The sequence below is a fragment of the Schistocerca gregaria genome, chromosome 3 (genome assembly GCF_023897955.1).
Source record: "Schistocerca gregaria isolate iqSchGreg1 chromosome 3, iqSchGreg1.2, whole genome shotgun sequence".
Taxonomy (NCBI): domain Eukaryota; kingdom Metazoa; phylum Arthropoda; class Insecta; order Orthoptera; family Acrididae; genus Schistocerca; species Schistocerca gregaria.
Window position 1 is genome coordinate 875,862,870 of NC_064922.1, and position 144,179 is coordinate 876,007,048.

Sequence of the window (144,179 nt, forward strand, 5' to 3'; positions counted from 1 at the left end):
GCAAGCAACTAACCTGCAAGCTGCTAAATGCCTTGGGGAGCATGCCATAGACACTGAACTGCGCAGCACCTTGAATTATAGCAAAGGTGTTGTGACATCCTGGGATCTAATCGACATTCTCAAGGAAGAACTGCAACATGAGTGGGCTCCAGACAGTATCATTGATGTACAACATATCATGAGGAGGGTTGACAATCTTGTCAAATCCGACTCCTTCATTCTGACCTTCAGTAGCATGAAACTTCCTGAACATGTTAAAGCTGGCTTCCTTCGCCTTAGTGTGAGGCCTTGTTTCCCGACCCCCAATGCACTGTTTTAAATGCCAGCTTTTTGGGCATACCACCTTAGGGTGTATAGGTGAAGCAACTTGTGGCAACTGTGGTAAGGCTGCTCATGAAGAAGTTAGTTGCTCGTCTCCAGCCAAATCCCCTACGGTGAGGCCAAAAAGATCTACAAGTCGATGCAACCTCATACATTTGCTACATCTTTTGCATCCATGGTTCAGAAGCCTACTCCAAAAGCCGATGCCTCTACACAGACAGAGGTGGTGAGAGTTGGCACTAACACCTGCAGCTGTCAATGCACTTGCAACGCAGCCAGTGTTTCAGAGCCGGTAGCCCCTACTCGAATGGCAGATAAAGATACAGTGGCGAACTTGAGCCAGCCCCTGGTGCCTTCAACAGCTGCGGCTGTTCCGAAGCCCAGTAGGGCCATCACCACTCCCACATCGGCTTCCCCCAAAGCCCACCAAACCGCAGAAAGCTCCTCTACAACAGCAACAGCGGGTCAAATTACGCGGTAAACCATCTGACCATGTACATGTCGTTTTACATGAGGCTTCGTCTGACTCTTCCCCAGAGCTCATGGAGTATGACGTATGTGTGGGGCAATCATCTTGCCCCACGCCTGCCCCTCCATGTGCTGTCTCCTCACACCATCGGAGAGACAGGATGGAGGTGCTACCCCCCGTCATAGATGGCTCTCATACTTCAGTGGAACTTGTTGTGGTTGGCAGCAGAGCCAACACAGGGTTACTAAAGAAGGCCAAAATGCTCGCGTTTTAGCTCACGCAGACTGGCGTGAGGTCTGGAACATGACAAGGGAATTAGAAATGAGAAAAACGGACGTAGCTGGTGGAATACTTAACTTTAATCCATCAATGACGAACGTTGCTCTTGACGGTACATGATATACAACATCAACAGAAACTGATCATGGCGCCTTGCTAGGTCGTAGCAAATAACGTAACTGAAGGCTATGCTAACTATCGTCTCGGCAAATGATAGCGTAGAAGTCAGTGAACCATCGCTAGCAAAGTCGGCTGTACAACTGGGGCGAGTGCTAGAAAGTCTCTCTAGACCTGCTGTGTGGCGGCACTTGGTCTGCCATCACTGATAGTGGCGACACGCGGCTCTGATGTATACTAACGGACCGCGGCCGATTTAAAGGCTACCACCTAGCAAGTGTGGTGTCTGGCGGTGACACCACAGAACCTGCAGGGGTTCAGGACACGTGAAGCAACTTCGTCTACTCTCAGGATAGACCACTGTGTCTGTGTCTCGAAGAGACTTAATTCCATCCATTGTGCTCCCCCGAGCTACGAGGCTATACATTCCACAAAAAGGACGGCCTGCGTGGAGAGAGAGCTAGAGGAGGTGTACGTATTTTCGTCAGGACGGACTACCACTCCTCGCCCCTCTCACTTACAACAACTTTACAGGCCGTCGCTGTGTCCATGCACGTGCGTCATCCATTGACTGTCTGTTCGCTTTACTTGCCCCCACATGATACACTTGATGATGCGGCCCTCACCGACCTTCTTACACAGCTCCCCCAGCCAATCATTATTTGTGGTGATTTTAATGCCCACAATGTGCTTTGGGGCTCAGTAATTACCCTTCCCAGGGGTAGTGCAATTGAGAATTTTATCCCGTCATCCTGTGCCTACTTGCTCAATGGAGGACATAGCACTCACTTCTGCACAGCGACTGGGTCGTTCTCTGCCATTGATCTCTCGCTTTGCTCTCCAGCTCAATGGGAAGTGGTTACTGGCTTGCACAGCAGTGATTACTTCCCAATCTGGATTCACCTGCCAGATGGTGTGGGCCCTGAAAGGAGACCACCAAGATGGGTGCTCAGTGGAGCCAACTGGACACTTTATAGTCAGTTGGCCCAGTTCGAACACTGCGAGTGTTGAGGTGTGGGTGGATCATATTACCAAAATGGTCCACCATGGCGCTGCAGCATCCATTCCGCAGGCCACAGGAAGAGGTAACCTGTCCCTTGGTGGAGTGCCGAATGCCGCTCTGCAATGAGGACATAGGGGTGCGGCTCTGCGTCGGTTCCAGTGTCAGCCGACTGCTGAGAATCTTGCAGCCTTTTGGGTGGCAAAGGCAAAATGTTGCTACATTATTCGTGAGAGTAAGAAGAGGTCATGGCAACAGTTCCTGAACTCCATTAATCGTTCCATCAAAAGTTCCATTGTGTGGGAGGCCAATACGAGAATTTCTGGGATAGGAGGGAGCTGTCCCAAAGCTTCTGTAATGAATAACAGCACTCTTCACACGGATCTGCGAGACATCGCCCAGACTATGGCAGTGTATTTTATCATGGTTACTGCAACAACCAATCAGTATCCGGGTTTCCAGCACCATAGAGCGGTTGCTGAGAGGTGTATTCTGTACTTCCAGTCCTTTTCTATGTGGGAGCTGGATTCTTCATTGTCTGCAGCTCTTGACACATCCCCTGGTCACGATATGATCCATTATAGTATGCTGCGGCACCTCACAAGGCGCAACAAAGAAATCCTCCTTTACTTTTTAATGCCATTTGGGCGTCAGGTCACTTTCCTGACTCATGGTGTGAGGCAGTTTTAATTCCTTTTTTAAAACCTGGGAAAGACCACACAAGCCTGAGTAGCTACCATATTTTGCCCTCACTAGTTGCCTGGGATAGGCCTTGGAGTGGATGGTCAACCGCCACCTTGTCTGGATGTTAGAATCCTGGCAACTCCTTAGTCGCTTTCAGTGTGGGTTCAGGAGGTTTCGTTCCACCTTCCATAATCTTGCCCTCCTGGAGGCGGCTGTACAACAAGCTTTCCTACGCCATGATCACCTTCTAGGTGTATTTTTTGACATCGAGGAGGCATCTCATCCAGGAGCAGCTTCACGAATGGGGTTTTCGTGGTTGTCTTCTTCTTTTTTATTCAGTCTCTCATCTCGCCACGATATTTTAGATATCGAATTGGTGACGTCCTGTCTGACCGCTTTGAGCAGAAGAACGGTGTACCTCAGGTTAGTGTTTTAAGTGTGACTGTCTTTGCCATCACTATTAATAGCATTACCTCCATAGTGAAAAGTTCTGTCCAGTGTTCCTTGTTTGTGGATGATTTCTCTTTGTTTTGCTCTTCTTCAAGCCTTGCAATGATAATGTGTCAGTTGCAACTTACGCTTAGACATTTTGATGACTGGGCACAGAAGAATAGTTTTAAGTTTTCCACCAAGAAGTCCGTGGTGTGTTGTTTCACCGTTCTCATTCGATTCTAACCTTTCCTGGGTTGAGGATAATGGACACTGTCCTTACTTTTAAAGACATGGTGAGATTTCTGGGGCTCATTTTTTACTCTAAGCTTACATGGTTACCTCATCTTAAAGACCTGAAACGACGGTCACTGAAGGCTTTAAATATTTTGAAACGTCTCAGTCACAGTACATGGGTGCCAACAGGACTTGTCTGCCCCAGTTTTACAGGGCGTTTGTGTGCTCTCAGCTCGATTATGGGTGCATGGTGTACGGGTCCGTGAGGCCTTATTACATAACGATGTTGGGCATTGTGCACCACGAAGGGCTTTGGTTGGCCACTGGGGCATTCAGAACCAGCCCCATACCAAGCCCCTGTGTCAGAGGCTGGTGAACCGCCACTTCATATTCGGCGACGGCTACTTACAGTGTGCCAGGCATATAAAACTTTGTTCACACCATACAAACCTGCATACCATACTGCTGCTCAGCTTCCTCTGGCATGCCTACACTCCTGGAAATGGAAAAAAGAACACATTGACACCGGTGTGTCAGACCCACCATACTTCCTCCGGACACTGCGAGATGGCTGTACAAGCAATGATCACACGCACGGCACAGCGGACACACCAGGAACCGCGGTGTTGGCCGTCGAATGGTGCTAGCTGCGCAGCATTTGTGCACCGCTGCCGTCAGTGTCAGCCAGTTTGCCGTGACATACGGAGCTCCATCGTAGTCTTTAATACTAGTAGCATGCCGCGACAGCGCGGACGTGAACCGTATGTGCAGTTGACGGACTTTGAGCCAGGGCATATAGTGGGCATGCGGGAGGCCAGGTGGACGTACCACCGAATTGCTCAACACTTGGGGCGTGAGGTCTGTCTGCACAGTACATCGATGTTGTCGCCAGTGGTCGGCGGAAGGTGCACGTGCCCGTCGACCTGGGACCGGACCGCAGCGACGCACGGATGCACGCCAAGACCGTAGGATCCTACGCAGTGCCGTAGGGGACCGCACCGCCACTTCCCAGCAAATTAGGGACACTGTTGCTCCTGGGGTATTGGCGAGGACCATTCCCAACCGTCTCCATGAAGCTGGGCTACGGTCCCGCACATCGTTAGGCCGTCTTCCGCTCACGCCCCAACATCGTGCAGCCCGCCTCCAGTGGTGTCGCGACAGGCGTGAATGGAGGGACGAATGGAGACGTGTCGTCTTCAGTGATGAGAGTCGCTCCTGCCTTGGTGCCAATGATGGTCGTATTCATGTTTGGCGCCGTGCAGGTGAGCGCCACAATCAGGACTGCATACGACCGAGGCACACAGGGCCAACACCCGGCATCATGGTGTGGGGAGCGATCTCCTACACTGGCCGTACACCTCTGCTGATCGTCGAGGGGACACTGAATAGTGCACGGCACATCAAAACCGTCATCGACCCATCGTTCTACCATTCCTAGACCGACAAGGGAACTTGCTGTTCCAACAGGACAATGCACGTCCGCATGTATCCCGTGCCACCCAACGTGCTCTAGAAGGTGTAAGACAACTACCCTGGCCAGCAAGATCTCTGGATCTGTCCCCCATTGAGCATGTTTGGGACTGGATGAAGCGTTGTCTCACGCGGTCTGCACGTCCAGCACGAACGCTGGTCCAACTGAGGCGCCAGGTGGAAATGGCATGGCAAGCCGTTCCACAGGACTACATCCAGCATCTCTACAATCGTCTCCATGGGAGAATAGCAGCCTGCATTGCTGCGAAAGGTGGATATACACTGTACTAGTGCCGACATTGTGCATGCTCTGTTGCCTGTGTCTATGTGCCTGTGGTTCTGTCAGTGTGATCATGTGATGTATCTGACCCCAGGAATGTGTCAATAAAGTTTTCCCTTCCTGGGACAATGAATTCACGGTGTTCTTATTTCAATTTCCAGGAGTGTATTACGGCAGGAGGATCCCCCATTTTGTGATGCTTGTGGTGTGCACATCTGTCCAGCACATTTTAACAGACTGCATTTTATACCGTGATGCAAGGGAAGAAGCACAAGTTGATGGGGATTTGCCTTGTGTTTTAGCTAACAATGAGATGCTTGTGTCAAGGGTTTTAAAGTTTTGTGGTGTGTCTGGACTCTGGCCTAAACTTTTAGGCTGGAGGTTTTAGTGTATAGCAGAGTGGCTGGCTCCTCCCTTTTTTCCTTGCTGTCAGCCAGACATTTCCATCTGCTATATTGTTTTATCTCCCTCTACCACTTTCTTCCTGTTTTGTCCATGTTTTACTACTGATAACATGCTTCGTCCCACACTTCGGTGTGGGTAGGCACATATTTTTCAAACCTTGTTACCTGTGTTTTACTTTCTGTTTTATTTTACTGTTCTGATTATTTTCTTGACACCCGTCTCAATCTGTTACTGAGTGGGTGCTGAAGACCTTGCTGTCATGTGCCCAAAAAAACCCTCTACTACTGCTACTCGTACCATTGAGGACCGATGTCGAGAACATCAACAGCACACTAGACTGCAACAGCCCACTAAGTCGGCAATTGCTGAGCACTGCTTGTCGGAACTCCACAGCATCAAACCAAAGTCCTGACACAGACTTCCAAATACTGGGACTGTGTCATCAAAGAAGCCATAGAGATCAGTGCAAGGGAGCCACAACTAAATCGTGATAGTGGTTATATACTTAGCAAGGCGTGGGAACCCACGATCACCCGGATTAAGAAGAAAAAGGATATTTCCCAGAGTGTACCGACTTCCGGGGAGGAGGGAAGAATAACGAGAGCAGTACCAGCAGACCCTCCTGAACGAGAAGACCTAGAATGCAGCGCCCAGACGGCAGCAGAACGGACGCTGAACCTGGACCGCGCGTTGGGAGCAGGCCGCACCGACTCGTAGGAAGCGCCTGAGGGAGGAGTGGGAGGGGGATTGTCCTATATATACATGGCGCCGGCCCACCACCAGTCAGTACATCATCGGACCTGATGATGGAAATGTGGTTGATTCCCAAAATATTGTGTCCTATGCACACTCATACCAGGCCGTTCACCCGAGATTTATTTTGTCAGCTGATGAACTGTCAAAACAGAGCATGCATCACACAGGAACACTTCAGGCCAATCACAAAAACCTTCCAGCTACAATCAGGAAAGGAGTTCTGCATCTGAAGAAGCATAAAATAAAATGCCTCCTCAATAACAAAATGATAGTTCTGGCATGGGCAAGTTAAATGAATTGTTCTCATCATTTCTACAAAAGCAAATAGCTCAGTGACACTTATAGAAAGGAGAAACTGAAAGGAAAGGGAAGAAGTAATGTAACCAAATGTGATTACTGATTATACTTTCAAGATAGGTGTAGTGTATTGATCTGACCATTTTACTTCCAGTTATGGTTATGAAACGTCTGGAGTGTTGGCAAAAACTGTGTTTCCGGTTGTTGGAAGTAGGACTTGTAAACAGCTATTTGCTATACAAGAATCACTGTAGGAAAAACATCTTGGAAAAACTGACTCACAAAATATTCTGTAAAAGTGTTACAAGAGACTTCATTGGTGAAGAAAGAAACCCAGGGCAGAAATGAGGACCTTTGTACTGTAATGTTTTGGAAATATATTTGGATGAAATCATACTCTTTGCTTTAATGTATACTCTACCTGTTGGTCAGTGGCCTCATTGTTTCCATAAAGAAAACACACAATTCTCTGTGGCATGCTCGCTGCCCAGGCAGTGGTGATTTAAATAAGAGTACGCCGAGCTGCCCTACGTCTGCCTTACGGAGTGCAAAAGGTTAAGAGCAAGTACCACTACCATTACAAGTAAGTTAGCACACTGAAATTACATTTCAAAGGGCCAAGATAATTTTTATTAACTAGAAAAGGCAGTTATTTCAATCATGGCAGCTGAACTGACACCTGCTGACATGATAGACACCTGTACTCACTTTCTACTATCACTGTTTTCATTGTATCCATGTTGACTCCCACTCTCAATCAGAGCCAAAGAATTATTTGCTTTGTTATTTATTTATTTTAAATACAAATACATCATCAAGCATCTAGATTCTACATGGAAGACTGGACAATATGCCAAGGGAAGCAATCAAGAAGGAAAACTTAAAATACTTATACGTTATTTCCAGTTTGTCTCAGCCTTACAACACACAAATATTAAATAACAATGTTAAAAAAATAAATCTTTAATGTATGTACATCTTTGCAAGATTATGTACTTAACAAGTAAAAAAGTGCTAGTACCATCAAGTTTAACCAAAGTTAACTTTGGATGTTAGCTTTTGTGGCTGTGTGTATTTTTCTGCACTGAACTGTCCAAAGATTGTTGGATTTTGTGCTTGCGGATGACAAATGTCGGCAACAGTGATGCAGTTGCCATCAGACCCAGTCTAATGAAAGTTTCTGTACTAAACAGTGTGTCGAGAGACGTGATGGAGGACAGAACTTCACCAGCTTGAACGCACATAAAATTATATGGCATTAAACCTGGAACAGATATCATCAGTTATAATTAGAAACATTTCCACAGTTCCTACTGTCACTATCATCTTCTTCTCCTGGCAGTCTCTCATTTCTATAGGAGATACATGTAAAAAAATTGGCAAAAAATGGACATTTCACTTTATTATTTTTAATACATTCTATCTGAAAGAATAAGTACTTTTTTCTAAGTTTTACAAGAGAGAGAAAAAAGAACAGCATATAAAAAGGGGGATTTGTTCTCAATTTGGAAAAGATACACACATCTCATACTTAAAACATTGGTATGATCACCTACTAAATTTGATTTCAATTTAAGTTTATAAAAATTCAGAAGAAAGCTTGTGGTTTCTGCCTACTAAATGGATAACACTTTGATGGCAGAAAAGAAAAGTTTATGCTTATTAGAAAACATACATTTAATGATATTTTGAGTTCAATTTACCTTCATATGTGAAAAAAACTGAATATTGGTTAACACTTTATATCAATAAAGTGTCATAAAAATCAACATTCCAAAAATTTACTCCAGTAACAGTAACACACATAATACAAAAAGACTGTATGTATCACCTGCACTGTCACTGTTCCTCTCAGCATTAGGCCACTGGAAGAAATTTTCATAAAATCTCTAGAAATCCTGCAGTATATACTCACTTTGTTTCTTCCACATCTAACTATTTATTAATCAGCCAAACATCCCCACGACAACAGAATCCTGGGAAGCATGATGTTTTAAGGTTACTGTTGTTTTTTGAATATGAGTTAGTGAGTGATACACTAAGCCATATATAAATTTGTTGACAGCTACGAGAGTCATGTGTGTACTAGAAAAAAATATTGCTTTTGATTGTTCCGCAACAGCCTTTCCTAGTGACTCAGTAGGTAAGGGCATTTTCTTGTAATAGTCCCACCCACCACTATTTTTCAAAATAAAGATGATTTACAGTGTTTCAAATTCTGTGAAGTCTTTTTAAGGAAGAAATCTCTGGTATTGGCAAACAAGAAATGGCCTATAATGGATAATTTTTTTATCCACCTTATGAAAACCCAATTAGTTTATTTTTATTTATTTATTTTATATTTACCCAGACATGTTTTGACAACTATGAGTCATCTTCTGTGTGTCAAATTTTTATTTCTGTAAAATTCTTAGGGCTGCAACAGTTAAATTATTATAAATTTGATATTGTATTTTACAGAAATAAAAATGTCTGGGTAAAAATTAAAAATAAATAAATCATCTAATTGTGTTTGCATAAGGCAGATTTTCAAAACAACCCAATTTTTACATGGTTGCAGTTTTGCCCAGGTCAACCATATGAAAAAGAGGTATATATTGTTTATCAATTATGTATTTGAACCATATCGTACAAATATCATTGGCTCCTTTCCTTGATTTCCTTCATGATTACAAAGAAAACTTACACTATTTGGTTTCCAATTTGTCAGTATTGAAGCAACTGATGTATATGTAACATAAGTAAATTTCTTGGATGGGAATTTTGGTAATGGAAGCATCTGTAAGACCAAAAATATTAGCTAATTCATAACTTCAGTTTCTGATAAAACTTCTTTGTTCTTTAGTGAAATTATAGTTCTCACAGATGTGTCCACTTTTGTTGTGGAGTTTCACTTTTTTGTGCACGCGTCAGTTTGAGCTAATTACAGATTAAACTAATGGAGGTAAAATTTGTATTTCACATTTGAGTTTAGATACAAATGAAGGAATGTAGACTACATTGTCTTCATGTCTAATCTAGCATCTAAGTACTTTTTATTCCAAAAATGAAAAAGGCTCAGCTTAGTTGGAAAAGATTTAATATGACCACGATCTGATAAGAGATTTCAGGGATTACGGTACTTTGCATACATTAATTTTTTGCCATTAATCAAACTATTTCATTTGAAGGAGATTGTGTGATATTTTAGAGGGTCACTTTGAGGCTTATGCTCCTTTGCATTGGACCTTTCTATGAGTTGTTGCGGGAAAATATCATGATCATCTTTGGTCTTGATCAAATTAATAGTGTTGACTGAGCACGAATTTTTATCAGTACTTAAATTACAAAAACACTGCATGCAAAACCTACAGTGAGGACCCGTTGCTTCTGCAGGAACAAAACTCTACTTTCACTGGATTCATTATAAAATAACCCCCCCCCCCCTCTCTCTCTCTCTCTCTCTCTCTCTCTCTCTCTCTCTCTCTCTCTCTCTCCCCCGACACACACACACACACACACACACACACACACACACACACACACACACACACACACAGAGAGAGAGAGAGAGAGAGAGAGAGAGAGAGAGAGAGAGAGAGAGAGAGAGAGAAAAGATTCTCAAACAAACAGCATTTGAATGTTGTTGATAATGTGAATAATGTGAACGCCAGTTATAAGGACACCCTTTAATATCCAATATGTCTGCACAGTATTGTACCACATCATCACAATGCAGTATAGGAACTGAAACAGAAACACCTGGAGCCCACAACACATGTTGTTTCTGCAGTCATTGGAGTTTTATAGGGGGCTTATATATTTGAGATATGATTTCTTTCTCCATCAAGAATGAAACCAACTGCTGGAGAGATGAGCACCACCATACTAGTCTCCGCAACATATGCTGTGGAGGGGTAACAAATATAAATTATATAATAATTATAAACATTTGGAGGAACAACTAATTGTATTCTTAAAGGATTTATTTGGCTCTATTCAAAAACATGTTAGCAAAGCCGGCTCTTAATTAATTCCAAAGTAATTAACAGTTTTGTCAAAAGTATTCTTTGTAAAACAAACACCCATTCTTCATTTTTTAAATTTATTAGTACACATCAAAAAGAAATTTGTCCTTTTTTTACATAGTCTCCTTGAAGTTCTGTACATAGATTTCTCATGTGTGAGGAGTCTGAGAATCCCTTCATAAACTGTTTTAAGACTTGACATGACCTGACTGCGTCTGAACTCACTTTTACTGTCACATTTTAGGGACATGGATAAGGTGCTTTCTTTCTATAGTTTACTTTTATGGCATAGTATATGGCTTTAGTGAATTAGCAGTCTAGTTAAAAGTTGATTAACTCTCTACAATAAATTGATTTCTTAGGATGGATAGGATGTGTGGCTGCTGTGTACGGATGCAGGAGGAGCTGGCCACTGTTCGCGAACAGCTGAACTTGTTGATGGCCGCGGTCAGCCGTCTTCAGGCTGCTGCCTCGGAGTGTAGCGGCAGTGGGAAGTCTGGTGTGTTGCATGGTACACCCCAGTGTTACATGCTTCACCCACTGTCCCTTCTGTTGAGACATCTTCGCGGGTACCGGGCGCGGTTGGGCCACCCTCTTCCCAAGGGGAGTGGCGGCGTTTGCGGCGCATGAGGCGGAGGGTAAATGTGGAGGCTGGCCGTGTGGCATCGACCACTCTGCCTGTGAGTGGACATGTGGCCACTACTTCAGCAAGGTCCGAGCAGGCACACGGGGGGAGGGGTTTATTAGTTATTGGGAGCTCCAATGTTAGGCGGGTGATGGAGCCCCTTAGGGAAATAGCGGAAAGGTTGGGGAAGAAGGCCAGTATTCACTCTGTCTGCTTGCTGGGGGGTCTTATCCGAGATGAGGAGGCCCTGCTGGCGGCGATAGAGAGCACTGGGTGTGCACCCGACTGCAAATTGTAGCTCTTGTTGGCACCAATGACTTCTGCCACCTGGGTTCAGAGGTCATCCTCAGTTCGTACAGGCGGTTGGCGGAATTGGTGAAGGCAGGAAGCCTCGCTCGCAGGGTGGACTCAGAGCTAACTGTTTGTAGTATTGTTCCCAGAACCGATTGCGGTCTTCCGGTTTGGAGCCGAGTGGAAGACTTAAACCAGAGGCTCAGACGATTCTGCGGAGATCTGGGGTGCAAATTTCTCGACCTCTGCTATTGGGTGGAGAAATATAGGGTCCCCCTGAATAGGTCAGGCGTGCACTACACACCAGAAGCGGCTACAAGGGTTAGAGAATTCCCTCCCCAGGCCCGACAAGACGCCTCCTGAACGCGGCAAGGTAGGAGTAGGCAAAATGCAACAGGGAATAACAATATTAATGTGCTAATAGTAAACTGCAGGAGCATCTACAGAAAGGTCCCAGAACTGCTCTCATTAATAAACAGTCACAATGCCCATATAGTACTAGGAACAGAAAGTTGGCTTAAACCAGACGTAAACAGTAATGAAATCCTAAACTTAGATTGGAATGTATACCGCAGAGACAGGCTGGACAGTGGAGGGGGAGGCGTGTTTATAGCAATAAGAGGAACAATAGTATCGAAGGAAATTGACGGAGATCCGAAATGTGAAATAATTTGGGTGAAGGTCACTTTTAGAGCAGGCTCAGACATGGTAATTAGATGTCTCTATAGGCCCCCTGGCTCAGCAGCTGTTGTGGCTGAACACCTGAAGGATAATTTGGAAAATATTTCGAGTAGATTTCCCCACCATGTTATAATTCTGGGTGGAGATTTTAATTTTCTGGATATAAACTGGGAGACTCAAACGTTCATAACGAGTGGCAGGGACAAGAAATCCAGTGAAATTTTTTTAAGTGCTTTATCTGAAAACTACCTTGAGCAGTTAAACAGAGAACTGACTCGTGGCGATAACATATTAGACCTTCTGGTGACAAACAGCCCCGAACTATTTGAAACAGTTAACACAGAACAGGGAATCAACGATCATAAAGCGGTTACTGCATCAATGATTTCAGCCATAAATAGAAATATTAAAAATGGAATGATCATATAAAGTTGATTGTCGGTAAAGCAGATTCCAAACTGAGATTCATTGGAAGAATCCGAAGGAAATGCAATCCGAAAACAAAGGAAGTAGCTTACAGTACACTTGTTCGCCCACTGCTTGAATACTGCTCAGCAGTGTGGGATCCGTACCAGATAGGGTTGATAGAAGAGATAGAGAAGATCCAACAGAGAGCAGCGTAAACTCCAGTGGAAGACTCTGCAGGAGAGACACTCAGTATCTCGGTACGGGCTTTTGTTAAAGTTTCGAGAACATACCTTCACCAAAGAGTCGAGCAGTATATTGCTCCCTCCTACGTATATCTTGTGAAGAGACCATGAGGATAGAATCAGAGAGATTAGAGCCCACACAGAAGCATACCGACAATCCTTCTTTCCACGAACAATACGAGACTGGAATAGAAGGGAGAACCGATAGAGGTACTCAGGGTACCCTCCACCACACACCGTCTGGTGGCTTGCGGAGTATGGATGTAGATGTAGGTGTAGATCAATGTGAAGTAATTTTGTAACTCTCTCATATATTAAGGTTTCAGACCATTCCATTAATGGATGGGCAATGAAATGAATGATCGTGGTACACTTCTAGGCAAGCTATTATTTTCCCAATTTTATCTGCACAGTCTCTTTGGGATAGATATGTAGGCGACTGAAAACTATGTACAATTTCCATCACTGAGAGGCAGTTCTTGAAGTTTTCTAAGCACATTCTCACAAGATGTATGATGCCTCCTTCAAGTGTCAGCCATTTGAGATTTTTCAACATTTCTGTTAAAATCTCTCACTGGTCAAAAAAGCCTGTGACCAACTGCAACAGCCTGTAGGTCTGACCTGATTTACGCCACATACATTGAGCATGGACAGGTGTTATGTATGGGCCATGTATGTTTTATTCAGTTTCTTTTGTAAACAAACTGCAATTTCCGAGTATTCTAACAATCAATTAAAGCACGCCACCAGATTTAATTAGAACCCAGACTGTGATGATTCCACTTCATACATCTACACACTGTTACTCCCAAATATGTGTATGATGCGACCTACATTATTTGTAACGCATTAATACTACAGTCCAACAATACTACATTTTTACACTTTGTGAAGTGCACAACTTTCTCTACATTAAAAGCTAACTGCCAGCCTTTGCAGCAGATTGATATTTTCTTGAGAATGTTTATATGAATAAATTCCAGACATTATGAATGCTTTGTTGCACCCAAACTGTGTTTAGAAAATTATAACAAATAGTTGCTGATGTAATGTTGCATTGATGTTGGAGTTATCTTCCATATCTGTACTTCTGTTACATACGCTAAAAAGAAAACAAAAGAGGTTAGCATACTGTACTCACCAAGAAACACAGTAATGAGAAACTGTGTGAGTGGCACACCAGCTAATGGTGCTATAAGATTTATCAACCAGTTTGGTGTAACAGGAAAGAGTCGCAAGAACAAAAGATAGTAGAGCAGACAATTTGAATTGCTAGCAACCTGTGAAACAACAAATGATCTGTATTTATAGACATGTACATAAGCATAAAAGTATATAGTGACTATGCATTCTATAAGTTCCTACAGAAATATGTCAACCAGATTAAAATTTCAATGATACAGATACAAAGTTTATATGTTAACAACTAAAGAAATTAATACCACAGAGACACACAAGTTTGTCTCATAATAACATTTAGATCACTTATTGTGGATGACAACCAGAAAGTTGTGCAATTAGAAGCTTTTTTATACATCATCTTTTTGTTAGTACATGTATTGTTTGCTTCAAGACATAAATTATTTTGAAATCTAATAAAGAGATCTTTCATGGTTCATCTGCCATCCAGTAAATTGACTGCGTGCCCCACCCACCTCTGTTTTACTTTCATTACAGTCATGATTATGTGTCTTACTCCAGTCTGTTCCCCAATCCATTTCTTTGTTTCCCTGTGACTTCCAGTAATTCCCAAAATACATGTTCTTGCCTTTCTGTTTGATCCTCAGTATTTGATGATGGTTTACACATTAAAAGGCTATGTCCAACAAACATATGCTACTGGAGATCCACATTGATTTTCAACTTTCCCTGTGGGACACAATGGAAGCTAGATTTTAAAAACTTTATTTAATTTATCAAAGGTACTTCAAGCTATTTGTACTCTTCTGTTTACTTTGTTTGCTGCCCATCAAGATTCTTAACTAATGAAATGTGATGTCTGCCCAACAGAAGTTTCTATCTCATTTTCTTCATAATCATTTTGTTTTCAGTTGTTTCTCTTACAAAATTTTCATTGTATATCCTCTCAAGGTTATGTATGAGCCATGTCTTATTTGAAGAAATTGTCCAAAAATATGGAAGATTATCGATATAGAACAGAAGTTGTGACAGAGAGAGGACGAGGAAACAAAAAGAATGAGGACTTGAAACCCATTCAGCAAATGAAATGGGACAGTGGTTATCACACTGGAATGAATAACAGTCAAAAGGTGTGGAGTTACACCACTTTCCTGCAATCTTAATTGACATTTTCTGCAGTTTTTCTAAATAAGTCATGGCAATTGATGGAATGATCCATTTAAGAACATCATTCCTTTCCTGTCCTAACTGTATCTGAGTTTTTGCTCTGCTAAAGCCTTTCTTATTGGCCGGTGAATCCAATGCCTTAATGAACTTGCCACTTTAATCAGCAAAGTGGAAGGTAAAGATGGCCTTTGTAACTGAGTTCGAAAGCAGAATACTGTCTCTTGCTCTTCAGGTTAATCACAACACATAGCAGTAAGAACACTGTAGTTTCATACAAGGCACATTATGTGCCCAATTTTGTGTAGAAGCCAGAGAGCTGGTTATGTGGTAATCTAACATGTATAGATAAGAGAACATTCATTTTTGATCTAGAGCTTCACATTCATAAGTGCTCTTCTCTTTCATTGTCCCTGTATGAAATCTAATAATCAATCTGGAAATTCCTGGTTAAAAAAGAAGTTGCACCAGAAACTGTCACATGAGAATGATCGTCAAGTACAAAAGAGATAACTGTAGCATGGCAACTTCGTATCAGGCTAAGTAGTGCTGCTGTGTGCTAGGTGGGTTGCACAGGTATGAATGAATGAATAAGAAATTAATTGTTGCAGTAGTATCTTACATCTCTGTAGCATATTGCAATAATACTGTGCAAGTAATTTTTATTTGAGTTGGAACAGATGAACAGTTTATATACACTATGTGATCAAAAGTATCCAGACCCCTGGCTGAAAATGACTTACAAGTTTGTGGCGCCCTCCATCGGTAATGCTGGAATTCAATATTGTGTTGGCCCACCCTTAGCCTTGATGGCAGCTTCCACTCTCAGAGGCATATGTGCAATCAGGTGCTGGAAGGTTTCTTGGGGAATGGGAACCCATTCTTCATGGAGTGCTGCACTGAGGAGAGGTTCCGATGTTGGTTGGTGAGTCCTGGCACGAAGTCAGCATTCCAAAACATCCCAAAGGTGTTCTATATGATTCAGGTCAGGACCTCTGTGCTGGTCAGTCCATTATAGGGTTGTTACTGTTGTGTAACCACTCTGCCACAGGCCGTGCATTATGAGCAGGTGCTTGATCATGTTGAAAGATCCAACTGCCATCCCCAAATTGCTCTTCAACAGTGGCAAGCAAGAAGGTGCTTAAAACATCAATGTAGGCCTGTGCTGTGATAGTGCCACACAAAACAATGGGTGAAACAACATCCTTGAAAAACACAGCCACACCATAACACCACCACCTCCGAATTTTACTGTAGGCACTACACACACTGGCAGATGACGTCACCAGGTATTCGGCATACCCACACCCTGCCATTCGATCGCCACATTGTGCACTGTGATTTGTCACTCAACGCAACATTTTTCCACTGTTCAGTCGTCCAATGTTCATGCTCCTTACACCAAGTGAAGCATCGTTTGGCATTCACCAGTGTGATGTGTGGCTTATGAGCAGCCGCTCAACCATGAAATCCAAGTTTTCTCACCTCCCACCTAACTGTCATAGTACTTGCAGTGGATCCTGATGCAGTTTGGAATTCCTGTGTGATGGTATGGATAGATGTCTGACTATTACACATCACAACCCTCTCCAACTGTCGCTTTTGTGCTGTACATGTCCCTTCACTTCACTTCACTATCACATCGGAAACAGTGGACCTAGGGATGTTTAGGAGTGTGGAAAGCTTGTATACAGATGTATGACGCAAGTGACACTCAATCACCTGACCACATTTGAAGTCCATGAGTTCCGCGGAGCACCCCATTCTGCTCTCTCGTAATGTCTAATGACTACTGAGGTCGCTGATATGGAGTACATGGCAATAGGTGGCAGCACAATGCACCTCATATGAAAAACATATGCTTTTGGGGGTGTCCAATCACACAGTGTACATGTTTTGATAACGCATAATTTACTTCTGATGGTGGATGCAATATCCACAATAGTCACTATTACTCTAATGCATTAGTGTGATTAAAGAACACTACCTTGTTTACAAAGTGACTTGTAAAATCCTGTGGTGATAGACATGATCTTGTAGTAGAAGTCTATAAACAATCATGCCATGAGAATCCTAGAAAATGACAGCCATTGAAGCCACTCTACATCAATACAAGGAACTCAATGAAATTACTACAGCTGACATATTCCTTATAAGAGAAATCAGCAAGTCTGTCTATTGATATTTAAAACAATTTTAAAATATTGTTTATAAATGAAATTGTGTGTAAACAAGTCTGAATTTACTTGAGCAATGCACATTTGAATGTGTTTTTGGTTTATGTTTATCAGGCATGGTATCCATTGAGTAGGAAGCTTTATTATGCACAAAGCTAGGTGTCAAATTTGCTGAGAGTGTGCTACTGAGATCTTTGCAATATCAGTGACCATGTATGCCATCAACTGGCAATCACTGAGTATGGAATTGTGGACTTTTGTCATAGTCTCATAGGTTATAGAAGTTTTTGGATGGCATGAACACTTGTAATTTTCAGTGGTTTGGAAGACTCTTTTGGTGTCAAACATAAATCCTGTTTTATATTTGCTGAGGTTAAACCTTTAATTCTCTGCTCACACAATGCCCCATCACTGTTCACAATGATGGTGGCTTATAACTGACCAGAGCTTGAGGTACTGAAAGAATGACAGCATAGACAAGCCTCTGGGTCAGGGACCCAGGTTTATATCAAGCTTGAATTCAGTCACTGTTGGCGGAGCTCACTGTGGCGATTATGATTTAATATTCACCCCGAAAATATCCCAAGTTAGGAATTCTATGGACACAACAGGTATTTCAGTGCCCTCCTATTTGTCCCACTCCACATCAATACAAGGAGAAATACATGATAGAAACTGAACAGAGACTTTTGTTATAGTAAGAGTAATATCTGAATTGTAATCAATCCATAAGTCTACATTTAAAAAAAAATTGTCAGATTTCTCAAAAATAGGTATTCTAGATTAATCTGAATTGCTGATTCTAAAAATTACTTTCATTTTGCTCTGTCACATCACAATTATTCATAAAATAAGATCTCATATTTTAAAGATTTAAGTAACTGAAACACATATCTTACAATAAAATTTCAATCAAATTCTATATGATTATAATTATTGTTTTATTTTCATAGGCATATACCAAGGATGCTATAAACAATTGTCAGCTACATTATGAGATCTCTTTTGCATTTAATTTTCATCTACGAGTGTTATCTTTCTTTATTTCCTTGCAGAACCTTCATCTTTATTGTCCATCTTCAAAACATACCAATAGTGAGCAATCATACATTATTTCAATCTATTCTATTACCTCTTCACAACTGCATGCTGCTCTTCACTAAGATGTTGCAGATTTACAGGGAAGTACTCAATATTCCAGTGTAGAATGTAGACTTCACACCCATGTTACTACTCAATAACTTGAAATTTTCCAACATGGTTTTGAGAATGTTCTTGTAACTTATATGTTTTTTATTCCCTAGAAAGGTTTTGGTAACAGATCTGTAGGTAGCCCATGCATCTTTTTTTGTAACATTCAATATTCTTGAGCAGTATGGAGCAGACAACATGCTGTTGGTCAAAACCTCTGTGCAAAGAAAAAATTTAGCCATCTGAAGATGGACATGGCTGCCCAGAATCAGTTATGGCACTAAAATAAAAAATTTAAAAAGTATTTGTGGCTGGTTGTGTCATTCACTAATATTTTTTTGTGGTCAATGGACAGTTCCAGGCACAAAATATCTCTGACATGGGCAAAGCTTTGTGCTCTAATGCTTTGCAATGCCCACCTATCACACTCATCTCTATATATATAAAAGACAGTGTCCCAACTGACTGACTCATCATTGCCCAGCACAAAGCACTAAGGACAGAAACTTGAAATTTGCAGAGGATGTTGATCTTATACTGTAGGCATCATTTAAGAAGTGATTTTTTTGAAATTCCACCCGTAAGGCAGTGAAATAGAGAATGAAAGGTTTTTTGGAAATATGCTGCTATTAAGACAATTTTGAAGCTAAACCTACGAAACTGGTATATGGTTTCTCCGTCAAAAATAAAGATATATATGTTTCAGCATTTTTGTAAGTTTAACGCCTATGGGGAGGGGGGGGGGAGGGAGGGGGTGAAAGTTTTGTTTAAATAAATCGTTATTAAAGAACTACTAACATATTTTCAAACCTACATATATGAAAACTGGTACTTGGTTTGTCAATTAGAAATAAAAAGTGTTTCATTGTTTTTGGTAACTCAATGTAGGCATTGTTTAAGAAGGGATTGTTTGAAATTCCACTCCTAAGGGGGTAAAATAGGGGATGAAAGTTTTTTCGAAAATATATGGCAATTAAGGTCATTTTCAAGCAAGGACCACGAAAATTGGTATTTGGTTTTTCTGTCACAAATGAAAGATATAAATGTTTCAGTGTTTTTGGAAATTCAACCACTAATGGGGTAAAATAGTGGGTGAACGTTTTTTGAGAATAAATTGTTACTAAAGAACTACTGAAGTATTTTTAAAGCTACATATTTGAAAATTGGTTTTGATTTCTTGATTAGAAATTTAAAAAAAATACAAAAAATACATCTTTCAGTGTTTTTGGAAATTCAACCCTCTAAGGGAGTGAGAGAGGGTATGAAAAGTTTTACGAAATTATTCATCGTGAAACTCTTTTTAAAGCTAAATCTAACAAAATTTGTATTTGATGTCTCTGTTAGAAATATAAAAAAAAGGTGTTTCACTGTTTTATGGGAATTCAGCCCCCAAGGGGATGAAAGGAGGATGAAAATTTTTAAGAAAATATTTTGCTATATTAAAGAAAAAGCTAAATCCATGAAAACTGGTATTTCACTTCTTGGTTAGATAGGACGAAATACGTGTTACAGGATGAAAGTTTCTCTGGAAATATCACCACAAGAATACAAAGGGCGTGATTAACAAAAACCTTGGACTCAAGCTACCAGAACTGCTTTTTGGTTAGAAGTGCATTCTGGGAAAGACCACACTTTAGAAACCTTAGTGTGAAAAGTTTAGAAGGTGTTGCAGTTAATGGACTTAATCAAAGAAAGCTATTTAACAGCTACCAGGACAAATTACCTTTGTCAGAACTGCATAGAAAAAGAAATAGCTCATTAATACATCAATTTTTTAGTAGACCTAATATGTGTTTATAAAATTATCTTTTTTTAGTTGCTAAGCAAACTCGCATTTTTATGTACCCAGTTTGTTTTCCTAACAAAATTCCTACAATTAAACACAAAATAAACTTTATTCTATTATGAAAAATTATATATGATAGAAGAAAATTAAGATCAGTTATAAAATCAGCATTAAAAATTAGTTATGAAAACACGTCTATTTTCAGTTCTCTGATATCATGTAGACTGGTGTTATACGCATTACCTGACACAAAATGTGATGTGCTGAGAAGGGGAGAAGAAAAATGAACTGAAACTTCATTGTTGACAGGCTATGTGATGTTTTTGCATCAATTACAAAATCGACTCAAGTTCAGAACTTGGGCATATGAGCCCATTTATCAGTAAAATGTTGCAACCCTCTCGCCTGGATGCATGCACTGATTTGGTTGAGAAGGATGTCATAAAGAGAATGTAGCCTCTCCTGAAGCAAGCAGCCCCACTGCTGCTGCAATTGGTGCTTGATATCTTCGATACTGGCACTGAGATGGGGTTGACATTTGAGCTGGTACCACACATTCTATTAGGGACAGATTTATATTGGATAGTGAAAGCAAATCAAAGACATTATGGTCAGTGATCAAAGCTGGAACAGGTGCCACAGATTTATTTAATGAATTCTTTATAAATATAAACAAATCAAACATCAATGTAGAAGATTGCCCAGACAATGTAAATTTATTCAACAGTGAGCAATTTGAAGATGAATTTTTCAGTACATTTACCAAAACTGGTGTAAAAGATGTAGAAAATGTGATACTATCACTGAAAACTAAAACATCAGTGGAATGGGAAGGGATACAGCAAAAGTGTTGAAAACAATCTCTAAAATAATTGCACAGCTAGCCACAACTACAATAGTGAAACAGTTCCTTCAAGAAGGTTATTTTCCAGATGCACTCAAGTACACAGTAGTTAACCTACTATTCAAAAAAGGCACAAAAGAACATATGGGAAACTATTGCCCAGTCTCTCTTCTTCCATCACTAACAAAAATATTTGAAAAGGTAGACACCACACAAACTCAAAATTTTATTGAAAAATTTAAAATAATCTCAAAAAATCAGTACAGATTTCAAAAAGGCAAAACCACAGTATCTGTTATAAATCATTTCATTGGTAAAATTAACTCATCTTTAGACAACTCACTGCATGCCACAGGATTTTTTTGTGACACATCAAAGGCCTTTGATAGTGTGAATCACTCCTTGTTAATCTGTAAACTGGAAAAGTATGGAATTAGGAACACGGTATTAGAATGGTTTAAGTCCTATATGATCAACCCAAGACAAAGAGTTGTTATGTCATCAGAGAGAGAAACTTATACTTCAAAATGGAAAACCATTTCACATGGAGTAGGAATGCTAGATAAAAATCTACCTTGGGGATCACATATAAGTACCTTGCAAATTAATTAAATAGCCTAGCATTTGCAGTGAGGATATTGTACAATGCTACCAGTATGGGCATAAGAAAAGTAGTATATCACAGCTACTTTGAGTCAGTAATAGGGTATGGAATCTTATTTTTGGGTAACTCAAACCATTTGTGTCATGTCTAAAACTTCAGCAAATCACCATCAGAGATATGCATAATGTAGGGCGAAGAAAATCATGTTGGCCACTCATAAAAAATCTAAGTATCTTAAGTGCTTCCTCGCTATACATATATGAGCTGATTATCTTTGTACACAGTAACACTGATTTATTTGTAGCAAATCATTTTCAATACGATCACAACGCCAGAAATAAAAATAATTTTATGCTGCCCACCCACCATTTAAAACTTTATGCTCGAACTCCACGTTATATAGGTATGAAAATGTATAACAAAGTGAAAGGAAGAGAATTGCTCAGCATAAATTTAGAAACATTGGAAATAAACCTTATATGGGCAGCTCGTGCTGAAATGTTACTATTCAGCAGAAGAATTCATAAATGACAACCTGAAAATTTGAGCAAGAGAGAGAACCTGAAAATTTGAGCAAGAGAGAGAGCAAGCATTTAGGACTGTTAATTTTTAAAAGTTTGTCACTTTTGAAGAGAAATTATTAATTGTTCAATTGAGTAATTATTCAGTACTATATATTATATTGCTGATATTATAAGAAAAACTGTAAACCAGTTTTTGTGTTTGACGAGTCTCTTGTACATTAAGTCAATGGCTTGAAATTGTATGTTACAAGACAATAAACGTCTATTCTATTCTATTCTGGGGATCTTGCTGGCATGGGAGTACCTCAACATTACGAGGGTGGTTTGAAAAGTTCTCGGAATCACGACAGCAGGTCAGCACTAGCGCAACGAGTTGTTCATGTGATATTCATTGGACTGTTGTCTGTAAATACGTGCCATGTCACTGCTCTTGGAAGAGAGCTGTGGTGGTGATGTGGCCCTGTTCCTGTTCCCATGTAGTGATTTTCTAAGATGGAAAAAAAACAAGATTCGAGCAGTGATTAAGTACTTCGGGAAGAAAGGTATGAAAGCAAAGGACATTCATGCCGATTTCCAGAATACACTGGGGGACTCTGCTCCTTCATATTCAACTGTTGCTAAGAGGAAAATGAATTTAAATTTGGTTGGGCAACCTCAGATGATGATCCGCGCAGTGGTTGGCCAAGATGTGCCACTACTGCAGAAATACTTGCAAAAGAACACAAAATGGTCATGGAGGATCGCCGATTGAAAGTGCATGAAATTGCTCAAGCTTGCCAGATGTCATCTGAAAGAGTATATCACATTTTAACTGAAGAATCAGAAATGAAAAAAATATCTGCAAGGTGGGTGCTGGATCAAAAACGCATGAGGTTGGACATATCGGAACCATTTTTGGCCTGTTTTAGGAGAAACAAACACGATTTTTTGCACCAGTTTGTGACCACAGATGAAACTTAGGTGCTCTACTATACCCAGAGACAAAACAACAGTCAAAGCAGTGGAAATGTGCTGATTCTCTGCCACCAAAGAAAGCTAAGACAATTCCTTCGGTAGGAAAGGTCATGGCATCAGCGTTCTGGGATGTGAAGGGGATTCTGTTTGTAGATTAATTCTCCACTGGGCAAACAATTGTTGGAGAATACTATGCTAACCTCCTGGACAAATTGCAATAAAAGATACATGAAAAAAGGCCATGTTTAGCAGGGAAGAAAGTCATCTTCCATCAAGACAATGTGCACCCGCACACATGTGCCGCCGCCATGGCAAAATTACACGAACTAAGGTATGAATTGTTGCCACACCCACCTAATTTACCTGATATGGCTGCATTGGACTTCCACATCTTCCCAAAACTGGAAATTTTTCTTGGTGGATGAAGATTCACTTCAAACAAAGAATTGATAGCCGGAGTTGACAACTGTCTTGCAGGCCTGGAGGAAACTCATTTTCGAGATGGGATCAAGGCACAGGAACATTCTTGGACCAAGTGCATTAATCTGCAAGGAGACTACATTGAAAACCAGAAAAATGTTTCAGTGATGTAAGTACTTTTGTTTCTATTCTGTTCCGAGAACTTTCCAAACCACCCTTGTATGTAAACAGTTCATAGACGTACATGATGTGTGCATGAGCATTGTCCAGTTAAAAAATGGCTCATGATGGGAGATAACACGAGATGCAGGGTGTCCATGACATACTGTTGTACGAGGGTCACTCCAAAAGAAATGTACACTATTTTTGTAAAGATACAGTTTTCATTCTGCATGTGCGAAAGTTTTACAGTATGTAGATACATTCTTCCCGCTTGTTTTCAAACTTAGTTCAACCTGTTCCTGTGAGTATCACCGTCACAGAATGTCTTCAAGATGGCTGCTACACTTGACATTCGTCAGAAGCAAAATGCTTTCATATAATTCCTGTGCTGTGAAAATGAGACAGTGGGAAACATCCACAAGAGGTTGAAGAAGGTGTATGAAGATGCTGCTGTTGATAGCAGTACAGTTAGTTGGTGAGTAAGCAGGTTATGTGATGAAAGCGGGCATGGCAATATTGAGGATTGTCTTTGCAGCAGCAGGCCTCATACTGCACACACTCCAGACAATGTACAGAGAGTTAACAAATTGGTGACTGCTGACAGACGCATCACAGTGAACGAGTGAGTCGTGTTCGACCAAATCGGCAAAAGCAAGATGTTTTGCTGTTGCATGCCAATGCGTGGCCACATGTCAGTCAAAAAACCATTGAAGTGATCACAAAACTCGTATGGACAACACTGAAACACCCATATTACAGTCCTGACCTGGCTCCATGTGAAACTGAAAGACTCTCTTTTTGGAACAAGGTTTGAAGACAATGACTTCCTTGTTCACGCTGCCAAACAATGGCTCCAACAGATTGGTCCAGAATTTTACCATGTGGGTATACAGGTGCTGGTAACAAGATAGCGTAAGGCAGTTGAGAGGGATGGAAATTATGTGGAGAAATGAAAATATTATTCCTAAAGGATGTATCTACACACCGTAAAACCTTCAAACATGTAAAATAAAAGATGGATTTAAAAAAAATAGTGTGCATTTCTTTTGGAGTGACCCTCATATCATCATAGTTCCTCCAATCACCACTAGTCATGATGTGAAATCATATCCTATGGCTTCCGACACAACAATGTTGGATGTAACACCACTTTGCATCTCCAATGCACTGGAAGAATTGGACCTCTCCCCAGATCGCTGTCAAACGTTCCAGTGATGGTCACCTGAGATAATGCAAAACTGCAATTCATTGCTGAATAAAATGCAATGATATTCACCAGCAGTCCTTGTTTCCTTGTCACGGCACTCCTCCAAATGCAGCCATCTGTCTTGTGGTGTCAACATCAGCCTACACAGTGGACAGTAAAGCCCTAGTCTGACTACTGCTAACCTCTGAACAATGCAGTGGGATCACACAGAATGTCTCCAGATGTCCATAACTTGTTCTCATACGGCACATGCTGATGTGAAGGTGTAATGATGTGCTTGGTGCATAATATAGCATTTCTCCCTTGTGGTGGTCAGGCGTGGTTCACTGGAACCTTGCCAATGAATATGTGTGTCTTCACATTCACATGCACTTTATTGGGCCACTGTACCGTCTGAATGCCCCCAAATCTGGATGTTGCACCACTGAGCTGGATGGCTGAATGGAGGCCCACAATGAGACCCCTTTCAAACTCTGTCAGGTGCTGATAACGCTGTCTCACACAAGCATACGACATGCCCATGTCCTCCACAGTTATCACTTAACATATGCTGTTTACATCCCTTATATACCTCACCAGGGCCGGCAATAATACCAAACATTAACAACACTAATGCACTCTGATGGCTATTCTACCTGTCACAGAGAATTGCTACTCTAATCATTTCTATACCTGCTGAAGCTGTGTACTGTACAAAGTTACTATGATGTCGAGCCATGTCTTCTGAGTGCTTCACTTTCCTTACCATGCAGTGTAAATCAATCGACTTCCAGCGCAAATCAGTAATTGAGAATTCCTGATAGGAGCAGGAAAGGTGGTATAAAGAAAGACTGCCACATAGATAGGAAGTGCAGATTAGTAGAGAGATACATAGAAAGACAGCGATGACTGTCCTCAGCAATATAATCCTTTTTCTCATTGAAAGTTCACACTGTCAGGAAAGTTAAAGGGGGGGGGGGGGGGAGGGAGGGGAGGCACTGTCATGAGTGATAAAATACCAGTGGTTATAGGGTTAAGAAAAGATCCTTTTTTAGGGTAGGGAGGACAGAAAGAAACCAAATTTTAAGAGAGGTTAGGACTGAGACAAACCTTCAGTTTGAGAAAGAAACCAAACAACATAATTCTAGCTTATTACATCAGCATGAACAGCTATTTGTTAATAATTTTCAACAATTAGCAGATATTTTTACTCTACCCAAATTTAACTCAGTCAGTGTTAGCTTTCTTTATTGCACAAAATATTCGAGGACTGAGAAATAAAATTAATGAATTAATTATCTGCATAGATGAATTAGAGTCCTCAAACCCAGCTGACATAATCTGCCTCTCTGAACATCATGTGACCACTGGTCTAGAACTTTTAAGTGTTACAGGGTTTAGGTTAGCATCTCACGTTTGTAGAGTAGTAATGGAGAAAGGAGGATTTGCCACATTCATCAGGAACTGTCATAAATTTAAGAACATAGACATTCAAATATTTCGCCTAGAACTGCATATGGAAGCATGTGCAACAGAAGTAGAATTTCACAAAAAATCCTTCATAATATGAAGTGTATATCGAGCACCTGCAGGTAACTTTAATCTGTTCATAAACCACCTTGAAGCTGTACTGGCCCAAAAACAAAGAAATAACGGCTGCTGGTGATTTCAATGTAGATTCCTTAAAGACTCTTCCAATAAGAACTTATATGAGTTGGTAACACTATCATTCAACTTAATTCCCACTGTAAAGTTCCCCACTAGGGCAGCCAATTGCTCACAGTCAGCCATCGATAATATTTTTATAGAAAAGACCAAAAAACAAAATTATATTTCAAAACCAATAGTCAATGGCCTCTTAGATTATGACATGCAGTTCCTTCTGTTAAATGTTAATAGTGAACAGGATATAATTTGTTAAATCTGAGCTAAGAGGGTAATCAATAATCCAAAAACTGATTATTTTAGGACACTCCTCAGAGACACTCACTGGACTGATGTTTCCAGTGCTCATGGCATGAATGAAAAATATAACACTTTTGCTAATAAAGTGCTTACCTGATTTGAACACTGTTTTCCCCAAAAACTAACCAAGGTTAGAGCAAAGTCTACAAAGAAGCGATGGATTACTCAAGGAATAGGGGTATCTTGTAAAACAAAAAGAAAACTGTATCTGTCAATCCGAAACATTTCTGATGTTGATGCTAAAGCACATTACAAGAAATACTGCAAAATATTAAAGACTGTAATAAGAACATCAAAGCAAAGATATTACAAGGAAAAGATAGTCATATCAGATAACAAAATAAAGACAATATGGGATACGGTGAAGGAGGAGACCGGTAGAACCAGACATGAAGAGGGACAAATAGCATTAAGAGTAAATGATACATTGGTGACAGATGTGTATAGTGTTGCAGAACTTTTTAACAAACATTTCATAACTGTTACTGAAAAGATGGGGTTGTCAGGTTCATAGATGCTGCTATGGAATACCTCACACCACACATTTCAAGTAACTTTCATAATATGAATTTGACCCTCACTACCCCTGCAGAAATAATGTCCATCAGAAAACCTTTAAAATCAAAAACATCTAGTGGGTATGATGAAATGTCAAAAAGTTAATTAAAGAATGTGATTCTGAGTTAAGTAACATATTAAGCTATCTGTGTAACCAGTCATTTATCAGTGGGATATTTCCTGAATGGTAGAAATATGCTGAAGTTAAGGCACTGTTTAAGAAGGGAGATAAGGAAATAGCATCAAACTTCCGTCCAGTTTCACTTTTGCCAGCATTCTCAAGAATTTTAGAAAAAGTAATGTACAATCAGCTTTATAATCATCTTATCTCAAATAACGTACTGTCAAAGTCGCAGTTTGGATTTCTAAAGGGTTCTGATATTGAGAAGGCTATCTACACTTACAGTAAAAATGTGCTTTATTCATTAGACAAAAAATTGCAGGCAACTGGTATATTTTGTGATCTGTCAAAGAAATTTGACTGTGTAAATCACAATACCCTTTTAAATAAATTAGAATACTATGGTGTAACATGAAATGCTGCAAAATGGTTCAAATCTTATGTCGCTGGCAGGAAACAAAGGGTGTTATTAGGAAAGACATGTATTAAAAGCTATCAGGCATCATCCAGCTGGGAAGTAATTACATGTGGGGTCCCACAAGGTTCCATTTTAAGGCCGTTACTTTTTCTTGTGTATATCAATGACCTTTCATCAGTAACATTACCAGGTGCCAAGTTCGTGTTGTTTGCTGATGATAAAAATATTGCAATAAATAGCAAGTCAAGTGTAGTCTTAGAAAGATCGGCTAGTAAAATATTTGTGGACATTAATCACTGTTTCCCAGCCAATTCTTGGTCACTAAACTTTGAAAAAACACAATACATGCAGTTCAGAACTTGTAAGGGGTGTCGCACGAGTATATGCCTAACATACAATGAGAAGCAGATAGAAGAAGTGGACAGTGTTAAATTCTTGGGATTACAGCTTGATAATAAATTCAACTGGGAGGAGCACACCACAGAACTGCTGAAGCATCTTAACAAATCTCTATTTGCAATGTGAATTATGCCAGACATAGGGGATATAAAAATGAAAAAGCTGGCATACTATGCTTCCTTTCATTCCATGATGTCATAGGGAATTATTTTTTTGGGGTAATTCATCAAGCCAAGCTAAAGTTCTCCAGGCACAAAAACATGCATTAATAGTTATATGTAGTGTGAACTCAACAACATCCTGCAGAAGCCTGTTTAGGGAACTAGAGATTCTAACTACTGCTTCCAAATATATTTATTCCTTAATGAAATTTGTCATTAAAATAGGTCACTTTTTCAAACCAACAACTCAGTTCATTGAATCAATACTAGAATAAGAATAATTTTCACAAGGATTTAAAGTCACTCTTGTACAAAAAGGTGTGCATTATTCAGCAACAAGCATTTTCAATAACTTGCCAGCAGTCATAAAAAGCTTAACCACCAATGAAATTCAGTTTAAGAGAAGCCTAAAGGATTTATTGGTGGCCAACTCCTTCTACTCCATTGATGACCCCCATGGTGAGAATTTTCCATGAACTGAATAGGATTTGAACAGATCATAAATAATTTGCCATTGTCCACAACACAAAACACTACAGCTGAAGTAGTATGCAAGACAAAAGAGAAGAATGAATGGATAGTCCCTCTTTATTGGTGGCCAACTCCTTCTACTCCATTGATGACTTTCTCAGTAGAACCAACAGATTTTGTGTGTGTGTGTGTGTGTGTGTGTGTGTGTGTGTGTGTGTGTGTGTGTGTGTGGCCAATAAACATGTAACACACGTTACATGTTTACTGCATTAACTTCAGTGCATTAGTGTTTGTAAAATGATTCTTTCATACAGTGCTCATTAAAAAAAAATGACAATCATTCCACTTGGGGCCTGTGGAAGGTACATTAGCTTCTTTGTTTCAGTTGTAAATATTTGTCATACATTATTGTTTTTCTGACATGTTCTACATCCTGGAGGACCTCCTCACTACGGATCAATTGGAATGAAAGTAAATCTAATCTAATCTAGACATTGTAATAACAGTGCCTCTAAACATTGCTTTATCCTCCCATACTTTTTATCTGGAGAATAAGAGTTGTATACATGGACTTTTGTTTTGTGTATGTTTTTGTCCCACCATTACATTATAAACAAACAATTAGTGCATTATGACTGCTAAGTGACAAAAATTTAAATATTGTGGAATTCATAAAGGAATGAAAATGGATTTTGCCTTAATGCTGAATGATATGTACTATTTATTTTAGGTACACACTACTTCCACACTATTTAAAATAATAAGTCAAAACAAATTATATTTTTTTAAATTATAAACATGATAAAAGAGTTAAGCAATAATATTTACCAATTTTTTGTTCTGTGTATTTAAAAAAATGTTTTTTTTTAGAAGTCAATTTTTTCTAGTAATAATTTAAGAACATATGACATGCTCCAGTGTAAAATACTTAATACATCATTGAATAATCTACTTCTTTACGTAGGTAAGCACTGTATTATTAGCCATGCAAATTTTTGTTTTACAGTATTGATAATGGTTGAGATGATTATAGCTAAGAATGCAAAAAAGGTTGATTACAGGAAATTGAAACAAAAAGACTTGCATGCCATTTTCTTCTCAATGATAACATTCCAGCTGTATAATCTTGTTGGTCCAGGGTGTCCTATTCATCTTCTCTGGTTTTTTCTTTCTTGTCTTCTGGCCTCCTTTGTCATGCTTTCAGCAGCATTTTCAGCTTCAGCAACATGTTGCCTGTCCACTCGTAGCAGCCCATTTTTCATGTTGTCCCCAGTTTTGATACCTACTCTGCTAATGGATTTTAATATTTTTGTTATTCCATCATTAAAACATATTATTGGGTCCCTCACACCAGTCTGAAATGCTGACATGTGAACAAAAACAGTTTTTGGTAAAGACTCCCAAATACAACTACAGAAACTTTCATTTGGATTCTGCATTTTGCTATATAAACACTTTTCACGGAGCTTAGAATCAGTAAGATATCTGTAGATTGGCTTTAGTTCTACCATAACATTTTCTGTCACGGCGTGTGCATCCGTATGCTTCTGTTCATTTGTGTTTGACAATAGTGTGATCGCTAGGCATTTAAAAAAAATATGTGTCACATTTGCATTAGTCATTAAAACACAAAAATAATGAGGTAAATAAAATAGAAAGAAACTTCCACATGGGAAAAATGTATTTAAAACAAAGATTCCAAGACTTACCAAGCGGGTAAGCGCCGGTAGACAGGCACAATAAATAAAACACACAAACACACACACAGAATTTCTAGCTTTCGCAACCGACGGTTGCTTCTTCAGGAAAGAGGGAAGGAGAGGGAAAGACGAAAGGATGTGGGTTTTAAGGGAGAGGGTAAGGAGTCATTCCAATCCCGGGAGCAGAAAGACTTACCTTATGTATGTGTATGTGCGGATGGATATGTGTGTGTGTGCACGAGTGTACATCTGTCCTTTTGTCCCCCTAAGGTAAGTGTTTGTGTGTTTTATTTATTGTGCCTGTCTACCGGTGCTTTCCCGCTTGGTAAGTCTTGGAATCTTTGTTTTTAAAATAATGAGGTAACATACATAAAGCATATATTTTAAGAATATGGAAGCCTCACAGGATTTTATTAAACAAAAAGAGGATTTTATTAAACAAAAAGCAAAATGTCATTTTTTGAGCCTTCATGATGTTCACTTCCACTAAAGAGGTATTTTGCTGGCCTATCAGAATCACATTTCAGAGATGATGTTTATTCACTGCAGAAATCTGGAAAAATAATTTGTTATAAAAGACTCCTGAGAAAATTATTTGATATTTTGACCATAGAAACATCTTCACAGTTAGGCTATGTGCCATTCACCTTTCCTTCATAATACTGTCCTCCAGTCAAGTGCACAAAAATGTTTAGACACAGCGCAAACTGGTAGAGTCAGTCTTATAGAAACATGTAGTATTAAACTTGTAACAGATGACGATTTATAGATCTCACATTGGATATCAGCTATCATATGAAAAACAGAAGTCCATGTCTAAAACTCTTACTCTCCATATAAAAAGTATGTGAGGACAAAGCAACACTCAAAGACATTGCTATCAGAATGTGTGAGCTTTCTATGAGAAAAAGGATTATGTAGCTGAGAACAGTCATAACTATCTTTTTATGTATTTCTCTACTGATCAGCACTTCCTATCTATGTAGCAATCTTTCTTTGTACCACCTTTCCTGCTAATACCAAGAATTCTCAATTATTGATTTACGATGGAAGTCGGTTTACACTGCATGATGAGGGAAGTGAAGCACACAGAAGACATGGCTTGATGTCATGGTAACTTTGTACAGCACACACCTTCAGCAAGTATGGAAATGATTAGAGTAGCAATTCTCTGTGACAGGTAGAATCGCCACCAGAGTGCATTAGTGTTGTTAACGATTAGTGTTGTTGCCAGCCCTGGTGAGGTATATAAGTGATGTAAACAGCATACATTAAGTGATCACTGTGAAGGATATGGGCATGCTGTATGCTTGTGTGAGACAGCATTATCAGCAACTGACAGAGTTTGAAAGGGGTCTCATTGTGGGTCTCCATTCAGCCAGATAGCTCAATGGTGCAACATCCAGATTTGGGGGTATTTAGATGGTACAGTGGCCCAATAAAGTGCATGCGAATCTGAAGACACACATATTCATTGTCAAGGTTCCAGTGAACCACGCCTGACCACCACAAGGGAGAACTGCAATATTACGCACCAAGCACATCATTACACCTTCACATCAGCATGTGCCGTATGAGGACAAGTTATGGACACCTTGAGACATTCTGTGTTATCCCACTGCATTGGTCAGAGGCTATCAGGGATTTACTGTCCCCTGTGTAGGCTGACATTGACACCACAACACAGACGGCTGTGTTTGGAGGAGTGCCATGACCAGGAAACAAGGACTGCTGGTGAATATCATTGCATTTTATTCAGCAGTGAATTGCAGTTTTGCATTATCTCAGATGACCATCGCTGGAAATATTTGGCAGTGATCTGGGGAGCGGTCCAATTCTTCCAGTGTGTTGGAGATGCACACTGGTGTTACTTCCGATATTATTGTGTCGGGAGCCATTGGATATGACTTCATGTCATGGCTAATGGTGACTGAGGGAACTATGATGCCACAACAGTATGTCATGGAGATCTGGCATCTCATGTTATCTCCTATCATGGGCCATTTTTCAACAGGACAATGTTCTTGTACACATCATGTATGTCTATGAACTGTTTGCATAATGTTGAGATACTCCCACACCAGCAAGATCCCCAGAATAGAACAGAAGTTTATTGTCTCATAACATACCATTTCAAGCCATTGACTTAATGTACAGGAGAGTTGTCACAACACAAAAACTGGTTTACAGTTTTCTTATAATATCAGTAATATAATATATGGTACTGATTAATTACTTAATTAAGCAATTAATAATTTTTCTTCAAGAGTAACAAACATTTAAAAATTAACAGCTCTAAATACTTGCCCTCTCCTGCTCAAATTGTCAGTTTGTCATTTATGAATTCTTCTACTGAATAGTAACATGCCTCCCACAGCCCTTCATCTAATGTCTAATCTGCAGCACTTCACTGTCTGCCATCTCTGCCAAACTATCCCTCCCCCTCCCTGCCCCAGCCTCGTACTCCCATCATGTACTGGTGCTGCTGCTCGCGGTGTGGTTTCAGCTGCCCAGGATGAGATTTGAAAACCTGAGAGCCTAAAGGTGGAAGGTAGGGTTATCCAGAAGACAGAGATTACTGCCAATACTGTGGTGTCACCGCCAGACACCACACTTGCTAGGTGGTAGCCTTTAAATTGGCCGCGGTCCGTTAGTATATGTCGGACCCGCGTGTCGCCACTATCAATGATTGCAGACCGAGCGCCGCCACACGGCAGGTCTAGAGAGACTTCCTAGCAATCTCCCCAGTTGTACAGCCGAATTTGCTAGCGATGGTTCACTGACTTCTACGCTCTCATTTGCCGAGACGATAGTTAGCATAGCCTTCAGCTACGTTATTTGCTACGACCTAGCAAGGTGCCAGTATCTGTACTATTGATATTGTGAATCATGTACTATAAAGAGCGACGTTCTCCATTAATGGATTAAAGTTAAGTATTCCACCAGCTACGTCCATTTTTCTCAATTCTAATTCCCTTGTCATGCTCCAGACCTCACGCCAGCCTGCGTGAGCTGAGACGTGTGCATTTCGGCCTCCTTTAGAAAAACACCGTTGGCTCTCCTGCCAACCACAACAAATACATTGTGCATGAGTTAATAAGAGCACAAAAGTAATTGCATTTAAGTGATAGAGGTGATAGGGAGATGGGGAAAAATAGGCAGGTCAGAAAATGAAAGATATAGAAAACTAAAAGGGAATGTAGAACTGCTTGAATGATGAGATTAAGGTAAATAAGGCCAGGTGGGTTGAAAACCAAGAACATATTGTAATGATAGTTCCCACCTGTTGAGTTCTCAGAAATTGTTGTCTGGGGGAAGAATCCATGTGGCACTTGAGGTGCAACAGGCACTGAGGTCATGACTGTGGTGTTGTACAGTATGCTATGCGACAGGATACTGTGTGTTGCCAATACACACTCTATGCTTATGCCCAATCACCCTAACTTATAACTTGGTGGTAGTCATGCCGATGTAAAAGGGCAGACAGTGTTTACATAACAGCTGGTATACAACACACATTGTTTGACAAGTGGCCCTCCCTTTGATGTATATGTTTTCGCAGTTACAAGTCTGGTATAGGTGTTGATAAGACGGTGCATAGGGTAAATCTTACAGTGGGGATGGTCACAGGAGTAGGAGCCGGAAAGTAGGAAAATGGGTGCAGTAGAAGCATAGGGCCTGACAAGGATACTGAGATGGTGATGGTGATGAAAAGCTATTCTAGGTGTACTGGACAAAGTGTCGGACAGAATGGATCTCATTTTAGGGCAAGATTTTAGGAAGTCATAGTTTGTTGAAGTAGCTCATTAATACATTCAAGACCAAGGTAATACTGAGTGACAAGAGGTATACTCATAAGTAGTTTTTTGCAGGGATCAGTAGTACCAGGATTGGATGTGATGGCCTGGGAAATCTGCTTTTGAATTAGGCTGGAGGGGCAATTATGTTCAGTGAAGGCTGAGGTGAGAATGGTGGTGTATTGCTGTAAAAAGTCTGCATCTGAACAAGTATGTTTGCCTTGAATGCCCCAGCTTTATGGGAGGGAACATTTCACATGGAAATGATGGCAACTGTCAAAATGTAAGTACTGTTGTTTGGTAGTAGGTTTGATGCGAAAAGAACTTTTAGTGAGGATGAACTCAGTGTCAAGAAGGACCATGTGAAATTTAATTGGGAGATTGCATTTGGAGATTCCAAGAATTTTAACATGTCAGCTTCACCGTGAGTCCATATGGCAAAGATGCCATCCAAACCAGGGGCTGAAGGCTTATGGATCCCAGGAAAGCCCCCTCCAAGTGATCCATGAAAAGGTTGACATAAGAAGGAGCCATCCTTGCACCAATGTTTGTGCCCCTAAGCTGTTCGTATGTCTGTCCGTCTAAGGTAAAGAGGTTGTTGGTAAGTATAGGGTTGATTAAGGTACACAGGAAAGATGTCATAGGTTTGGAATCAGGTGAGTGCTGATTGAGAAATTGCTCGTGGCAGACAGACCAGGTACATGTGGGATGTTGGTATAAAGGGAGGCAGTATCAATGGTAACAAGTGGTGGGAGTGGGACGATGACAGATTTCAGATGATCTAGGAAATGGTTGATGTCTTTACTACAGGAAGGAAGTCTTTGTACTATAGGTTCAGGTGTTGATCAACTACACAAGATATACATTCAATGGTTGCTTTGAAGCCAGCTATGGGATGGCTAGGGCTACTGAGTTTGTGAGTATTATGAAGAAAGTAAAAGGTGGGGGGGCACATGATTTGGATGGGGTAAGAAGTTCTGTGGATTGAAGTGTTAGTCCTTGTGAGGGGCTTCAGTTTTGAGAGGAGTCTGTAGGTCAGTCTGAATCACAGTGATGGGATCTTGATGGCAGGATGTCTTGGACCATCTGAACACAAGACATCCCAATGTTAAGTTAACCATGGCACTAAAGAATGATGGTTAATTCCCATTTCCTGGATGTCCTGGTGAAAAGAAAGGCAGACTGCACATTCAGCCACAGAGTATATAGGAAACCAACACAAGCCTACTTATATCTACCGGCTGACAGCTTCCACCACACAGCACAGAAGAATGGGGTGCTCAGAACACTTGTACCTTAAGCCAAGACGCTCTCCAACACAGACAGCTTGGCCACAGAGTCAAAACACTTACAATGAGTGTTCACAGATGACGAATATTCAAGCAGAGCCATCTGATAAGCATTACATCCTACCAGATGACCTGATCCAATGGAAGAGGAACAAGAAGAAGAGACAGGAAGGTAGCCTTTCTACTGTATGGAGAGCCAGTCTCTGCTAATATCAGCAGAATCCTGAGGAAACACCAAATAAAACATCGCTTCTGCCCACTCAACAAGATCAGGGCACTCCTCGGAACGGTCAAGGATGAGCTGGGATTCAAAAAACCTGGTATTTACCATATTCCTTGTGAATGCAGTGTATCTTACATTGGTCAAACCACCAGAACAGTGGACATAAGATGTAAGGCTATGACAGGCTACCAGTTCATCAATAGCAGAACACTATCTGGAACTTTAATGCACCATGACGAAACCAGGGACCTGGCTCAAACCCCCAAATTCTGGAATAGTATCCCTAATGAATCTATTGAAATCAAGATAGTAGAGAACCTTATCAACTGGAAAACAGTTCATGGCTTTGGAACTACAACCAAAATACAAAAAAAATTCCTTCTTAATAAACCTCAGATGACCAGGAGCATAATTAACAGGATCAGACCTCATATGGATCATTAGGTGGCAACCATCTCTTGGAAGACAGCCACAACAGTCATGAAAAAAACAGAAGAACATCAATCACCTGAAACCTCAGGCACCACATAACCTGGGGCAGACATAATACAGAACACCAGACAAAAGCTACCACCAGATTAGATTGGTGCAGTGTGTGTGTACATAATATGCAGCAGAGAAATGGCAGTTTCTGACCGTCACTATTTATATCAATGTGTGCACTTGTGTATGTTAATTAGACCTTTGTAAATGTGAACTGAAATCTATGACATTGTCCAAAAACTGAATGTTATATGGAGTACTGAATTCAGAATGCTAGGAGGATGGCATGGCTACGAGAGAGAGAGCTGCAGTGGTCACCAATGGCATAAGGGAAGTCTACAGTGGACGATAGTGCTAGGAATGTGCCTGGCAGTTACAGGCCTAATGCGGAACACCACCAGATGGCCACCACTATGAAAGACAGAATCCATGATGACACATACAACTGCTAGAAACAGCCGCAACAGATATGGACGACATAGTGAACACTAACACTGTCCACATAAATATGGTACTCAGTCAGTAAAGTGACCAGTCTTGGGCAACATCTGATGAAAAGCCAAGTTATGACACTTAGATAATGTGTTGGGTTAGGTAGATGTGGACCAGCACATTTAATTCTATGTGATGACAGTTCATATTATATATCTGAAATTAATATATTCAAATTATTTATGAATACTTCCCTTGCAAGACAAAAGGTTATAGGCTAGGCAGCGGAAAAACAAGTGAGTATATGAGGAAGTTTAGTATGAAAATGTTTTCTGTAGGTGACATAACAAAGGCCCTTTTCCAGTAGATAATGAGATTTGAAGAGTAATGTAGATGATCACCGATTTGGCTTACATAACGCTAAAAATTTCAAAATACTTGCAAAACATTTTGATCAGCTTCTTAACTGTCCACGGGCAATCCCTAAGTTTGAATACTCATACAAAGAAGTTGAAGAAGTTATTAAAACCTTATAAAGCTAGTGGAGTAGACACTCCCACAGCAAAACTTTTGAAATAGTCTCTGCAAAAAATAAAAAATGAGGTAAAATTAAGCTTTGAGAAAACTTGGAACACAGAAAAACTACTCAGAGGAGAGTGGAAGGTGGCTTTGATACATCCACTACATAAGAAAATGATAAACAAGATGTTAAGAACAACAGATAAATTCCTTTGCAACCTGTTGCATATAACATATTTCCAATATTATACCAAACATATTAGAACCAACACTACAGAGTAATTTTGGTGATTATCAAGATGGTTTTAGGAAAGGCAGATGATGTTCTGAACAAATATTTAATACAAAGTCAATCATTATCACATATCACTGAATTCAAAAGGTCAGTATTTTTCATTGAAATTGTATATAGTGTATTGTCCAAGTGTATAGTATAACATCATGAGTGAGTTTGTGATGAAGCAAGCTGGGACATCATTACTTCCTCTCTTGTTTAGCCATCTGCCTCCTTAAATTCATTTTTTCACTTTTGACTGATTACCATTAACATACAAGAGTATAATCGGCAATTCCATAAAAGAGAATGGTTGGTCCTCAGTCTTAAGAAATGTAGCATCAGATCTAATTCTGTGCTTAGTTTTGTGTATGTAATTAATTTACTAATTTGTTTTGACCATTCCTAGTTAATATCCATTGTTACAGGGTGAAATCAGTAATTGTTCTGTGACTTAGATTCTATTGTTGACTTATAAACAAATATAAATTCTGTACTCATTATAAATGTTTGGAAGAAGAACCTAAATGAATCCTGAATGAAATTCCTAAAGTATTTATTTGGCTCTATTAAAAAATAAAGCAGGTGAACATCACAAGTTGTCTATAGCACAGACTGTCAATTCACCACCAAATTCGACCCCCCACCCTCCCCCGAATCTTAATTTTCTTTTAATTTTATTTTACTCCTCACAGCATTAAACTATGAATTATAAAATTTAAATGTATTAAACCCCCCCATGAACCATGGACCTTGCCGTTGGTGGGGAGGCTTGCGTGCCTCAGCGATACAGATGGCCGTACCGTAGGTGCAACCACAACGGAGGGGTATCTGTTGAGAGGCCAGACAAACATGTGGTTCTTGAAGAGGGGCAGCAACCTTTTCAGTAGTTGCAGGGGCAACAGTCTGGATGACTGACTGATCTCGCCTCGCAACATTAACCAAAACGGCCTCGCTGTGCTGGTACTGCGAACGGCTGAAAGCAAGGGGAAACTACAGCCGTAATTTTTCCCGAGGTCATGCTGCTTTACTGTATGATTAAATGATGATGGCGTCCTCTTGGGTAAAATATTCCAGAGGTATACTCAGGAGGACGTCGTTATCAAGAGAAAGAAAACTGGCATTCTACGGATCAGAGCGTGGAATGTCAGATCTCTTAATCGGGCAGGTAGGTTAGAAAATTTAAAACGGGAAATGGATAGGTTAAAGTTAGATATAGTGGGAATTAGTGAAGTTCAGTGGCAGGAGGAACAAGACTTTTGGTCAGGTGAATACAGGGTTATAAATACAAAATCAAATAGGGGTAATGCAGGAGTAGGTTTAATAATGAATAAAAAAATAGGAGTGCTGGTAAGCTACTACAAACAGCATAGTGAACACATTATTGTGGCCAAGATAGACACAAAGCCCATGCCTGCTACAGTAGTACCAGTTTATATGCCAACTAGCTCTGCAGATGATGAAGAAATTGAAGAAATGTATGATGAGATAAAAGAAATTATTCAGGTAGTGAAGGGAGACGAAAATTTAATAGTCATGGGTGACTGGAATTCGTCAGTAGGAAAAGGGAGAGAAGGAAACATAGTAGGTGATTATGGACTGGGGCTAAGAAATGAAAGAGGAAGCCATCTGGTAGAATTTTGCGCAGAGCATAACTTAATCATAGCTAACACTTGGTTCAAGAATCATAAATGAAGGTAGTATACATGGAAGAATCTTGGAGATACTAAAAGGTATCAGATAGATTATATAATGGTAAGACAGAGATTTAGGAATCAGGTTTTAAATTGTAGGACATTTCCAGGGGCAGATGTGGACTCTGACCACAATCTATTGGTTATGACCTGTAGGTTAAAACTGAAGAAACTGCAAAAAGGTGGGAATTTAAGGACATGGGATCTGGATAAGCTGAAAGAACCAGAGGTTGTACAGAGTTTCAAGGAGAGCATAAGGGAACAATTGACAGGAATGGGGGAAAGAAACACAGTAGAAGAAGAATGGGTAGCTCTGAGGGATGAAGTAGTGAAGGCAGCAGAGGATAAAGTAGGTAAAAAGACGAGAGCTGCTAGAAATCCTTGGGTAACAGAAGAAATATTGAATTTAATTGATGAAAGGAGAAAATATAGAAATGCAGTAAATGAAGCAGGCAAAAAGGAATACAAACGTCTCAAAAATGAGATCGACAGGAAATGCAAAATGGCTAAGCAGGGATGGCTAGAGGACAAATTTGAGGATGTAGAAGCTTATCTCACTAGGGGTAAGATAGATATTGCCTACAGGAAAATTAAAGAGACCTTTGGAGAGAAGAGAACCACTTGTATGAATATCAAAGCTCAGATGGCAACCCAGTTCTAAGCAAAGAAGGGAAGGCAGAAAGGTGGAAGGAGTATATAGAAGGTTTATACAAGGGCGATGTACTTGAGGACAATATTATGGCAATGGAAGAATTTTATTTTACTCCTCACAGCATTAAACTATGAATTATAAAATTTAAATGTATTAATATATGTAAAATTAATATTTTCACTTTAGTTATGATTACTACCCATGTAAGTGAGAAGGCTACATGCCACCACATTGTAGCACTTGGTATAATTTTACATGAGCTGCCACTGCTGCCTACAAAACACTTGTGTGACCCATCAAACTGTTTGTGTGTGGAAACCATACTAACCAATGCTAATTACACACTGAATATACACAAAAAAGGGTAGCATGAATTGTCACAAGACGACCATAATGGACTGAAAAACGCAAATTTGCAGGCAATCCTGTGAACAACTACTTACAAAGTTTCAAGGACTAGTCTTAAGTGAAGAACATAGAAATATGTTACAGTCCCCTAAATATCACTTATTAGATCAGTTCGGGTCGTGCGGAGTAGTTTGTTCTGAAAATTCTTTTAGTCTTCATTCAATGTTTGTGGTACCCATCTTACACAAAGCTTTCTCATAATTATTTTTTTCATAAAGTATAGCATACTCTTCCTTTTGATAACCCAATGACATCAGCTATTTTATACATCGTTAACTGCATATTTTGTAACACATATTGTCCACTTTATCCATGTTTTCATCAGTTCTTGCAACTTTGGCTTTGGTATCTCCTTCACAAGGGTGATATTTGAAAAAAAAAAAAAAAAAAAAAAAAAAAAACATTTCCAACAAAATGAGCATTCATACTTAGAATATGTTTATAAGCATCCATACATTCCGCAATATGTGAAACATGCACTAACAGATAAGCAATAGTATAACATCTAAAGCAATAGCACTTTTGTATAATGTCTTAAAAAGAGCTTACAAAGTTGACACCTACAAAAGTAAAACAAAGGTAATGGAGAGTACTCGAATGAAATCAAGCAATTCTAAGGGAATTAGATTATGAAATGAAACACTAAAAGTAGTAGATGAGTTTCATTATTTGGGCAGCGAAATAACTGACAATGGGAAATGTAAAGAGGCTATAAAACACAGACAAAAACAGCAGAAAAAGCATTTATGAAAAAGATGAATTTGTTAATTTCAGGCAATGTCCCAACTGACTATCTCCTGACCCATCATTGCACAGCCCAAACCACTATGGATAGAAACTTGAAATTTGCAGAAGGTTTTGATCTACACAGTAGGGGTAATTTTAGAAGGGATTTTTTGAAATTCCAGCCCTTGGGGGGTGACTTTGGGGATGAAAGGTTTTTTGAAAACATGTTGCTATTAAGGCAATTTCAGTATTTGTTATTTTGGACAGAAATAAAGAAACACGTGTTTCAGCATTTTTAGAAACTGAACCTTTATGGGGATAAAATAGTGGGTGAAAGTCTTTTCGAAAATAAATCACTATTAACATATTGACTGTCATGTGAGCCAATGTTGGCTAACAGTTACACAGTTTGTGAAGCCATGTGAACCATATTTGGTTCACATATTCATTGTACTGTGGGTCGTGTGAGCCATAACTGGCTCACATGCTTAGTTATGTTTAGAGGCCTTGCGAGCCTCATAGGGCTCACAGACAATGCGCTTCAACTATGGGTTTAAAAGTGGTGGCTCCACTGAACACTCTTGTGTTTGTAGCATTCAATATTTTTCTAGTTAGTAGCCATGGTGATTCTTAACTACAGCCGTCAGATATACATATAAATATAACGATGATATGGTGCCTGTAAAATGTAAAAATGGCATGGAAGTTTTGAAACCCAAAGCATTTGTGGACTACGTTGCCACCATATCATTTACTGATGTATTCGATCAGATGAGCTCATACTCAACGAGATTTTGGCATATGGAAAAATGGTTCAGAAAGATTGGTTTTGAAATCCTTTTTGGAACATCTGTTGTAAATTCTCAAGTTCTATACAACTTGGCAGACATAGGATCCAAGTCTCACATACAAATAATTTCTTTCAGAGAGCGCTTTACTCTACTACTATTGAATGACAAAGATCCACAACCACAATCAACACTACAACAGTTCCACGAAGATAACAGCCATCACCTTGTGACAGAAGAGGGGTCAAAGCAGAGCAGTTGAAGATGATGTTCGGGCTGTTATGAGTGCCTGCGAAGAACAGAAGAAAGAAAGAATTCTGCTAAGAAAGTGAAGAGGGTGTGCATTAAATGCAATAAATGTGCCAGTTTTATGTGCAATGAGTGTTTTAGTGACATTCACACTGCTGTGTTGAAGAAGTAAAGTATTCTAATATCTTTATTCATGAACATTATTGTCATAAAAAATAAAAAAAATGTAAATAATACAGCATTATATGTAGCTAATATAATCAAATAAATGAAATGTTTGAATCATTTCTTGAAAAACGATTTTTTAATACTTATTGTGGTTTTAAATCATGTGAAAACATGTGGCTCATGTGGCCACAGATTATAATTGTGTTAAATTGTTGTTGTTGGGTCACGTGAGCCATATATGGCTCATGCCTGTTATCAGTCCAAATCAGTCAAAAATTGACATTTTATCAAGTAACTGAATTCTAAATGTTCAAAAGAAGACATCTGATGTAAAAAATCAATTTGGCTTCAGAAGTAATATTCATGATTTCAATGTGGCATAGCAATGCCTGGTCCAAATTTCATCGTGGCAGTCAATGTGTTAAAGAACAACTAAAGAATTTTTAAAGCTAGACCTATGAAAATTGGTATTCGACTTCTTGGTCAGAAATAAAAAAAAGACACATGCTTCAGTGTTTTTGGAAATTCAACCCCTATGGGGATGTTTTATGAAATTTTTCATTAAGAAAGCTTTTTTGAAGCTAAATCTTCAAAAATTTGAATTTGGATTTTTGGTTATAAATAAAAAAACACATGTTTCACTGTTTTTGGAAATTGAACCCCTACAGGGGTAAAATAAGGGATGAAAGTTTTTATAGAAATATTTCATTATGCAAGCACTTTTGAAGATAAATCTACAAAAATTTGTACCTGGCTTCTTTGTTTTTCATTATGTTTTATGAAAACATATCATTGTGAAAGCATTTTCAAAGCTACATACCGGGTGTTACAAAAAGGTATGGCCAAACTTTCAGGAAACATTCCTCACACACAAAGAAAGAAAATATATTATGTGGACATGTGTCTGGAAACAATTACTTTCCATGTTAGAGCTCATTTTATTACTTCTCTTCAAATTACATTAATCATGGAATGGAAACACACAGCAACAAAACGTACCAGCGTGACTTCAAACAATTTGTTACAGGAAATGTTAAAAATGTCCTCCGTTAGCAAGGACACATGCATTCTTCCTCTGTCAAATGGAATCCCTGATGCGCTGATGCAACCCTGGAGAATGGCGTATTGTATCACAGCCATCCACAATACAAGCACAAAGAGTCTCTACATTAGGTACCGGGGTTGCGTAGACAAGAGCTTTCAAATGCCCCCATAAATGAAAGTCAAGAGGGATGAGGCCAGGAGAGCATGGAATTGGTCCGCCTCTACCAATCCATCAGTCACCGAATCTGTTGTTGAGAAGTATACAAACACTTCAACTGAAATGTGCAGGAGCTCCATCGTGCATGAACCACATGTTGTGTCATACTTGTAAAGGCACATTTTCTAGCAGAGCAGGTAGAGTATCCCGTATGAAATCATGGCGATGAATCGAGGAAGTACATTACATACCGACGAAACTAAAATGAGCTCTAACATGGAAATTAAGCATTTCCGGACACATGTCCACATAACATCTTTTCTTTATTTGTGTGTGAGGAATGTTTCGTTAAAGTTTGGCCATACCTTTTCGTAACACCCTGCATATGACAGTTGTGATTTGGCTTGTCGGTTAGAATTTAAAAAAAGTGTTTCACTGTTTCCAGAAATTAAACCCCTGAGATAATGGAATAGGGCCAGACTGATTCTCAGACTCATCATCACCCAGCCCAAACTGCTAAGGATAGAAACTTGAAATTTGGAGAGGCTGTGGATCTTATACTGTGGTGATTGTTTCAGAAGGGACTGTTCAAAATTCCACTCCTAAGAAGGTGAAATAGGAGGTAAAAGACTTTTTGAAAATATGTCATTACCATGGCAATTTTGAAACTAGAATTACGAAAAGCGGTATCTGGTTTCTCAGTCAGTAATAAAAAATACATTTTTCAGCATTTCTGGAAATTCAGCCAGTAAGGGGAATAAACAGGGGATCAATATTTTTAACAAAATATTTCATTGTATTAACAAATTTTTAAAGGTAAATGTATGAAAATTGATTATACACTTCCCAGGTAAATATAAAGAAATATTTATTAGGGAATGAAGTTTCAATGGAAGTACCACCACAAGAATACAAAAGCATGATTGACAAAAACCTTGAACTCCAACTACCAGAATCACTTTTTGGTCTGAAGTACATTTGGCAAAGACCATGCTTCTATGACCTTATTTAGTGTGAAAAGGTTAAAAGTTGTTGCAATTTGTGAACAATGTACAAATAAATAACAATTTGTGAACAATGTACAAATAAATAAATAAAATTCAATTAAAGAAAAACGAAAACAAAATGTGTGCAGACCATACAGGTTACATGAGCGAAGGAGTGGGTGCTAAGCTAGTATCAAATATAAATTTAAGTGTTAGGAAGTATTTTCTAAAGGTATTAGCTTGGAGTGAAGTCTCGCAAGGAAGTGGAATTTGGATTATAAACAATTCAAAAAAGAAGAGTTGCCTTTGAAATATGATGCTACAAAAGAATGCCGAAGATTAGGTGGGTAGATTGGATAATTAAGAGGTGCCAAATCAAGTTGAAATTTAACTAAAAGAAGGGATCGGCTGATGGGACATGTCCTGAGGCATCAAGGAATCATCAGATGATGGAGGAAAAAAGAAAGAAAGAGAGAGAGTGAGAGAAGAGAGAGAGTGAGAGAGGAGAGAGAGAGAGTATTTGGGAAGCAGTGGGGTAAAAATTGTGGAGTGAGATAAAGACTGGACTACAGTAAAGAAATCAATATTGACGTAGCTTCCAGAGTAATGTAAACATGAAGAGACATGCACATGATAAACCAGTCTTGAGGGCTGCATAAAACCAGGCTTTGACGAAGAACATAACAGCAACATTTGTGACATTTCAAGCAAAAACCAAATAAACCAGATTACTTCAATTAATATCATATAAACAGCACTAATATTAACTAAGTAGTGTAGGATATATAAGGATATGCAAATTAAGGTTTCACAATGTTTAAATACACTAAATTTTTTCTCTGATTTATTGTCATGTCAATTCCCATAACACTTTCGAAAGCATACACACTATTCTTGTCTTCTGGCAGATAATGGGAGGAGAATTTAAGGCTTCCAAAACAATGTGGATGCAATGAAAACTGACGTGTGAAATTTACGAAAGTTTTATTGCAACACATAAGAATGTTACACAGTTTGCAAGTGTAGAGTAAAGTTTAAATATTTTTCTGTCCACTTTGATCGGCTATAAAATGCATCATCTTACCTTTTCTTGCAGTTTCTGTACTTGGTCCTTCCAGTAAAGCATCAGCAAGTCACCAAGAAAGTATCGGGACATGAGATAGCAACATGATGCTCCTAATGCTGTGAGAACACAACACAATGGAAAGGCTACCAGACTTCCAAACAGAGCTCCAGCTAACACATTCTGTAAGTGGTAATGAGAGAAATGGCTTAAATGCAAAGAAAATAAATTCTGCATGGGGCAATACAAATAAAAAAGGGTCAGATAAATGCCTACCTATCACAAAAGACTGTCAGTGAACATTAGGGAGTAATCAACCATGCAAGAATAAATAACTTTGGCTTGCAAGTGTTACTGCAGACTTTGGATCAATTCATGCTTGGTGATTCTTGCTCTTTCTACCACAAATTATTATTGTTTTACCAGATGAGTTGTGCAGCAATTAATCAATGCAATTTTATTTGGGAAAGGCTATTTAAAGTCACTGTTCAATTCATTTGAACTACTCTCCACTATTTCACTAAATCGCTCCAGTGACGGATCCTTTAGCAAGCAAAATCTGATTTTTCCTCAATGCCTATCAAGACTGGTCAGAACTTTCATCTTTAATGACTAACATCTGAATTTATACTCAACATTAACAATTTTCTCTTTTTCATCAATACTTTGTTGCTATTCCCAGTCTGCATTTTATATCCCATCTACTTCTGCCATTGTCGCTTCTTTTGCTGTCCAAATAACAAAACTCATACACGGCTTTTAGTGACTTATTTCTTAATCAAATTTCCTCAGCACTGCCTGATTTAATTCTACATTCCATTACCCTTGTTTTGCTTTTGATGATGTTCATATTATATTTTCAAGACTCTTGTCATTCTATTCAACTGCTCTTCAATGTAGTTTGCCGTCTCTGACACCATTAGGAAAAATCTATGTTCGTTTCCTCTGTTTCAGTCAATCGTTGTCTAGTGCTTCCTTTGAAACTTTCAACAATGTCTGATTCCTTCAATTTATCAAGTCCCATCTCCTTAATTTCTTACCCATCTACAGTTTCTTCCATTTTAAAATGTATTTCATAACCAATAAATTATAGATAGAGTCCACCTCTGCCCCCTGGAAATGTTTTGCAGTTTAAAATCTGGTTTCAAAATTTTTGTCTTACAATTATATCATCTATCTTGGAGGGTGGAGCAGCCCCAGATTGAATCTGTTTTGTGGATGAACACTGGGGGATGGTGTGGTGACTAGCCCAGAGGTGGTTTTCAGAACAGTGTTCACATCCAGCTAAGTAAATACTGGACTGGTTCACACATCCCACCAAAGATACGTAATGTGCACACACTTTGAAACCCACTGTCACATTTGATCATGCAATTACACTAGACATAGAAACAAAGTTACACAGAGTACCCTCCGAGGGAGCTGGCAGTAGCTTTAAAATGCCTTGGGAGTGGTGACCTCAATATAATAATAGCCTATATATAGGTATGGTTGGTCTCCATGAAATTGGAAACATATTGTACCAGATCCTGAACGCATTGATTCAAAAAAGGGCAATGGAAAGGAAAGAAGGAAGAAACATATCTGAAACCTTCCAGAATTTCTTAGTCTTTTCCATTTACACAGCCTTCTTACATGATTCTTGAACCATTTTTAGGAATGATTAAACTGCATTCTGTTCGAAATTCTACCAGAAGGCCTCTCTTTTAATCCCTTTCCCCTAGTCCATGTTGTCCTATTATTTTCCTTTACTCCTTTTTCATACAATCAAATTCCAGTCTTCCATCACAAAAAAATGTTTTTTTTTCCTTTAACTATTTGAATAATTTCTTTCAATCTCTTCATCACCTGCAGAGCTAGTAAGCATATACCAGGTGTACCAGTATGAAATAAGCGTTCAGATACAAATGTGTCGATAGGGAACATTTGTTGTGAATGAGCCTTAATTTTTTTGTTTGGTAGGTATGACATCTGTCAAAGATATTTAGTATACATCAAGTCCTGTAACAAACATCATAATATGTTTTCATCATGTTAACACTGTCCAATTTTGTACTAGAAAGTGATGATTTGCGGAAAGCATTAATTTTTTGTTTTCATTTTTTTAAAAAAAGTGCTGCAGAGTCACATTGAATGCTTGTCGAGGCATACGGTGATCATGCTCTATCAGAAGTAACATGCAACAGATGGTTTCAACAGTTCAGAAATAATGATTTTGATGTAAGAAATGAAGAACGTGAAGGATCACCAAAAAAGTTCGAAGACGCCAAATTGCAAGCAATATTGGATGAAGATCATACTTTGAGTCAGAAGCAAATGGCAGCAATACTAAATGTAGCACAACAAATGGTTTCTGACCGTTTGAAAGCTATGGGAAAGATCCAAAAGTGTGGAAAATGGATGCCACATGAATTGAATGAAAGACAGATGGAAAACCGAAAAACCATTTGTCAAATTTTACTTCAAAGACATGAAAGAAAATCAATTTTGCATCGAATTGTTACTGGTGATGAAAAGTGGATTTATTTTAAGAATCATACACAGGAAAAATCATGGGTTAATCCGGGACAACCATCAACATCGACTGCAAAACCAGATCGATTCGGCAAGAAGACAATGCTCTGTGTTTGGTGGGATCAGAAAGGTATGGTGTACCATGAGCTTCTAAAACCTGGTGAAACTGTGAATACTAATCGCTACAGACAACAAATGATCAATTTGAACTATGCATTGATCGATAAAAGACCAGAATGGGCCAGAAGACATGGCAAAATAATTTTTTCACACGACAATGCACCTGCACACAAAGCAAAACTGGTTCAGGATACAATCAAAACACTTGGCTGAGAGCTGCTACCCCATCTGCGTATTCACCAGCCTTGGCCCCTTCCGACTGCCATTTGTTATCATCAATGGGACATGCATTGGCTGAGAAATACTTCGATTCCTACGAAGAGGTTGAAAATTGGGTGTCTGTCTGGTTTGCTTCAAAAGATGAACATTTCAATTGGCATGGTGTCCACAAATTGCCAGAAAGGTGGTCAAAATGTATAGAAAGCAATAGTCAGTAATTTGAATAAAATGTTTTTACTTTTCAATTCAAAATTAGTGTTTCTTTTCAAAAAAAAAAAAAAAATACTGCTGTGGTGGGTGTTGGATTTGTATCTGTTTTGTATAGGACAATGTGTTCACTATGTTGTTCATTGTAGCTTACTCACATTACTTTTTTCTTACTCACTATTAGATCTACTCTTGCATTTCTGCTATTTGATTTTGTGTCGATCACCCTATACTCACCTTACCAGACGTCCTATAATTCCCATCACTGCACTCCACTAATTCCCACTACACTGAACATCAATTTATCCATTCTCTTTTTAATTTTTCTAACCTACCTATCTGATTAAGGGATCAAAATTCCACACTTCAACCTGTAGAACACCTGTTTGTTTTCTCCTGATGATGAAATCCTCCTGAGTAGTCTCTATCCAGATATCTGAATGGGAGCAGTATTTTTACTTCTGGAATATTTTATACAATATATTGCAATCATTTTTAAGCCATATAGTGGAGTGACATATCCTCAGGAAATATAATAGCGGTAGCTACCCTCTGCTTTCAGTTGATTGCAATAATAAAATAGCAAGGTCCTGCCGGAAAATGTTCTCAGGTAAAATTAGCCAGACTGTTACCCCTGCAACTACTGAATACCTCCAATGTTGTTTCATGTCCAATATGAATATCTGTGTCACTGAAGCACAAAAGGCATCACACTGCGGGAAGGTCCATGGTTCATGTGGCAGTTGGAGTATATGTGTTAAAAAAATTCTAGGATTAGTCAGCTACAGAACATAACACTTTTGCGTTAACATTGTGACACTCAGTTGACTGAACTAACAAGTCACACCCTTTAAAAAAGTTTTAGTTCTTTTCATAAAATTATAGTGTGCTATAAAATACAAGGGACACAATTTAAATCTTCAAAGAAAACATGTGACGAAGCTTCCAGCTGTCAGTACTTCTACATATAAGCAGAAATGACAAATTATCTAAAAAATGTGTATATATAAAAGCATTAATTCAAGAAACAATAATGCTTTAAATTTGCTCACTGTAAGCACTCACCAAAAGAGCTGAACCTGGTATGCTGAATGCTTGCTTGTAAAGGTATGCACTGCTAAAGAGGATTACTACATAGAGTAAATGATGTTCTCGATATTGTTCCAGCAAATGTGCTAAATCTTTCATTTGTTGCAGGCTGCTTGGAAACTGCAGTTTGATACTGCCCTGAAAAAATAAAAGATATTCTCATATTATGTAAGAAGAAAATACAAGGTTATTTTCTTCTCTTTGTGAAGTAAATGTGAAAAAACCAGTATCGTCAGTCTTATTTCCTGGAACTGGAAGCAGTAAATCAGTAGTAATAAACAGACTAAGTGAGAAGACCTGCTGGAAACACATAATTTAAATGCCAAAGCCACTGCACTTCATATTTTTCCTCATTCATTAGTAATTTGTGACAAAATGTTGAAAGCGGGAAAGGGGATGGGGTGGATGGACATATCCACTTCAGGATTATAGCTAAACTAATTTTCAATTACAAAGGCTGTACACACCCTAGGAGGAGACACCAGCCTATTATCTGTACAAGCAGTGAGGTTTGTATGTTTGCAGATAAGGGCCATTCCACCAGTAGCTCTAGCTACATGTCCGAGACAGGCATTAGCAGATCAAACAGCCAGTCTCTTTTTATATTGCAGACTGGATTGTAAAGCTTCTAATGAGCAACCCCAAAAATGATAGCCCACAGCATCAGTCAATCAATCAACAGCTTAAATAGCACTATTTCGACATAGCTGCACTCTCTGCAAATCACTTCTCATATGAAGAATTGTTCACAGAAGTAGGTGAGGGACTTACATTATTCTGAAAGCCTGCAGATGAAACTCATTTCCATGGTGTACCACCACCATTGGGGGCTGATCCACTCAACTGTCTTCCTGAAACTCTTTGGTGCATGAATTGACAACACATGATACTAAAGGTGTAGTTCAATAAAAGTCAACATGCCTTAATTATCAGTGCTTATGCTCCTACTTCAAAGGCAGAAGATAACACCAAAGAAAAATTGTATGTAGACTATGACCTCATTCTCCCACATACAGAAAACAGTTGACAAACTAATTTTCTTAAGCGAGTTTAACAGAAGAGTGGGCATGACTCATTTCTGAGGACGACATATTTGGGAGAAATTAAATTGATTCACCAAATTCTAACGTAAAACTTCGCTTGCCTAATTGTGCAGAACACTATAATAATCCATTAGAAATATCGCTATAAAACATCATAGCAAGATCCATAACCCAAGCATTAGTATCTAACACACTATGTCACTCTCAGAAAAAGAGACCAGAATGGTGTTTTTACAAATGAGTAAGTGACTAGTGCCAATGAGTGCTGGACGGGCTCCTGACTTAACTAATTAGTATAGAACTAAAAGTTAAGAGAAGGCAAATGGGGCTTTAATTTTTTTTAAATATCTGTTGTTGAAAAGATAAGGAACCCTGAGATTAAACTAATGTTACATAAAAATTTAAGGACAAATCTCCCTTGTGAATAACCTCAGAATCCCCTAGAAAACAAGTAAACTTGAAATGCAATTCATTCCACTACTGACAGAAAAAAGAAAATAATGTTCGGCAAGAATAACAAAAACTTTCAGCACCTTATAGATAAGAAGATGAAAGCTCATAACACAAGACAAAAGCCTCCTAGGAACTCAAAGTAGGTGTGCAAAGGAAAAGAAAAACACTAAAAAATGACTGATGGAAATCCAAAGCTATGAAAATGCTTACACTCTCATCAAGGCTACAAATAATACATACACAGTGTTTTATTATTATATGCTGACCCACCATGCGCAGTTTTCTAGAAACAAATAAATATACAAACAAATATATGACACAGATTCTACTTTGCTGATATTTATTTTATGGACATAGGACTGTGGTCCAAGGCATAATTCTGTGTCTAATGTTTCATGTTCCAATGCTGGAGATATCATCAAGGGCTTTAACAAACTTAGAGATCAGGTACAAGCTTGAACAATCTCAGCAAGCCAAACAGTTTATGTGTATCCATGCAACATTTGGTTTGTGACATCATCAGACCACAGTCTAAGATTGCAGAGATGCACTGATGTATGCTATAGAAACTGTAGTGACGAATAATTGACACTGTTTGTTTTATTTGGCACTAAGGCCCACAACTTGTCTAATTTTAATGCTTATTCTTTATTGTTAAAGCTGCGTCACGATATCTGGGACAAGACTGATAGTTTAGTGTACCAAGCCATGGAAGCAGATTTTGCAATATCAGTTAATATATGGAAGGAGAAATTCGACAGATTGGAAAAGAAGAGAGTAACTTTCCTACCTTCAGATATGAGTCATGCTGTTATTAATAAGTCTGACACACTTCTGTCTAAAAATGAAACAGAGATGCTTGCCAAAAGAAGAAAACGATGTGGTTGCATCATCTAGCACTTGCTAATATTGAAGCTGAAATCCATGTTTTACCAAAACCAGCTGCAGAATAAATATGTATAGTCTCAGCCAGGATCCTGCTTAAGAGCAAACGACCTAGCAATAACTTAATGAAAGGTGAGATGAAATGTCTCTAAGATTTAAATTCTGATAAAGACAATCAAATTCTTCCAGCAGACAAAGGCAATGCTACAGTGGCAATGAAGGAAGAAGTAAAATTAGGGACTTGTTAGATCCAGGAAGATAGAGAGAACTTACGGGAGATCCCAAAACTTATGTTCTCAGGATAATGGAAATGCTAACTAATGAAGTTCTCTTCAATTTCTCCTGCTGAAAAGAAGGGTCTTGTCAAATCAGAAGCATTCCACCAAAATTGCATGGTTTACCAAAAATTCACAAACAGGGCTTTCCACTGAAACCAGCTGTTAGTGCCATTGACTGTCCAACCTATGAGACTGACAAGCACTTATTCACTCTATTAAAGAGGTGATATCACAGTTGGAAAGTGTCTGCTCCCAGTAGCTGAGTGGTCAGTGTGACAGACTATCAATCCTAAGGGCCCGGGTTCGATTCCTGGCTAGGTCGGAGATTTTCTACGCCCAGGGACTGGGTGTTGTGTTGTCCTAATCTTCATCATTTCATTCCCATCGACGCGCAAGTCGCCGCAGTGGCGTAAAATCGAAAGACTTGTACCAGGCGAGCGGTCTACCCGACGGGAAACCTTCGTCACACACCATTATTATTATACAGTTGGAAAGTACTTTTGCAAAGGATATGGTAGATCTCTTTAAATATTGTCTCACATCTACTTACTTTCAGTGGGACAATAAATTATGTGAGCAAACTGATGTTGTGGCTTTGGGTAATACACTCAGTGAAGTTGTTGCATGCTTTCGTATGGAAAATTTTGAAGAAGCAACCCTTTAAATGGTGAAGAAGAAACTCTCATGTTGGTTTCAGTATGTGGATAATACTTTAGTTATATGGTCTTATGAAGAAAAAGAATCCTCTGAATTTCTAAATTTTCTGAATAATATTAATTTTAATATAACATTCACTATGGAAAAAGAGAAAGGAGGTCAAATTCCATTGTTCAGGTACTTAGAAAACATGCTGCAACTAAGGAGCACAGTCTACAGAAGGCCCACTCAAATGGGTAGACACCTGCACAGAAATTTCAGTCCACATCCCATGCAGAATTAAAAGACTCTGTGAACCACAGTGTTTGGAGGACAAGTTCAATCATTTAAAAACTCCCTCCTGAAGAAATGACAAAGATATAAACAGAGCATTACATCCTAAAAGGCCTAGAGCTTCTAATGAAAGAAAACTCACATCAGAAAAGTACTCAGAAAACATGGTATTGACACAATGCTTCAGCCAACAAGAAATATTGTGTGAATATTTGAAGACTACAAAAGACCTACGAGCCCTGCTTGCTGCAGCAGGAATATGTCAGATCCCCTGCACTTGTGGCCAAGTGTACATAGGAGCTACAAAAATAAACATTAACATCTGCCTCATGGAACACAAGAGCAAATTATGGTGTTCCAATACAATGTAGGAACAAGGATACAACATGGATAACTAAATTTAAGTTTTCCACATTTCAGCACAGCTGCATTCAAAAAATTTTATTTGTGGTGATTAGCATTCGTTTATGGTTTTTGAATGGACAATGTAGTCTGATATTATAAAAATAAAATAAGAGCAGTTATTGCCTGGGCGAGATGGATGAATCAGCTGGAGCAGATCATGCACTATGACCAAGAAACTACCACATTTGTTTCTCTGACACTATGGTTTTACCAAGATCTACTAACTACTAAATTAGGTTGTCCTGAGAGGGCATATAAATTCAAAAGCACAAAAGCAGCTTCAACAGAGAAGAAGAAGCATTGAAATTAGACAAGTTGGCAGCCTCAGTTCTGAATAAAACAAACAGTGCCAATTGTTCCTCACTACAAGTTCCATAGCATATATTGGCATGATTCCACGATCTTAAGCAGTGATCCGATGACATCAAAAACCAATCGTTGCATGGATACATGTAAAAATTTTGGCTTGCTAAGCATTCTTTGAGTTTGTAACTGCTTTTTGAGTTTGTTACAGTCTCTAATGATGTCTCCAGCATTGGAAGACAAAACATTAGGCAGCGAATTATGTCTTGGACCATGACTTTATGCCCATAAAACAAATATCAGCAATTATGCAAACAGCAGTTGTGAAAGCCTGCATTCTATAGTAGATCCTAAAGTCATTTTTCAGGGAACTCAGTGCCGACTTGAAAAGCGTCATTCAATGATAAATAGGAAATTATCTGCATTTGGATCAAAAAGTGTACCAGATGGTTGACTGAATATAGAATCAACACATTGAGAGATACAGAATTCCAAGATATTAGTTCAGGTGACACACATGACAATAGTGCGGTTTGCCTAACTTCTAGGCAAACCATTATTAGCTTTTTACTTGAAAATACGACTTTGCATTAATGGTGAGGATTTCCACTTACTGCACTACAAAGGCGACCCTTTTTTATACAGCACTCATCAATCTGAAGACAGTTTTGAACACCACTGTGCTTTAGTAGGCATGGTCCCCTTGCTTGCCTTCCTCAGACCTCTGAACTGATTTACCCAGCCTGTTGGGCAACTACTGTTTAACATGGAACCACAGGGAAACTTTGCACTTTCTGCATAAACAAACACGGAATTCATTATTGTATGCTTTTTTTCTAATATGTAGTGTAAACTTGCTTCATGTCCATGGTTACAAAGCGTTAAATAATTTTAAGATGGGCATCACAGTTTAATGCATTAGGAGTTCAGCCCCCATGACACTGTACTATTGTGTGGTAATGTACCTTTTTAATCTTTACCAGTATGTCAATTTTTGTTGCATTAGCACAATTAGTTTCCAATTTATAATTGGATAACATATTTCATATCAGTACCATCTAGGGTATCTAGCTCCCTTGAAAATGACTTTAGACCAGTCACCAGTAAAGGAAGAACTTTGTATACCTCCAACATTAACTTTAGTCTAGAAAGCCTTAACTCATACTACGGCACACAGACCACCAGGTCCAGACAGCATACCAGCAGGGAAACTCATTTGTGTTGAATATTTGGAAGATCATGGCTCACATGCAATGCAAACTTATCTTGATATTTTCAGAAAAGATTCTGACCAAAATAAAGTTCTCAGACAAACAAAGTTATGACAGATATGACATAAACAAGGTAGCAGGACAACTAAGCATCAATGTCCTGTCAATGATGAGCTGACAGGGTATGGAGCACAAGATCAGAATGAGGGGAGAAAGGGATAGGAAATTGGCCATATCCTTTTCAAAATAATGACTTCATGGAAACCATGGAAAAACTAAATCTACATGCCTGGGCAGGAAAAAGAAGCAACATTCTTCCAAATGCAAATCCAGCATCTTAAATACACTCACCTAAATTGGAATGGCATTTACAGGGCAACAACCATAAAAGAAGTGTTAGAAACAGAACACACACCTCAACAGTTCTTTATAGATCTAGTGAAGGCATCTGATACTGCTGATCATAGTACTCTACAGAAAATTCTTATATTCCATGACTACCCAATTAAATATATATCAATCTTGAAAGTACTCTACGACAACATGGCAGCTTCAGTTATCACAAACAATAATTTTGGTGTACCTTTTGAAGTCAAAGTGCTTGAAGTGTGGCTGGGTGATAATGATTGCTTACTTTATCAAATACATCTGAACTATCAGATGAAAAACTAACATAGCAGTTGAATGGGAAACATTTAAACCATCAAAGCTTAACACTAGAACTACGGCAATATCAGTCACAGTCTACAACTAGACTACAGTTTAACACACATTCTCCAGATCTCAGAAATTTAACAGAGTGCAAATTGTAAGCATATGTTTCCACATCACTTATCTAGACATAAAAACATGAAGGACTTATTTTTCAAATAGTTAGTCACAGAAATCAGCAATAATAAGTAACATCAGCAGGGTTTGAAGGGAGTTGCCTACAGAAGCTCAATATGGTATATTTAACAATCTGAATGCTGTTATGGGGACCTTCTCTATAGAAACAGAATTGATACCATGTGTTAAAGGAAAGTAATAAAATAACATTGTGTGTCAAGCTATGTGCTAAAATGTATCAGAAATTATTTGAAATGCAACATGAAGCAAAAAAACTGACAGCAATCGAAGTTAGATATGAGAAAGTATCAACTGAAGTTTAAAAGAGCTCACATAGGAAAAATAAACTTGGTTGACAAATATTGGCGCCCAATAATCATTAAAGGATGATGCAAGAATGAACACTTTATAAGGCTTCATACACAATTGTATGATGTGCCAAAATATAATACAAGCAGAGTCTCATCCTGAAAGAAGAGCATGATACAATACATAAAAATAGAAAATATATAATAAACATGATCTAGATTAAGCAATACAGAATGGAATTTCTACATAAAGGGATAAGCCATCAACAACTCGAAGGTTGATTTGAACACCACAGTGCTTTAAGGCATGGCCCTGTTGGAGATGGTATGCCTTTGTCTTCCTTTCACCTTTGGACTGACTTTCCCAACCAGTTATAGGTGGTATTACAGTTTAACATGGACTCTGAACTACAGCACAGTTCAATATTTTTTTGATTGACAACCATTGTCAGGGGTGAAAGAAGTGATAAGTGACAGATAAAAATCTTGGGGCAGACTGGGGCTCAAACCCAGGACCTTTGGAACTTTAGTCCGACACTTTACCGCTGAGTCCCAAAGAAATATTTATAAAATTTTAGAAGTCGCAGATAACTAAAAAAAATCAATCATACAAGTTGTTTCTTCTATCATAGGTTGCAGTTCTGATTACATTACCTTGTTTTCATTTTCAAGTTTTGGGGCATCATCAATCAAGAAATGCAGCCAAATGATGTTTCTTCTTAAACAGGTTATAGTTCTGATCAGCTTACCTTGTTTCCATTATTGAGTTTTGGGGCAATAGTTGTCAAGAAATACAGCCAGCCTGTTGCTAAAACAGCAACGGGTACAAGAAACCATATTCTTTTAACACTGTTGCTCTCTTTTTTAGCGGAATCCATCTGGTACTCTTGTTACAGAAACCAATTCATCTGTCTGAAAAAAAAACATGCACATGAAACAAAGCTTGTATTGTGGTTAATACACCTGTTTACATTATAAAAGAAGGGTTCTTCTAAGTCAAAGCTACTTTAGATTTTGAGAAGTAGGCAATATTGGCAAGTACAAAATTACTGTCCAATATCCTTGATGTCAGTTTGTTGTAGGCTCTTAAACTGTAATCTGAGCTTTAACAAAATGAGGTATCTTGAACAGAATGATCTCTTCCATGCCAACCAGCATCAATTCCAAAAACATCCATCATGTGAAACCCAACTCTTTTCACATGACGAACTGGAAGCTTTGGATCAAGGCAGTCAGATAGATATATTATTTCTCAGTTTCTGAAAAGTATTTGGCTGAATACAACACCTACACTTCTTGTCAAAAGTCTGATCATATGGGGCATCAAGAAAAATTTGTTACCGGATCGAGAACTTTTTGGTAGGGGGGGATGCACCACGTTATCTTGGATGGAGAATCATCGACAGATGCAGAAGTAACTTTGGTGTGCCCGAGGGAAGTGTGTTGGGACCCCTGCTGTCCATGTTGTATATTAATGGCCTTGTGGACAATATCAATAGCAATCTCAGATTTTTTTGCAGATGTTGAAGGTATCTATAATGAAGTACTGTCTCAAAGAAGCTGCATAAATATTCAGTCAGATAGTGATATGATTTCAAAGAGGCCTAAGATTAGAAACTTGCTTTAAATGTTCAGAAATGTAAACTTGTGCACTTCACAAAATGAAAAAAAGTAGTATCCTATTACCACAATATCAGTGAGTCACAAAAGGAATTGACCACCTCATGCAAATACTGGGTGAAACACTTTTTAGGGGTATGAAATGGCATGATCAGATATGCTCAGTCATGGGTAAAACAGATAGTAGACTTTTATTTTGTTGATAGAACACTGGGAAAATGCAATCAATCTACAAAGGAGATAGTTTACAAACCACTCATGCAACCCATTCTAGAATACTGCTCAAGTGTAAGGGGCACATACCATATATGAATAGCAGGAGATACTTAATGTATACAGAGAAGGACAAAATGAATGGTTACAGGTTTATTTGACCCATGGGAGAGTGTTACAACGATGCTGAAGAAATTGAATTGGCAGGCCCTTGAAGATAGATGTAAACTATCCTGAGAAAGTCTACTGTTTCAAGAACTGGCTTTAAATAATGACTCTTGTAATTTACTACAACTCCCCAATGTATTGCTCACATAGAGATCATGATGACAAGATTAGAATAATTACAGTAGAGGCATTCAAACAATGATTCTTCTTGCACTCCCTATGTGAATGGATCGAGGAGAAACCCTAATAACTGGCACAGTGGGACATGCCCTCTATGCACTTCACAATGGTTTGGAGAGTACGAAATAGGTGTAAATGTAGTTGTAGAAGGTATGCCAGAAGAGAGGAAAAAATGAGACCTTGGCATTTGTATGCCTAACACAAATAATGTGTTCCTGTCTTGAATTTGCTTTTCTTCTAAGATATAAAATGCTTCAAGCAGAGGTGATCTGAGATGAAGCAGTTTCTTAAAGTCCACGAGGATACAGGAAATGTATGGAATGCCTTTACAGAATAAATCTTTGCATTTTCCAAAATTGATTTTAGAAACTATGATTGCTTAGGATCTGCAATGATCTTATTATGAATAAATATATGTAGGAACACAATTTAGTTATTTTCTTATTGCGCCCACACATGCTGCTACTTGGTATCTGGTTGTATTCTGAAGCATTATTTGCTGCAGAGCTTCTATTTCTTACATTTGTCATCTGATATACAAGTAGAACATAATAGTTATTGTACTAGTTGTAGTATATGGACTATTAGTGGCAAATTATCTACAAACAAGAAGAGAAGTTTACCTTGAGTCAGGTGTCCCAAAGTAAATAGTTGTGGCCACAGTGTAGTAATCATGAAGCTATGGACAAAGTCAGTGAGTACTCAAGAAAGTTTCAACAGGCATTCAAATAATGCATTCATAAACAGGGTTACAACAAAGAAAAGTTTAGATGCTTTTAAAACTAGTGTCTTCTGAAGATTGGCACCAAATATATCAAGAACTGGCACCAAATTTGCATTCAGTTGCATGTTTCAGACCATTTATATCAAACTTGATGAAAAGTTTTCAGTGAAACCAAAGAGATATTGAAATACTAAATCAAAATGCCTATAGAAAACTGCCAAAGTGAAAAGGTAGTATACCCTCAGAATAACTAAAATAAAATGCATTCCCCAAATACTAAATGATAAGGACAAAGCTGCTAAAGAGACTGGGATTAGGTCAAAAGGACCTACATAAAGAGAAGTATAAAAACCAAAGGAGGAAAGCAATGCTATACTTATTGAAGCAGCTCGTGATTCTCACAAATTATTGTGGGACCTTGTTAAGGAATGCAAGCTAAAGCCCACATTGTGCTTTAATTCTTTGCAGTTCAGATGAATTTAATGAACATTTTATAAAGATATTGGACTGCAGAGTAGGTGAAATATCTGACATTAGAAGAGATCCTGCAGCTGCTGTGAAATTTTGAAATAAATGTGGCATGGTCATATGGAGAATGTTTATCCAAAAGATCCAGTAAAAGTTGTAAAAAGACTCTCAGAGCATGTCTGAAATCTGTGGAACTGTTCAACCACTGACAAAAGCAAAAAATAAATGCAACTATGTTGGGGAATTTCCAGACTTCATAAAAGCAGTCATGGTACCAATTTGCAAAATAAGATGTGAAGCTACAGCCTCATAACTGTACTACCAGCACCAGCTAAAGTGATGGAGTCTATAATGAAAGACCAGCTCTTTTACATTATTTAGATGGAAATCACCTCTTTTATGATTCACAAGATGGCTTTTGGAAGGGCTTGTCAACAATAACAGCAGTACTTGACTTAGTTACAAATATAAGTCAGGGGTTTGAATGACAAAGAGTCTATAGCATTGACACTATGTAGCCTTGGTAAAGCATTCAATTGTATGCCATGTAAAGGCCCTGTTCAGAAGGCTAAACTCATATGTTACTGGAGAAACTGTTCTACAAACTCTCCAGTCCTACCTGAATAACAGAAGACAGACTGCATCAGTGCAAGGAGTGTGATCCTTGCTTAATTAGATGAAAAGAAGGTACAAAAAGGTGTGTGACAGGACTCCCTAATAGGGCCTATGTTGTTCCAGCTTTTTCGTTAATGACATAAGCTTCAATGGGCATACCTTGTAGTTCATGGACAATACAACCTTGTTCTCAAAAGGAGAAAGTGTTGTTCAACAAGCAGAAGCCCTAATTAGCAAGGCCTGGTTTATCATGAACAAAATAAAAATTAATGAATATGTAATGCTGATATGTGCAACCTCAGTGATACTGGAGCACTGTTAAATGTCTGGGCTTTTTTTTTTTTTTTTTTTTTTTTTTTTTGTTAATAATAAGTTAACCTGGCAAGAGCCCACTAAATACATAGATTTCAAAGTTCATGTATCCTGCATCTCTTGTGGAAACTAAAAAGTACAATATCAGAACAGTACCTACTAAAAGTCTACTAATCAATGCTCCACAGGCACATCAGCTATAGGCTGCTGCTGCAAGCTGCGCAGGCTGCATGACTGTGCTTTTGTTGCAAAAGAAAGCAATGAATATCATTATCTCAACCATAAAATTATGCATTGTAAATCAGTTCTTTGCAGATTAGGAGTTCTAGCTGTTTTAGCCAATATAGATTCAGCTGCCCCCTTCACACAAAGATAAATCAGAAAGCTCAAGATGTCGATTAACAAAGACACAAAACAGTTTCACAATGGTGGCCCTAAAACTATTTAATGTACTACCTAAAGATTTTCAGTCATCACCAGTGGAGCAATTTACAATTAAAATTTTATATAAATTAAGAGAGCAACCTTTTGTACAGTACTGAAGAATTCTTGTCAGGTAATAGAAGAGTGTCTACCTGAGCTGCAATTCAGTGTCACAACAACAACAACAACAGGGACTCCACTATTTAACTGCACTATTTTTTTATTTTATATTTGTTATTATTGTCAGGTATATTGTAATCTAATTCTTATAAGATCCATTTTCCCGTCACAGTCTCAGTTGCAATATTGTATTCATTTAATTGTGTAGGATTATCATAATTTTGACGCAGTTTGTCCAGCCATGGCTGGCGAATGACATAGAATTGGTAACACAATGGTAACATATTTATCCAGTATTTCAAGAAGATAGGTATCTGCATAAACATTTACATGAGACCGCTCTTGAAGAAATCTATATGATCACATTTTTTTATGTGCACACTTTTATTCTATCACATTTATGTATTCTACAGAATGTAAATGGTTTAACATCCCATGTGACATAAGCCAAGAGTATTTGGTACGTACAATGGTCTTTATGGTGCTAGCTATGGAAAAATGTTCTAACAGTGGCAGACTTCAAAAGAACTTTGTAGTAATATTCTATTATTGATTTACAAGACTAAGCTATAAACTTTGTTTCAGATAAAGCACAGTTTAAAGAGAGTTTCAAAGGCATTTTGGTAGGCAGCTCCTTTTATTCTATATGGAATACCATAACAGGGACTGTTCGACCTTCTTAAGTAGAAATATGTGTAGAATGTCAGTTTTGACAGGACTTGGTAACAACTGTCAAGATTCGGTAGTTTGTGTACGATAAATTTATTAAAGTGCATAACACTGTTTCATTCTGACAATGTATTAAACCTGTACATCTTAGCAGTTCCCATTCACTGTAATGTAATATCTTGACAGCCTCCTGACAAAAGATCTGGGAAGTGAGTATTACATTCAAATGTTCTAGTTTATGCTCTTTGACATGTACCACACCCTTGAGAATCATCTCATTTTTGGGTTTATGGAATGAAACTGAATCTAATCTAATCTAATCTAATAAACCACAGTACCAGTTTCACTGGCGTTCAAACGTTCTTGAACTGGTTCATGAGAGCTATGTGTACATTACGGGATTTTCAATACGATCAATAGGCGCATATGTTAAGTTGAATAAAAGTTACGACAAATACAAATATGTATTTGAAAAGGTAACCCCTATTACATGCGAACTTAGGGGAAACGCTAGTGACACGGTATTGATCTGTACGCGAAGTTGAAACACGGTATTACGGATTCCGTTTGGGGGGGGGGGGGGGGGGGGGGGGAGGCTGGCGTCTTCGTTAAATTACTCATTGCCGAAGTTAGAAGCCTGAAAGCTAAAAAAAAATGTGATTGCGAACATCTAATCTTAAATACACTTTGAAATTATAAGATAATCTGCACGAGTGGTAACTTCCACCCTCCCAAATACTGGGTAATGCGTCAACTGTTAATATTTCATTTGCAGTCCTTGATACCTTTATTATAAAATGCAAAGTTTTTATTGACGTAGGTGGTATCCATCACATAGGAGTTTTTTAAGCAGACTTGCTAAGGAACGCGTATGATTAATAATGGCACAACAGATCTTATTATTTCGCAATACAGAGAAGAATGGAACGATTGCATTAGGGGGCAATGATACGATCCATCACCACAGATCACATGTAATCTGTTCAATACGCACCGTTGAAGTAATTGTGGTGTTAACTGACCTGTTAAGAAAGTAGTATTCGGTTAGTAAATACGAGTATCATATAGTTTATTGTCTTGGGTATATTCACTTGTTTGCTGTGAAATGTTAGTAATGGGACGCTTTGTAGAAAATGCCTGACAATACATGCTCGCCATCTAAACATTTAGTCATGTGGTTCTCAGCTGTCTTTCCATCTCTACGAACATAAAACAAAAAAATAAATTTGAGACAAGTGAAGTGTGATTCGGTGTCCACGATAAAGAGGTTCATTCGTGATGTATTCCCTAAAAGAATGCTTGGTAATCCGTTATAATTTTTTTTTGTTGAATAACAATCAAGTTCTTACCGTTCGTATTTTTTTTAAATACTTATTCATTAAAATCTTCATAATACATAGCCTTTAACAGGGAAGCAAATCAGTATTTGCGTGCAACGTTTTACGTAAGTATGAAACCAGAGGGAAGGATTTGTAATTGAATTTTTATAGCGGACGGAGCACGATACGTACAGAAGACATGGAATTATTTTAATATTTGACACTGTAAATGAATATGTTATTCAAATATGTGATACACACTGCAGACTTACAGAGGAGCATGACCGAGACACTAAGAGGTTACGTGACAACCGGTTTGTAGTTTATATGACGTTAAATACATTTATCTGAGTTTCAGAAATACATTGTATACCGATAGTTAACATGGTGTGAAATTTTGTCCACGAAGGGTGCTCATTTTAAGTGCAGTTACTATTGTGTATGTTATCACGCAGTCTTTCTGTGGTCTTGTTATTTTGAATAAAAATGTTGACTCAGCGTGATTTTTCTTTTTTTTTTTTTTTAATGCACAGTTCTTGTATTCAGTTTCTGTTTCCTAAACACTGCTTTGCTGTGAAGAGAATTTCTACAGAATGTATTGTAGCCTAGTTAATTGTTTCAACCCATAAAATCCTTAGTTGTACCTGAGAACTTTGAATTAAGGAATACGATGTAGTCCAACGTCAAAGGCTTTGCATACTCTCTGACGTGAAATTTTCATTTTTTACAACATATGGAATAATTTTTTCCATTGAAGCAATAGGCTGGTGTCGCCTGGAAATGTGCTCTGTTTATTTTCCCACCAGAATTACAGAGAAAAGCAGTATACTAATAGACAATATTTTTCAAGATGGCATAAATGGTTGTGCAGTAGTTAGTGGTCTCTCAGACATGATGCACAAGTACCCCTACTTGATAATGAATTTAAGTGTAATGAAGTGAAGTGGAATCACGAAAAAAAGAATAATTAAAGAGCAGTCAACAGACAGTTCCTAGACAGCCAAACCATATCTGTATAAAGTGATAGATGTCTGTCCCGAATTTAATGTGACAGTGGAAAATCCTGGACCTTGGCCCAGCAAGCCACCTTTTGCTATGTCCACTTCCACCTCCCTGATTGTTCTATACATATCAAACCTACAAACCACCACCAACACACACCTTTACATCTTGACCCATTCCACACTACAAAGTCAGATTTGCAGTAAAGTATTCTGATAGAGAAGCTTACAGCTTACATATTTGAGATCTTACTGGTAACTGATGTTCATTCTATCTACTTAAGAAGGTGGAAATTGTAGCACTAAGAAACATTGGGAGTGTACCCAATGAAACAGCATCTTCAGAATTAGGAATAATCACTACAGTGATTGGTATTTGATCCACTCTTCTTCCCATTGTATATAAATGATCTTTGCATCATTCACCCAAGAAGCAGAAATAGTTTTATTTGGTGGTGATACGAGTATTATAATAAACGCTAAGGTGTAACTTCAACACTTTAAAGTGTAAGGAAACAAATAACTTGATATCTATAAATCAGCTGTCGTGGAATTCTTTAAAATGTAATACACACAGTTCAGTGCTACACAAGGTCTGACCACACTGTGGAAAATTATGCATTATGGTAAAATTGACCACACCATTAGAACGCATCTTGGTAAAGCAGTAAATGAAATAGAATATTCTAAATTTTTAGTTGTGTATTATTGACATCATATTTGGGGGTAACTCGTCATTGAGGAATAATCAGTGTGACACAGAAAGGAGTAAGGTGTTGAGACAGAAAAATCTGTATTCATCTCACCATACAAACAATAAATAAGACTGAACTCAATACCAACTTGGTATGAATGTCACACTCACAAGTACATAGATTCTTTACAATTAACAACTTTCTGCATTCTACTACTTACGTAAGAATTCATTTATTGAAGAGCATTTTCTGTGAAGCCAAAGTATTTCAGTTTATTTAATAAAATCAGAGAGTGTCTAAAAGCTTTTGACAAATCTGAAAGTCTGCTGTGAAACAGTGGATCCTGAAAACATTGCTCATGTGAAACCCAGCTTTCACTTTTTTCACATGATATCCTAAAAGACATGGATAAAGGCAGTCAGATAGGTGTAGCACTCCTTGATTTCCAAAAAGCATTTGGTTCAATACCACACCTATGTTTATCATCAGAAGTACGTGTCTATGGGGTATCAATCGAAATTGGTCACTGGTTTGAAGATATCTTGGTAGGGAGACTGCAGCATGTTATCTTGGAAAGAGGACTCATTGGCAGATGTAGAAATAACATTGGGTGTGTGCAAGGGAACTGTGTTAAGACACTTGCCTTTCATGCTGTTTATTATTGACCTTGCAGAGTAACCTCCAACTTTTCACAGATGATGCAGTTATCTGTCATGAAGTAATGCCTGAAAAAAGCTGCACAAATGTCCAGCCAGATCTTGATAATATTTCAAAGTGGTTCAAAGATGAGCTTATTATAAATGTTCAAAAATATAAAATTGTGCACTTAAAAAAAAGTATCCTATGACTAAAGAATCAGTGAGCCTGTAGTGGTCAACTCATACGGATACCTTGCTATTACACTTGGTACAGATGTCACATAGGACAATCACATAGGCTCAGTCACTGGTAAAGCACATGGCAGACTTCAGTTTATTGGTAGAATGCTTTGAAATGCAATCAGCCTACAAAGGAGATTGCTTATGAATCATTTGTGCACCCATCCTAGAATATTGCTTAAATATGTAAAACCTATATTGTATAGGCCTAACAGAAGATACTGAGATACTACATGTATACAGAGGAGGACAGCACGAATTGTCACAGGTTTGTTTATTCCATGGGAGAGTGTTACACAAATTTGAAGAAATTGAACTGGGCAGCAACTTGAAGACAGAGGCATATTACCTCAAGGAATTGAACTAATGAAGTTCAACAACTGGCTTTAATTGATTGACTCGAGGAATATATTACAACATTTATGTACTGCTCCCATTAGGATTGTGAGGACAAGATTGGATTAATTACAGTGAACACAGAGGCATGTAAACACTCATTCTTCCCATACTTCATATGTGAATGGAATAGGAAGAAGCCCTGATAAGAGGTACAATGGAAAATACGCTCTGCCACGCACTTGACAGTGGTTTGCAGAGTATGGATGTAGGGGTGAAGATGATTAGTTTTATAGTTGCTTAATGCAGCACACTATCACTAAAGATTTTGTTTTCTTCAAAGTAGTTTACAGTTTGTTTATTCATTACAGCTTTAATTTGACACAGGCCTGTAATTGTCACAACCTGAGGGGTATCCTTTCATATGAACTGGAGTAACTTTCACACACTTCAGTATTATTGAGAGCTGCACTACCAGTACATGTGAGTTCATTACACGTGTTAGTTCTCCTAGACGAAGTGATCCATGTTTTAACATTACTGTATTCGGCGCCCAAGTATCACTACTGAAGTTCGTCTTTTTCAACAAAGTTAAAAATATCTTGCCCTTCAGTCAATCTAAAACTGAATACACCTAACTAAATTTGCCAAATTTTCCAAAAATACTTGTGGTAAGTTACTGTGTTGTGAGTGTTTCCCGTACCTTGTCAATACAGAAAATATTGAAATTTATTATTCAGGTCACCAAATCCGATTGGTGAACCCCCTTTGCTGTTATGTTCACTATTAATAATCTTCAGCCTGACTCTCATATTTTCAGGTGTATTATTGCAGCATTCTTTTTTGCATCCTGTTCCTTTTAAAACATGACCATCTTTTCTTTTCAATTATGAACATTTTCTTTACCACATCTGATCCCACAGTTCTATACCAATTATAACACTGATGCCACATTCTCTTAATCTTCAAGACTCCTCATAACACACATTATTAAACCATCTTGTCCTTTCCTCACCACATATTTTACAGGGAGAGGACATGTTAACAATTCTGAACAGAATGGCTTTATGATCATCAACTTTCTTGTCAGTGGAATGTTATCAATATTTTTGCAACCAGTTACAACTATAAATGAAATTTAAATCTATTATGTGTCTGCTCTTTTACCACATATATATTTGTTCTTGGGAAATAGAAGATGAGCACAAAGTCTTGCCCTGATTGTAACAATTTGTTGCAGAATAACCGTTTGACATAATAATTTACATTTGATGCTGTTACATAGGTTAGTGTTACTATTTTTTTTAAAGACCACTTACATAAGTAAACCTCAACGTGTGCTCCCTTGGTAGCTTGGAGAATGTCGAGGTGGTATTCCAGATTTCGCCAGGTGTTTTGTAATGTATTCTGTCACAGTAACCACAGCAGCTTGTATCCTAGCCTTCAGTTCATCGACATCACCAACTGGTGTGATTAAGACTCTGTCCTTGATATAGCCCCAGAAAAAAAAGTCAAGGGGTGTAATGTTTGGCTCGGTGGATTGGAAGGAAGAGTCCAACACCCTGGCCACCCCTCTATCCAGACATTACGCCCCTTGACTTTTTTTTTGGGAGGGGGAGGGGGCTGTCTCAGGGACAGAGTCTTCGTCACACCAGTTGCTGACATCGATGAACTGAAGGCAAAGATACTAGCTGCTGTGGGTACTGTGACAGAACACATGTTACAAAACACCTGGCGACAAATGGAATACCGCCTTGACATTCTCCGAGCTACCAGGGGAGCACACGTTGAGGTTTACTAATGTAAGTGGTCTTAAAAACTAGTACCACTAACCTATGTAACGGCATAAAATGTAACTTATTGTGTCAAACGGTTATTGTGTTATAAATTTTTATCATCAAAGCAAGACTTTGTGCTCACTCTGTATATTTTGTTAGTTGTAGCATTTATTGTATGGTTGGTTCTAAGAACTAATGTCCAGTGATCAGATGCACAAGTCTTTAATTGTATATCATTTGAGATATTTTAATTCGAGTAAGGAAGCGATATTATACACACATTACTTGTGTCTTTGGCTAATAGTTGTAATGTAAATGCCAAAAGAATTCAATAAACTGTACTGTCCAGTCACATTAATATGACAACCTATCAATTAATGACCTTTTGCAGCACAGACTGCTGGGAGATGTGCAGGAAGAGTGTCATTGAGATTATGGGAAGTGCTGACAGGGATGTAAAGCCATGCTGACTCCAGTGCCATGGCCGGCTGTGCTAGATTTCTGGGTTGAGGATCCATGGTGCAAACAGCCCGATCGAGGTAGTCCCACAGATTCTTGTTAGAGTTTGAATCTGGGGAGTGGAGTGACCAGGGTAGTATGGTAAACTCATCCGTGTACTCTTTGAACCATGCACATGTGCTGCGAGCTGTGTGACACATTGCATTGTCCTGCTGGTAAATGGCATCATGACGAGGAAAAACAAACTCCATGTAAGTGTGAACGTGGACCGCAAGGGTACCTGCATACTTGTGTTGATCCATTGTGCTTTCCAGAATGACGAGATCACCTAGGGACTGCCCTCTAGCCCAGATCCTTCACATGATTATTGCATTGTGTTTGCTTTCAGATGTACATGCCAACTGCCATGTGTCTGATGATTTCGTCTGAAAAGGCCACTTGTTGCCAGCAGTTGACACCTCGTTGTGCTATTGGCATGCAAATTCCAGTCTCCATATCCGATGAACAGCAACCAGTATGAGTGCACAAACCAGGCACCTGCTACAGAGGTACTTACACAGCAAGGCTCACTGAACAGTCATTGAAGAGACAGTGTTGATGGTCCCTTGGTTCATCTGGGCAGTTAGTTGCTCAATAGTTGCCGTCAGCTTGCCTGTATACATCTCCACAGCCGTCATTGACACTTGTTATCTATGGCCCATGATGTACCACAATTTCTTCAGCTGATTTTGGATGATACCATTTTGCCATCAATGGCGTACTTCAACCACAGTGGCACACAAACAGTTCACAAACTTAACTGTTCGGAAAAGCTTCCATCATTGACCCAAAATCCAGTGATCATGTCCTTCTGGATGTCAGATAAATAGCTGCATTATGACAATGATTGCACTATTTTCCACATCTTCCCAACACTTTATATACATTCCACTACTAACTTTGCCATCTGTGAGTGGTTTTTGCTTGTTGGCATCAAACATATGCAGTGGTCACATTAATGTGACTGCACTGTGTGTGTGCATATGAGCTATATTAGTTGACAGATGGAGATTAAAATAGAAATTGGCATAAATAATCCTCCTATATCTACAAGGTGGTTCAAATGATGGATTTTAACCCATCCCCTCAGAAGCACGTTATTCACCGGCTTGAAATTTATTGGATACCCACTGCAATACACACAACATATTAATTAATGGCTCCATAAATAACAGTGATTCCTTTTGTAAATTCAGTTTGAGGATCAGATCACTTCCAAATCTCCCAATTCATGGTACGCACAGAGCGGAGACAATGATTTCTGACCAGAGTACTGTAGGAGAACAGGGTGTGGGCAATGTTCTTCTGTGTGATGAATGATGCCCTCTTCAAAGTCAAGACCGCAGCATATCAATGAAGCACCACAGCCAACCCTCCTAGTTTTGAGCATAGCAATTTCTCGCAGCCATTGTTGCAGTCAGACAAAGGTGTTGTGTGAAGTCACAACTGCAGCAGGCACCGACAACAATTCTCCCTTCTCAGCAGGTGTGCATACTGTGAAGTGTGAGATTTGAAAGTGATCCCATCTTCATACTGTTTTTACATCCATGGGTTCCTTATCAAAATTTCATCTGCTGTGTCCCCTCAACAACACTAAGAAGCCTGTGACAGAAATTTTGAATTACCATGTATAATTTCAATCATGAACAATGCATTTCAGAAGTGTTGCAGTGCAGTGTAGGAGCAGTAGAAACTCTTAAGAGAAATAACTGTTTTATTAGGCCAGACAAAGTTTGTCACTTGAAGTACTTTATACTTCTCTTTATGCCATGAACTCATAAATTTGAACAAATTTTTGCCTCTGTTGCAAGGTGAAAGTACCATGAAAGAGGCAGAAGGGAAAAATCAGTGTTTATAAACATCAATGAATAAGAAAAAAAAATGCAAAAACAGAATTCAAGAAAGGGAAACAATCATATTTTCTAATAGTCATGGAAAGGGGGACTTGCTGCCTACATGCAAAATAAAGGTGCCTGATTAAAACCAAGGAGAATCACGAAACCATGAGCTCTATTATACAAAATACTGAAGGACTGTAAAAATGGAATGAGTTCAGAATGCAACTACATGACTGTAAGAGCATCAAATGACGATTACCACAATGTAAGTGTACATGATGGAGGAGTTCTAGAACATATGCTACAGGGGAGGCCATGAGTGAATTTCCTTGTGGTAAGCATCTCTCAAAAACATGATCCAATTGAATCGTCATGAACCAACAGAATTACAACTGGTAGGAGGTTCAAGAAAGTATATAGTACCGTGCTAAATGCAGTGTTATCTGCATTATGTCTTCAATGAGGAATCATTTTACAAAGTATGGGCTACATAGGAATAGGAAAGGAAAAGTATTTTGAAGAAATCTTAAAAGTAGTGCTTGATTTGTGACTGTACCTGCTGGTACGCCATTCTGGTACCTCTGGAAAAAATTTCATGAAAATAACATTTTAAGACGTCTAAATTTATTTATTTATTTATTACAAATCAAACACTGACTGAAAGTAATCAGTGAAAATACTGTTAAAAAGTCCCTAACCATATAGCTGCAAGCACATTCAGCCCTAATTTTATTACCAGCCAGTGATCTGGATTTCACTCCAGAAAAGTCTGTGTCAGCAGTCAGTTAGGAGGGGTAGAGAGATCACAAAGTAAAAAATGGCTAGAAGAGAACACAGATAAGCAGCAACAAAACAAGTACTGACAGCATCCACAAAGATAGGAAAGGAAATTGTATTTACTGGTGCAGAGAGAATTGTATCTATAGGAGGAAGGAATATAATACCATCAGTGCAAGAGGACACTGCTAAACAGCAGCAGATGAAACAATGACATTGGTAATATCAGAAGAGGACCTACTCCTATAATGGTAGATGTGGCTGTTAGTGAAATGGGCTTAAAGAAGGAAATAATTACACCAGAAACAAAGGCAACATTCACAGCAGCAACTGAACCAATAGTATGAGAAGCATACACAGAAGAAACAACACCTGCTGCTGAAAATGGAGGCATCACTCAGTAGGGAAAAGGAAGACATTGCTTCCTGTATGCCTAAAAGATTCTTTACTGACAGGAGAAAAGAAGAAAAATCCAGGGTAAGTAGTGATGAAAAGTTGACTGTCTAACAATTATCTACCAAAATATTCATTCAGTGAGTAATAAAATCCAGCAAATTTGAAGTAGAAGACCATTCATCATATATCTCAGAGTATGCATTACCAAGCATTGGTATACGGAAGCAGAAATAGCGAGTGTGGCATTAACCTGTTATGGAAGACCATTTTCTCTTGTAGAACATTCCCAAAAGGTGGAGGCTCCAGAGGTTATGTAAAAAAGATTTACAGTTTACATTCAGACCTAACTTCTGTTCCTGTGGTCCAGACTGACATTCGGCTTGATGGCTGATTGCAGCCATCATTAAGGCATTTCCCATTTACAGCTGCTCCCATCAGCCAGTGTGCCAAATGTTAGTTTGGACTTCATGAGTACACAGTGAAGATAAACATTATTAAATCTCTGGAAGAAATGAATGGGACAGAAACAGAATTTACCATACTATGTGTGTATAGATCACCTAGTGGCAATTTTGTTGGTCTTCTTAAGTAAATTAACCCAAGCTCTAGATATGGTGTGTAATTGATAGTTATTTTATGTGAGAATATGAATGTAGACACAGAAGTGTGAAGTTACTGACACTTTCCTGAACATTGTCATAGCTTTGGTACCCCACAACTGGCCAATAGTGCAACAAGAAAACTGAAACAGTGGTATTGACATTAGATCCCTTAATAACTGACACATAAAACCAAGTTTAACATAACTGTCAAAGATCTAATGCTTTCTGACCATTTCTGCCAAGTTGTTAATCTTAATTGAAGCACAGAAAAATCTCACAGGAGGAAGGTTTACAAAAGGGTTTTCCAAATAAAAAATGTATGGCTTTGCAAAGCATACACATCACCAGATCTGAGAGGATGTGTATGCTGAAGAAAAGTAGAGGCTAAGTACTGTGAAGTTTCACCACTGTTTAAAGTAAAATTTAAGAAAAAATTAACAAAACCGTTATGTTCTGTTGAAAATACAAAATATAGTATGTGGGTCACCGGGGGACTTGTGAAATCCTCCCAAACCCTAACATAACTTACCTCTCTAAAAATAAATCAAAATCGTACAGATTACCATCAAAAAGACAAATGAATATAAGAAGGTGTTGCCAGCAGCAAAGAAAGCCATGAACATCAGACTGAAATGCAAGTCAGAAAATAAAAGCAAAGCTCTTTGGACAGTTGTAAGACAGTACACATGGAAGTAGCAATCATCATCATCACAACAGCTCTGTGAGCCTTGTCCTTCTGCCGAAGGTTATTCCATTCTTCCCTTTTTAATGCCGAGAAGTACTCCAATTATGAATTCCAAGTTTCCATGTGTCCTCTCTGAAACCTTGCTCCAACCTTCCAATTCTCCTAGTTCCTTTAGGCACTGTGCTGAATATATTCTTAATCATTCTGTCATTTGCTCATAGTACATTTTTTGACTGTCCCAGCCTTGCAATCTTAATGTCCTGACCATGTCTGTTTCGTTATGCAGTTCATATAATTCATAGTTGAATCTCACCCCTCAGACACCACTTTCTTCCAGTGGCCCAAGAATTTGTCTCAAAATCTTTCTTTCAAATTGACCAGTGCTTTTCATCAAATTTTGTTGCTGTCCATGTTTCAACACTGTATGTTAGCACCTTAGCCTTATTGAAACGTTATACATAATAACTCAAGTTTTCCTGAACAGGAACTTAGATTTAAGATGTTACCTGAGGCCATGGTAGCACTTGTTGGTGGACAATATTCATTTTTGGATCCGAGTGCTGACAGTTTACTTCTGGTCCAATGTAAGTGAAACTATGGATGACATCAAACTTTTATGGACCAATTTCTATGGGTGGGGGCTCATTTGGATAACCTTTCTTTGTTACAGACATATACTTAGTTTTTACTTCATTTATCTGTTGGTTCATATTTCTAGAAGCTCTCTCAACAAGACTTAAAAAACAAGCAATAAGTAAATTGTATCGAAGAGTACATCACACATATTGTAGTGATCTGTTAAACAATTTTGTAATTGTTATACATCTTCCTATTTCATTACTTTTTAGTAGTGTTGTACCGAGTAATAAAAATTGGTTTCAGACAAACTGTGACTCATAACTATAGCCCAAAGCAAAAATAAGAATTTTCCTATTTGTCCATGGTTCAGAGTGGACTTCTGTATCCAGATGCTTTGTGAAGTTTTCTGTAGACAAGACACTGAAAATTCCTCATATCCAAAAGGAAATTAAAAACATGTATTATTACCAAAATTGTTTACAAATTATGTTACTTAGACCTGAATTTTGAAAATTAATGTCAGCTACAGAATGAGTAGTTACACTCATTGTAAAAAGGGACTCTTGTTACAACGTATAAATTAGAACTTGTTCTTTGCCAATATAATTAGTGTACTGGTGTAAATATTGGTAGGCAAATGACTGTTATTGGTGTAACTGGCCCAGCAGCTGTTTCTAAGATGATGGTATTGCTAAATTTTGGCTAGCATCATTGTACATTCCACTCTTTCATGTTAATAGAGTTTCTTCTTCCCTCCAGGCCATTTAATTGTAAAGAGGTTATCTTCTAGTTGAAGAGCTAGGTGACTGACCCTCCTGGATAGCCTCCTGCATTAATGTTCCATTTCTGGAATTTGGAGAGGTGAGCCAGCCCTGAATTGAATCCACTTCATGAATTAATGATGAGAGCTGGTGGGCTGGCCACTCTCGATGTGTTTTTAGGTAGTTTCCCCACACCCAACTAGGTAGATATTAATCTGGTACCCACATTCTGCTTCAGTTGCATACTATACAAACATTTAGAAAATGTTCTCACACTTGACATGACATTCAATGTAGACACAGACAGTTGGGTTACATAGATTCCATCCCCAAGGGAGTAGTGGTGACAGGAAGGGCATCTGACCACCCACTGCCACTAATATTTTCTCATCTACATTTAAAAATTCTGATTCCGTAGAAAAACTGCAAAAGGCGAGGAGGACTGCTGGGTGTCTTCTGCTTTTCGTGTTGGTACCAACACGATATTTTCCTGTTGATGACTACTTCAATATACATTATGTTAGGTTTCAGATTATTTCTGATGCTTTCTCTCAATGTGATATTCAACATCTGTTATAAAACAAGTCCAAAGTAGAAAATTACTGGCAGGATACGTGAATGAGTGAATGCTGTTGAATCTTCTCAACAGATGAGGATCATTTATCAGATGGTAGTGGCCTGATCTTGGTCTTAATTGGTAATACAATGAGGTGACAAAAGTTATCGAATACCTCCTAATATCATCTCGGACCACATTTAGCTCAGCGTAGTGCAGCAACGCAATGTGTTATGGACTCGACAATTTGTTGGAAGCCCTGCAGGAATACTGAGCCATGATGTGTCTGCAGCCATTCATAGCTGATGGTGTTCCTGGTGCAGGATTTTGTGCATGAACAGACTTCCTGATTACGCCCCACAAATGTTTGATGAGATTCATCTCGGGTTATGTGGTTGGCCGAATTATTCGCTTGAATTGTCCAGAATGTTCTTCAAATCAATTCTAAACAATTGTGGCCTGGTGGCATGTTTGTGAACAATAAGTCCATGAATGCCTGCAAATGGTCTCCAAGAAGTCAAATATAATCATTTCCAGTCAACGATCAGTTCAGTTGGACTTAACCTCTCCCTTAAGTGAAGACCATGAGCCACTGTGTTGTCCGTGGTGAGAGGTAATGCCCTTTATTTGATATTCTTGGCACACTCTTGACACTGTGGATCTGAGAATATTGAATTCCTTAACAATTTCCAAAATGGAATGCCCTATGCATCTAGCTCCAGCTAACATTCTGCATTCAAAGTCTGTTAGTTCCCGTCTTGTGGCCATTATCATGTTGGAAACCTTTTCACGTGAATTACTTGAGTACAAATGATAGCTCTGCCAGTGCACTGCCCTTTCGTACCTTGTGTGCACAACACTACCACCGTCTGTTCATGTGCCTATCGCTATCCCATGATTTTTGTCACCTCAGGGTATATCTGCCACATTGGATTGTTGACATACCCCAAAATGTTTAGTTCACATCATTACCACATGATCTACCACTTAGCAGGAAAATGAAATTGTGCAGAGGGGACAGTGCGCAAAATCATAATATCCACTCTACTAGCTTCCCTGACTCTCACATTGAATGCACAAAACCCTATGTACCATTGTGCCCTAGTATTCACTAAATATTTACTATCCCTTAACACCTTCCTATTTGGTGCCTCTTATACAGCCAATACTGGGCCTGGACTGGAATGGTACTTCCACAATTTCACAAAGAACTAACCATACCTAAATATAGGCTGTAACTTGGATCACCGCTCCCAGACATTTTTGAGCTTCTGCCAGCTGACCCCCCACCCCGCCCACCCCCTTGAGAGGATCCATGTACCAGTTCTGTGCATGTGTCTAGTGTAATTATATCGCCAAATGTGACATTTATCAAAGTGTTTGCGCATTGTGTATCTGAGCTGCGATTTGGGAACCAGTCTGGTATTTACTTAGCTGGATCTAGAAAGCTGCCTAGAAGACACATCCAGACTGGGCAGTTACACCAACCACTACTGTTAATAAGTGAAGCACATTCGATCTGGGACCGCTGTACCTCCACATGTCCTCGAAGCAGAAGCTTTGAACACTCTCGGCTACCGAGGTAGGCATTATCCCTTAATTGTACATAAGTAATTGTGATTCTTTTTAAACTTGCTATTCCTGCAAGTTGTATTTGCCTTATTAGTTTGAGGAGCTTTCTGTTGTGATGATTTCTTACTTAATCACTCTGTTGGTTTTAGAATCTCTCAAGTTTCAGGGAGTTGGAATCTCAAGTCACTTTCATCAAGGGGGAGGGCAGGGAAAGGAGACAGCTAAGCAACTGGGTGTTTCTCCTTGCTTTCCCTCAGTATATGTAAGAACAAAAGAAAGTAATTATCCTTGGTGACAACCATGGTTGGAGCACCTCCTCATGAACAATTTGTTGATGGGAGATGAAAGCCTAGCCTTCCTCCTCCTCCTCCTCCTCCTCCTCCTCCTCCTCAAATAATTGAAACATCTACTTTGCATGTAGTGCTGTTTATCAAGCCTGGTGTGTCAATTGTGGAAATTAATAAATTTACAAAATCGTCAGCAACAGGTAAGCTGTCTTCCAATGATTTCATTGGTCTGTTCGGCAGCTTGAATGATGTTTATAAAAACGATACAAACACAGCCTGTCAGAAACTGAAGAAACGTTTAGTTCTGCTGTCACACATCAACATCTTCCTACTCAACGTTCAATATCCTTATGATCTGCCATGGTGGTCCTGTGTCTATTACAAAATAGGTCCAGCAAACCAACAGTTTGGGAAAAAAATAAAAAAATACACAAACACTTGAAAAACATTGGTGGTATAAACATAAAGGACATTGGTCTTGGATTTTAGTACTCACCAAGTGTTGTAATTAAATGGACCAGAAAAGTGCTTCGTGTAATAATAAACAATTCCTCACATACTAAGTCCACATAAAGTAATACTAGGTTGAGATCAAAGATCTCATCACAAAACCTTTCTAAGCTAAGTGTGGACTGTATTCAAACGTGACAGACCTCTCCATATCTTGTCATAATTCTCTGTTACTTTTGAATGTTGACATCAGATGTTTAAAAAAGAAGGTAGATAATCTTACTGTGCTATTAGACAAAACCAAAACTCCTGTTCTGCATAGTAATGAGCATTAGTTACATGTGATTCAGCTACCAGGTGTACCGGTATGAAATGAGCATTAAGATACAAATGTGTTGTTGCGAACGAGCCTTAATTTTTTTTGTATTTTTTTTTTTTTGTATGACATTTGTCAAAGATATTTAGTATACATCAAGTCATGGAACAAACATCATTATATGTTTTCATCATATTAACAATGTCGAATTTTGATGATTTGCGGAAAGCATTAATTTTTTGTTTTCATTTGAAAAAAAGTGCCGCAGAGTTGCATCGAGTGCTTGTCGAGGCACATGGTAATCATGCTGTATCAGAAGCAACATGCAAAAGATGGTTTCAATGGTTCAGAAATAATGACTTTGTTGTAAGAAATGAAGAATGTGGGAGACCACCAAAAAAGTTCGAAGATGCCAAATTGCAAGCAATATTGGATGAAGATGACACTTCGAGTCCAAAGCAAATGGCAGCAATGCTAAATGTAGCACAACAAATGGTTTCTGACCGTTTGAAAGCTATGGGAAAGATCCAAAAGTGTGGAAAATGGGTACCACATGAATTGAGTGAAAGACAGATGGAAAAGCGAAAAACCAAGACATGAAAGAAAATCAATTTTGCATTGAATTGTTACTGGCGATGAAAAATGGATTTATTTTAAGAATCCTAAAGGGAAAAATCATGGGTTAATTTGGGACAACCATCAACATCGACTGCAAAACTAGATCGATTCGGCAAGAAGACAATGCTCTGTGTTTGGTGGGATCAGAAGTGTATGGTGTATCATGAGCTTCTAAAACCTGGTGAAACTGTTAATACTAATTGCTACAGACAACAAATGATCAATTTGCACTATGCATTGATCGAAAAAAAAACCGGAATGGGCCAGAAGACATGGCAAAGTAATTTTTTTACACGAAAATGCACCTGCACACAAAGCATAACTGGTTCAGGATACAGTCAAAACACTTGGCTGGCAGCTGCTACCCCACCCGCCGCATTCACCGGACTTGGCCCCTTCCAACTACCATTTGTTTTCATCAATGGCACACGCATTGGCTGAGGAACATTTCGATTCCTACAAAGAAGTCGCAGTTGGTTGTCATATTGGCTTCCTTCAAAAGACGAACATTTCTGTTGACATGGCGTCCACAAATTGCCAGAAAGGTGGTCAAAATGTATAGAAAGCAATGGTCAGTACTTTGAATAAAATGTTTTTACTTTTCAATTCAAAATTAATGTTTCATTTTCACAAAAAAATGCACATTTCATACCGATACACCTGGTACATATGTATGGCTGTTGCTTAGTATCAAGTTTCTGTAGAAGTTGGAACAGATATGAAGGTAACTCAATACACGAGCAGCAACAATCTTTCAACAAAATGTATTAATCTTGACATTAGTAATTCTGCACTGAAAGTGTATTTGAGGCAGCTGCTATGTTGTTATGGAGCTCCAAACTAATTGTAGTGTCTGTATACCATACCCCTGACAGAAGTACCAGACAGAATAATATCCTACTTGCAAAACAAAATTAAAATATTCTAGATATTAATACTGATGTAAGGACTACAACAACAAAACACTTACACTTGAAATTGTAAAACAGAAACGATAACTACACTGTATGAGGAAGGTTCGGGGACTTGGAAGAAACCACCAACTGAGCATATTAGCATTGTTTATGTTTAGTGTTGTTACCAGGCCTGTTAGAGTGTATAAGGAGTTTGAACAGTATCAGATGTTGCCCGGCCACTGTCAAGGACATGGAGATATTGCAGTTATGAGACTGTGTTATTTGCAGATTAAAGACTTTGAAGGGGGCTTCATAGTGGATCCCCATTTGGCCAGATGATAGTGCAATATCCAGATTTGAGGGGCATTCAAATGTGACACTGGTTCATATTGAACTGTGCTGGAGTGTGAGGGTCGCATATTTGTGTTCTAGGCTCTGGGTGATCACATCTCACCATCACAAGGGAGGAGTTCAAATGGTTCATATGGCTCTGAGCACTATGGGACTTAATATCTGAGGTCATCAGTCCCCTAGAACTTAGAACTACTTAAACCTAACTAACCTAAGGAAATCACACACATCCATGCCCGAGGCAGGATTCGAACCTGCGACCATAGCGGTTGCGCGGTTCTAGACTGAAGTGCCTAGAACCGCTCGGCCAGACCGGCTGGTGAGGGAAGAGTTTGTGTGACCAATCACATGGTAACCCCTTCCCATTTGTGCCAGCCATCTGAGAACAAGTAGTGGACTTGCTGCAAATTCTGTGCCAGAGAGAACTAACAACTGGACTACGAAATTACTGCCTCATGCATAGGCTGCCATTAACCCAACACAAATGGGTGTATTTGGAGTGGTGATTGTGACTGGGAAGCATGGACAGCCGAAGAATGGCATCGCATTGTATTCAGTGATCAAATCAATCATGGTTCTCTACTACACTGGATGGCAATCGTCATGGAATACGGTGTTGACTTGGAGAGGGGTCCCATCCTTCTAGTGTTTTGGTGAGGCACAGCAATATGGTGTCATGGTGTATGGATCCTGTGATGTTCGCCTGCTTTTATTGTTCTTCATTGATAGTCCTCAGTGTTGACATACTACATTTTTATGCTGGCTGAAGAATGGGGTGGGGAGTTCAACACCAACTATTATAAATGATGTAGCCAACAATTACGTTTCACAGTTCATTATTCTCAGTGTTCACAACCCCCTTGTATTACAGATATATACGATCAGTGCAACCTTTGGAGAAAAGAGAACCACTTGTAAGAATGTCAAGAACTCAGATGGGAACCCAGTTCCAAGCAAAGAAGGGAAAGCAGAAAGGAGGAAGTAGTATGTAGAGGGTCTATACAAGGGCGATGTACTTGAGGACAATATTATGGAAATGGAAGAGGATGTAGATGAATACTAACGCAAATTTTTTACAGACAAACGGAAAAACTGGTAGAAGCTGACCTCGGGGAAGATCAGTTTGGATTCTGTAGAAATATTGGAACACGTGAGACAATACTGACACTATGACTTAACTTAGAAGATAGATTAAGGAAAGGCAAACCTACATTTCTAGCATTTGTTGACTTAGAAAAAGCTTTTGACAATGTTGACTGTAATACTCTTTTTCAAATTCTGAAGCTGGTAGGCATAAAATACAGGGAGCGAAAGGCTATTTACAATTTGTACAGAAACCAGTTATGAGTGTCAAGGGTAATGAAAGGGAAGCAGTGGTTGGGAAGGGAGTGAGACAGGGTTGTAGCTTCTCCCCGATGTTATTCAATCTGTATATTGAGCAAGCAGTAAAGGAAACAAAAGAAAAAATTCGGGGTAGGTATTAAAATGCATGGAGAAGAAATAAATAATGTTGTTCTGAATCTGCTTAGTGTATTCATCTCTCGGTCTCCCTCTACGATTCTTACCCTCCACGCTGCCCTCCAATGCTAAATTTATGATCCCTTGATCCCTCAGAACATGTCCTACCAACCGGTCCCTTCTTCTTGTCAAGTTGTGATACAAACTCCTCTTCTCCCCAATTCTATTCAGTACCACCTCATTAGTTATGTGATCTCCCCATCTAATCTTCAACGTTCTTCTGTAGCACCACATTTTGAAAGCTTCTGTTCTCTTCTTGTCCAAACTATTTATCGTCCATGTTTCACTTCCATACATGCCTACACTCCATTCAAATACTTTCAGAAACGACTTCCTGACACTGAAATCTATAATCGATGTTAACAAATTTCTCTTCTTCAGAAATGCTTTCCTTGCCATTGCCAGTCTACATTTTATATCCTCTCTACTTCGACCATCATCAGTTTTTTTGCTCTCCAAATAGCAAAACTCCTTTACTACTTTAAGTGTCTCATTTCCTAATCTAATTACCTCAGCATCACCCGACTTAATTAGACTACATTCTATTATCCTCATTTTGCTTTTGTTGATGTTCATCTTATATACCCCTTTCAAGACACCTGTCCATTCCTTTCAACTGCTCTTCCAAGACCTTTGCTGTCTCTGACAGAATTACAATGTCATCTGCGAACCTTAACGTTTTTATTTCTTCTCCATGGATTTTAATACCTACTCCGAATTTTTCTTCTGTTTCCTTTACAATGTTTATATAAGTTACAGAAATTACAATTAAAACATAACTCATTCAATTAACTGAATACATTGAAAAATTGGTTCTTTTTAACAGTTTCTTCTACCAGAAAGGCTAGGCCAAATTATTTGTTTAAATAATGAAATTAACCAATATAGTTATAGAAACAATACTTTTGACAAACCTGGTAATTATTTTGGAATTAAATAAGGGCTGGCTTTGGTAACATGTTTTCGAATAGAGCCAAATAAATACTTTAAGAATCCTAGTAGTTCTTCTACCAAATGTTTATAATTAGTGCAGAATTTATATCTATCTATAAGTCAACAATAGAATCGAAGTCATGAAACAATTACTGATTTCACCCTATAACAAAAGTATTAATTAGGAATGGTCAAACTGTATTAGGGAATTAATTACCTGCAACCAACTAAGCACCGAATTAGACTTGTTGCTATTTTCCCTAAGACTGAGGGCCAACCTTTCTCTTTCATGAATTTAAAACTCATAAAAGACGAGTTTCCATGGTTGTGTCCACATTGCTTACATATTGAGACTGCTGAACTCGTCAGTACTGTGAACTCAAAAGAAGAAATTATTAAATTGCTTCAAAGTGACATTGAAGTTCAGAAGGTGGGAATTTTAGCATTGAAACAAGAAAATTCTGAGCTAGTTACTGAAAGAAAATTCTACTTTGAGTCAGTTATTCGTTATGGCATAATCTTCTGGGGAATTTCAGCAAATGTCACTAGGCTCCTAGTATTGCAAAAGAAGAGTAATTAGAAACATAAGTGTTACAAAAAAATGGGAATCCTGTCAACCACTGTTAAAAAGTTTAAAAATACTATCTATCCCCTCACTTTACATATATGAGGTCTGTGGTGTTCCTATATAAAAATCAACATACACTAGACACTTTCTAGTTTGACCACAATTACAGCACTCACCACAGAGATAACTTAAAACTTCCAACACGTTTATGCCCAAATGCCAGAGTATATGGGGTTAAGCATTTTCAATAAAATAAAAGGCAGTAATATATTTAAGATGGAGCTTGGTGCACTGAGAAGATTGCTCTTTACTCTTCTGGTGGAAAAGTGTTGTTATTGTCAATGAATTCATTGAGGACAGCTTCACAGTCTGAACACAGGGATTGTATTACATGTATTATTTTATGTACTTGTAACTTAGAAATGTAAAATATAATGTAAACTTTTGTATTTCTCTTAAAAAAGAGGAAAAAGTTTCTTTTGTAAACCTTGACATGTCTCCTGTAAATCAAATCAAATGATTTGAAAATTGTACGTAATGTGATGAATAAATCACATATCCATATTATACTCATGTATATTAATGGTAATCAGTCAAAGATGAAATTAAACATGCAGATGGCGAAACAAGATAGGAAGTAAAGAGGTCCCAGCTTGCTTCGTCACAAGCTGTCGGGTCTGACTTTTCAGGTTGTGGTTGGTAGTGACTGGGACAACTCTTACAGCACAACAGTACATCAGAACATCCTGCATCCACATATTAATAATAATAATAATAATAATAATAAACTTTTATTGTCATTCGGCTGATTACAGCAATAGACAAAGTCAAGAGCATATATTTCCACATATACTACTACATTGATGTAAATTGGTTTACATAAAAGAGGTACACATTAGAGTACAGTATTTTCGTCTTAAAAAAATTCATCAATGGCGTAAAACCAATTGTTCATTAGTAGCTTGTATAATTTAGCTTCAAAAATATTTACATACAGTTCTTTAAAGTCAGCACTTATTCTATTATACATCCTTAGTCCAAGAACTAGGTAGGAGTTCTGCAATTTTGATAATCTATGATATGGCACGTCTACAGATGTTCAGTTTCTATTATTGTGGCTGTGAATATCACTTCTCAATACAAAATTAGAGACATTGTTTCTAATGTACAATAAAACATTGAGGATGAATAAGTTTACTACGGTAAGACACTGCAATTCAATAAACAGAAGTTTACAATGTTCTGTTTTATCAGAATCCGTTATTATTCTTATTACTTTCTTCTGTAAAAGTAAGATGTCATTTATATGACAGCTACTACCCCACAGTAAGATTCCATAAGAGATGATGCTTTGGAAGAAGGCAAAATATGCCGATCTCACATAGTCATTGGGAACATGTCTTTTTAAATTTCTAATTAGACAAATAACTCTTGTAAGCCTAGCCAATATATTTTTACTGTGTGGTTCCCACGTCAAAAAGTTGACAGTTTCATTCAACCCATGAAGTTTCATTGCCTTTTCCCGTTTGGGTGGTTCACTTTTCTTTGTTAACAGCGTGTAACCAGAAACCACAAAACAAAAACAAGCTTGCTTTGGGGGTTAGCAAGCCAGAACTACCTAATAGCAACAGAATCACCTGTAATGCTGTTGGTATCACACCTGATGCTTCTTTATTAATTCTGATGACATAGGACACCCAGAACCACAGAATGACAACTATAATAAACATCTACAAAATATGAAGTTATTCATATTGCACATCAAACGTGAAACATCTATGTTCAGGTGGCAACAAACTGATGTCACTGATGCAGCAGTAGCCCTAGTAAATGTCAAGAACCTCAATGTGAGAAGACTTGAATGGTAGGCAAAATTGTGTTATTAGAAAGGTAGCACTGTACTAAAACCCTCTCACCTCAAGGGGCGAAGCCACCAGCTACACAACTGGTAGGCCGGAAAGGACAGAAGGTGTATTCCTATGAAAACTTTCAATGTCCCTCCAGCCAAACGACACCTGACTCTTCCTCTGCTAACTGGAGAGGCTCTAAGAAGTCCATCAAAGCCAAACAGTCTTCTCCTTTGCCGACTTTAATATCCTCTTCGACTGTGTTGCCACATGATATCTTACCCCAGCCAACCTCTGTGTTGTCGGCATGCACCACCAACCATTTCTGTGCATTGGATTCCACAGACTGACAGCACAAGCAAGCCGATGCTTATCTGCAACTCATGGAGCAGGATCCTCTTGCTTCTGTGCCCTGTAGCAGCGAGGCTTCGCAGACTGTCACTCGGCAGTCACCGAGGTGATACCCTCTTCATTGCTTCCTCTTCATGACTCTCCTCCAGTGGAATGTTCATGGTCTTTGGTCCTACAAAGAGGATTTATGGCTGTTTTTTAGTATTGCACCGTCCCCTTATAGTCTACCTTCAGAAAACAAAATTGCGTCCTCATGACTGCTTTGAGCTTCCACATTTCTTCCTGGTCCATTTTGACCTTTCCTCTGATGTCAGCATTCCATCTCATAGGGGTGTCATGCTGCTCATATGGGATGATGTTCATAGTCAACCCATCTCCCTGACTACCTAACTTCAAGCTGTTGCAGTTCGCCTTTTCCTTGTGCACCTGACTTTTTCCCTCTGTACCATTTATGTCCCTCCATCATTCAATGTCACCAGGACAGACTTCCTTCAGCTACCTCCCCCATTTCTGCTCCTCGGTGACTTTAACGCGCATTATCACCTTTAGGGTTCTCCCAGAACCTGCCTTGGCTGATCATCGTAATCAACTCAACCTCTACTGCCTTAACACTATAGCACCAATACTCCTTTCCAACTCCTCACACACGTATTCTCATTTGGACTTATCCTTCTGCACTACCCAGCTGGCCCATCGTCTTAAGTGGTCCGATCTTTCTGACACCTACTCGAGTCACCATTTCCCATGTGGTATCTGTTTGCTGATTCTTACCTCACGAGCTGCCATACCCAAATGGCAGCTTACTAAGACTCCTCCATGGTAACCTTCGAAGAACAAGATTTCCCAGGTCGAATATCTCACAAACATTATTATTATTGCTGCAGAATGTTCCACTCCTCACTCTTCCTGATTACCATGCTGTGTCCCAGTTCCTTGGTGGACTGAGGCAGGCCACGAAGTGCTCTCTGCATTTTTAACTGTCATCCTATGATGGCAAACTGCATTCATTATAAACAGATGGTTGCAAAGTGTCGTCACATTCTTCAGGATAGCAAAAAAGCTAACTGGATTTCATTAACTAGTTTTTTTTAACAGTTCCACCCCTTCCTGTTTCTCGTGTGGGCCAGCCTCCGACGGCTCTCTGGAACCAAGATCCATTCACCAATTTCTGGCCTGACAGCAGCAGACGATGTCATCGAGGGTCCTATTGGGCCACCATTTTGCAGAAATTTCGAGATCGTACCACTATCACCGTGCCTACCTCCAATGGAAACGAGCGAAGGAGGCTTGGGCGATAACCTTCTCTGAATCGTGTATGCTACAATGCCACCGTTACTATGCGGGCTCTAGATCATGCTCTCAGTTCATCCAGATCTTCCACCTCAGGACCAGACGCCATCCACATTCAGATGTTGCAGCACCTTTCTCTTGCAGGCAAGCACTTACTGCTTATTACGTACAACCACATCTGGGCAGAGGGCACATTTCCCAGATGTTGGCGTGAAGCCACCATCATACCCATAACTAAGCCCAGTAAGGACAAAAACCTAGCTACTGCCCCATCTCTCTCACCAGCTGTGTTTGCAAGTTGATGGAACATATGATTCATGCCCGGCTTTTATGGTGACTCGAGTCTTGCAATTTACTAACGACTGCACAGTGTGGATTTCGAGCAAGGCGTTCTGCAATTGACCATCTCTTTACTTTGTCCACCTATGTCATTAATGGTTTTCTGTGGAAATCCCAGAGAGTGGCTGTGTTTTTCGAAATGGAGAGGGCCTATGACACCTACTGGAAAACTGGTATCCTCCATACTCTTTACACGTGTGGCTTTCGTGGCTGCCTTCCCTGTTTCCTTCAGGAATTTTTAAAAGACCGAGTTATCAAGGTGCATGTGGGTTCTGCCTTGTCGGACACCTTTATGCAGGAAAGTGGTGTGTCTCAGGGTTCTGTGCTGAGCTTCACCCTATTTGTTATCGCCATTAACCCTATAATGGCCTGTCTCCCACTGACCATCTCTGGCTCCCTTTTTGTTGAGGATTTTGCCATCTACTGCAGTTCTCCATGGACCTGTCGTACTAAGCAGCATCTTTAGCGATGTCTGGATCATCTTTACTCCTGGAGCATTGACAGTCGCTTTAGTTTTTCCCCTGACAAAACTGTCTGTATGAATTTCTGGTGGCACAATTGATATCTATAACCAGCTTTACATCTTGGAGCTTTTGCTCTTACATTCGTTGAAACTATGAAATTCCTGGAGCTCATGCTCGATAGGAAACTCTCTTGGTCCTCCCATGTGTCTTACCTGGCAGCCCACTGTACACGGTCCCTCAGTGTCCTACGTGTCCTCAATGGGACTTCCTGCGAGGCAGATCGAACCACCTTCCTCCATGCCAGTCCCATGTCCGTTCGAAATTAGAGGATGGTTGCTTTGTTTATGCCGTCTCAACACAATCCACCATTGTGGCACCCGTTTGGCCACAGGTGACTTTTACCCTAGCTTGGATGAGAATCTGTATGCTGAAGCTAATGAACTACCACTGTCCTACCACTGTGACTTTCCCCTCAGCAGGTATGCTTGCCGTTTGTCTGCCATCTGTGGCCACCCATCTTATGCCTCCTTTTTCGATGATTCCTTTGATCGCCAGTATGGGGTGTGTCCCTTTTCTCTGTTACCTCCTGGAGTTCGCTTTTGGCTCTTGCTCTGGCAACTTAACTTCCCACTATCTGCGGCTTTCCGGTGGGTGTGAACCCTTCAACTCCTTAGGTTTGCGAAGCAGCCCATGTTAATCTTGGCCTTTATTTGCTCCCTAAGGGCACTACTCCATGCTCGCTCTGTCACCTTCAGTTTCACGACCTTTCCGTGAAACTTTGCGATAATACCTTTGATGGCTCTCAGACGGTCCATAGTGTCAGGTGTGCCTTTGTTTTTCAATTGTGTCCTCTGTTCAGACTCTCTCAGCGCCCTTCAAAATGTGTGTGTGCCGTACACCGTCCATTCCTTAGTGCAATGGGTCCAGGAAAACTGTCACTTGCTCACTCTTGACGGAGCCACTGTGATGTTTATGTGGATTCCTGCTCATGTTGGTCTGCCAGGAAACGAGGCTACTGATGGTGTTGCCAAGGCTGCAGTCCTCATACCGCAGCGCACTAGCTCCTATATTCCCTCCAACAGTCCCTGCTCTGTGCTGCCATCTGTCAGGAGGTGGCGTCTTTTTGGCATTGCCATGGAAATAAGGTCCTCCCACCGGGAAGAGGTAATTTTAACTAGGTTGCATATTGTTCACTGCCTTTTTAGGATTCGTCATTTGTGGCACTCCCCCCCCCCCCCCCTCACTTTGTACAGATTTCGCACAAGTTTTAATTGTCCGCCACTTCCTGGCAGAATGCTCATTTTTTAACCATTTACATTCCTGCTTGGGTTTGCCAGCTGAGGTATCAGCCATTTTAGCAAATGATTCACCAGCTGTTGATCGGTTTTTACTTTTTATCTATCAAAGCATTATGAAGAAGGCAATTTAATTTTTATTTTTGGACCTCCGTTTCCATATGGTGTCTTTTTTAGCCCTTTCTCCAAGTCCCCATTTTTAGCTGTCTTCCCTTATGTCAATTGGGATTGACATATAGTCGTTTTTTAACTCCTCTCTGTCTTTGTGCTCTATAGTTTTGACTTGAGTGCATGTGACACCAGTTGTTTTTGCGCCCTAAAACAAAATAAACATACTACAACCAATCTGTATACTAATAAATTTGAGTTTTATAGTTGTTCTTTCCAACCCCGTGAACCATGGATATTGCCATTGGTGAGGAGGCTTGCGTGCTCCAGTGGTACCGATAGCCGTACCTTAGGTGCAACCACAATGGAGGGGTATCTGTTGAGAGGCCAAACAAAAGCATGGTTTCTCAAGAGGAGCAGCAGCCTTTTCAGTAGTTGTAGTGGCACAGTCTGAATGGTTGACTGCTGTTGCCTTGTAACATCAACCAAAAAGGCCTTGCTGTGCTAGTTCTGCAAACAGCTGAAAGCAAGGGAAAACTACAGCCATAATTTTACCTGAAGGCATGCAGCTCTACTGTATAGTTAAATGACGATGGCATTGAAGCAAAGCAAGCGCTGTATCATGTATAAGATACAGAGGCGAGCGAGTGCACGGGACTTACCCTAGTTCACTGCTAGTAGCGTCACGTCATCGTAACGCGCCTGCATATAGTATTGCACCACATTTAACATAAAAGTAAAAATTAAGATTTGTGTGTAAAACTTTGTTAAAGTATAGTTCTATGTAATAATGTTTCAGGTAACAAATCTTAATGTTATAAAATTAGTAGTTTACGTAAAATTCACGTTTTGAAAGAAAAATAGGAGGCGCTAAATAATGACGCTAGGAAGACAAAATTTGGTGAGAAGGTGCAGTAAGAAGTCATTAATGAGTGGTGCTGGTTTCCAAAACCATAAAACTAAAATTGACTCCAGAATCCGCGTTTTTCGGAAAAATCAGAGGCGCGAAATAATAGAGCTACGATATTGAAAATTGGTAGGATGCTTCAGTTCACCCTAATAATAATAATGGAAATACCACAATCAGTTACCTCTTCTAGTTTTTTAGTAATTTAGTAAAAACTACTTTTGTGAGTAAAATGTACATAAGCATTATAGATTAAGTACTTTAAATTTTAATGATAAAACAAATTCTTTAAGACCAATGATCAGATAGGACAATTAACAAAGCTACACCAAGTTTTAGTCTTGTAGCATAATTAACAGCTGATACAAGTCTTGATAAAGCTATGGTTCAGAGGTAACAATCTACCGTTAGTTCCATTGTAAAAATCCTAGAGAGTAAAGTTTTAATTTTAGCGGGCTGAGATTTTCTACGTGCTTCTGTACTGCTCAGATGTATGTATACAAAAATTGAGAAGTTTGTAAAGCTATTATTAAATGTGATATTTAAGATTATGTGCCTGAGATAGCGATCATTTGGAGGCACAGGCATCTGCATAGGAACGGAAAGAACAGATGCTCTCTTGGCGGTACGCGCCGGAGCTATATAAAAAGAGCGGCAGAGGCAGTAGTAAGCTCACTCCGCATTTGACCAACGCCTAGTCCACGCGAGCTTAACGTCCGATCGCGCCTAGCCTCGGGTGACGTCATAGCGGGCTGTGACATGTGCGTACTTAGCAATGTAAACGGACATTGAAAATCGCGAGGACTGTACACCGTCCTGGATCGTTTAGACTTCGGTAACAAACTGTTATTGTGCCGTCCGTGTGAAGTATAATTCCGCGTGGCAAGTGGTGACTAACTCCACTTTTAAGGCGAGCATTAATTTTTTTTTTAACATTATTGCGAACTATTAATAGAGCACCGTTAGTTAGAGTAATGAACTATTCGGGAGGAACTTGCTGTAGAAGTCGCCTCTGAACTATTAAACGATTGGCTGAATTAACAATATTTAATGTCTTTAGCATTTTCAGAAGTTTCGAGTAATTTGTGTGAGCCTTTAAGATAATAAAATCTTGTTTGGAACTTTAAATTTTATTGAAGCAGCCCTAATCCCGTGAAGAACTATGGATATTTTTCGTTTAGCTGGGCTGTACAGGAATGTGGCCGTGCAGACTGGGAACTAAGGTCAGTAAGTTTCCCTTCGCTTTCTGACTGGCCACCAAATTAGTTGCCAGGCTCGCGTGATTTAAGGTGGCAATGTTCAACTTTCATTCAACTTTAAACAACGACTTCTTCGCCGTCCCACATATGTTGCATCGGCAATAGTCTGTTACGTGAAATGAACATTCAAACAACCCATTCGACAACTTCTTCGCCGCCCCACATATGGTGCATCGGCCGGGAAAACTGAATTAAAAGCAAATAAAAGTGCTCGATGTGTGAAAGCGATTGGTATAAATTAACGAACTCGGTAGGCAATAACAGGACACTGAATTGAACTAGTGTGGGAACAGTGTTACCAGTAAAGGCAGGTGTAGTGTATAAACAATAAGTGTCTACCGCTGTACGTTGGTTAGTGACGATGGTGAGGAAGGCGACGATGCTGGATCGCGGCTGCCGACGGCGCTGAGACTAAAGGAAGACGGTGCGTCATCGCGGAGCTGCGCTGATCTGCGAGACAGCTGCCGGCTGCGCCGAGCGGTCAACGGTGCCTTGCTGCCCCCCCCCCCCCCCCCTGGAGCTATTGCAGTAGGCGATTCCTGTGGCGGTACTCGACGCTACGGCTGCTGCTGCTGCCTTCAATACGTCGCGACGCGTCGCATCACGATTGCTGGTACACCGCGACGACATCATTCGTCGAAATCAAGCATTTAAGTTAAGTCAAAGACTTTTAAAATATTTATTAACTGCTGCTAACAAACTAAAAGATATGGAAAGTAGTGTACATTTCAGAAGGGAACCGGTCTCTGACCAAGAATCCTCACGATCAGGAATTGAGTTTAATGAGGATGGTTCCATTAATCCCTCAAATATTGAACTAGAACGTAATTTGTCACCAGTAAATTATGACTTTAATTTAAATGAGAGTGCAGGGATGCAATCAATGAGTGAAATAGAAGTCAAAAGGGAGCCAGTAGAGTTGCTAACTTTGTCAGGTAGTGAAACTGAGCTCAATATATCTCCAGCTCAGTCAAGTCAAGAGATACAAAGTATCAAGGTAGAAGCTCCGGATTGGATGCAAATACTGTTTGCCAAACTCGAATCAAACCAAAATAAAATTGAGGCTAAAATTGAAAATAGTAATAAAGAGTTGGAGAATAAAATTGAGGTTAGTAATAAAGGGTTGGAAAATAAAATTGAGGATAGTAATAAAGAACTAAAAGGAGAACTGCAATCAAAATGGAATAGTTTGAATTATAAGATAGATGCTATTCATCATGACATTCAAGTAAAAGTAGGGCAACAGTTAACTAAAATGCATAGTACTTTCAAATGTGAAATAGATCAAATTCAAAAAAATTATCAAGAGGCAGATGAACTTTTGGAAGTGAGGTTGTCCGAAAGATTGAGCAACGAGTCCAAACTTTGCTCTGACAAAGTTAAAGAGTTACAAATTAAAGTAGATACTTGTCAGAAAAACATTGAGAAAGTAAAAGAAACCTGTACCGAAATTCGTGGTGCAGTGGAACAAAGATGTTCTGCCAGGATAGAAGCAGTAGAGTCACAAGTAGAGGAATTAAATACTAACATTGCTAACCTAGAAAATAGAGTAACCTCTGTTAATTCTAGTCATTCTACTGTACAGCATGTGACTTCAGTTGACGCCGCTTTTATAGGGTGTCGACAGTTTTTGCGCTTTGATCCTGATAAGTACATTCACCCTCTTGAATTTTGGAATGACTTTGAGGATGTTCTCCCCAACACATGGTCAGAAAGATAAAAAATTTCATTTATAAGAAGTCATTTGTCAGGTGATGCTTTGCGATGGTCAGCGGATGTAATGATCAAATGTAAAACTTTATCTGAATTTAAGTCTGCATTTCTCAACGAATACTGGTCACATAACAAACAAAATGATGTGTTAAGGGAATTCTGGAGTGGTAAGAAGTTTTTCCCAGGGCGTGAATCAGTAAAGGATTTCGCTAGGAAGTGGGTTTCAAGACTGTCACATTTGACAGAAAAGATGAAGCCAGATATGATCATTATGGGTTTAGAAGGTAAGCTGCCGTGGTACTGGCAGAAGAGGATCATTTCCGCCCCTAGAGATAATATAGACAAATTTATTGAATATCTGGAAAGAGTGGAAAGAGTAGCTGCTGCTGAGGAGCAGGTGCAGCAGAATAACAAATCTTCTAACAATCACGTACAAAATAATGGAAACGTGAACGTTAGAAATATGGAAGTTAGGCACACCAAAACAAACTATCGAAACCAAAGCCGTGGCAGAGGAAGAGGGGGTAGATACTCACCACGCTTTCGTAACAACTACTATGACGAAAGTGGAGAAGTAAATACTATGCCATTAAGACAAGAAGGGAGTCATGATGCTACTATATCTAGTGGTGTCACAGATGAACACAACAGGCCGCGTGTGGGAAACTAAATCCCGTCTATGAGGAAACTGGCGCTCACCAGGCGGTAACAGTAACACAGCCAGTAACGGAAACACAGACAATCAGCCAACATACACAGACAGACAACATGGATGCCGAAATAAATACAGATAATACCAGTGATGTGTTAAGCCACTCTCACAAAATAGTGGATAGTATTTTGGATACACTAGAAAAATGGGTCAAGGAAGAACAGGAACTCAAGGTAGATAATGGGGAAGAAATAGATAATGGGTTTGATTCTGATGGGAATAATGATGAAGTAAAAGCTTACATCTTCGATGAAAATGGCAATCTAAAAGCTGAAGTAGAAGTAGCAGAAGTAGAATCAGTACTGCAAAACTTTAGAGAGGAGGAAATGATGAATGAAGGGGGTAGAAATAGTAACGAGGTGAAAGAATCTAGTAGCTGTGTAAACGTGCCACAAATGGTTGAAGGTGACGACATTCTTATGAACAGCAATATTGCGCAGGGACGCAGTTGCTCAGAGGTAGAGGATAGTTTGGCTGATGTGCAGCAAACAAAAGTAGAAAAAGTCGTCAGATGCTTCGATTTAAAGTTAGTGGACAGATTAGAGAAAGCAGCTAGGATTATAGAGCATGATGAGCCCCAGGATGTAAATGTAAATGTAATTGCAACTGATCAGAATTACTTTAGCTGGAAGAACATAGAACGAGATTTATTAGACGAGGTGTGTGAGCAACCTGTTCAATGTAAAATAACTCACCCTGTTATCAAAGTAAACATATCAGGAGTCACTGTGCGTTGTCTGCTTGACAGTGGCAGTGAAGCAAGTGCTTTATCACAAACATTTTTTGACACCATACCCAATAAAGAGAAGTTAACAGTTATGAAAGTAAGTGGCTTAAAGATTATAGGTGCTACTGGAAAAGTCTCTAGACCAGTTCTAAGTCAGCGTATATTGGATGAGAAGAAAGCACAGGCCAGGGCAAATATACGCAAAAGAACTTTAGATAGGAAAAAGAGGCATGATGCAAGGGCTTCCCCCACTAGTTTTAAAATTGGTGAGCTAGTGCTGGTCAAAACAAAAGAAAAATCAAAGAAAATTTCTGCAGAAACTAAAAAGTTTATGCATGTATATCATGGACCATTTAGAATAGTAAGTAAACCTCATGCAAATGCCTATCGTTTGGAATATCCAAAGAGTAAGAGAGAACTAGGTCTAAGAAATATTGTGGATCTAAAGGAATTTAAAATTAACAGTAATTAATTACTGTAGGGAGTCTGCCACTCTTTGGCGGATACACGCTTTGGCGTACCGTGCAGTCCCAGCTGGGTGAAACTTTATTTCCTTTTCAAGTTTCATTCCCTTCTTCTGGTCTATCATAACAGGTAAGAATCACATATGTCTTCATGTTGTATATATGCTATTAGGTTTTAAGTATTCTTAGTAAGGATCTACCTAGTGAATGGCAAAACAAAAGTCTGAGTACCAATAAGAGGCAAACATGGCTAAAATAAATAAATTAAAATATTTCATGTAATTGTAAAGGGTTAGAAACTACAACTAAGAGAGACACTTTGCAGGATACGAAGTACGGTATGAATATGAATAATCCATGAGATTATGCAGAAGGTAGTATGTTGCTAGAAATAAGGTTGTCTGAAGGAAAACAGCGTAAGAAGGTAATGCTCATAGAGGCAAGCAATGGCGTTTTAGAATTAAATAAATGGAGATGTGTGGAAGTGGTGTGAGGATCGCACCAAATATATAGAAACAGGACGTCAATAGGCTGACAAAAGGAAAAGGGAGAAAATGAATAAGGTGAAGAAGTGAAGTAAGTAAATTGAAGTAAATGATGTAGGATTAAAGAATAATTCCCTCACGTCTCGTGAAATGGTGAAAAACGCTAAATCTTGCTTGAGGCAAATAAATAGTTAAACAGACAACAGAAACACACAAATATTGGAAAATGCAGAAATTTGGAATCGGTATACTGAAAATAACTAATTTCTTTAGTAATTCATACAATAAAGCAAAGTGCTGGTCAGCAAATGACTTCTTTGATGAACTAATCCATACGATAATTAAGCCAGAGTACATTAAAACTAAAAGGTTACTCAATTTTCTAAGTTGAAGCAAGATCTTAATATATTAATTTGCTAAAAGAATTTTCACTATTTAGGAACCTAAAAGATTATTTATGAAAGAAGAAAGTAGGAGCTATTGTATCAGATACGACTTAGTGCTAAATGTCTTTCTGACAACTTCACAATTAGTAAAATAGTGCCAGAATATAAACTATAAAATGTACTTTGTCCTACCTTAGATATAAGTTGAAAACAGAAACTTAGACTGTATTGTCTGTTTCTCAGGGACATGCAGGCTGCAAGAATGACTGACAACAAGCGGTAGGGAGATTGGAAGTAGAGACGCAAACCACAGTGAATACAATTTCCTCCCACAATTTTGTCAATCAGTGAAATTAAATGAGTGTTACAATAGGACACCCACCACAGTGCCGAGTATTATAGTAAAAGAAAAATGTGAGTGCGTTGCAGTGATAAAAGTCGTGTGTATTTTCTTTTTCAGGAAGAGACTGATTTTAAAGAAAAAAAAAATAACTATTTTGTAACCATTGAAAAATTTATATTTCCATGTAAATGTATGTAAATAATTTGTGAATGTCTTCTGTACTAGGTTTTCTATGTGTATATGAGTATGGTTATTTTGTGTATGTAGTAATAAGGAATTTCCTAAGAAGAAGCAACTTAAGTTGAAAGAGGTATACTAAAGTAATCCATCGCTGGTTTGTTCTTTTAGAAATTTAATTTTGTTCAAAAATAGATTTTCACGAAAATTAAAAAGGGGGTGATGAAGCAAAGCAAGCGCTGTATCATGTATAAGATACAGAGGCGAGCGAGTGCACGGGACTTACCCTAGTTCACTGCTAGTAGCGTCACGTCATCGTAACGCGCCTGCATATAGTATTGCACCACATTTAACATAAAAGTAAAAATTAAGATTTGTGTGTAAAACTTTGTTAAAGTATAGTTCTATGTAATAATGTTTCAGGTAACAAATCTTAATGTTATAAAATTAGTAGTTTACGTAAAATTCACGTTTTGAAAGAAAAATAGGAGGCGCTAAATAATGACGCTAGGAAGACAAAATTTGGTGAGAAGGTGCAGTAAGAAGTCATTAATGAGTGGTGCTGGTTTCCAAAACCATAAAACTAAAATTGACTCCAGAATCCGCGTTTTTCGGAAAAATCAGAGGCGCGAAATAATAGAGCTACGATATTGAAAATTGGTAGGATGCTTCAGTTCACCCTAATAATAATAATGGAAATACCACAATCAGTTACCTCTTCTAGTTTTTTAGTAATTTAGTAAAAACTACTTTTGTGAGTAAAATGTACATAAGCATTATAGATTAAGTACTTTAAATTTTAATGATAAAACAAATTCTTTAAGACCAATGATCAGATAGGACAATTAACAAAGCTACACCAAGTTTTAGTCTTGTAGCATAATTAACAGCTGATACAAGTCTTGATAAAGCTATGGTTCAGAGGTAACAATCTACCGTTAGTTCCATTGTAAAAATCCTAGAGAGTAAAGTTTTAATTTTAGCGGGCTGAGATTTTCTACGTGCTTCTGTACTGCTCAGATGTATGTATACAAAAATTGAGAAGTTTGTAAAGCTATTATTAAATGTGATATTTAAGATTATGTGCCTGAGATAGCGATCATTTGGAGGCACAGGCATCTGCATAGGAACGGAAAGAACAGATGCTCTCTTGGCGGTAAGCGCCGGAGCTATATAAAAAGAGCGGCAGAGGCAGTAGTAAGCTCACTCCGCATTTGACCAACGCCTAGTCCACGCGAGCTTAACTCCGCATTTGACCAACGCCTAGTCCACGCGAGCTTAACGTCCGATCGCGCCTAGCCTCGGGTGACGTCATAGCGGGCTGTGACATGTGCGTACTTAGCAATGTAAACGGACATTGAAAATCGCGAGGACTGTACACCGTCCTGGATCGTTTAGACTTCGGTAACAAACTGTTATTGTGCCGTCCGTGTGAAGTATAATTCCGCGTGGCAAGTGGTGACTAACTCCACTTTTAAGGCGAGCATTAATTTTTTTTTTTAACATTATTGCGAACTATTAATAGAGCACCGTTAGTTAGAGTAATGAACTATTCGGGAGGAACTTGCTGTAGAAGTCGCCTCTGAACTATTAAACGATTGGCTGAATTAACAATATTTAATGTCTTTAGCATTTTCAGAAGTTTCGAGTAATTTGTGTGAGCCTTTAAGATAATAAAATCTTGTTTGGAACTTTAAATTTTATTGAAGCAGCCCTAATCCCGTGAAGAACTATGGATATTTTTCGTTTAGCTGGGCTGTACAGGAATGTGGCCGTGCAGACTGGGAACTAAGGTCAGTAAGTTTCCCTTCGCTTTCTGACTGGCCACCAAATTAGTTGCCAGGCTCGCGTGATTTAAGGTGGCAATGTTCAACTTTCATTCAACTTTAAACAACGACTTCTTCGCCGTCCCACATATGTTGCATCGGCAATAGTCTGTTACGTGAAATGAACATTCAAACAACCCATTCGACAACTTCTTCGCCGCCCCACAGCATCCTCTTGAGTAAAATATTTCGTAGCTAAAATAGTCCCCCATTTGGATCTCCGGGTGTGGACTATTTAGGAGGACATTGTTATCAGGAGGGAAAACAACTGACATTCTATGGATCAGAGCATGGTATGTCAGATCCCTCAATTGGCAGGTAGATTAGAGAATTTGAAAAGGGAAATGGGTAGGCCAAATTTAGATATAGTGGGAATTATTGAAGATCAGTGGCAGGAGGAACCAGACTTCTGGTCAGGTGAATACAGGGTTATAAATACAAAATCAAATAGGGGTAATGCGGGAGTAGGTTTAATGATGAGTAAAAAAGTAGGAACGTGGATAAGCTACTATGAACAGCATAGAGAACGCATTATTGTAGCCAAGATAGGTACAAATCCCACACCCACCACAGTAGTATTAGTATACTGGGTGATCAAAAATCAGTATAAATTTGAAAACTTAATAAACCACGGTATGATGTAGATAGAGAGGTAAAAATTGACACACATGCTTAGAATGACATGGGGTTTTATTAGAACACCAAAAAAAAATTCACAAAATGTCCGACAAATGGCGCTGGACAGCAAAACGTCAGTGACTCCGCATGACAATCATGTATAAAAAGAGCTGTAATGAGAGAGAGAATCAGATGCGCTAGCAGTTGCAGCATGTTGACATTACCTGAAAAGGCGCTTTCAGCGAAGCTGTATTATCAGAATGGGGAATGTGGTAGTTCAGCGTTACGATCCTATCACCATAGGAAGGGGATTCGAACAGGTAAAGGTCCGTTGACAAATGCAGCTGTGGCGAGAATGACTTCAAAAGTTCGAAGCCATGGGTTGCTTAGACGATAGACCCCGTAGTGGCCGACCAAGCACAAGGCGTAATGCTGCTGAGACAGTTCAGGGAGAAATAGAGACTGTAGCAGGTTCGTCTATGCACGGGGAAGTCAGTGCTCGTGCAGTCACACGTCGCACCAGAATTCCATACACTACTGTTCAGTTGGCACTTAGGTGTACCCTCCGATGCTATCCGTACAGAATCTATCCACATCATGAACTGTTACCTGGCGATTTAGTGAAGCAGAGGGCATTTGCAGTGTGGGCGTTTCAAAAGATAGCGGAAGATGACGATTGGTTGAGTAACGTGTTGTGGACCGACAAAGCTCATTTCACACTCTGAGGGTCTGTCAACGCCCACAACTGCAGAATTTGGGCTACCGAAAATCCTAGAACTGGCATGGAAACTCCACTGTACGACAAGAAAGTCACGGTATGGGTTGGATTTACCACATCTACCGTTATCGGGCCTTTTTTCTTCAAGGAAATGCATGATTGATTTTGTAATTGCTACCGTGACGGTTGAAAGGTACGCCAATATATTACAGAATTGCATCATCCCCAGCCTGGCTGATAAACACCTGCTGGAACGTACGATGTTTGTGCTGGGTGGCGCTCCACTTCATATTGCTTGATGTGTGAAAGATCTCTTGCGCGTGTAGTTTGGTGATGATCGTGTGCTCAGCCGCCACTTTCGTCATGCTTGGCCTTCCAAGTCCCCAGACCTCAGTCCATGTGATTATTGGCTTAGGGGTTTCCTGAAGTCGCAACTGTTTTGTGATCGACCGACATCTCTAGGGATGCTGAAAGACAACATCCGACGCCAATGCCTCACCATAACTCTGAACATGCTTTACAGTGATGTTCACAACATTATTCTTCGACTATAACTATTGTTGAGGAATGATGGTGGCCGTGTTGAGCATTTCCTGTAAAGAACATCGTCTTTGTTTTGTCTTACTTTGTTATGCTAATTATTGCTATTCTGACTATATGAAGCGCCATCTGTCGGACATTTTTTGAACTTTTGTATTTTTTTTGTTCTAATAAAACCCCATGTCATTCCAAACATGTGTGTCAATTTGTACCTCTTTATCTACATTATTCCGTGATTTGTTCAGTTTTCAAATTTATACTGACTTTTTCATCACACTGTATATGCCAACGAAGAGACTGAGGGAATGTATGAAGCGATAAAAGAAATAATTCAGATAGTTAAGGGAACTGAAAATTAATAGTCCTTGGGTACTGGAATTCGATACTAGGAAAAGGAAGAGAAGGAAAACTAATAGGCGAATATGGACTGGGGGAAAGGAAAGAAAGAGGAAGCCACCTGGTAGAATTTTGCATGGAGCATAATTTAATCATATCTAACACTTGGTTTAAAAATCATGAGAGATGGTTCTATACATGAAAGAGACCTGGAGACACTGGAAGGTTTCAGATTGATCATTAATGGTAAGAGAGAAATTTTTGAACCAGGTTTAAATTGTAAGACATTTCCATGGCCAGATGTGGACTCTCACCACAATTTATTGATTATGAATTGCAGATTAAAACTGAACAAATTGCAAAATGACAGGAATTTAAGGAGATGGGACTTTGATAATCTGAAAGAACCAGAGGTTGGAGAGGGTCTCAGAGGGAACGTTAGGGAATGGTTGACAGAAATGGGTTAGGAATGCATTAGAGGAAAAATGGATAGCTGTGAGAGATGAAGTAGTGAAGGCACTAGAGGAACAAGATGGTAAAAAGATGAGGGCTAGTAGAAATACTTGGGTAACACAAGAGACATTGAATTTAATTGATGAAAGGAAAAAATATAAAAAGGCAATAAATGAAGTGGGCGAAAGGGAATACAAACATCTAAAAAATGAGATTGATTGGAAGTGCAAAATGACTAAGTGGGAATGGCTAGAGGAGAAATGTAAGGATATAGAAGCAGATATCACTAGAAGTAAGATAGATACTGCCTACAGGAAAGTTAAAGAGATCTTTCGAGAAAGGAGAACTATTTGTACAAATATCAAGAGCTCAGATGGAAAACCAGTCCTAAGCAAGGAAGGGAAAGCAGTAAGGTGGAAAGAGTATGTAGGGTGTCTATACAAGGGAAATGTACTTGAGGACAATATTTCGAAAATGGAAGAGGATATAGAGGAATATGAGAAGGGAGATATGATACTGCATGAAGAATTTGACAAAGCACTAAAAGACGTAAGTCGAAACAAGGCTCCAGGAGCAGAATACATTCTGTTAGAGCTACTGATAGCCTTGAGAAAGCCAGCCATGATAAAACTACCATTTGGTGAACAAGATGTATGAGACAGCCCTCAGACTTTAAGAAGAATATAATAATTCCAATCCCAAAGAAAGCAGGTTCTGACAGGTGCGAAAATACCGAACTATGAGTTTAATAAGTCATGACTGCAAAATACTAGCACGAATCCTTTGCAGAAGAATGGAAAAACTGGTAGAAGCTGACCTCGGGGAAGATCAATTTTGCTTCTGGAGAAATGTAGGAACACACAAGGCAAAATTGTCCCTACAACGTCATAGAAGAGAGGTTAAAGAGAGGCAAACTTACGTTTATAGCATTTGTTGGCTTAGACAAAGCTTTTGACAGTGTTGATTGGAACAATGTCTTTCAAATTCTAAAGGTGGCAGGGATAAAACAGGGAGCGAAAGGCTATTTACAATTTGTACAGAAACGAGGTGGCAGTTATAAGAGTTGAGGGGCATGAAACGGAAGAACTGGTTGATAAGTGTAACAAAGCAAGCTGGGATAATTTCATGTGCCGTCTTGTTTTTCCATCTGCCTCCTTATATTAGTTTGTTCACTTTGAACTAATAAGCATTAACATACGTGAACATACTCTGCATTCCCATGAAAGAGAAAGGTTGGCCCTCAATTTTAAAGAATGTAACAACAGATCTAATTTCGTGTTCAGTTTTATGTATGTAACTGATTTTTCTAATTTATTTTGACTATTCCTAGATAGTAACTTTTGTTATAGGGTGAAATCAGTAATTGTTTCGTAATGTAAATTTTATTGTTGACATACAAAAAATATAAATTTTGTAATAATTGTAAACATTTGGAAGATGAAATGCTAGCAATCTTAAAGTATCTTTTGGCTCTATTCGAAAACATGTTCGCAAAACCACCCCTGAATTAATTCCAAAGTAATTAACAGTTTGGTCAAAAGTATTGTTTGCATAACTATATTTGTTAATTTAATGATTTAAACAAATAATTCGGCCTAAGTCTTGCAGTAGAAGAAACTATTAAGAAGAACCAATTTTTTGATGTATTCAGTTAATTTAATGAGTTAAGTTTTGATTGTAATTTACGTAAATTTAACCTCGAATGATATGTAGTTTCAGACCCTATTACTGTGATGATATATAAGGGCCAGATTTTTGGTCATGAGGCAGTCAGTCCACAGCTAAGTTTATGATGAGTAACCTGTGCTGGTTAAAACAACAACAATGTTTCAAATTAACTGTGGAATAAGTGTTAAACAATTAGGCCATGTGTAAAAGCAGTGACAGTATCTGCTCCATACGTACCTGATTATTCTTCAAGAACTGTGAATTTTGAGGTTAGGTTTTAATGCTCGTAGATGTTCAACAGTAAACTGTTGTCGCAGAATGTGGAGTTTCGTCTGCAAACTAATAATGAGGATTATCGAAGGTCAAACAATTGTGCACTGGCCATATAACTGTATAATGTTGGGGGTTGTGGAAAGTGAAAATTAAAGTACTGTGAAACACAACTGTGCACCTGTCGGCTACATGATTTACAGTAGTCAGTGTCGGAGTCCACAACCCATTTTTCAGCCAGTGTAGCAATGCTGTTAGTCGACACTGAGGACAACAATCAACAAACGAAGAATTAAAAGCAGGTGGAACCGCCACAACAGGGTTGTAGCCTATCCTTGATGTTATTCAATCTCTATATTGTGCAAGCAGTAAAGGAAACAAAAGAAAAAAATTGGGATCGGAATTAAAGTCCAGGGAGAAGAAATAAAATTTTTGAGCTTTGCCAATGACTTTGTAATTCTGTCAGAGACATCAAATGACTTGGAAGAGCAATTGAATGGAATGGTCAGTGTCTTAAAAGGATGATATAAGATGAACATCAACTAAACCAAAATGAGAATAATGGAAAGTTGTCGAATTAAGTCAGGTGATTCTAAGGGAATTAGATTAGGAAATGAGACACTTACAGTAGTATATGAGTTTTGCTATTTGAGAAGGAAAATAACAAATGGTGGTCATGGTAGGGAGGATGTAAAATGTTGACTGGCAATGGCAAGAAAAGCGTTTCTGAAGAAGAGAAATTTGTTTACATCAAGTATAAATTTGTCAGGAAGTCTTTGTGAAAGTGCTTGTATATAATATAGCTGTGTATGGCAGTGTAACATGGATTATGAGCAGGTTAGACAAGAAGAGAATAGAAGCTTTTGAAATGTGGTGCTATAGAAGAATGCTGAAGATTAGATCGGTAGATCACATAACTAGTGAGGAGGTACTAAACAGAAGTGGGGGGAAGAGAAATTTGTGGTAAAACTTGACTAACACCAACAGCTCATTAATTTAGTATTGGAAGGAGTGTGGAGGGGGGGGGGGGGGGGGGTGGAAGAGGGGTGTAAAATCGTAGAGGGAGACCAAGGGATGGATACAGTAAGCACCCTCAGTGGATCAGAATTGATTTTATGGGTATGGGCTTGGCGACCCCGGGGTTCTCGAGCTGGGAATTAGTAAGCACTGCCAGTCCCATCACCATAAGCTCTGGACATACGGCAGCGACCATATGCACGTTGTGTGTATCAAGGAACAGGGATCTTCGCTTAACCACCCGGATCGCGAGTACAGGATAAACCTCTGTAAGGAAAAAACCTCATCTCAAAGTATGCTGCATGCTGATAGGATGCATGGCTGTTGAGGTGTAACAGTTATTAGTTGGCAACCGCTGGGGAACCTGCGCACCTCAGTTGTATAAGGCTTACTCAAGCATTCAGGGCTCTGTTTGAGTGGACCCTTAGTTCCCTAGCTGCACGTGGAACCGAGTTGGAACCCTTGAAATCATCTTCTCCTCCCAGTGGGAAGGGTGTACCGCCTGGGAGTATTCACACCCATTCATCCGAAAGAATGAGAGAGGCTATTCCTCCTGATAATAACAATACTTTGGACTGCAGTAACAGGGCTCATGGAGTCATGAATAACAATGTGTTGCTGGTGATAAAGAGGAAGGAGGGGGACATCTGAAAAAGTTCCCCTTTTTGTATCCATAAGGGTTTGGAAGGCATTGCTGAACATTAAAATCTATAGAACGATTATGTAATGGCTCATTGTTGGTGAGAACTAACAGGTCAAAATAGGTAGATCTTCTTAAGAAATCGCAGAAACTGGTGACTACGATATCATTGTTGAGATGCACACCTCTCTCAACTCCAGTATGCAAGACGTGGACCTCCATACAACAGAACTGAAGCAAGAGTGGGCATCCCAGTGAACAGTCGATGTGGAGCAACAAACGCACTGGAATAATGGAGCAAATGAGAAGACTACCACTTTCATTGTCACGTTCAATTCTCCAACACTGTCTGTATATCTTATGGCAGGGTCCCTCCAACTTAATGTTTGGCCTTACATTTCAAACACTTTGTGGTGTTATAAATACCACTGTTTCGGCCATACAACCACGACTTGTGGAGGTGAAGAGATCTGTGGGAAAGCCACTGACAACGCTGGGACTGATAGCCCGCCTCCAGTGATCTGCATCAACTGTTCTGGGAACCACCCAGTCTGGAGTTGAGGCTACCCTGTTTTTGCTGAAGAACGCAAAATGCAGGAGATAAAAGTGACCAAGCGGATCCCTTATGCTGAAGCCAAAAAAGAATGTAAGGCGACAAAACCCCACTGTCTTTGCCACATCGTATTCTTCTATGGTGCAGAAACCTATTGGCAAGGCAGATGCTTCGACAGAGATGATATGCAGTGTGCCTGTATCCACCACAAGCACCTATACTTGCACATGTATATGTCAAGGGAAAAAGATTAAGGTCAAATCAATCCAGGCAGTGTGTAGATACATGAGGAAAGACCCCCAGGATATCGTAAGGCTAAAACTGATTAAAAACAAAAAAATGAAACACTGATCGACCATAAGCATTGGCAAAGACGTTAATTATGAGTGTACGGTGAGGTGCAGACAAATGAAAAATCCATCATTAATTTTTTTCCACATGATTTTGTTTCTCACATTCTTGTACGTAGAAGTTCTGTTATGAAGTGCCATCCGGAATATGATGGGCTATGAGTGCTTTGTATCATACATGTTTTAAAATAATAAAAACTTTGATACCAGTACTAAATACGTTTTAGTCAAATGAAGTGAAATCAGGTAAGGAGGATTTTCTAATTTATGACAGGCACTGGTGTACTTTAAGTCCATTGCCTGCATCTATGGTTGAAATGTAAGGGAAGAAGTCCAATAGCCTAAAAATTCGTACAAGCACAGAACATTCCTACTAATGCAATTGTATTATCCTCTATTAAAATGTTTCATATGCATATTATTTTTATTTGTTTATTTAATATTATTACAACAGAACTGGCGACCTATGTGCCAGGACTTCAGCGCACTGGTTGTGAGTAGGGTTTGTTAACTATTGTTATAGTAAGAAATTTCTATGACGTTGTTATGAATCATAAAAACTAATTGTCTGTATTTTCTGTTTGCATGAATCATGATGGGGAGCAAGTGAAGCAAAAAGAAAAAAAATAGAATAGAAATTTTGGAAAGTATTAAGAATTGGACACAGGTTACATAAAATTTTCTATAGTAAGCTGTTTGGTTTGGTGCAGCTAAGGTAGGATGGCTATACAAGTTGCTTGAATGGTTGCGCTTGGTAGTGCCTCTTTTGATGTAGATTGAAACCTTTTCCTCATCATCCCTTTCCGAGAATTTTATTGTTAAACATTTACAGGAAGTTTTCAGTGTGATACACATTGTTAATGAAACATAAAAAATTGTAATGCAATAGTTTTTGCATCATAATAGATGTAAAACAGGCTTTGACATCGCTTAAATTACAATTGTCAAGTGTAATAATTGGCATATGAAATTTTAACATTTTTGTGAAATTTTTATTTTTTGCATATTCATACATTATGGCCGAAAAATATATGTCCATTGTTGATAACCATAGCGAAAACGAAATCAGCAAAAATGGCATAGAATTGGGTGATGGAACAACTGAAGTTCAAAAAAAATGGTTCAAATGGCTCTGAGCACTATGGGACTCAACTGCTGTGGTCATCAGTCCCCTAGAACTTAGAACTACTTAAACCTAACTAACCTAAGGACATCACACACATCCATGCCCGAGGCAGGATTCGAACCTGCGACCGTAGCAGTCGCACGGCTCCTGACTGCGCGCCTAGAACCGCGAGACCACCGCGGCTGGCCAACTGAAGTTCAGGTGCCATGCATGCCTACTGCAGAAGGTTTAAGTGGGTCAGGGATGAGTGTCACAGGTGTGACAAGAGATAGCGACGCTCCACAGCAGAATAACTTTGACAACACAATGTTTACAATTGAGAAGACAATGTCACGCATCTCCCAGAGCGACATACCGCTCATGAATGAAACATTGAAGAGCGGTTCCAATATGAATTTTGACAACATGTTACGAACATCACTTCGTCACAACACAAACATAAACTTAGAAAGTACAGCTGACAGCAATCACAGTAGTACAACTAACACACTGCTATGGCAATTATTATCTAAGATAAACACAAAATTAGGCAGTATCAAAACAAATTTCATTGATATGAAACAAGATATGAACATGTTAAAACAGCAACAAAACACTGTTACACAAGATCTAAATATAATGAAAGAAAGAAAAACAAGCATTCAATGATTTGCAAGACACGGTTTCACAGAAATTCAATGACTTAGCCAGAAATTTTCGCACTGAAATCACCGAAAAATTGAATGATATGAAAAAATAAGTAAGGTATGGAGTACTTTATGAAATGAACGGTAATATTTCGGAGGTAGATGCTTTTAATGACCATCATGATCCAGTAGACCAACAGATAAAGAAACTGACAGACGCAAACATTGAAGTCCACAAAACCAGTTGTCTTTGACAATAAAAAAAGGTAGAGACTGTAGTTAACAAACTAAATCAAGACAGTGAAGGTGTACGTCTAGCTGTAGAAGAGCTTACTTTAAGAGAAGCTACCTGTTGGTATTTATCCACAAATTGTCGTGAGTCCCACAGCAGGTAGCAGTGACAGCTGTAGTGTGCAAAATTAAACAGACCCAAAACTCCAATACCTGAACAGTTACCAACCGGAATTAGGTAACTACAATGACAACATAAATACGACCAAAAATGCAGACGAAGGTTTGCTGGGACACCGACAGTTTCCTACATTCACTACCGAAGGTATAAGAATGAATCTAGAAGTATTTACCATTGTTTTTTGTCATTTATTTCCATACAACAGGGCGGAAGCATAGAAAATCAGATTAGTCGTGGGATATACGCAAGGTGACGTTCTCTTATGGGCAACTGAAGTGGCCGAAAGTTGCAACACTTATATCGAATATGAACAAGCTTTCCTAGACAAATACTGGTCTCGGGCAGTGCAAAAAAGACTCAAACGCAAGGTTTTCATCCCAGCACCATTCAATGGCAAATACGGTAGCCTACGTGGATACTTTGAAAAAGACCTGAGCGAGACATGCTACTGGACGAACTCAATATCATAGGTACACATGTTAAAAATTTTGAAAAGTCGTTTACCATTGCACACTGGAGAAAAATTAGTCACAACACCAGAGCACGACAGCGAATATTTTCTGTCAGTGCTTCATTCTATCGACTTGATCTATGAGGAAAGACCTGTAACCAATAGAGCAACAGGAAATCGGGCACAACAACAACAACAACAACAACAACAACATAGTTATGTAAATCAGTCAACAAAACGTGATCCAAACACACAGCAAGGATGGTAGACACAACAACAAAGTTATATACCCTGAGGTATAGTAACGAGAACGGCAAAAACATACTATTAAAAAGAGAAGAAAAACAACAGGAGTAATTTCAGTGCACGAGCAAAAACATGAACATAAACAGGCAGCCGCAGCAATAGCTGAAGTGCGGCAACAATGCCATGCCTTATGCTGTGCACACATAGTGCAACAAACTAAAATTACACCAGGTAATGAATTAAGTCACACTACACTGTCGGAAAACACCAACCAGTTCTAATTAAGCCCCACGCTATTGACCACTGTGGGAGTGGGGGAAAAGCAAAACTTCAAACATATTTTATAAGGTTTGATAAACAAAGTGACATCAAGAATGATTTGTAGCAGCAAGAGTTAGATACAATAGACAAAGTCTGGGAAGAACGAATATAAGCAATCATTAATGTGAAAATATTTAATATTGGCACACATTTAATTTTAGATACAGGTTCAACTACTAACATAATGTCAAACAAATTTTTCTGTGAACTGAAGAAAAGAGGCAAATTCCCAACATTTCCTGTCCAAAATTGCAAGGTGCAAACTGCTACAGGCAGTAAGACTAAATTGGTTAAACATCAGGCATTTATTCCAGTACAAACTGAACGTTTTACAATGAAGTACAATGTTCTTATAATTGACAAACTTTTAGTTATATGTCTTATTGACATGTACACATTTAGAAAATACAAAACAGATTGACATAGGTAATGGTAAATTCCACTTTTATGTAAAGGATCAAATATTTTCTATTGATTTAGTCAAAACACCCGATGAAAGTAACAAAAACAAACCAGAGTCAAATGTAATACTGGTAGTACAATATTCCTTTCCAGCTGTATATTTCACAAACAAATTTGATACTCAAAAATGTTCAAATGTGTGTGAATTCCTAAGGGACCAAACTGCTTAGCTCATCAGTCCCTAGGCTTACATACCACTTAAACTAACTTATGCTAAGAACAACACACACACCCATGCGCAAGGGAGGATTCGAACCTCCAGCGGGAGGGGCTGCCCAGTCCGTGAAATGGCGCCTCGAACCGCGTAGCCACTACGTGCTGCAAATTTGATACTGAACAAGAAGCAAACACTGAGATTAGTTACGAAATGGTAGACCAGAATCTAAGTGAATCGCAGATACTAAGTGATATGCAACGACAAGAACTTCCTAACTTGTTAATTAAGTATGTAAATGTCTTGAGTAGGGAGCCAGGAGAAATCAAAGACTATGAATATAAATTTGAAGTCCATCCACATCAAACATTTTGTGTAATGTCATATCCTATCCCACAGGCAAAACGAGAGGCAGTAAGGGAAGAAATCAATCATATGATTAAACAGCTAATTATAAACCTTCATTTCACCCTATTCTAGCCTATATTACCAGTAAGCAAACTGGACCGTTATATAAGATAAGTCCTCGATGCTGGAGGTATCAATAAGATTATAGTGCCAGTACACATAAGACCAGACAACTTGTATGAACAGCTTCTAAAGTTTTACGATGCAAATTATTTCTGTTTACGCGATATCAAGATGTCCTACTGGCAAATAAAGCTCTTTGAAGAAAATCGAAAATATACAGCATTTGTTTGTGGTGGCAGAAGTTATGAATTCCGTCTTCTATCTTTTGGACTGAACATTAGCACAAGCATGTTTATATCTGTATTGGACAAGGTTTTAGGACCAGAATTGATTAGCAAAGTCCTGTCCATGTAGACGACCTGCTAATAGCCGCCCGCACCTCGTGGTCGTGCGGTAGCGTTCTTGCTTCCCACGCCCGGGTTCCTGGGTTCGATTCCCAGCGGGGTCAGGGATTTTCTCTGCCTCGTGATGGCTGGGTGTTGTGTGCTGTCCTTAGGTTAGTTAGGTTTAAGTAGTTCTAAGTTCTAGGGGACTGATGACCATAGATGTTATGTCCCATAGTGCTCAGAGCCATTTGAACCATTTTGCTAATAGCCACACCCACTTGGGTAGAACATATCAGGCTCATTGAACACGTACTTCAACGATTTGCAAATTATGGAGTAACAGATAATTTAAAAAAGTTAGGTTTTGGTTGGGAGCACGTCAAATTTTTAGGACATGTGTCAGAACAAGGTATATTACCTGATCCAAACAAACTTGATGCCACACACAAGGAATATAAAACAACTATAAGCTTTTTTTAGGATAGCATCTTTTTTCGTAAATTCGTTCCACGGCAACTGATGAACAGTGATGTATCACTCAACTTGTTCGAAAAAATAGGCCTTGGTTGTGGGACGATAAGTGTCAAGAGGACCTTGATAACATTAAGCAGGCATTAGTCAGTGCAAAAATTCTTAGCCACCCTGATAGGTCCAAGGATTTTTGTCTATGCACAGATGCCTCATCTCAGGGGCTGGGGCCATGCTTGTTCCAGGTGCGAGAAGAAGGTAAAGCAGTACCCAAGGTCATAAGTTTTGCTAGTCACACATTATCAGGAGCAGAAAGATCTTCTTTGTGTCAGATTTGGGAAGTTTCGCTGTAATGTGGGCATTTAGAAAGCTTGAATTTTTTGTGAGATAAGAATACCAAAGCTTACTGTGACCACCAGACACTGTCATTTCTTTTAACATGTAAACAATTGCATCATATATTAGCTAGGTGATGTCTATATTTACAAGAATTCAATTTTGAGATCATTTATATTAAAGGAAGTCAGAATGCTTTTGCAGATGCCTTGTCTAGGTTACCACGAGGTTTAGAGGAATTTGGTGAATTAACAGAGCAAGATGCAGAACTCTGAAGGTTATTGATGCAAGGTACAACACAACAGTCTGATTACAATAAGTTTTGTAAGCAAGTGAAAATTATACAACAGCACTATCACAGATGAAGTAAAGTCATGCAAAACCTTAAGCAGGATGAAGGTGGAAAGGTAAGTAAATGGTGTCAGGAGTACAAGGGCGTTTTGTTTCATAGGAAACATGAAAAATCTGATCAGTGGCGTGTGTGTATTCATGAAGATTATGTCGATGAATTTATAAGACACACACATGAAGTATGAAGACATTATGGAGTAGGCAAATCTACTGAAAAAATTGCAACACTTCGTTACTTTCCAAATTTCCGAAGGTGAGTCCTACAAGTATTAAGAAAATGAACATAAGTCAAAAATCAAAACAGTCTAATGTGTCAAAATATACTGAGCTACACCCAATACCCACAGGAAACCCTCAACATATAGTATCCCTGGACATAGTTGGTCCATATCCAAGAAGTAAAGGAGGAGTAAGATACATAGTAGCACTATAAGATATTGTCTTGAAATACATCAAAATGTATGCCATTAAAAAAGCAACAGCCACAAATATTAGAAAAAGAATTGAAGGAGGTTATTTGAGAAGAGTAGGTAAACCAAAGGTACTACTAACAGATAATACTTCATATTTCGTTGGGCAAAAGTGGAAACATTTTATGACCTCACAGGGCATAAAGCACATATTAGTAAGCTTTTTTCACCCATAAGCAAGCCCACTTGAACAAGTCCTTAAAGAATTTAACCAGTTTATTAGGGCATACACCTCTCACAAACACACCCAGTGGGTAGAACACGTAATTTCTTTCATGCGAGTTGTCAATAACCTTCCACACTCTTTAACAGGTTTCACACCTAACGGACGACACAAACAAATGAGTGGGAGTCACCCACTAGAGAAATGACACTACAAGACAAAATCAGACAAGCCATGGGTACACTACAAAACAGGGCTGAGTGTAGAAAGAAAATTTATAATAAGAAACTGAAACCTGTTACACAATTTTTTGAAGGGCAATGAGTCCTCTTAAGGACACAGCCCAAATCGACAAACTTTTGCAAACTGAATAAGAAGTGGCAATTACTCTATTCAGGGCCATATGTAATTTCTAAAATACCATACACTGGGATGTATAGATTAGTCTATGAGAAAACAGGGAGAGGCAAGGGCCTCAAGCCCCACGTTTCATAGAAAGATGAAGCTAGTTAGTATTTTTTGTTTCTATCACAAGACAATTGTACATAGTATACATAATTCTAAGTGTAATTTTTCTTCTGGAGTGTATTTTAAGATAAAGTAATGTATATAGCGATAAGTAATTTTTTTGATTTGTATGTGTAGGCATCAAATTAACAGCAATGACAGGTAATACACCACTTACTGCGAGGCGAAGGTATAATCAAAATTAGCTTATGTCCCAGCTGTCTGCGCTCAAAAATATGCGCTGACGTCAGTAGTAGGAGAGGAGGCATTGACCTGTGCCCATGCATGACAGCAAACTGGCAGAAGGTGCAACCAAATAGGAATGTGATATGTACACGTACTTAACTTAAATAAAGAGTAAATGGAAATACGACACAATTACATCTACTGCCAAAAAACGAAGAAATCTGTTGATATATGTACACAAGGATTTAAATACTAAGCTATATACAAGGTATTTACAAGCAAAAGGAAGCCTTATAAAAAATTATATGTGGTGCGTAAGCAAAGGAAAAACGACAAAATACTGGAAGGAATGTCAAATAATTTTCTTTGCAGAGTAAATGATCCTAATGTGTAACAGAATAAATGAATGTCTATGAATTTAAACAAAGTATGGAAATGAAACTTCCTGTCAGATTAAAGCCAGACCAAGACTCGAACTCAGGACCATTGCCTTTCATGAGCAAGTGCTCTACCAACTGAGCTACCCAAGCATGATGCACGACCCATCTTCGCAATTTCATTTCTGCCAGTACCTCGTCTCCTACCTCCTAAACTTTACAGAAGCTCTTCTGTGAACTAGCTCTCCTGGAAGAAAGGATATTGTGGAGACATGGCTTAGGCACAGCCTGGGGAATGTTTCCAGAATGAGATGTTCTCTCTGCAGCGGAGTGTGTGCCCATTCTAAAGTATGCAAATATCTGCAGATGTATACAATGACCAAATGTATCAGTGGCCACCAAGCTCCATAATGCAATTATTTTTAAGTTTTTTTTTTTTTCAGTGACCAGTGCATCGGCACGGCGCAGAAGAAGAGTATTATGTCAAGAGCAGCAGGTACCAAATAAAGAAATGGGCTGCACCTCGAGTATGACAAAGGTCATAAGGCAAATGAAAAATTAAATAAGCATCATCGCAGTGATCTCCATGACAGTTATCAGTACCTATTCACTGCAGGTACCCATAAACATTTACACATGAGATTTCTCAAAAACCAATTACATTTTTATTGTGTCACATGAAATCTAGAATAATGACATTTCCAGGTATTTGAGAAAGATAAGTCTACAATGGTCAAAATGTTATATTTCACACTAAGCTACACGTGAATTGAAGTAAATAACACTAGCACATGACGAAACTACATGATAATATGTGAAGATTATTTCCATGAAACGAAAGTTCCTTGACAACTAGTCCATGACTATACAAGTATCAATTCCTCATAAATCCTTGAACCAGTAGATGAGTATTTCCTTTCTTCTATGCCAAACAAAGGAGACAGCGCCAAGCATAGTTACGCCAGCAATGCATAATGTTTGAGTCCTATTTCCAATGTTTTCTCTCTCCTCTACATAAGAAAGAAATGAGCTCCCATAAGGGTGAAAGTCTATTTACAAAATGAAGTATAAATGTATCATATGCTGGTTATTGTTTCATAATAATGTGTTATGTAATAATTTATGTATGTGATGTTAAGTTAAAACTAACAAACCAACTGTACTAACAGAAGCCAGTTAATGAAAATTTTATGACTTTTAAAACTTAATAAATTTGTGTTCATAGTCTGAGCGATGGATAAATTGTCAGCCATAGGTATAAGCTATCATATTATGTATATTGTTGTAACTAAAAACTTGTATGACTTTTCATTCGAAACCTAACTCCATATGAAGAAATGAACTTCAAGGACGAGCAATTTATACTATGTTTTGGACGGCTATATGTGATTTCCAACAAGTGGATGGTCAAATGGGGTGACATGAACATGCATGTGCAACAAAATAATTTCTGAGTATCATGGGTCACAATGCTTGACACAATAACAAGTGAACTATAGTTGTTCAAGCTGGTATGTAATCTTTTAATTTCTTGTAGACCTCTTAATATACACAGGGTAAGCTGACATATCCATTCCATTGAATAAAAGAGAAGCTGACAAATTAAGGGCATCAACCCCTATCGGCAAATGTAAACATGTACAAGCAAAAAACACAGTATGTCACCTTACCATGTCAGTGTACAATGTGGGGGCCATTCTGTAGGTACATGATGAAAGACCCCCAGGATATAGTAAGGTTAAAATTTATTAAAAAACAAAAAATGAAACACCGGTCAACCAAAAGTGTTGGCAACGATGTTAATTATGAATGCACGGTAAGGTACAGACAAGTGAAAAACCTATCATTCATTTTTATACATGATTTCGTTTCTCACTTTCTTGTATATAGAAGTTCTGTTAAGAAGTGCCATTCAGAATATGATGGGCTGTGAATGTTTTGTATCATACATGTTTCAAAATAAGAAAGACTTTGATACCGGTATTAGGTATGTTTTATTCAAGTGAAGTGAAACCAAGTAAGGAGGATTTTCTTATTTATGGCTTGCACTGGTCTTCTTGAAGTCCACTGCCTGAATCTAAAATTGAAATGTACGAGAAAAAGTCAGATAGCCTAAAAATTCGTACAAGCACAAAACATTTCTAATAATGCAATTGTATTATCACCTTTTAAATGTTTTTCATCTGTATAAGTGTATTTATTTTTATTTTTAATTACAAAAAAACAGCTGCACCAGGAAAGAATGACAACAGTTCCACAGCAAGCATTCAGAAGGTACAAGAAAAGCAGAGTGCCTCTAAACGCCCCCTTTCCTCCTCATCCTCGAAGGGACAAAGTGCAGGGAAAGGGTCATGACATTCAGGTCAAAAGCTGTACCAAGCACTGTCACACATCATGCTTTCCTGTGTGACTGATAGGAGGATATCATGGAGTCAGAAGCCTTGGATCCAGGCAGCACCCCCACTCCCCCTCGCTGTTCAAGTGCTTCAACTCCCCAGTGCAAAGACAGGAGTAAATTAAAACTGCACCGATGACATGGGTTCCATACTGCAGTGGAATATGAATGAGTTCAGGGCTCATGTGAAGGAACTGTGCTTTTATTTACAAGAAACACATTTTAAAGATACATATATCCCTGTGCTACAGGGACGTATGCTGTACCACAAGGATGACCCATCGGAGAAAGGGCCAAGGGAGGAATTGCATTGTTTGTCACTAATTGTCTGTTCTCCCCTTGGCTACTGACCTGCAAGCAGTTACAGTTCAAATTCATGTGTGTCGAAGGGTTATTGTTTGCTCACTGTATTTACCTCCATAAGATGCACTAGACTCTGAGGCTCTCACAGATCTTATCACACAACTCTCACGACCATTCCTCCACCTGGGAGACTTCAATGTGCATCATGTCCTGTGGGGCCCTTAGGGTAGGATTTTGGAGGTCATCGTGATGTCTCACGAACTGTGCATCTTCAACATGGGTACTCACACACATTTATCTACTGCGACTGAGTCAATCTCAGCCATTGACCTTTCTTTCTGATCTCCCGCCCTCATTGAATCTGTTCAGTGGAATGTCATTGGCGACCTTCATTCCAGTGATCACTTCCAAATCCGCCTTCACCTGCTAAATGGCTCACAATCTGAAGCTGAGCCCCAAAAATGGATGGTCAGCAGGGCTAACTGGATGCATTTCAGCCAGCTGGCTGTGTTTGAACACTGCAGCAGTGTCCAAAGGTGGGTAGACCACATCACACGAGTGATCCATCATGCCACTGACCTCTCCAGCCCACAGTTCTCAAGTCATCTTAGGAGGCGACCAGTACCTTGGTGGACAGATGAGTGCCGTTCTGCTATTTGGGAAAGGCGTGCAGCTCTTCAACATTTTAAACGCCAACCGATAGCAGACAACATTAGGGCCTTTCGAGTTGCAAGGGCCATGGCTTGATGCATCATTAGGGAGATTAAGAAAAGGTCGTGGAAAACATTCTTGAACTCCATCAGTCATTCCACTTCTTCTATAAAAGTATGGGAAGCCATCCAGATGATTTCCAGTAAATGCAGCCGTTTACCAGTAGCAGCAGTGCTGAAACAGGGGTGCCTCCATACAACGCCCAGAGACATTGGTCGAATTGGCACTGACTGAGATTCGTGACACTGTATCCGGTCACGACCAAATCTGGTACTGCATGCTATGACATTTGCCAGCAGCATCAAAGGAAATCTTCCTCGAATATTTTAATCTAGTATGGCAGCAGGCAACTTCCCAACTTGTGGAGGGAGGCAATTCTGATCCCCCTCCTCAAACCAGGAAAGGGCTTCACATGTCTCAGTAGTTATCGGAGTATTGCCTTAATGAGCTGTGTAGGAAAGGCCCTGGGGCAAACGGTTAACGTTGTCTGGTCTGGTTGTTGGAGAGCAGAAAACTCCTTGGCTGCTCTCAGTGTGGATTCCGAAGATTTCGGTCCACTGTCGACAATATGACCCTCCTAGAAGTGCTTTCCTCCGTAAGCATCACTATATCTGAATATTCTTCAATATAATTAAGGTGTATAATACTACTTGGAGATACTGTATTCTCACACAACTGTATCAATGGGGCTTTCGTGGCCACCTCCCCATCTTCATATGGTATTTCCTGTCTCTGGGGTTTCCTGGGACCCGAGTTGTTGACACACAGTCTGATTTTAGCAGGAGAATGGTGTTCCCCAGGGCAGTGTTTTAAGTGGTACCCTCTTTGTCATAGCCATCAACAGTATCACTTCTATGGTAAAGAGTCCTGTACAGTGCTCTGTATTTGTAGACGATTTTACTGTTCTCTGTTCCTCCTTCAGTGTTACAACGGCGAGCTGTCAGTTGCAACTTACAGTGCAGCAGTTAGAAGAATGGGCTGCAAGGACAGGTTTCCAGTTTTTTGCAGATAAGTGTGTGTGTGTGTTCATTTTAATCATTCTTGTCGCCTTTTTATTTTGCCTGCCTTGGACATGGGGGACACCATGCTACATTTTAGAGACACAGTGCGGTTACCAGGATTCATTTTTGACACCCAGTTGTTGTGGTTAACAAACCTGCGAGACCAAAAAGCCAGAACCCTGAACATCATCAAGTGCCTTAGTCACAGGTCTTTGAGAGCGTACATGCCGCGTTTCCTTCAGTTTTATTGGGCTTTAGTTTGTTCGCAGCTGGACTATGGGTGCACAGTGTATGGGTCAGTGAGGCCCTCTTACTTGTGTATCATTGACGCTGTCCATCTTGAGGAGATTCAGCTGGCCACAGGTGCTTATTGGACCAGTCCCATTGCTAGCATCTGTGCTGTGGTGGGAAAACCCCCACTTACCATCTGGCACCAGCTCCTCATTGTTCCAGATGTGTAAGTTCCTTGCAGGTCCAATTCACCTGCACACCATACTGTCGGTTGTCCACCTCTGAAACGCTTTTTTCCAACACACCACAAGTCACGATGCCATTTGGGATCCACATGCAGCATGTGCTGGAGTCACTCCGTGTGGAGACAGTATGACCCCAAATCCAGGGTTTTAACTGCCTCCCACCCTGATTACTGAAGAGGCCCAGAGTGATTTTAGATTTGTTGTGGTACAGGAGGGATAGCAATCCCGCTTCTATTATTGATTTGATGTTCTCTGATATTTTATCTGAGTACCCTGATCATGTAGCTGTTCTTACAGATGGATTGAAGCAGATGGACTCTGTTGGTTGTTCTGTCACTTTCCCAGATGTTGTCCTCAGACTGCTTCCAGAATTTACAGTCTTTGATACAGAATTATAAGTGATCTTGCTAGCAATGGAGGAGATGAAATGTTCTTATGGTGTTATATTTCAGTCTGCTGAGATTCTCTGAGCACCCTTTATTTTCTCTGACGTTTGTACCCAGCAGATACAGTAACACAGAATATCCAGGATGCCCTCCTATGACTACAATGACTGGGGAAGGAGGTGTCTTCTGCTGAGTACCTGGACACATTGGAATTGTGGCGATTGAAAGGGGGAATCGAGCAGCCAAAGAGGTGTGTCATCATGACACACCTCTGGTGTTTCGGTGTGCTATCCCCCCTGCATCCTATCACCTCAATGTTCAGGTACAAAGGCATACACAGACGAGTGGCTGGCAGTGACCGATAACAAGCTCCATGACATCAAGCCCTCAACGTGTCCGTGGAGTATTTCATTCCAATCATGTCAGTGGATCGAGGTACTTCTTACTCATATTCGCATACGCCGCAGCCCTATGACGCATGGATTCTTACTCTAGAGAGAGGACCCTCCAATATGTGATGTTTGTGGTGTGCAGATCACGGTGTGCCACATTCTATTGGACTTCATTTTATTTGCCGACCAGTTGACTATGTCGGATTTGCCAGCAGATCTGCTGTCTGTTTTATGTAACTATCAAACAAATGTGGTTAGGGTTTTTAAAATTTTGCGAATTGTCCAACGTTTTTAACAAGATTTTAGGGAGATGATGTTAATGTGCCAAAGAGTGGCTGGCACACCCTAGATTTTTATAAGTGGTCAGCCAGTCACATTTCCATTTTCTTTTAGCTCTTCTGTGTTTTGTTTTCCCTGTGTTTTAATTTCTTGATTAGCTTTCTTCCCTCATAGCTGGTTTTGGTGCATATGATAGTGCATGTGATACAGACTGACTCTGTGGTCATTTTGAGTGCATGCATGTACATCACTTTTAATTCTTCTCCACATTTGTTTGCTTTTATTAGTGTAAGGACGCTGATGACCTCGCCTTTGAGTTCCCATCAGATCAAACACACACACACACACACACACACACACACACACACACACACACACACACACACACACACACACAAGCAGATTCAGAGTGATGTAGGCAGTTACTCAGAGATGAAGAGGCTTGCACAGGATATAGTAGCATGGAGATCTGCATCAGAGAACCAGCTGTACAAATATCAAGAGCTCAGATGAAAAACCAGTCCCAAGCATGGAAGGGAAAACAGAAAGGTAGAATGAGTATTTAGGGGTCTGTACAAGGGAGGTGTACTTGAGGACAATACTTCAAAAATGGAAAAGGATGTAGAGGAAGATGAGAAAGGAGATATGACACTGCATGAAGAATTTGAAAAAGCACTGAAACAAGATCCCGGGAGCAGAAAACATTTTGTTAGAGCTACTGAAAGCCTTGAGAGAGCCAGCCATCACAGAACTCTTCCACCTAGTGAGAGAGATGTATGAGACAGCCTTCAAGAAGAATATTGTAATCCCAATTCCAACGGAAGCAGGGACTGACAGGTGTGAAAAACTTACGAACTATGAGTTTAATAAGGAACAGCTGCATAATACTAACACAAATCCTTTCTAGAATAATGGAAAGACTAGTAGAAGCTGAGCTCATGGAAGATCAGTTTGGATTCTGGAGAAATGAGGGAACACACAAGGCAATATTGACCCTATGAATTCTCATAGAAGAGAGTTTAAGGAAATGCAAACTTACGTTTATAACATTTCTTAGAGAAATGCTTTTGATAATGTTGAATGGAAAACTCTCTTTCAAATTCTAAAGGTGGCAGGGATAACATACAGGGAGAAAAAGCCTATTTACAATTTGTACAGATACCAGATAAGAGTCGAGGGGTACAAAATGGAAGCAGTGGTTGAGAAGGGAGTGAGAACAGGGTTGTAGCCTATCCCTGATGTTATTCAATCTCTATATTGAGCAAGCAGTAAAGGAAACAAAAGAAAAATTTGGGATAGGAATTAAAGTCCAGGGAGAAGAAAAAAACTTTCAGATTTGCCGATGACCTTGTAATTCTGTCAGAGACAGCAAAGGACTTGGAAGAGCAGTCAAATGGGATGGATAGTGTCTTGAAAGGAGGATATAAGATGAACATCAACGAAACCAAAATGACGATAATGGAAAGTTGTCGAATTAAATCAGGTGATTCTGAGGGAATTAGATTAAGGAAATGAAACACTTAAAGTAGTAAATGAATTTTGCTATTTGGGAAGCGAAACAACAGATGATGCTTGAAGTAGGGATGATATAAAATGTAGACTGGCAATGGGAAGAAAGTCGTTTCTGGAGAAGAGAAATTTGTTTACGCCGAGTATAGATTTAAGTATCAAAAAGTCCTTTATAGAAGTGTTTGTAAAGAGTGTAGCAGTGTATGGCAGTGAAACATGGACGATAACAATTTAGACAATAAGGTAGTAGAGGCTTTTGAAATTTGGTTCTACAGAAGAATGCTTAAGATTAGAGGGGTAGATCATATAACTAGTGAGGAGGTACTGAACAGAAGTGGGGAGAAGAGAAATTTGTGGTAAAACCTGACTATAAGAAGGGATCAGTTGGTATGACACATTATGAGGCAAAAAGGGGTCATCAAGTGTGTCATCTGGACAGAAGTGTGGGGAGTAAAAATCGTAGAGGGAGGCCAAGGGATGAATACAGTAAACAGATTCAGTGGGATGTAGGTTGCAGTAGCTGCTTGGAGGTGTAGAGGCCTGCACAGGATAGAGTAGCGTGGAAAGCGGCATCAGGATAACAGTGGTTCTTCCCCTGCTTAAAGAGGAGAAAAGTTGTGTCTACTGTCAGATTTTTCTTGTGAATGCTTTCAAAAACAATGGAACATTTCACCTGTAATGAAACAATGACTGATACTCAATACTGTTTCAGGGGAGATTCATGAACACTGAAAGCTGTTGAAAATGTTGTTTCGAAAATATTTAATGCCTCTAAAGCAAAATCATTTTTCGATACCACACAGACACATACTATGACATTCAAGGTCCAGAACTCTTCCTTGTAGAATCTTATCTTGAAAGTAGCGAGCTTAAAGTACACATTAACGTGGTTCTCACAGTTTTCCTAATCTGAAAATCGGGGCATGTGAACACACGCATTCTAAACAGAAAACTTTAAAAAAGAAATTGCCAATTTAAGATTTAAAAAATCTTCACTAGTTCAACGTAAATTTTTTATTTAACAAAACCAATTAAAAGGCATTATGAGCCATTTTAAAATATATATTTTATAATACATTTTATTTTATGTACACACCAAATCACTAACTCTATACACATTGATTATAATTATATACTCTAATTTAATTCTATATATTTCAACATGGATTCAATATTAGTGTCTATTCCTGCCAATTCTCCTTTTTTTTCTTTGGGTGATGTTCTGAAATTTTGATTGGAAAATATATTTCATATATCCTATGTTTTCAGCTTTTTCAGGCAAATCAGCAGCATATTTCTTTAGTTCACTAATAGCATCTTATAAACGCCTCTTCATTTCTTTACATTTCAGTTTGTCTCAATTCTTTCTGTGCAAGATACATTGTATATTTTTGCCTTACATCAGTGACAGATAAACAAAGTTCAATGCTTACTTCAAAATTAGCTAATCCCCAGCATGGTTTAGGTGATCAGTTATTACCATTTGTGTGATAAATGTTTCATCTTTCATATTCTCCACTTCCAACTAGTTTGTTTGTCGAGAAACGTTTTTCTACATCTGCTTGACCATGTGATAAAATTAATAATTTTTTGATGACACTGTACAGGTCTGAAAAATTTGCAGTCAAGAACATACATAAAAAAGAGCCAAACAGTGAAAAATCCAGGATGGAATGTAACACTATTAGAGAACGAAAGGTGCTACACACCATATAGAGGAGATGCTGAATTGCAGTAGGCACAATTCTAGCTTTCGGCCATTAAGTCCTTTGCCATCAGTACTCAAACATACACACACACACACACACACACACACACACACACACACACACACATACACAGTCATGCAAATGCAACTGGCACACACATCTGCAGTCTCAGAGAGCTGAAACCACACTGCGAGCAGGAGCACCAGTGCATGATGGGTGATGACTGGGTGAGGGTATGGGGGACGCTGGCGCGGGGAGGTGGAGGGATAGTATGGTGGAAGTGGTGGACAGTGAAGTGTTGCAGTTTAGACGGAGGCAAGGAGAGAAACTTGGAGGGAGGAGGGGTTAAGTAGCGTATAGGAGAGAAATAAAAAGAAATAAATAGAAAATAAAAGACTGGGTGTGGTGGTGAAATGACGGCTGTGTAGTGCTGGAATGGGAACAAGGAGGGGGCTGGATGGGTGAGGAGAGTGACTAATGAAGGTTGAGGCCAGGAGGGTTATGGGAACGTAGGATGTGTTGCAGGGAATGTTCCCAAAAGCCCAGTTCAGAAAAGCTGGAGTTGGTGGGAAGGATCCATATGACACAGGCTGTGAAGCAGTCATTGAGATGAGAGATATCATGTTTGGCAGCGTGTACAACAACAGGGTGGTCCACTTGTTTTTTGGGCACAGTTTGTCGGTGGACATTCATGTGGACAGACAGCTTGTTGGTTGTCATGCCTACATAGAATGCAGCACAGTGGTTGTAGCTTAGCTTGTAAATCACATGTCTGGTTTCACAGGTAGCCCTGCCTTTGATGAGATAGGTGATATGTTAGTGACCAGACTGGAGTAGGTGGTGGTAGGAGAATGTTAGTGACCAAGCATACTTAACATCAGCAACCAATTATAATAGGCATTACTATGAACAAAATTATTACAAATGCGTGGGCAGTAATAATAACATTTGGTCGCTACAATGAGGGATCTTGGTTGACCTATTTCAGAACGAATAAATATTCTTATTGATGATCCTACTATTCCTGCTCATGCTCCAAATAAAAAATAAGTATCAATGTCCTTTGGTTTGTTGAGAATCATCATTTTAGCGGTAAGATGGCTGAATTTTAGGTTGTAGACTGTAAATCTAGTAATGAGATATTTTCGCTCGTACCATAGTTGGGTCTTATATTCAGTTATGATTCTAGACTGAAATTCTAGAGATCTAAAGTTTTACTTAGGCCTAAAAGATTATCCTTTTAATCATAATTTTGAAGGTTATTAGTTTAATTAACTTAAGTCCTTAGTATAATGAGATTAAAGTTGGTGTTGAAATCAATCCTACTGATGAAATTATTACAGTTATAGGAAGAATAATACTTGATTTTTGAGACTTTATCTTTATTGATCACGAAATTTTGCATAAGATATAATTAGAGCTGAAAATGTAATTTGTATGTAATAATAAAGTGTAACTGTAGTTAGTACAACTATCACTGTTATAATGGTTGTTATGTTGTTTTCTGTGAGTGATTGCATAACAGTTCACTTTCGCAGGAATCCACAGAATAGTGGTAAACCTCCTAGAGATAGTAGAGATAAGAACACTATGAATTTAATTTAAGTTCTTATGTTTCTGGCTGAATAAATTCGGTTTATAAAGAACAAATTTATTTGCTTAAATAATAAAACTATAATTCGTCTTAATAAGGAGTAAATAATAAAGTATTGTTCTCATGTGTTTTCTCTCATGGTTAAAGATCTGATTATTCACCCCAAATGTCTAATTGAGGATTATGCCAGAAGTTGTCATAATGATGTTTGATTTAAACCTCCTAATGATAATGATTCAAATAAACTGTCTTAGTTGAATACAGTATGATTGTACTATTACTGGGGCAATGTTTAGTCATGTTATTATTGTTAAGCAGTTATTTCAGCTTGAAACACCTATGGCTTCGGGAAATAAGAAGTGGAAAGGTACAGCCCCAATCTTTAATAGTAATCTGGATCCGATTATTATTGATGGAATAAATTCTCTTTCTCATCCTAGTGGATACATTATCTGAATTGAAAATAATAGTATTGTTGATGCTATTGCTTGGACAATAAAATATTTAATTTATGATTAATTTATCATTATGTTTGTATTTCTTGTTAGAAGTGGAATATATGAAAAAATGTTGATCTCAAGTCCTATTCAAACACCAAATCAGGAATTTGATGAAACGGATGGATTGTTCCTATCATTAATGTTGGTAGGAAGAGACGTTTTGTAGAGTTGTTGGCCATTAAAAATGAGAGGATTGATACCTCTATAAATGGGGTATTAAACCATTAGCTTAATTAGCTTACCTTCTTACATTAACATCTATGATGCTAAGGGAGGTAGTTTAATTCTATCTTATGTAATTTGTTTAATGAAGGTAATTTTATTTACTCGATTTACCCTACCAAGGTAGCCGTTTAATCAGGAACTTAGTTTGTTTGTATTTAATACAAAAATTAAAAGGTTTTTGGATTTTAGTTGTGTATATTTTTGTGTATTTTGAGTTAATTTGTTGTAATTTGAGCACTTTTCTCTTTATATATAAACATATATAATTAATATTAACATATTACATTTAATTACATTATATACCTATACGTTTTATTATTAATATTAAATGCTTAGTTTAACACATATATTTACCAAGGATTATACTACTTATGTTTTGGCTTAAAATAAATTATTGTTTTATAAATCATATAATAATATATAATTAAAAATTATATATTATTATAAAAGAATATAATAAATACAATTCAACTTATATAATATAAATTATTATTTTAATGAAATCAATAACTAGATTATTTAACTAATTAATATTTACATATCCTTAACATAAAGTTAATTTTATATTAATAACATATTATATTAACTTAAATATTTGTATTAGATATATTTTTTATATTATTTTGTCTTTATTTATTGTTAATGAAAATAATTATTAAATAGAAAGAATATAATAAAATACATTAATTGGTATACAGGTACAATATTTATCTTTAGTTATATATAATAATGAGGTTGTTTTGGTCATGTAAGGGGGTGTGGTTCCTTTTTTGTTATTTTTTTATTCTTTTTTCTTTTATTTTCTTTAAATATTTGTGTTTCTTCTTTTTCCTTGCTTTGGTTGATTTTTTAATTTGTTATTGTTTGTTCCTATGAGTTTTATTCTTGCTTGTTTATTCACTTTTTCTTTGTATTATATGTAAGTTTTGTTAAACTAAATGTTCTTTTTGCAGTAATTTTTTTTAATCATCAAGTGATCTTGTATTTAGTAATTGACTTAGTATAGGCATAATTCGTCCCAGCAGCCACAGTTATACGATTGATACAAGTGAATATTCTTGGTTAAAATAGTTGTTCATATTATTAGCGTTAAAATATAAATTTGTAAGGTAAAATGTTAAAAGTTATTTGTAGCTCTTATTATGAATTTGTGAAATTTGAATAATAAACTAGGATTAGATACCCTATTATTTTAAATGTAATTATATTTACCGGGGTACTATTAGTTAAATTCTTTAAACACAAAAAATTTGGCAGTATCTCACTCCATCCACAAGAGCCTATCCCATGATTGATAATACCCGATTTACTCTACTTAATTTACTTGTTTGTATATCTCCATTATCAGAGAATCTTTTTAGAATTATAATTCTCAGGGTTTATAATTATAAAATATTTCAGGTCAAGGTGCTGCTTACAGTTAAGAGATGGTGGGTTACAATAGATTTTTGCTTATAACGGATTCGATGGCGAAATACTGTTGATAAAGGTGGATTTCATAGTAATTTGATTTATTTAGTTTAACTGATATAGGCTGTGATGTGTGTACGTATCGCCCATTGCTCTTATTATTGATTATTCTATTTTAATTAAGTCGAAACACAGTAGATGTACTGGAAGTATTTCTAGGAAGAAGTTCAAGATATAACTCATTAGTAAAGTAAATCACTTACACTGAAAATTTCTCGGTGCAGATCAGGATGTTTATTTAATAATTTAATGTAAACATGTCTTAGTATATTTTATAGAATAGATTTTTTTAAATTATAGTATATTGCTAATGTAAGTGTTTTATGAAATATTATTTCAAAGTTTTTAAGCAGATTTTATTTGTTGTACCTTTTGCATCAGGGTTTATCAAAATTATAGTATTTATATTACTTATCTCGATTTGGGTTGATTTATAAATAATTTATTGTTAAAGTACCATAATTATGGTTAAATTATTTATAGAAATAAGACGTTTATGATTTCCTAAGATACATAGTTCCTTACGAAAAATTTAATTTTTTAAAATTGATTGCTTTTATTTAATTTTTTAAGTATAAATATTAACTTTAAACCAGCTATCTTTAAGATTAGGGTTTAGTGCTACATTTTATATTTAAATTTTATAATTATTTTAGGTTTGTATTAAGATTATTGATTTAATTTATTAACCTTTGTAATAAAGATAGAATTAGTATATTTTTGTATGAAATTTTTACCTTGTAAATTTATTAAAGAAACTAGGCAAAATTGATTACCGCCTGTTTGTCAAAAACATGTCATCTTGAATTCTTGACTGCTCACTGATCGAATTTTCAAAGAGCTCTGGTATTTTGACTGTGCAAAGGTAGCTTAATCATTAGTCTCTCAATTAATGGCTGGAATGAATGGCTTTACTAGAAATCAACTGTCTCTTAATAAGTTTTTGAATTTAACTTTTGAGTCCAAAGGCTTAAATTCTTCTTTAGGACTAGAAGAACCTATATAGCTAAATATTTTACTTTTATATAGTTTTTGTTTGTCTTTCAATATTTAATGATTATGTTTTGTTGGGGTGACATAAAAATAGATAAATGTTTCGTTTTTATTTCATAAGGTTTGTTGTTTTGATCCATAATTTATGATCATAACATTAAGTTACCATGGGGATAACAGTGTAATTGTTTCCGAGGGCCCATATCGACAAAGCAGATTGCGACCTCGATGTTGGATAAAGAAAAATTTTGGGTGCACGGACCCAATGATAAGGTCTGTTCGACCTTTAAATTCTTACATGATCTGAGTTCAGATCGGCATCAGCTAGGTTGATTTCTATCCTAAGACTATTAACCCATTTTAGTATTAAATGATCATATGGAAAAACATTTTTTATTATATTGATTAAAATTAATTAATTTACTATTTTGAAAGATTTGTGTGTTGAATTTAGAATTCGTTTATGTTGATTTTCTTACAAATAGTATTGATACTTTATGGTTTATTTATGTTTACATTAAAATTTCTCTTTTAGTTATTTGTGTTTTGACGAGTGCAGTTTTTTTTAAATTTGTTGGAGAGAAAGGTTTTAAGTTATATTCAAATTCGCAAAGACCAAATAAAGTAGGACTTGTAGGGACTCCACAGCCTTTTAGTGATGCTGTTAGGTTGATTTCTAAGGAGCAGCCTGTTCCTATTATATCTAATTATTTACTTTATTATTTTCTCCTGCTTTTAACTTAATAATTTCTCTGGCTGTTTGAGTAATTTTTCCATATTAACTTACATGTGTTCTTTCTCTTATGGTTTTTTGTTTTTTATGTTGTACTAGATTAAGTGTTTGTACTGTTATAATTTCTGGTTGGTCTTCTAATTCAAATTATCCTTTATTAGGAACCCTGCGTTCTGTTGCTCAAAGGATTTCTTATCAAGTTTGATTGGCTTTGATTTTATTGTATTTCATTGTTTTTATTGGTAGTTTTAACAGTTTTTCATTTCAGCTTTATTGTTGATATATCATTATTTCTTTCCTTTTAACTTTGGCTTATTTTGATTCTTGTTTGGCTGAAACTAAATGGAATCCTTTTGATTTTGCTGAGGATGAGTCTGAATTAGTTTCAGGATTTAATATTGAATGTGGTACAAGTGGTTTTTCTTTAACTTTTTTGGCTGAATATACTATAATTGATTTTATGAGAATGTTGTTGGCTTTAAATTTTTTTAGGTGGTGACTTTTATTCTTTTATATTTTTTATTAAGCTTGCTGTTATATCTTTTGGGTTTATTTGTGTTCGCGGTACTTTACCACGATTTCATTATGATAAGTTGATATTCATGGCTTGAAAGAGCTTATTGCATTTATCTTTGACTTTTTTATTTTCTTTGTTGTTTTAAAAATTTTCTTTATTTCATTTATTTGGTGAAATTTTTTGAGAAAAGTTAACAGAAGAGTTAAACTTCTAGTTTTATGTTTTCAAATCATATTCTATTCTTAAGCTAATTACCTCATTATTCCTTAAATAGCTTTCCTCATGGATTTGCAACATGAATGTTAATTAAGAAGTATGTAAAGTAGAAAATTGTTAAGATTGGTCCAGTTATAATATATGGTTCTTCAACTGGTCACTTACCAATTCATCTTAATAAGTATATGACAACTACTATAATTCAGAATAGGATGTGATTGATAGGGTAAAATTGAATACGTCGAAATGGTGTTTTGTTGTAAAATGGTGAAATTATTTAGATTCAAATTGTTAAGAATAGTGAAATAACACCTCCTAATTTATTCGGAATTGATCATAGAACTGCATAGGCAAATAGGAAATTTCATTCTGATTGAATATGAATAGTGTTAATAATGGATTGCTATTTCAATATTTGATGTATAGTGTATAGCTAAAAATACTCCAGTTACGATTTGAATAACTAAACACAGCCCTATTAGAGACTCAAAATTTCATCAAGATGAAATATTTGTTGGTGCAGGTAAATCAGCTAAGGAATTGACATGTGGAACAATCGGGTCAACTACTGTGTGTTTGTGTCGCTCTGGCATGATAGAACTAAAATACCACCAAGAAATGTTAAGAATAAAAACACGAGAATCAATAACTTTCCACTATTGCTCCTGTTATTAATCCAAAAAGGAAAGTTTGAACGGTAATGAAGAGTATTATTGATATTAGGTGTCTTAAATTATTAAAATTAATATTTATCACCTTTGATAGTGATATAATTATTATTTTAATCATTTCAGGAGTTAGTTTATTTAAAATATAGGTTTTGGGGACTTACGATAGAATCTTTTTCACCTCTGAACTTTTAAAAGTCGGGGCTAGACATATTTCTGATTCACAAGACTGCTGATTTTTTAACTATTAAAATTAATGTTTTTAATCACTATTTTTACTTCTTTATTGTTATATTTTCCTGGTGTTAATGTTTTTCTTCTAAACGTAAGCATTTATTAATGGTTCTTCTGAGATTGGAATATATTGTTCTATAATGATTATAAAGAATCCGCCTCGACCGCAAATACAAACCGGAAGTGGACCTACGTTTCGGCATGGATAACCACGCCTTCTTCGGAGCACACTATAACTAGAAACTGCCTAAAGAGGCATGGTCCAACATTAATACATTACGCCCGAATGTGCAAAAGACTTCATTAAATATAAAAATAAATGGCACGTGTGTACCATTTCAATAGCTGTATTTAGCTCAAATGTCAGAAGCATGCTTCCTCACTCCAGCCAACATTCGGTGGGTTGCAGGCTTAAATTATTCTTAATTGTTGACATGCTGCAATGTTAAAAGTTCTAATATTATTCTTTCTCTATTTATGTTGATTATTGTCTTTCTTACTGAACTTGATTATGATTATTTTTTCTGTTATTTTATAGTTTTTTGCTGTTTGTGAAGGGGCCTTTCTATTTTGGTTTCAATACTTTGGTCTCATGGTAATGATTTTTAAAAATTCTTTTGGTTTGTCTTTATGTTAAAATATAAGTTTATAACTGTGTTTTGATCCATCTTTGTTTATTAAACAGTTGTTGATGGTTGTTTCATTCTTTAATGTTCCTGTCATGTTTTGTTTTTATGATTTGTGCATATTCATATGCTGCTTAGAATATAATTAGATTTTATTTTGGTGTTGATTATTTGTCTTGTAGTTTAATTTTGTTGAGTTTTTGGACCTGTTCTTTAATAATCACTCCTAGAAGTTCAGTTTATTTAAGTTCTTATCATTCTAAATTTTTGTTTTTATGGTGTATTTTAATAATTATAAATTAGCTAGACTAAGACTTCTTTCTTTTTATATTTTTTTGAGGCTAGTTTGGCCCCTACTTTGCTCTTGATTTTGGGTTGTGGTTATCAACCTGAGCTTTTGCAGTCTGGTGTTTATTTAATTGTTTGTAATTTGGTTGATAGATTGCCTTTGTTGTTAGTTTTATTTAGGGTTTATGATTTTTCTAATACTTTGGTTAATTTTGGTTCTTATTATTTTATATTTTATGGTTTTATAATTTTGGCCTTTTTACTCAAGATGCCAATATTCTTGGTTCATTTATGACTTCCTAAGGCCCATGTAGAAGCCCCTATTTCTGGTAGAATAATTCTTGCTGGTGTTTTGTTGAAGCTAGGTGGTTATGCAATTTTTCGTGTAATAAAGCTTATTTGTTATTTGGGGTCTGAAGTGTAATTATTTCTGGTTCTGTTTGGGTTTATATGGTGGAGTTATTTTTAAGTTTATTTGTTTTTGTCAGATTGATTTATAATCTTTAATTGCTTATTCTTCTGTTGCTCATGTAAGAATGGGTATTGATGGACTAACGACTATGAATTGATGGGCTTGTATAGGTTTACTTTCTTTAATAGTTGGATGTGGTTTATGTTCTGCTGGTTTATTTTCCTTGTCTAATATTATTTATGAACGTTTAGGTAGATGAAGATTATTAATTAGCAAGGATATGATTAATTTGATGCCTAGAATGGCTTTCTGGTGTATTCTTTTAAGATAATCAAATATAGCTGCTCCTCCATCATTAAATATGGTAAGTGAGTTTAGATTATTAAATAACATTATGTCTTGGTATTCTTTTAGATTTTTTGCTCTATTTTTTATCATTTCGAAGAGCTGTTTATACTTTGTATATATATGGGAATTATTATTCTGTGGTTTATACTTGTTCTCTTGGTTATTTTCTGGAATACCATACTTTACTTTTGCACTGATTGCCTTCAAATATTCTTTGTTTAAAGGGTAATTATTTCTTTGCTTAAATTGCTTAAATATTTTAATTTAAAATATTGTTTCTGGGATCAATGATATGCAGGTTTTCATCTTAGGCTGTGAATTTATTTTCTATTTGTTCTTTGACTTTTTTCTTCGTTTTTTCAACAACTATGATCTTTATTTTAGGTATATATTAGTTAATAATTGATTATAGAGTTTTTGTTGAAAGAGAACTTTTAATTTGATGTTTCTATGGTTGTTAGGATTTTAACTTTAGATTGAATGTCTCGAATTTTTATGTCTTTTGTTATGTATATTTCTTCTTTGGTAATTTACTATAGAAAGGATTACATGTCAGGTGAAACACACACACACACACACACACACACACACACACACACACACACACACACACACACACACACACACATATATCATTTTATTATTGTTGTTTTACTATTTATTCTTTCAATAGGGTGTTTAATTATTTGTCCTAACTTGATTAGAATTTTATTAGGATGAGTTGGTTTATGTTTGGTTTCTTATTGTTTAGTTATTTATTACCAAAAGATAAAATCTTATAGTGCTGGTATATTAACTGCTCTTTCTAATTGGATTGGTGATGTTGCTATTTTAATTTCTATTGCTTGAATGTTAAATTTTGGTGGTTGAAATTATACTTATTATTATGGTTTTATTTCTGGATATTTTCAAATTAAGCTTATTACTATATTAACTGTTTTGGTAGCCATAACAAAGAGAGCTCAGATTCCTTTTTCTTCTTGACTTCCTGCTGCTATGGCTGCTCCTAGTCCTGTTTGCGCTTTAGTGCACTCTTCTACTTTTGCTATGGTGGAGGTCTATTTATTAATTCGTTTTAGACCAATATTAGATACTGATTTTTACTTTTTAAATGGTTGTATAAATATTTTTCTGGCTGGAGTGGGTGCTAATATTGAATTTGATTTATAGAAAATTATAACTCTTTCTTCTTTAAGACAACTTGGTTTAATAATAAGAATTTTGGCCATAGGTTATCCAAAGCTTGCTATTTCCATGTATTGGCTCATGCATTATTTAAGTCATTGTTATTTATGTGGAGGGTTCATTAACTCATAATTTAAAGGATTCTCAGGATATTCGTTTTATAGGTTCAATTGTTAATTTTATGCCTATCAGATTCTACATCTATAAAGTCTGAGTATTCGTATCTTCAGGTATCATTGTCATGCAACTGTTTTGATTGTGATTATTGCATCTACTGAATCATCATGTAAATATAATAGTCATAATGATGGGAGTGGAATAATAATTAAGATATTTGCTGGTAATGCTGATCAGATATATCCATGAAGTATATTCTGGTTTGTGTAGGCAATAAATAGTATGTATCTTAGATTGTAGCCTACAATTACTGTAATTAATAATATTGATTTCTAATATATGGTCAAACCTTTATTTGTAGAGCTTAAATCTACTGCACTAATCTGCCATATTAGAATCTAGAAATTAATGGTAATTCTGAGTAACTATGTTCTGCAGGTGGATTGTTTTGTAATCATTCTGTTGATCTACTTATATTAGCTCTAAATATGATTGCTCAGCTTGTAATTATTCTTTCTCATATGATTACAATAAATATAATGATTCCTACAGTAGAAATAGTAGATCCAATTCTTGAAACTATATTTCATGTTGGATATGTGTGTGGGTAGTCTGAATATCGTCGTGGTATTCCTACTAATCCTAAGAAGTTTTGAGGGAAGAATGTCAAGTTTACTCCAGTGAATATAACTGTGAACTGAATTTTAATCATGTATCATTTATATTTAATCCTGTGAATAGTGGGTATTATTGAATAACACCTCCTATAATTGTAAATACTGCTCCTATAGATAGTACACAATGGAAGTTGGCTACTACATAATATGTATCATGTATTACACTGTCAAGGGATGAATTTGCTAATACTAAATCTGTTAATTCACCAATTGGTGTGTGTCTGTGTGTGTATGTGTGTCTACTGCTGACAAAGTCCTTAATGGCTGAAAGGTATAATTGTGTGAATCTTTTTGCTGTGCCTATTATGACTCAGCATCTTTGCTATATGGTGAGAAGCAACCTTCCTTCTCTGGTATTGTTAAAAACGAGTTAAGTCTTTCCTAACAAGAATTGAAAACTTCAAAGACATCATGGTTACATATACTCTCTCACTTAGAAATTAATTATAATTTTCATATTCATTTTCACTGATAACTTTAGCCTTCAAAGGTTTCTTAACACGAGTTTTATTTTAGCATAACAATCAAAGCGGTTTAATGCCATTGGCCTTGGATCTAAATATATGATTTGGACTGTTAGTGAGTTAACTGGAGATTGTTCTAGCAAGTTTTTAACTAATAAAATCAAAAAATTATGGGCATCATATCTTAGATTAAACATATCTTTCTCCAAGAATTTTTTTCTCAAAAATTAAATTTTCTGCTATTGCATTTACTAAAATGCCAGAACTATTTTTATAAATTTCCATATCAAATATTGATAGTTTGTTTGCAGAGGTAAGTTTATCAATGGTTTTTTATTATATTAAAATTTATAAAAAAGTCAGGAGCAAACTTTCTTAGATCCTCAGCAAAAAAGGTAATATTGGATTACTGCTTTGATATTTTTCTAAGAATAGGGCTTATATTCTATCAAAATATAAGAAATAAATTCAGCTACACCATCATCAAATTATCTTTGTAGCTTTTTCTATCGTCTCATAAGATTTTGAACCTGTTTTGTCCCACTTTTCTTTTTTTCTTCACACTAGAAACAAAATGTTTCACAGCCTGCAAAATCTCTAATGTCTTCTCTGTTGCCAGAAAATTTTCAAGCCACTTTAATGCAATTCTGTCTGTTAAAATTATTTGGGAGTTGATCGTCTGGTTTTAAACTTTCTTTGCTTTTTGCGTTTAATTTGATTGAGAAACCGTTGAGATTGAACTTAACATATACATGGATGGACATGAGAAATGAAATGTTACAATAAATTTTTCATCTGTGATTATTACTTTACGTATCAAATATTCTGTTACAGATGAATAAAAATGAATTTCCTTGAATATTCCAAAATAATTATTCTAGTATTACTTTTATTCAAGTACTAAAGCTGTTTTTGCAAGAATAAAAATATTATTGTTCATCGAACTTAGCAATCATTTTCATGTTGCAGTGGATTTTTCCTTAACTGGATACACCCCGACTAGTGTTGAAGCATAAGGCTATCTTTACTATTTGAAAATGTTTTCTTTTTTATATTGAAAAGCTCTCATGAAAATTAGCCAGTTTTAAATACACTTTACGATATGTTCAGAATTTATAACATTTTTGAATGAAAATTTACAATTTTCAAAAGCTGCAGCTTGTATCCACCTGTAAATGCACAAGGTAAAATCTACTACCTCTTTTTATTCTGCGTCTGGAATGCTGTGAAAAGAAACACTTTATTATTTTCGTTCACCTCTACCTGTACCCTTTTTAGGATGTGGTCGTTATAGCGATCCTATATTTAAACCTGCCGCTGCTGCAGACTGCTCGCTCGCGGCGCAGCTCCGCACAGCCAGCAATGTCCAATAAAATGCTGAAATTTCTTAAATTAAATGGGTAATGTTCGGTGCGAACTTTTAGTAACTGTGACAAACAGAATTTACTAGATAAATATATTTTAACAGAAACAATTAAAATCTTTACACATCTTTTACAATCCCAGCTACAAATGGAGTCGATCATCAACTTACGACAAATGAAGACTACATAAGAGGCTAATGCAACGTCACGGTTTCCTCTCCCATTCAGTCCGTGCAGAAGACAAGCGATTCTATTACAATATATTGCCTATTTATATCTTAGCTAATTCTTGTACAGTCTTTGTCATTTTGATTACATATCGTTTCTTCTGTGGCGGTTTTCACATCCTCCGCCACAGATAGTATTTCACACTCTTTGAATAATCATTTATAATAGCAAAATTCGTAATTATATTTTTCCTCACAAAATTAAGTTTTCTTTTTGAAATTCAGTTAACAGAAATACATATAAATCATTTGTTACAGTGAGCATTACACATCGAAATGTTCTTTTAACTTTCACATTGGATGCGTGCTGCCATAGAACATTACACCACCCGTGGCTAAGAAATTTATGTGGCATTTTCTTACTGGTTGAAATTTTTAAGAAACCCTCCCTACATGAGGGAGAATCCTTGATGAGCCAGCAAACTGCTGTAAACAAAGCATCTAAATTCTGCCCTACAACTCTGCTTCCTAACTTAAAAGCATTATTTATCACATGCAGGCCACTTCTGAGGTTATCAGTCCCCTAGAACTTAGAACTACTTAAACCTAACTAACCTAAGGATATCACACACATCCATTCCCGAGTCAGGATTCGCGTGGTTCCAGACTGTAGCGCCTAGAACCAACTGGCCACCCCGAGTGCCGGATTAAGCAAGTGTGGGGCCTGTAGCAAATTCTGACAAGGGACCCGTGGTTTGTTTACGTTGTATGGTTTAGGATATAAAATAAAACAAGATTGTTACAAATAAATTTTTCTCGGCTTAATGTCGGCAAATTTAGAAATAATACAAGTTAGATAAAAATTTCATTACACTGAGGTCATTTAGACGTTCCTGTCCCATAGTATTTTTAATGCGCTTTAACGTTCTCCACTGCAGTGATCACTAAAGATATGTAAATGTATAAGGCTATTTCTACATTTGGAAAACACTATCCTAACGAATTTTCGATTAAAAATTTGTAAATTTGTTGTTGCAAGACTTCGTTCTTTTTTCTGTCAATGGCAGCAGCGATATCCGTTTTCAGCAGCTCAGTGAACTGCACCAGTTCTTTGCCTAGCTTAACTTCTAAATCATCTGGATTATCATTCATGATATTAGGAGCTCGTTTCAAGATCTCTTCTACTGTAAGAGAGTTACGGCAGGTCTTGTAATGGGGGGAGCCTCGTTAATGAGGTCCCCCTCATGAGCATCTAGGAAGTGATTCCAATGATGGTTTCCCGTTGCCTTCCACTGATGATGATGAAATGATAATGAGGACCACACAACATCCAGTCCCTGAGCAGAGAAAATCTCCGACCGAGCCGGGAATCGAACCCAGGCCTCTTGGCGAGACACACCGCCGCGCTGACCATCCTTGGGAAGTTGTTCACTGCTGATCGTTCTTTTTTGGGAACGGTTCATTTTTACTCGTTCACCGTTTATTTGTGCTTGGTATATGGTTCTTATGAAAGACTGAAAACTAGTAGCGTAGGTGACTGAAGGATGGAAGGCACCATGAGGGAGCACATGCCTCCCCCTGGAGTATAGAGTTTTTATTCATTACAGAATTCTTACACACTTTAAGAAGTAATTTCCGTGATTCTACAGAACCTCTCGTTTAGCCAACTGTAACGTTGTGTGGCTGGTCGCAGGGAAATATTGCAGGGTGGCTCACGGAAAACCGGCCCCAAGTATAGTCTGCTCCCCAATTGTGGACGATGTGTTGCCCGTTACGAGAAGATACAACAAACAGAAAAACATGTAATAATTAGGCAGTGAAGAAATAAGAAGCTAATGCAAGCAACAATTGCGAAACAATCGATGACGATGTGTAGATAGGTGGAGAAGAGAACATGAAAATCTCACACGATGCACATGGGCTATAGCTCATATAGTCTTGTAAACCTGTTGGTCGCTGTTTCCCAACAACCACAAGTGTCTTATATAAAATTCTTCGTTTCGACTTCCACTACATAGCTATGCTACATTGTAAACAATAATCGTTTACACCCTATATATACGTCACGTTCTCTCTGAGTTGAGAGGCGAAGTAGAGACTTTATGGAAGCATGAAATAAAATGTGGTTTTCTCATCATACTTGCGTCACACGCTTAGCATAAGTTTTTATATTGCATCATTAAAGTTAATGAAGCAATAATAATAATAATTGAGTTCGCAGTAATAGTTTTTGGTTTGGAAGCTCCTTCTGAACAAATGTTTTTGAGATAATAAGTAAATACGATTTTATGCCAATATATGTCTTTTCAAATGGAGAGGCGCCGCTTTTCCTACTGAGCCAAAATGACCCACATCCCACTTTATTTTATTTTTCAGAGAAACCTAACTAGCAGGTAATGCAAATTGGAAACAACTAAACTTAAAAATAATTACAGCCTTCCTAAATGTAATGTTTTGTATATGAAAGATACACGAAAATCGTTTTATATGAATTTTCTTACACCAAAAATTAAGCAAATTAGTGGAAGTTAGTTGCTAAATCATGTCGATGAAACAAAAAAAAAATGAATAACAAAAAAACTTGCCTTGTTATGTCTTCTGCTGTTCATCGATACAATGAAGTGAACTGATTTGCCCTTTTGTTACCTGAAAAGACGTACCTATTAGATACAACATAATTTTTATGTAATTTACGTAACTATAAAATACTTTTTGATTACTGGTCATGGATGCTGAATAGCCAGAACCAAGTGCAAGAACAGTTTGGAACACATGTAAAATGGGCGAGCGCAGTGAACGACACAAACAACTGGATACTGAACAACTAGGAACAGTCGGCAGTGGAACTGACACAGATGGTCATGTGAAGAACGACGAGTGCGGCCGAGGGAGACCGGGACTGAGACGAGCACGCGACTGAGGCTGGAACGAGAACTGCCGAAGTGACCGCCGCGACCGAAGCGAACTAGTGAAATATGAACCGATCGTTCCTCGTTCCCGGGAACTATAAGTAGACCGCCGCGACTGAAGTGAACTAGTGAACTATGAACTTATCGTGCCTCACTCCCGGGAACTATAAGTAGACCGCCGCGACCGAAGTGAACTATGAACCGATCGTTCCTTGGATTTCGTTCTTCGGTCCTTTCGTTAATCTTGGTGAACCGTTCCTTTGCACCCGTTCGTTCACGAACCACCCATCTCTACTGACCACTTAGCTATCAGGGCGGACTGTAAGAGAGTTAAAGCCCGTAATATTCCAAAACATTAGTCAGGTGATGTATTTTTCCATGTGTTTAGCTAATGTAGCCAGTACATTGTCAATTATCACAATAAACAAAATTCAAAATGTGCTCCAGCTGTTTGAATTTCTACAACTTCATCAAGTGCAGTTGACCTAATAAAATGGTCGTACTTTATATTTTACTTGTGTCGTCTTGAAGTTTGTTGCTGATATTCTTTACAGCTAGTCAGGGTTTCGGCTTTTGCTTCAGTTTCCGAAAATGTTAATCTCACTGCTTAGATATATTCATGAAAGGATTTATAAGGTGCATATCCGGTGCTCAGATCTTGAACAGATGACTACAGTGAAACGCTAGTCTCTTGCAAGCGATCTAGGATACTGTCCCATGCGACACCTACTATTCCTGTTTCCAACTTACCCATTTTCAAAAGCAGTCTGTAAGCCTGACTGTGGCACTCTACCTTTTGATCTATTAGTAGAAATATCGTTGAAAACTTGTTTGATCATACGAAAACCAAATGAAAGCGCCTTTGTAGCATCAGCTCTGGCCGACCACCTAGTGTCCGCTAACCTTTTCAAAATCGGTATTTTAGTACTATCATTTTTCATTGCTTTCAAAAAAAGGCTCCATCGATAGGTAGAAGCGGGAAAAAATGTATAGAGGCTTTTAAGGGAATCAAACAAAATGGATGCTTCTGTACAACATTCTGCAGCATACTTAGCGATCAAATTTAGCGAAAGTGGAAAACAGGGAGTATATTCAGCATACTTATTTAAATCTTTAATTCGTGCTTCTAAGCCAGTGCACCTGCCACTCATGTTACTGTCATCGTCATAGCTTTGCTCCCGACAATCTTTGATATTAATGCAATTCTCTGTTAAAAAAGATAGTAAGCTTTAGGAGAGTTATATATGAAGATAGTAACTGTTCTCGAAAGAACAGATACCATTGATGGCCGTGCAGCTTCTCTAAAATAAATGATAATTAATTGAAACCCTCAGCTACTGACAGGTGTTGTTGACATACCTCGATACGGACAGCTGAAAATGTGCGCCCCGACCGGGGCTCGAACCCGGATCTCCAGCTTACATGGCAGACGCTCTATCCTTTTTTTACCCATATATGGTTCGTTGCGTTTGGTCTCGGCGGACGTGACAAGACATCCGTTCAACTTCATCGTGGATTTCTTGACTCAGTTTTTTTTTTATTACAGAGAGCACACAGCCCTCTGACCGAACAAGCTGAGCCACCATGCCGGCATCCAGCTGAACCACCGAGGATACAGATGAATAGCGTGACTGCAGGAACTTATCCCTTGCATACTTCCCGTGAGACCCACATTCCCAACTGTCCACAATCTACACAAGTAATGTCGGGGTACACATTTTCAGCTGTCCCCATCTAGGGTTGTCAACAACACCTGTCGGCAGCTGAGGGTTTCAATTAACTATCATTTATTCTAGAGAAGCTGCACGGTCATCAATGGTATCTCTTCTTTCGACAACAGTTACTATCTTCATATATAGTTAAAGGCTACCTGGCCATTCACCTTCGTCTGTGCGAATGCGCACAGGTTGACCGAACTCTTACAGGAATCGTCACCTTAGTTGGCGCGAGTAATGAGTGGATGGGCAAATATCTAGTAGGAACATTACGTATGTAGATTGTGGACCATCGGGAATGTGGTCTCACGGGAAGCGTGCGAGGGATAAGTCCCTGCAGTCGCGCTATTCAACTGTGTCCTCGGTGGCACAGATGGATAGAGCGTCTGCCATGTGAGCAGGAGATCCCGGGTTCGATTCCTGGGCGGAGCACACATTTTCAGCTGTCCCCATTGAGGTATGTCAACAACACCTGTCGGCAGCTGTGCGCTTCAATTAATTATCATTTATTTTATGAGAGTTGTTCAGTACTATGACCTTCCACATCCAAAAACTTCGCAAGTCTTTCCACTGGTCCAGATGGTAGGACTTAGTGCACTATCAGAGTCAGTTGATCTACGTGAGATATATCAGGAGTACAATCCAACAAGACTGAATAGTATTCGAATTTCGCAAATAATATGGTCCAGTATGGCTGATGTAATGAGGTGGATAAATTCCTCGCACATTGTTTCTGACAAATGTGACGTACGTCGCTTTCCTTTACTTGCATGAATACGTATATGTTGGGCCAGAAACTCATCAAATTTGGCTAGTAGTTCTAATAACCCTAAATAATTTCCATTGTGGGGCGAACCAACAATTTCACCACTACTCGCTCAGCTAAAAAACTTATATCTGCAACAATTCGTTCTAAGAATGTTCGTCAATACTTTTGTTCGCTCTCAACTTGGCTTGCAAGTTGAGAATCGACACGTGCATCCTAGGTTTTTTTTTTATATACTAACAGGTAAATTATCGCTTTACTATGGGAACTGCTTTCTTCACGTCTCTTCAGAAAAATTGTAAACCGAGGCGATCAGTCAGAACGTGCCACTTTGCAAACAAAGCAGAACTGTCGCTCTTTGCTTTCTGAATAGCACAACCAATCCCTCATATAAATTGTATTCGTTAGTTTATGTTTAGATGTGAGAAACGACTTTCTACAGAATCTTGGCTTATTTTTCTTCTCATATACAATATTTTCATTGAAGACAAAAACTACTGTTCATATGCTGAACTTCGCTACGTCCTTTCATAATCCAATAATCTCTGTCAAAGTTGTTAGACCACTCACCAATATCGTTAGAATACATTTTACGTTCACTCCGTGTTCCGCTTGCACAATAACATTTTTTCGACTTCTCTTTGTCTTGAGGACGCGTTCTCTGGCCCAATTGGAGTTCCTATGCTTTTCAATTCAGTATGGCTTGGAGGCGATATGGCTGAACTGGGAAGGCTTGCCGTCTGTTCAGTTGCTGTATCACTTGTGGAAAATGTAACTAACTACATTGGAAAAAAAAGTTTCATATACTGATGAATCTTCTGTATTGTAACTATCATCCTTAGAACCAGTTACAACTTTTGAATTTTGTACTTCATTTTCTGTATATTCGGCAAAATCATTCTGAACATTAAAAAACTCAAACAGTTTACGTGCTTTAGGTATAACGGCATGTGTCTTTCTCTCCTTTTCATCACTTGCCTTACGCTTTACGTCTTGTATCTCTCTGTCGGCTGCTCATGGTGGGCTCGATCTGTCTAGAAGTGAAAATAAAATGAAATAGGCCCACTATTATGTAATCTGATTGCGTAACGCGTGAGTATCGTAAATACTGTAAGTCCATTTTCTATTGAAGCTAGTGCCAGTTGACTGCGCAAATGCTAAGCTACATATATGAGAGTTTTTCACCCTAGAGCTTTTGCGAATGATACGTCCCGTGTAAGCAGAAGCGAGAGTTTGCTCACTACCACTATACGAGGGTGGGGCGAAACCGACAGTTGCCTTCCAAGAGTTTAGACTACTACAGCTTCCCGCCTATCGAGATCTATTGAATGTCTGCCCATAAAAACTATGCACGAAGAAGAAGAAAACGAGTAGAGAGTGAGCTCTCAGCTGTTATCTACCCATCAATACAAACTTAGGCACATCTTTAAATTATTCGTAATTAGTGCTCTTAACAAAACACCTCCCACTTGACTTCATGTTTCATATTTAATGAGGGAAGCATGCTGCTAAAATGTCGACTCCCACGAACGACCTAGCTTGAGAATGTGGGCCATATAGTGAAAGTATGCAGTTAGGACCTAACTATACTCATGTGCACAGGTTGTTCGTCACCTGCTCTGTCACACTGCAGCCATTTTAAGCTTAAGCGCGAAGTACATATGCGACCCCGACTTACCGGCTACCCACGAGTTGCCGGCCGGGCTGGCCGAGCGGTTCTAGGCGCTACAGTGTGGAACCACGCGACCGCTACGGTCGAAGGGTCGATTCCTGCCTCGAGCATGGATGTGTGTGATGTCCTTAGGTTAGTTAGGTTTACGTAGTTCTAAGTTCTAGGAGACTGATGACCTCAGAAGTTAAGTCCAATAGTGCTCACAGACTATCCACGAGCTGCAGTGCGGCAGTTCCTGGATTTGAATGGAAAGACGATCAAATTGAAACGGTTGAATGTAAAGTAGCGAGAGCTGGCAAATACATGACTGAGTAAAATCATTATTTTCGGCTATTTTACATGTAAATGGAATGCATGGCCTTTTCTTGGTGCTTTTATTTATACGTTTCAGTTTCGTTGCAGACATCATAAACAACTTTCCAAATGAAAATGCAAATAATGGACTGAAGTTCGATGCTTCTTTACAATCTCCAATGGTGGTAAGAGCAATGGGCACTGAAACGAGAAAGTAAGTGATAATGAAGACTGTTCTGAAGCTTTAAAATGATCAGTAATCTTACGAGATGATAGCGAAGGAGTATACGAAACGGTCTCTCACTTTCTGGAAGATTAAAAAGAAGAGAATCTTTCAGGGCCATTAAGCAGGTTTTCAATTATTGTAACAAAAACGGTCTCTAAATTGACAGTAAATAGGTAGAAAGCGATGTACACGTGTGCAAATGTTTTCAAAGCTCAACATAAACGATCTACATAATCGTCTACTACAATAACGTGACGGTACGCTATGTTAACATATTGAGCAGTGGGACGTTATAGCCACAAAACAAGTGGGCCCAATTTTTTTAAAAATAATCTGTTACGTAGGTGTATGTATCCAATAAGAGTTCTATTGTAGTGCGGAAGGTAAACCCATCTTACTACAACAAAACAACTAGGTTTCGTTACAAAACAGTCATATTTACTGTGTGCGAAGAATTTTTCAACGACACCCTAGCTACTATGGCTATGTGAGTTTTCAGTAGACAGATTATGTATAAACATATTTTCATTTTAGAAATCACGTATGGTCGTTGTCTTTTCAAAAAGGGACGAAAGACGACACACACGTCCAGTCTGTGCGTCAGTAATACTATATAAAGCTATACAACATGCCAACGGTATCTGCAGATCGGCACTTGCTATCGCCGCTGTTCCTGCTTTTAAAAGAAGCGACGTGCATAGTAAGGGCACGACATGAGAAAAGTTTGTTATACGGGGATCATGTTTTGGCAAACAGGTCATTTTATAGACAAGGAATACTGCCGGACGTCGCGAGAAGACGTGTTTTTTTAAAATCATACAAAATTACAGTAGATTAGTTTTCATTCTGTAATAGTTTTCAGGTCACAAAACCTTGTCAATGAATGAAGAACATGGAACTAAAGAGTCTGCCGTTTCCGGAATGACGATAAAACCAGGTGGAAAAAGATTGCCTACTGGTTTAAAGTTGTCGCAAGTCTGGCTTTCTCCAGATTTGCCTTCGCATTGACCGCATCCAAGGCTGTTCAAAGGGAGGGACTGTCTGAGATAAGTCCGGACTTGATTCTGTTGTCGCAGAAATAAGAATGATTGAATACAACACAATAATAAACATTTTTTGCTAAAAATTTACTAAATGGTGACAGTTGCATGCGTAGTTTCGTTCAGTGGCCATTAAAGAGAGCCAGTGCCACGTTTGTTTGGCCACTTCCTGCCCAACATAGTTTTGAGACTGTTCATGTGCTTCATTAGTCTGGACTGGTGCCAGAGACATCTTTGTTTTGTACATTTTTATACTTCGACTAGCTTTTACCCGTGACTGCGGCGCAGGCGGCAACAGGCGGCGCAGGCGGCAACTCACAAAACATTTCATTGTTTACAGCAAGCGACAATGTCCTATGTTGTGCAACTCTAAATGCTTTTACGGCAAAACTGCAATAACTTTGATTCTACCTGGGGTGTCAAAATGAAATCTGTATCACATTTTAAGTTAGACCTGCAAAAATGTAACTGATAATTGCATCCAATTCCGTTCATTAGTTTTTGCGTGGAGCGTGTACAGAAATACACACAAAAGCTCTAAAAAAAAATTCCGCTTCGATAGCTGTTATAAAAAACACCCTTACATTCAGTTTTCTTAAATATCTCCTACCTACAGACATCTTCAAGTTACAATTTTATCATATGTGTAATTTCCCAATGCAATGGAAACCACTGAGCGCATCATTCAGAGTACCGGCTTATATGCAGAAAAGCTATGTCCAATATTGAATGATTTTCGATGCTAATGTATTGAGTAGCTGGGTGAACGTCACTCCAGATCACCCTCTTTTGAGAAATGGTTAGAGGTACCACTAAGGGAACACTTCCCTTGAATTGTAAAGCTGACAATATTAATGTGAAGTATTGACTCAAGAGCTACACCATTCTTCAACACTACGGATTTGCAAATGGAAAATTATTACCTAGTTATTAAAATAATTGTTTAATCAATTTGCTGTGTTCGTGTTTCATCCTTTACCATTAAGAGGATACACTGGAGTGGGGTACTGCAACACGCTAATGCTTAAAATGTACTCACAGACAGTCAGACCTGCGCACTATCAAAATTATTGCTCAAATTTTTACGCAAAATCGATTGCAAGGTTGTTCTTTCACCAGTGTTCTGTTTTCCTCTTTAAAATATAACTTCAAGTCGATGACGTTCCATTGTGGTATTAAAAACGTAAGTATATACCAGTACCAAGGGTGAACAAATTTTGAGCGCTAAATAAATGTCTTCTGTATTGGAAATCACCCAAATAAAAACTACAGTGTTTTATGACGATATCAACCACAAGTAGCTGATTCCTACATAGTTACATACCGAGAACCAACATACTTTTTTATCGTTTAAGCTCCGGAGTATATAAGGACAAACAAGGACCTTACCTTATGCCTCAGTGGTTCCCTCTTTTCAGTCAGCAACTTTGGAATCACTATATAAAATCGATGTCACCCACTTAATAACTGTGGCGCCTCAGGCGTAGAGTACCCTATCTTTGACACTGACAGCTTTGGACTACCTTTGTTCTATGCTCTCTGGGCGCGCAGCTTTTGTACTGCTATATTTATCATTTACTATATCTAAACTGTGTTATTACCGACCTGTGATACGGGATAACCACAGTGGTGACCCCGGTACCGTGTGATCGTGAGTTATTTAGTGCTTGTTATCGTAATTAATGAACTTTGCGTGCCAGCCCACATTGTTCTCGCCACAATGGATCTACCAGTGACTTTCTGTGCTAGTGCCACACAACCTATTAACCGTGCTTGCAACCACAAGTGGTCAAGTCTGCCTAATGTGAGTTTGGCTAAAAGTGAACAATTATTTACGCCAGGCCCTGTCGGTGGCCACGTAACCTTAACCAGCTCAGCATG

The 144,179-nt window shown here is 38.3% G+C and overlaps 1 protein-coding gene across 5 annotated transcripts; it reads right to left on the reverse strand.

Moving 5' to 3' along the window:
• Positions 1-7,514: 7,514 nt before the first annotated feature.
• Positions 7,515-64,003, reverse strand: LOC126354960 (transmembrane protein 41A-like). 5 transcript variants are annotated; one of them, XM_050005046.1, is made up of 6 exons: positions 63,792-64,003; positions 57,438-57,596; positions 50,021-50,182; positions 45,917-46,078; positions 14,140-14,278; positions 7,515-8,008 (listed from the first exon to the last, which is right to left on the reverse strand). In XM_050005046.1, exons 2-6 carry the CDS (start codon positions 57,564-57,566, stop codon positions 7,797-7,799), a joined length of 804 nt encoding a protein of 267 aa, XP_049861003.1. In that variant the 5' UTR covers positions 57,567-57,596; positions 63,792-64,003; the 3' UTR covers positions 7,515-7,796. The 5 variants fall into 5 exon arrangements, with proteins under 5 accessions (XP_049861003.1, XP_049861002.1, XP_049861000.1 ...); XM_050005045.1 differs by having other exon boundaries at positions 57,438-57,600; XM_050005043.1 differs by having other exon boundaries at positions 63,223-64,003.
• Between the last annotated feature and the right edge of the window lie 80,176 nt (positions 64,004-144,179).

Excerpts from the sequence above, each read along its gene's own strand:
- LOC126354960 (XM_050005046.1), bottom strand. The coding sequence starts at position 57,566 with ATGGATTCCGCTAAAAAAGAGAGCAACAGTGTTAAAAGAATATGGTTT. Across the intron at positions 50,183-57,437 it reads AACTCAATAATGGAAACAAG|GGCAGTATCAAACTGCAGTT; the intron begins GTAAGCTGATCA and ends TTATTTTTTCAG. Across the intron at positions 14,279-45,916 it reads TACAGAAACTGCAAGAAAAG|GTTGCTAGCAATTCAAATTG; the intron begins GTAAGATGATGC and ends GTTGTTTCACAG.